This window comes from Poecile atricapillus, chromosome W (genome assembly GCF_030490865.1).
Source record: "Poecile atricapillus isolate bPoeAtr1 chromosome W, bPoeAtr1.hap1, whole genome shotgun sequence".
NCBI classification, from domain to species: domain Eukaryota; kingdom Metazoa; phylum Chordata; class Aves; order Passeriformes; family Paridae; genus Poecile; species Poecile atricapillus.
This window is the reverse complement of record NC_081288.1, coordinates 61,489,488-61,612,454: the sequence shown is the minus strand read 5'-3', so window position 1 is coordinate 61,612,454 and position 122,967 is coordinate 61,489,488. Positions and strand designations below refer to the sequence as shown.

The 122,967-nt window shown below is 38.8% G+C and overlaps 1 protein-coding gene across 5 annotated transcripts; it reads left to right on the top strand.

The window, feature by feature from the left end:
* Nucleotides 1-20,479: 20,479 nt before the first annotated feature.
* Nucleotides 20,480-103,061, top strand: LOC131592174 (copine-8). Of its 5 annotated transcripts, none has more exons than XM_058863499.1 (20): nucleotides 20,480-21,276; nucleotides 35,188-35,228; nucleotides 41,060-41,106; nucleotides 44,755-44,858; nucleotides 47,747-47,786; nucleotides 48,557-48,633; nucleotides 53,989-54,052; nucleotides 56,424-56,527; nucleotides 58,310-58,414; nucleotides 61,476-61,517; nucleotides 67,192-67,267; nucleotides 69,904-69,957; nucleotides 73,064-73,125; nucleotides 76,929-76,975; nucleotides 77,629-77,810; nucleotides 79,710-79,837; nucleotides 82,768-82,870; nucleotides 94,656-94,713; nucleotides 97,415-97,488; nucleotides 100,938-103,061. In XM_058863499.1, exons 1-20 carry the CDS (start codon nucleotides 21,137-21,139, stop codon nucleotides 101,124-101,126), a joined length of 1,737 nt encoding a protein of 578 aa, XP_058719482.1. In that variant the 5' UTR covers nucleotides 20,480-21,136; the 3' UTR covers nucleotides 101,127-103,061. The 5 variants fall into 5 exon arrangements, 3 of the variants coding, with proteins under 3 accessions (XP_058719482.1, XP_058719483.1, XP_058719484.1); XM_058863500.1 differs by lacking the exon at nucleotides 100,938-103,061 and adding an exon at nucleotides 98,547-99,145; XM_058863501.1 differs by lacking the exons at nucleotides 20,480-21,276; nucleotides 35,188-35,228; nucleotides 41,060-41,106; nucleotides 44,755-44,858; nucleotides 53,989-54,052 and having other exon boundaries at nucleotides 47,765-47,786; nucleotides 100,938-101,703.
* Nucleotides 103,062-122,967: the final 19,906 nt, after the last annotated feature.

Sequence of the window (122,967 nt, the reverse complement as noted above, 5' to 3'; positions counted from 1 at the left end):
GGGGCAGGAAAATGCCCTTTGCTGGGAGCAGTACAGTCAGCTGGAGAAGCCCTGAGAGTGCAGAGGCAGAGAGAGATGGATTCATGGATAGCAGGAGCTGAGCCTTGGAGCTATTCTGAGCAGTTCCAGGCCTGAGACAGATGGTGAGGCTTTTCCTGGTGACCCAGAAGGGATTGTGTAGACACTCTCTAAAGGTTGTTGCAGAGTTTCGCTACAGAGAAAGACCCAAATGGAAAAAAATCCAGAAGTAATGAGAGTTGTGTGTCCTTTCTGTTCACTGAACTTTGCTTGGGTGGTTGTTGCTGTTGTAGCTTGTGCTCCAATATAATGGAGCTTCAGGGATGTACCAAAAACATTTCGGGGTGCTATTTGTAATGAAGTTTCCTGCTAAGTTTTCTGCTCTATCCACTCCTTGGTTCAGGCAATTTCACAAGTACTTGATAGCAGTCCCACCTCCTGTTTTGGTGAGATCGAAGTCCAGTGCTTGTGGATACAATAAAATCTTTCCATTCTCTAGCTGATAGCTCAGGACTACGCTGCTTCCTCCCGCCTTTTCCCTCCTCTCCCCCACAGAAACACACGTATGGAGGGAAGATAATGTGGGTGTGTAGAAATTTAATGTGCTGCTGATCTCAAACTCCTGCAGACACAGGGATTATTTGGAGAACAAAGGACCGCCCTCTTAGCTGGAAAAGTGCTGTGAAATACAATCTATTTCTCACATATCAAACAAGATTGCAAAGCAACACAGAGCTTGGTGTTTTGGCATACTGCTGAAACTCACACCTGGAAGGTTACTCACATCAGGCAAGCTGCTCAAAATTTTACCCTTTCTATTCTTTGGCCCTACTTTTACTTCATGCTGCCCCCACAGGTATCGCTCTTCGTTGATCTTTCATGGCCAGGAGTGATTAGACTACGTGGTGTCTGCCAAGTGAGATGTTTACTTAACAGGACTTCTGTGGTCCTTGAATAACCATTACTAAAACTGTTTTGAGAAATACTCTCAGTTGCTAGTTGCCTTCTCCAGATCCTCTCTTTATCAACAGATGATGGTGGATGATAAAGTTCTCAGTTCTGTCATGGTCTCCCATTCTAAGTCTGTCTGAACCTTTTCCTTTAAATATTTTTCTCAATATTTTCTCCAAGCAGTAATAATTTTAGAGCATTTCCCCTCTATATCAAGAGTCGAGATCATAGATTTGTAATAGTTCTTTGGTAGACCATGGTGCCACAATTGCTTTTTAATTATCCATAAAAGGTCTCTAAACTCCTAGTATTAAAAAAAAAAAAAAAGAAAAAAAAAGAAATTAGGCTCAGATAAAATATAGAAATTTTGATATGAATTCAGAGGAAGCAAAAAGAAAAGAAATACTTTTCTCTGCTTTTTGAAAGGGTATTGATAATTTTTTTCACCACCTGATTATGCTTTCTGGAGAATAAATCTGAGAAAGCTGAGATAAAAAGCATGGTAATTATGGGATCTATATATATGCATATGTACATACATATGTATATATATATATATATATAAAACTTTACACAATAATTTTGAAGATACAAGCAATGTTCCTCTCTTTTTCTTTCCACGGGCAAAGTCTGATGGGAAAGCTGTTCTGAGCCACTGCCAAGTTGGAAAAGACAAAAGAACAGTTCTATAACACTGATGTGTTTTTAGATCAAGCAGCTGGAAGTACTGTACTTAATGGCAGAAAAGAAACAATTCTTTTAGTAACACATAAAAGAAAATAATATAGTGCACAAACTCTGCAGCATTTAATTATTTCTTAATTTGTTTCATGTGATCATAGAGGTTTAGAGGATAGAAAAGGAGGTGTTTGAGAAACTCAAAATGTCTGGAATTTAGTGGCAGCTGGAAAGCTATGGAAGTTAAAACAGCTTTTCCAGTGAGATGCCAAGAGTCTGTTTGCCTATCTGACACAGACACTTCCTGCCTTTCAGCACCTAAGGGAAGTTTCAAAGCATGAAACAACAATTTAAAGATGACTGTTATGTCTTCAAGAGTTCTTTGTATGTCGATGAACTTTCTTCTGTGTACATTTACGTGTTGTATTTCTTTTCCTCCCTTCCCTCCCTTCCCTCCCTTCCCTCCCTTCCCTCCCTTCCCTCCCTTCCCTCCCTTCCCTCCTTCCCTCCTTCCCTCCTTCCCTCCTTCCCTCCTTCCCTCCTTCCCTCCTTCCCTCCCTCCCTCCCTCCCTCCCTCCCTCCCTCCCTCCCTCCCTCCCTCCCTCCCTCCCTCCCTCCCTCCCTCCCTCCCTCCCTCCCTCCCTCCCTCCCTTCCTTCCTTCCTTCCTTCCTTCCTTCCTTCCTTCCTTCCTTCCTTCCTTCCTTCCTTCCTTCCTTCCTTCCTTCCTTCCTTCCTTCCTTCCTTCCTTCCTTCCTTCCTTCCTTCCTTCCTTCCTTCCTTCCTTCCTTCCTTCCTTCCTTCCTTCCTTCCTTCCTTCCTTCCTTCCTTCCTTCCTTCCTTCCTTCCTTCCTTCCTTCCTTCCTTCCTTCCTTCCTTCCTTCCTTCCCTCCCTCCCTCCCTCCCTCCCTCTCTCCCTTCCTTCCTTCCTTCCTCTTTTTTAAAAAAAGTAGCTATTTATATATTCATAAAATAGACTTGCACATTAAATGTTCATGGCAAGCTAGCAATAAATATAGAATAACAGGATGTTTTATTAAAGATTTTATAGGAGATTACAAAATCAATGTTGTATAAAATACTTGTATGCATTCTTGTTTTTAATTTGTCTGAAAACTCCATATTGCATAGTAGTGCATAGAATTCCTACTGACTTTTCTGCAAGTAGTGTATAGGACAAAGGTGCCCCTGTGATAGCATTTTAGTACAGACAAGGAACAAGCTTTTGAAGTGAACCCCCTGACTGTCTCCACTTACTGCACTTGGGTCTAGGGGCATGTGAAGTGAATCTTTTTCACATGAGCTAAACTAGAATAGGCTCTCTAAGACAGCCATCAAGGAGCATTCATGCTGTATGGAAGTAAATCCCCCCTAAAGGGCATGGGGTTGCTGTTGGTGCTTCAGCACCTGGCCTTTCCCAGTAGTTTGGTCCTGTTGCACTGTATTACTTGCTAAGTTAGACTTGTCAAATTTAGCCCAGCAGCTTGGCTAAATAGTCTGAAAATTGTTTGAAGCATTCCTTAAAGATTAATAGAACTTGTGCAAGGAGAGAAAGAAATCGGGAAAAAAAATAGAGAAATTTGGGCTTTTTATTTTTGTTTGAGCTAATTCTTACACATCAGGGAGGATACATGCTGTATCTTTCCCCCCTGCAAAACCTCATTCCTAACAGAAATCTGAAAAACTTTCAGTCTAACATCTGGAGGGACAATGTGAATCCAGCACTCCTGGCAGAATGTTGAAATACTTCTAGTGCTCCTCTTTCTGCATTATCAGTTTAGCCTGCTACTGCTAATTTTTATGGGACATCTATTATACTTTTAATAATATTTTCATGTTACATCTATAATACTGTTGTGATATTTCGTTTTGAGGTGCAGAGGTCAGATCAGCAATTACTAAAATGTTGCTTTATGAAGAAAAGCAGTATGCTTTTAAATGTGACTTCGGTTTTTGTTTAATGATACTCACTGACGTGAAAAATATTCTCTACTGTAAGCATTATGGTTACTTCAGATATTCTTTAATATCTGCAATACTCAGTTTCCAGGCAGAGTGGTTTCTCTCTCACTTTTGTCTACTTTGCTGTTATTCTTTTTACTGCTCCAGATCACACCCTTTAATTGTTACTCTTGTGAAGCAGGACAATTGTTGATTATTTGGCTTTGTGTTTTTAATAGAGCCATTATTAAGCTTAATAAGCGTATCTTCTGCTGAACCTTAAAAAGCAATAATTATCTTATTATAAGTAGATCTCACAATCCAGCCCTAAACTGCAAATGTTTTCCTCATGGTTTCTTCTTTTCCACCTCTAGAAATCAGGAGATGCTAATTTAGAGAGAGTATGAAATTTATATTCCCTGTAGTTGCTATTGTATCTGACGCAATTACAATGAGTTTTATGTGTTAGTTCCTATGCAACCGATGCTTGCTTATGTTTAACAAGTCAAACCTATTACAGTTCCTTTTCTTAATGCTATTTGTTTTATACCATTTGTGACTATAAATTGCTACAGTATTATTGCTATGTGCTCTGCTTTCTTTGGTCTTACTGAACACAGGAAATAAAAGAGATGGAGTGAGATTCTTTCTGTTTAAATGTAGTATCTGCAGCCCAGACTTGGACATCAGCAGGGGTGCCCTTTGCCACCGGTGCAAACACCGGCACCCCCGAGTGCATCACCCACACTGAAGTAGACTCCTGCTTCTGGCTGGGTCTGCCCCAGCCTGGATTTCACTGCTGGCATTTGCAAGCTCTCACTGATCACAGCAGGAGCCTAGACACCTATCCCCACAAGCACACCTACTCTGTAGACTTTAATACCAGATGAGAAGATTTCCATCCAAGGAGTTTCAGTTGATTCTAAATTGCAGTTATTCAGGTCATCAGGCAGCATACTGAAACTGAATAGCAAATCTCACGGTGAATTTTTTTCCCCTAGATGAATTGCCAGGAAAGCATAGGAGGGAGGGCTCCTCCTTGAGATGGTCCTTTGGTTCCCAGGAACTGGTGCCCAGAAGTCCCCAGGCAAGCCAGTTTGTACAGAAGGTGAGAGGCCCACATTTTCCATATACTGTCCTTCAGCACGAAATGCATTGTGCTGCAGAAAAATAACATTAACTAAAACACTGCAAAGCCAATCACAAGGATAAAGTAGTTTATGTTATTCACACTATAACCTAAAAAGCTTTTGTCAACAGACAGGAAGAGACAGAATAATTGTGCATGAGTGTGGACTTATGAGACATGAAAATGGGCTATCGTTTTCCTACTTGCTTGTTCAGAATAGCACAGCTGGTTGCAGAGCAGTAGTTTTAGAGCTTTTCCTCCTTCTCATTCAAAACATGTTTTTTTTTCAGCCTGGATGGTTGGGGGAGCCTACCGCATAATCCCTTAGACAAGTTTTAGAGCCATCTCTCATTTTTTAGATCTCTTTTGAAATGCAGTTTTTAAATAAAATTGATCTGAAGAAGCGAAGAGCAAGGCTAATACTTTAAGCATTAAATTTGGGAAATATTTGCATTCTGTATATATGACAGCAATGACCATCTAACTGGTGGCTCAGCTAAGTGATCTATAGTAGCACTCCAGGGTACCATTAAAGGTTAGCTTGTGAGATAACCGGTTCCTTAATCTTGCTCTGACAACCAGCCAAAAATAGTCAAGTGATCAGTCTTACTGATATTGTCTAACAGTTTGCTCTTTTCCTGTTGCTTCTCTACCTGCAGCAAATGCTACAGACAGGAAAAGCTGGATGTTCAAATTGTGTAGCTGAAGCTGTAGAAAAAGGAAAGAAAACAATTTCTTTCAGAGAGAGAGTCCACCAAAAAACAAAAATAAAACCTTAAAATCCCACCACAATCTGAAGCATTATTTTTACAAGCATGTTTTTGCTGTTTGTTGTTACATGCAAGTACAGAATTGACTTCTAGGCTTTATTTCTGTTCAGGTAAGCTGTTCAGGGACCAGAGGGCCTCCCTTGGGAATTGCAGGCTGTGGTGTAGGGCACACCGACTCTGGGCACCTGTGGAACAGTGGGAGCTACTGACTCCAACATTCAACATGTCAGGCTTCAACATGTTTACATTTCATAGGTATTTTGTAATATTGACAACATCTCTGTTAAAATCAGCTAAGGTATAGGGATGGGAAAAGCCTGGACAATCCTACAAATCTACAGTAAATTGCTGAAGTATTAGGACTTGACAAAAATAATCTCAAGGAGTGACTGAATTTATCTTTAAGAGATAGTATTTGGGGACTCTTTTTTCTGTGGCAATGACTTTACCACATTCCTGTACATCACTGAACCTTCCCTAAGAGCTGAAACACCCCAAGCGAAATAATGCAGCAATACACGGGGGCAGCCTGCAGCTGGGAGTGCCGAGCAGCCGCTGTGCCTGTGAGGCACGGCTGCAGGCAGCAAGCCAGCTGAGGGGACAACTGGCAGAGGGCACAGCTGGCAGGAGCAGCTGCGAGCCAGCCCCCCGGCCAGGGGGTGCTGAGCAGCCGAGAGCAGCTGCAAACCTCAGTTAAGAGCTCACGGGCCTTTCTGGCTTCTCCAAAGCAACCCACAGCTGGGACAGGGTAAACTGATGCAGAACCAGCCAAGCTCTGTCCTGTGGGACAGCAACTTGATTCCTGACTGGTAGATTATATGATGAAAAGGGGAATGATTAAAAGAGGAGCAGACTGTAGCCAGTATGTTCTGAGAAAGGGTAGTTTTCCTTGCTGTAAATTGTCTTGCAGCCAATGCCTCAAAAGTTTTTAATATTTTAAGTCATGCGTACAAAATATTGTTTTTCAATGGGGAAAATTTTCCTGGTTTAGGTGCATTGATTTAATTCTCCTGAGACACTCAGACTCCTGTTCTGTATTTCCTAAGGCCTCTTGAAAACAGTATCGGCTGCTTATGGCCAGTCTGTGCTTGGGGACAGGGCTACAATTCATCTCCTGTTCTACAGCACTATAAACTGTTTAAAGCTGCTATCCATCTTGTCTCCAATTTTGTGCTTAACATGCTGCTCTCTAAAACAGGGCTTCATATATTAAGTGAATGATCGATATCTTTGCATCTTATAGGCATGTGTTTGCATTGAACTACACTGCACCATTATTCCAGAGAACTCAGTTTACCATGAAATTCCAATCACTTGATCGACCTATTTCTTTTCCTTATAATGGTCTCAATTATGTTTTATCTGTGAAATTTCCCAGCAAATGATAAATACATTGAATAGAACTGATCCTGAAACATGCCATTATAGACGCACTCTAGAATTACTTTCTGATTCATATTCTTTCTGGCATGTGCAGCTTTCATTTTCTATAGTGCTAATTTTCAATCAGAACATCATTTGATGAGAAATTATATCAAATCCTTCAGTAAAATCTAGATGTATTACATCACATTGTCTCCATTCACAGATTTTATCAATAGAAGTAATTATCTGGCATTATTTGTTTTCTGTGCACTCTCTGTTACCACCCTCTGGAGTTATCTTTAAAATCCACATGTTGAACCTTAGCCTAATTTAATCTCTTTGAGGCAGGAACAGTTTGAGTGTTAAGACAGTGCAGGGCACAAAGGGAATTCAGAGAACTATTAATAATAACTGTGTGCCAACTATTTTTCAGCTCTCTGCTGTGATTTGTTTCACATTTATTGCATTACTTTGGTCAGAACAGATTTGAAGTACTGAGTCCAGAACACCAAAGTCCTTACAAGTTACATCTTGAAATCTCCAAATGATCAGATTATCCCTTTAAGAAGAATTTTAAAGCCTATGTGTCTTGGGTTGCAGTGCAAGATGTAACCAAAAATTATGTATTCTACTGCTATCTGTTGAAACCAGTGGGGCAGTGTTCTTTACCTCTTCCATGACCCATCCTCCCTCCAGGGGCACATCTTCTGTTAATGGGCCGTTGAGTGTCACTGCCTGACTGATAAAATTACATCACGCCATTGTGAGATGCTCCACCCAGGGGGAGGAGCCAAGCATCTAAATATGTATATCTATATATCTTTGGAGACTCAGAACACCACAGTCAGCTTTTCTCCACTGGATTCCCAGAGGAATACAGGACCCATCTACACCACCAGACCTTCAGAGGAAAACTACACCCTTCTACAGGATCATTGCTTAAACAGAACCACATCTGTCACTGCAGGAGGGCTGTAGCCTCCATTTAATCAGACTGCTACCAACATCCTGACCAGCAGGGTGTCAGGTTGTAGTCTAAATCTGTCAGTGTTTGGGGTTTTTTGTACTACTGCATTTTTATTTTAATTTTCCTAGTAAAGAACTGTTATTCTTATTCCTATATCGTTGCCTGAGAGCCTCTTGATTTCAAGATTATAATTCGAACAGGGGATGTGGGGTGGTTTACATTTTTCCGTCTCAAGGGAGGTTTCCGCCTTCCTTAGCAGACACCTGTCTTTTCAAACCAAGACATTATGTTAGAAGCTCACACTTCTTAAATAGAACATATATTCTTACCAATACCTGGAAAAGAGATATAATTAGCCTTCTTCTACAGGTAGTAGTAGCAAGTAGTTATTATGTGTATGATGATGTATTTGTGACCCTCACAGAATGGAGCAGTGAGAGAAACATCGTCACGGTGTGATAGCAGAGACAAATAGGAGTACAGGATTCCAAGTGTGAGAGCAGAGGGTGAAAAGAGAGTGCTTGGAATGTTCTCCTACTGGGGACCCTGGTGCTGTAAAGAGGTCACCAGCGGTTGGTAAGGAAGTGCAGTTTGGGAGCTGGACAAAACCAAAAGGGCTGAAAGAGCAAAGCTCACCATATACAGTAAATATGAATGTAAAATGGAGTTGCAGGACAATGAGACAGGAGCATGCAGGACCAGGCTTGAAAAACTGCCACAAGTGAGGGTTCTCATAGTAGAGATGAAGAAACCATCAACATCATACACTTCCTTCCAGCAAAGAAGGAACTCCATCATGAACATCACACTTGCTCTGGCAAAGGCATGAGGTACTGATTGCTTGCTGCAGCCCTCTTTTTCTCAAGCAGTACTGATGCTATCAAACACAGGACCAAACATGAAAGCTCATGGGAGAGTCCAAGAGTAGAGCTAGATACTAGGAAGGTTTTGTACAACAGTTTTGACTCCATTATTAATGTTATTCTGAATTGATCAGATAATTTGTACTATAGCAGGAAGTATTATTGTGAGTAGGCTAACCTTACTGTCTGTTGAATTGTAATTAGTATCGAGATTTTCATTAGACTAATAATAAATTCTTGGCTTCCATATAAGGTGTTTTCTTTCCTGCCCATGATATGATTTTGAATGCAACATTGGCCTCAGAATTCACTTTTATGTAATAACACTAGTATGGAGCAGTGGCAACATAAAAAATCATTACAATGTAGTTTAATCTCATTAATTTTTAACTTTATTTTATTCTAAGAAAGTAGTTTTTAAAATATAGAATTTTTTTCTGTAGTCATAGTTCCATATATTTCGAAAAATAACTTCTGCAATTCTAAAGTCTGCAGCAATAATATTGCTTATACAATTGAAGCTGTCCCTTTTCATTGTAAGACCTTTTGTACATATCTGATCTATTCCTCAATATGACAAACAGATCATGAAAGCATATCTTTCTCCGTGACTGTAAATAAAGTATATGCATTGCGCTGACAACAAAAATTGAAGAGGACATGAGCACTTAAAATTTGGACAATTCTGCATATCTAAAATAAGACATTTATGTTTCAAAGGCCTTTCCTCTGCAAAGAGGAAGTGGCATTTAGAAATGTTTTAAACATCAAAAAATGAGAGTTAAATAAAGCTGTATATAATATATTTGTTTGTATATCAACTATTTTTCATTTGCATTGCAGATGCAACTTTTCAGAAAGCATACTGGGGGAAAAAGCCTTTGACGGAGAAGTGATATGTGTTAGTATTTGCATTTCTTACCCTATTTGTCTTCCTTTACTACAAAAGAAGATTCAATTTAATTAATTAGATTTAGATTGTAAATGTCTGTAAGAAGTTTATTTTGGAAAGCAACTATAAAAGGAACAGCATATTTTAAGAGAGCTTTACAAAGATAAATTAAAAGAGTAGTATTAGAAATTGTTTCAGACAATATCAGGAATGAGGTAAATATAAAGTGCAAAGATTCACTGTGTAGTCAAATATATATTTAAGTTCTGGAGAGTAATGCAAAATAGACTCTTGTGCTGTATCTTCTTTTTAGGAACATCAAGGGCTGTCGGGAGGACATGAGTCAATGGTGCAGAAGGTGGTTATGACTTGGCCTCTGCAACCTGAGACTCTTTTTACTGCATCAAGTTCACAGACTATTTGGGAAGCTGTGCCAAGAATGATATTAATACCTACACTACATTGTGCCTATGATTTGGACTTTAGAAAGGAACAAAATTTAATGGTTTATGAAAAAAAACAAATTGAGTCAATTTTTGTAAACTGATGTTCATTGCTTTACCACATCACATTGTGCTGTGAAAAGCTATCATCAGACACCAAAAAACCCCTGATCAAGTTTGAGAGAATATGCATTAAAGACTTTTATGACATTGATTTTCTGTGTTGAGAAAGGCACCCATGTCAGGCCAACAGGAACACTGTGAGTTTGTTTCAGTGCAGACCAATGCACAGGCCTGCACTTGGTGTGGGTGCACCCAGACATGGGGAAAGGAGGGGTTCTGCAGCAAAGCCCTGGGCAGACAACAAACTGAACGTGAATGAGCAGACAGATCACCCCAGCTGCCATGAAGGCTACCAACACCTGGGGCTGTGGTAGCAGAGCCAGCAGGGACTTCATCCCCCAGGTCACAGCTTTGAATTGCATTGGGACCCCTGCTATAAAAACATTCAACTGCAGAGACACGTAAGTGCAAGATCATTAGAATGATTAGGGGTCTGATGATTAGATCATAATGAGCAAGAAGAGCAGAGGGAACTCTCTTTGTGTAGCCTGGAGATGAGAAGGATGAGGAGTGTAATTGCTGTTCTCTATTACCTGAGTGCAGCTCTCTGATGATACCTGGGAATGTTGTCTTGGAGGTGCACAACAGAAAGGACAAAAAGCAGCAGTCACAGGCTGCAGCAAAGGAAAACCTAACTAGATATAGGGAAAATTTTTGCAAGTGTTTAAATGTTGGAAAGGGGCACCTGGTGAAGCTGCAAAATGCCAGCCTTAGGGAGTTTTAAACCTCAGCTGAACAAGACCCTGAGCAACTTTTCCTTCCTTTGACAATAGCCATGCTCCGAGCTTTGCCAATGGCCATGCTCAGAGCAGGTCTAGGTGAAATATGGAGGGCACTTTCAACTTCAACAATCCCACCATTCTTTGCTAAAAACCCACAGGTTTCCATGCTTTGGATAATGTGAAATAGTGCTTTCCCTGCTAAGTTAGCTCCCATGCTGAGATGGCCTCATGTTGTATTGAGGTTCATGTTTGATTTATAGTTTGACTAACATCTACAGCAATAAGTAAAATGAAAGCTATTGAGTTTAAAAAACTGAATAAAAACTAATGTTTAGATAATAATGAAGAATTACTAATTTTCATAATTAAGTTTTTCTACCTGGAAGGACTGTTAAGTCTAGAGATGTTAGAATCATAGAACACTAGGTAAAACGTGTTTTTAATTTGAAAAGGAATGATAAAGTAGGTTTTTGAAGCATGACACCTAAACTTTCCTTGCCATACCAAGTTTCTGCAGTGAGTGGCTTCTCAGCCAATGCTAACCCAAGGCAAAGGTTAGACTTGCAGAAGGTAAACTCAAGATTACCGATGAAGCTGCAAAAAGAAGGTGAGTTCTCACTATAGCTGAGAGTGACCCTTTCTGACATACAGTGCATGATACAGCTCTTGGGATCTATGTGGCACTTAGGAGAATTCTTGTGCTGGGAGTTTGCTTCTACCAGATAGCAGAGGATTTTATTCTGTATTGAATTAAGACTGGTTCTTGGATTTAGGTATGCTGCAAGACTAAAACTCCACTGAGTGTTAAGATTAGTATTATGTATAGCAAAAATGTAGTGTAGTATTATGTAGAATTAGCAATTATATGTAGGGAGTTTATGCCTGTGTTAGGAGCCCAAGTTTGTTCTTTATATAGATTAAAGCTGAAGAATGCATAGTATTTTACAAAAAGGCTTTTAAAAAGTAGAAACTTTCAACAGTAGAAAATGTTTTAGTGCCTTTCCCTTTCAAAAGTTTATAATGCTTCTTGGTAGACACACAAACTGGACTCAAAATATATCTTGCAATCAAACTTCTAAAATTCCCATATATCCCCACATAGCTGTGCTAATTATAGCTCTACGGAAAAGATACACCAAAATTGTAAATAATTAAGGACCTGAAGTTAATATTTTAAGTGTAATATTAATTTGTACTGAATTATCTGTTAAATTCAAGAGGGTTAATTAGTTATTGATCAGTTCAGTTCTTTTGAGTTCCTATAAGGATGAATTTGGCCTTGGTTGTTTAAAATACAGGATGCTTAAGAATAATTCTAATCCTTCTCTTAATCATGCAAAGTAAGGTTAATTTACCATTTTAAAAGCTACTGAACTAGCTAATTTAATTTTGTGTGTATGTTTATAGTTAAATTTTAAATCAAACATAAAAATATGAAACAGGGAATCACTATTCAAATAAAATGTATTTTTCTTATTTCAAGGAGTTTTTGTGTTTGTCTCTGAAGCATATTCAGCATTGCAGTCCATGTGACAGTTTTAATACTGGCCATTTACTTTTTCTTTAAATTTGTTTTATAATTTGGTCATTTGTTTCCTTTTTACATATTTTTTCCCACCAGGAAAAAAAAATTGAAGTGTTTATGAAATTACTTTCTCAGCTGGGACAAATGCTGGCTGTGCTGGCAGCAAGCCAGCATCTTTTTTGCAGAATAACTTGAAGACAACTGTGCTATGGTTACCTAAATAGTGGAATAATTTTCATAGAATTCTTGCTACTGTGCCTCTGGAAAGTATGCTGCTGGTATCTGGCAATTGCCCCAAATGAATTAGTTCTTTATTTTTGAAGATGAATGTTTATTTCACAGTTGAATAAATAATGTGTATGAAGTCATTTTAGGAAAACAAATACTGTTTTTATCAGGATGCAAAATCCTTCTAAAACGAAGAGGAAATGAAAGGTTCTCTCTTACCATAGATACAGAATTAGAAGTCTTGACACTCATCAGCACAGCTCTGTCCATGGAGTCAATACAGTTAAGTTTTCCATATTCTGCTAAGTAACAGAATCTAATTTACCTCCCATTTGAGAAATATTGTGCAATCTTTAGTGGTATCTTAAAGCTGAAAATAAGTAATGGATCAGGTCTCATTTGAATAAGTAGTGGCTATGAGTAAGTACATTGAGAGAGCAGAAATGGCAATATTGTACTTCTCACACAGATAAAGCAATGGTGCAATGAACCCTCCAAGCTCAGCAAATGTTAAGTGTGAGCTTTACACCTTACTTAAGAAGCAGACAGCTGCTGCCCAACAACACAGTTATGAATTCAAACATATGGTTAAATGCATTCCTGAATTAGTGCCACAGTTGTTCTGGAAGACAGTCAAACTCATTACATTATTTGAGCTGGAAATTTTCAGCCTCATTAAAACCTTAATTGCTTGAAGGTTGCCATGAAATGAGAAATATTTGATGGACAGTGTTCCCAAAAGACAATCCACATGCCGTTAACTGTTTGTTTAAGGTATTTAAATTGAATGGAAAATAATATAAAATTAAGATTTATGAATGAGGGAACACATGAGGATGAAAAAAGAAGAAATATTCTTACAAAATTCACTTTCCTGTCTGCAGTTCCTTTCTGTTTTCATTAAACTCTCTGAAGTTCTTACTTCTCTAGATATTTTAGTGACTTGCTAAATGTCAGTACTATAAGTCACACTGCCTTTTTGATAGTTCATTAATAACGCAAAATTAACCTATATCATAAATTAGTGTTTGGTAACTAGGATGGCAACTGTCATTATAAAATGCAATCAAAATAAACGCTGTGAAGTTGGAAAATTTAATTCATAGTTATAAATGAGTCATGAGTGATTAAAATCAGCTTCTCTGAGAGTTTGTATAGTCACTTTGGAGCTTGCTTCTGGTAAATTGGAAGAAAAAGAAGATGATGTCCTGCAGTAATTGAATTTCTTCAAAATATGTTGTGTACAAGGACCTTCCTTTTGCTGCAGAGGTCTCCCAGCTCTCTGTGCAGGAAATAGCCAAGCCTACTAAAGGGGCAGAGCAACCCAGTTCACTGCACAGTTCCTTCCTGAGAGAAACCTGGTGTCTGCACCCTGGAAGAAAACTGTGGGCTGTAGAACCCAACCATACAGAGTAACTCAGAAAACTGTGTTTTATCTAAAATGATAATGTTTCTTTGAGTAGCTGAAGAAAAGCCCCTACTGCTAGAGGCCTTCCCTGGAGGTGAAAGCCAAGGCGATTTAATGGATTAAAGTCTGCTTTGTCAGACTGAGCATATGACCTTGAAGCTCCTGTCAAGGACTAATGATTGATCATTTTGGGAGTGGAGGTGTTTAATGATATTCCTGTTATTTCAGTTATTGCTGCTTGAGTCCTTGTAGGTAGAGGCATAAAATCAATTGTGGAAGCCAAATCAACATCACAGATAGTACTGGTAAGATCTGTTACCCACTCAGAAAGTCTTTCAGCTGGGAAACAGAATGTTTTATATCCTCACACAATTTCACAAATCTTTCCATACACAATTCCTTCTCTTTCCAGAACCCAAACCATAGGAAGCCATTGTGTGGGAGAGGCTTATGCTTTCTGGTTCTGTGTCTAGCAGTGAGTTATCAACTCACTTAAGTGTCTTAAGGAGCCATGAAGATTCTCCTCTCTGAAAACAGAACCATGTTCATTTTTGCCCAAAGGGCATTTGTTGGTTTCTTCCAAAAAAAAGTATAATCTTGGGAAACAAAATAATCAAGAAGTCAATAAAGTAAATCACGTGCAGCCTTCAAAATTAATTCGGGACAGAGCTTCACTGTAAGCCTGACTGCATGAAAAATAGTACATGGGGGGGACCTGGCAACATGCTGGGATTTCACTGATCTTTGATGGAATACAGAAACACCCACTATTCTTTTCCAAAATGAGGAAGCCATAGAAATGGTACAGGCACATATGGTGACAAGTTTTTTGAAATTCCACTATCTTGGCTTACACTGAGAAATTTGTGAAAGAAACTGTTAAAAGCAATCGACAGAAAAGTTTGGGGTTGCTTCTTACTGGCTAATTAGAATATGTAGTGTTACCCTGACTCCACAGGGATCCTCCTGGGAAGATGAAATGATAAATGAACCTGATATATCATCCAGAGTATTTATTTATGTGAGTTCAAGTGTGTGACTACTGACAAGCAGTGGATACAACACTTACGTAAAGTCATCCTCCTCACTGTGTACACATTTGTCTGAATATCTGCAGGTAGGTAATAGATAAGCAATTGGTGCTCCCTCATGCAATCTGTGTTGGAGTCTACTTGCAAAGAATAAATCTGTGTCTATTTTGGAAGAGTTACTGATTTCTTCCATGCCTAAAATGGTGTGACCCAATACCTCCTTGATGTTATCAGGAAGTACACAAAGTCATGTGGAGGAGGATGGAGCAGTTTGGGCATTGCTGCTGTTGGGTTCAGAAATGCTTGCAATGATTTTTTTCCTAAAATTACTGAGTTTGGCTTTAGTTGCCATGAAGAAAATAACTGCGTAACATACCTTTAAATTGTAAAGGCTATGTGCTAATTTCTTCTGCATTAACCAAATTCACAAAGCAATGTTACATGTGAAGACTTGTCCTCCCAAGATGTATTGCTAATGGTGGCATTGATTTTATGAATATTCTGGAAGCATGCTGAGGGAAAAGATATGGGTCATGATTAGGCAGAGAAAGAAACTGTGAAATATAGTATTCCTAAAAGATTTGTAACTAACAAATATTTTCTGCAAATCAGCTGATATTTCTTAGAAATATGGAAGGTGTAGAAGTGATTGGGCATGGAAGGGAAGGAAAAAATAATTCCAGTCATCAAGAGTAGTCCAGAACATGGGAAGTAACTCAACAGCAAGAAGTAGATTCTCTACCTCTTCTGAGACTAAAATACTTTCCTGAATTGTTCAGCTGATCTTGTGACAAACATCTTGAGGTTTCATTTTGGGGCTGTCTAATCTTATATTCAGTGAAAAGAACATTGTTATTTAGAATTTTTGAGATAAATTGTATGCAGACAATCTTCTTGTTACCATCCTTTCTGCCATACAAAGCACTTAGTTTAGCAGAACCTGGAATTATCTGCTGCCATGACCCAGTCAAAAATTGTCTTTATAGAAAAATTATTTGAAATGCACCCTTACATTTTTCTGACAGCCTGTCCACAAATGAAATCTGGATGGCCAATGCTCAGTTGAAGGTGTATGAATAATACTTTTTCACCCAAAAACATCTAATCAGTTTTTGTCCTTTAAAATGAAACCTGAAATTCTGAACTTTAATTTGACTTTGTTAAAAATACTCCCAAGTCCCATTTTTAGAACTTGAGTTCCACACTACTTGTTTCACTCTGAGAGCCAGAAAAAGTGCTCAGCAGATTTAAAATTCCTCAGTTCATAGAGGTAGAGACCTTACTATGCAGTACTAGGTGTAAGATGTGAAACAGATTCCATTACACCTCCTGGATAACTGAGAATGTTTCAGGAGTCTTTGCCATTTTGAAGAGCTCTTGAACTAACTGAAAACTGCAGCAGGAAGTGACGCTACTTAACTGATTCTATGGAAGAACACTTTCCTTAGGATTTGGCAGGAAGGAACCTTATGGTTGTGCTGTTGATCTCTCTCTTCTGGCCTGGATCAAACTGGAGGAAAATTTGAAATAATACAGGAAAATTATCTAAAGTGCTAAAGGTACTTTGATACATAACATAGTTCTAGTGTAAATAAATATAATATAGTGAGATGAGTATTTGTTGGACAGCTGTCCTTTGTGTGTTTGAAGAGGGGAGGTGGTATTTATACTTTACGATTTTATTCTGCATGGAAACAGTAGAGAGGTATACAAACAAATGCATTACTAATTTCATCATGGTACCCTTCAGAAAGGGTGAAATTATTAACTGTCTCTGCACTGATGACTCACTAACCTTCCTCACACTTATGCCATGGTGACAAGATTTTCTGGGTCCCCACAATGGAGGTGCTCTTATGCAGACAGAGAGGATAGGTTTCAAAGGCTTTTAAACACAGAAGATACTTTTTACAGAAGAACGTACTCTCCTTGACACCTGTGAGACTGTAGACATTAGCCCTTAAAAAACTAGTATATAAGGTGAAAACCTTAAAGAAGTAGAGAGTTTTTCTTTATGTCTAACCTCTGTCTGACACCTCCTTTAGACTTTACTTTCACAAAAAATAGAGCTCCATTAGTATTTGTGTGTTTTGAAAGCAGATCACAAAATCACGGAGTTATAAGAGATAATTCATGCTAGAAGAATAAAGGGACTGGATGTATCCATTAGCATTTTCTCTTACAGACTGTTTTTAAAGCCTGTGGTCTGTATTCAGCCACGGTTCTTGCCAATGGTTCCAGCAGTGATGGTGGCACTAGATGGTTCCACTTGTCTGAGCAAAAGCTAAATTCCTTGTCTTTGTTCAATGGAGTGAAACTATCAGCACTAGCAAAGAAGGAGGAAATTAACTATACTAAACAAAGGCAGGAAAGAAAGAGATAACAATTCTCAAACTGTAGTGTACATTAGGATATTGGAATTGTTTCAGTGCTATGTTCAGTTATCAGAAAGGACCAGGTTATGGCTAAGTTCACTCCATTCTTCAGGTTCTTGAAAGAAACAGTTTGGTGGCAGCCAAGATAAAAATATGACATTTGATTAATGTTACTTGAGCAAACTATTGAACAGATACTTGAAGAAGAACAAGGGAATATGGTATGTTCATCACAAATACAGACTGAGTAGGCATGTCATTGTCATGAAAATGCATTGTAGTCACATTGTTCTGTTCTGATAATGCTGAAACCCACTTCTAAGCTCACTTCTATAATCATCCACCTATTCTATCACATAACCAGAATAGATGCCGTTTCCAGTTCCTTAACTTCCTGCAGATTAATCTGTGTTGGTTTTGTGTGTGGTTTATTTTTTTTAGTAGTGCACAGATTTAATCATGAAACTTCTTTTTTGAGATGTTTAATAATGATCTACAAGGCAGAAAGCTGAGGGGGTGGAAGGGAGTAATCAATGTTTGCATCCTGTGGCATTCGGCTTCAATTATACTGCTGAAACCTGGAAGCTGTGATGTTTTAAAGCAATCATCCAGTGTTACGCATTACAGCTATTCTGGAATCTCTAGTTTGCTCATAGTTTATGCTGTAATTACTGCAAATATATCCCTCATTCCTTAAATTAGGTTGCAGATATTAAAACAATTTATGTAGGTATCTGATAATTAGCAACAGCTAGTAATAATATAGTAACAATCACAAAAGAAAGCAAGGAAAATATGTCCTGCTTTCCATTGCAAAATTTTCAGAGTCACCGATGTCATTCAAATGTCAGCTTACCATATACCAGATACAGCTCTTATGCTTTTTTCTGCTTCTTTTTGCACTGTAATCTGATAGGTATTTTGTACATAAATTTCAGATACTAAAGCTACCTCTGTCCTAATACTTGGGCATTGTTCCAGTCCCCACACCTTAGTGCCATTTAAGAATGAGAAAACACAAGCTGCCTGTCTGGAATGATAATAATGTATATTTAGTCCCATTGTTGTATATCTTTCAACTACCCCTTGGTTTACTTTTTAGTTTCTCTTTCCCATATAAATCACTCTCAGTGCATGAGAACTGTGTACTTATTCTCAGCTGAAACATTAAAAGACAAAATAGTTGTGCCTTTATAAACATGATGAGAGAAGATGGATATCTCCCCAGCAACACTTGAAGACTTGAATTTCCTTAACTCCTCCATTATTTTCATAGAGTGCTCTATTTAAGGAGTCAGCAATCGCCAACAACTTCCATTTTTCTAAGTAGAATAAAATATTAAGATCAGGTAATATAAAAAAGGATCAAAACAAACCCCCACGTAACTAAAAGTAAAGTGGATTAATAGAGAATAATGTAAGAACATGTCATACTTACATGATATACTTTTTAGTTACTCACACCTATAGTACTGTAACAGTTATATCATTTATAGAGATGTACTATCCTTACTATAATAACTCTTCATACGTATCTGGTTATTCATGCCATGCCCTGTGGGATACACTGATCATGTTTAGATCCCTATAATGGATTATAAGAGAGGGAGGAACTATATTATAAAGATGAAAAACAGGTTTTTTTTTCTCAAAAACTGTTCTTTAGTTTTTAGTAATCTAGTAGCTTATTTGTACTTGGCATTAGCCTCTCAAGACAGCACTGGTCCTTCACCCATCTCTTCACACTACTGTAGAGACAAAGATAGTAGTGAATTAAATTTCTTGTTTTTCTGTTTGGGTTTTGTGGTTTGGCTTTTTAAAGCAATTTCAGCTGTAGGCATACTGGTTTGGCTGCCTACAGACACACCTAGAATATTGGTGAAGGTATGTGGTTTCTTGAGAAACTTGGCACTGAGAACTTTAGACAGATTGGTTTAAGAGGAGATATCTGATGAGAAATTGCTCTGTGCTTAACAAATTGCTCTGGACAAGAGAATGAAAATAAAGAAATGAGACTTCAGGTGATAACCTCCTGAAAACAGAGCCAGAAGATTAGAACTGGGTCATGGTCAGAAGTTTCTGAACAAAATATCACTGATATCTTCCTTCAGTTTCTGCCAATGGAGTTGTGTTTCAGATGTCTGCTGTGCACAGGAAATATATGTCCTGTACATAAGAACGCATTATTGTCTTCTGCATTCCCACTGCTGTTCCTTCTGTTTGCTATGAGCTAATCAGGTGTCGACATTCAGGTTCTCTTAACATTATTTTGATGTATTACCTGAGATCAAGCATTGAACTTGAATTACAGCAGCAAGAATCTAGAAATTAAATTCAAAATTAATGTATTTTGATGTGGCTTTGGAGTTTTTTTTTGGTTTTTTTTGTTTTTTTTTTACAAATAAGCAGATTAAACTTTATTGCCATATGTAAAACTATTAACAGACAGAGGAGTAGAGAAATTCAGTACATGATTTCTGGTTGATATCTTCGACCTGTCCTACATACTGTGTGACTACAGACATGGCATTCAATTCACCTGCGTTTAACTTCCCACCTTGTGACACGGGAATGGTAGCACTTCCACCCCTCTTCAAACTGCTATGATGAGAAATAAATAGTGGGGACTACTTAGATGACATAATAACGGATACAAATTAAACACAATACATATAAGATGATGGAGCTGTTGTATTGTCAATTACTATGAACAGGAAAAAAATGGGGAAAAAAAATGAATGAGTCCGCGCACGTGTGAGGGAATGACACCCCCGTTCTTCAGTGTGTCGGTGCACACAGTGAGCAAGGTAACTTCACCTCTCTTCTCTCGACTCCTTTGCACTTGGAATGCCTGTTGCCTTTCCGAGTGCAGCTGCCACCGAGCTCTTCCCCTTTCCCGCCCCGAGGAGCGCCCGCCCGGCCCTCAGGGCCGCTCCGCCGCGCCCCCTGGCGGCACCGTCCCTGCCCCGCGGCCCGCCCGTGCCCGCCGCTACCCGCGCTGCTCGCGCCTTCGCCGCCCGGGGCTCTTGCGGCGGCGGCCTCGGGAGGATTACCCCGCGCCGGGCCTGGAAGTTCGGCCCTCACGCGCTGTCTGCAGCCGCCGCTCGCTCGGGGCGCGGGGACCCGCACACGCACTAACGCGGAAGGAGGGGATTCCCCGCACAGCCTGCGGAACGGGATGGAACGGAGCGGGAGTGCCCGTGACAGAGCCAAGGGGAAGGCACCGGGGAGGTTCCTCATTCGCTAACGCGTCGGGAGGAGATTCCCCGGACAGCCTGCGGGACAAGACGGAGCGGGAGTTTCCGTGCAGGGACCAGGGCAGAAGAGAGCGGGAAGGCGCGGGAGCGAAATCGCTCGGGACCGCACCCTAGGCACGCCTCCAGCGGGGCACTTCCCCGCCCCGCACGCTCTGGGGTCGCGACGGCTCCGGTGCCGCATTTCCCCTGAGGGCTCCGGTGCGTCCCGGCCGTCGGGCTCCCCGCGCCCGGGGCGGGCACGCGCGGCTCCCGCTCGCGGTGACGTCACGGCCCGCTCCCGCTCCGCCGCTCCAGTCGGCGGGCGCATCCCGCGGGTGCGGAGGGGAGCGGGGTTCCGCGATCACCGCGCTCCACACCACGGGCGGCAGCGGCGTCGCACTGTGGAGGCCAATAGGCGCCGCCTCCTCCCTCCCTCCCTCTCTCCGTCGTTCCCGCCCGCGCCGCTCTGTCCCATGTTCGGGCTGGAGAAGTCGGCGGGGCGGCAGGAGCCGGGCAGAAGCGGTGGGCTTCCGAAGATGGCGTCCGTGGGGGATTTTAACGTACTCAGCTCCAGCATCCCGGCCACCAAGGTGGAGCTCTCGGTGTCCTGCAGGTACGGTGGAGGCTCCTGACCGCGCCACCCGGTCTCCCCGCGGCGTCGGAGGGGGCGGACGGGCAGGGGTCCCCTCGCCCCGGGCTTGTCGGCGGAGCGGGGAGAAGAAGGGCAGCACGGGACGCCCTCCGCATGCCCGGAGCTGTGCGAGGCGCTCCCGCTCCTGCCCTCGGGAAGCGCCGAGCCCGGGGAGCTGCCAGTGCATTCTCGGGCAGAGCCGGGCGCAGCCCGGGGCCGGCTGCCAGCCCGCTGCAGCCCGCTGGCCGCGCACCGGGCGTGTCCGCCGCAGGGTGCTGCCGGCGGACCCCGGGGGCGAAGCGCCGGCTCCCGCGGCGGCTGCGGGTTCTGCCGAGACGGGCAGCGGCCGCTGCCGCCCCGCATCCTGCCCGCGCCGCTGCCGGGGAGTGGGAGTCGCTTCGGTGAGCGCGCAGGGCGCGTTATCCGGCAGGTATTTAACTTCTGGAGCTGTCCCGAGTGCCGTGGTAGGGACGGAGACCTTCCGTCCGGAGTTACCCTGTCGTGCGTTCTTCAAGGCTCTCTTGCAAAACTTAGCAGTACGGGTGTGTTGCGTCGCCTCGTCATGTTGTATCGTAACGCTGCTGCCGAGAAACTGAGGGAATGCCAACCCGTAACACCAAATGTAGTGTCTGTGGTTTTGTTTTTTGACGCTTGTTTATCGGTATTTCAAAAATCTTGTTTTCTTCCGTGGAGCGGAGATTTTCTCATTAGATGTCTAAAAAATACTTTTATTTGTGTGGTTTTTTATTCGTGTCCTCGTTCACATTCTGCGACTTCCTTAAGTATTTCCTAGTAGTTGCAAAGCGGTGACGCCTTTCAGCAGCAGAGTTGGCAGCTTCTAGCGGAAAATTTGAACTGTCAGTGTGTTTCCTGATGGGAAAAGAGACAAGAGTTTCTTCTACGATCCATTGCTTCATTTTATAATGTAGCTCCCCGGAGCTGTTCCTGTTAACCAGTACTACTACCAGGACAGAACGGCAGTGCTCTAAACTTAAATTGTCAGACCACTCCCTCTCTTTCCTTAGTAAATAAAGTATGATTTGATGTTTTATTAAGTGTGGATTTCAAAAGAAGGCTGAAGCAGTGAGAAATAGAGTAAGATTAAATTTGTAATACTGAAACAGTCACCAGGCTGACATATAAACACCCCGTTGTACTTGCCGGCTGTCTCTGCAAAGTTCACAAGCACCAACTGTTGTTCAAGGAAGGATGTGCTGTAATGTGTAAAAGCAATCCAGGACCTTTAGTATTACTTTTAAGTTCTTCAAATAGCCTGTCGCAGTTACAGATGTCAGAGCATATATGCTGAATTTGACCCAACTCACTTAATGGGAGTTCCTTTAATTCCAGGTATAATTTGTATATACCTGCCACGTTTCACAGTGGTTTAAAAATCCATCAGATAGTTATAAAGAAATGCAGGTATAGAACATAGGCAATCGATTCTGACCTTACTTGTAGCTCATTTCAGTATATAGTTTACAGCGGCACTTTCTCTGTAGATGTCATTAAAATCCATGTCAGTTTTGTTAAAACTCTTTCATTTGTCTTGATGTCAAGTGCAGAAAGATGGGAATTTCCATGGAGATTCCTTTCTTCTGTATGTGCTGAATGACAATTTTTGATTACAAAATTATACTTCAAAGCAGAGTATAAAATGAGTGACACTAGGGCAGAGATTAATGGTTAACACGTTTGTGATTCATCTGTAAACACATTCATTGGCTAAAGCTTGTGAAATGCGGTGTTAAATGAAATTGTGAAAGACTGCAAGAGCAAACTGCAAAATTCAGAGAATGCTGAAAATTTTGTAATAATTAGCAGTTGTGTATTCATTAATACCTGGAGAGAAATGCTTTTAACAACAGTTTGGATCGTGGTGGTTTTTTTCCTTGATACCTGAAGAGTTGTAGGACCAATGTGGTCACTAATTTACATCAACAATTGTTAGTTGATAGCTGATTTTTATTCCTATATTGTTTTCTTGTTTTTTTCTTTTTGTTTGGCTTTGGGGTTCTTTATTGTTGTGGTGATGTTTTGTGGCATTTTTGGGGAGGGTTGTTTGGTTTTTTGTGGGTTTTTGCTTGTTTTCCATATAGGACATGAGGGAAGTTCTTCCCATTTGTACAGGTGGTGAAACTTGATGAGTGAAGCAGTGCAAATGGTGCCATAAAGTAAACTTGTGATTCTTCTTTCCTTTGTTCTGTCTCTCTGTCTCATATTCAGTAACGATACAGTTTCTATTCCTTTAGCTTGCAATTCCATGTGGTTTCTCTGTCAGTATTTCCCAGTTTGCCTGCATGCTCATACTGCCAGTGTTGCCAAAGTATCCAGATGCACCACTATGCAGATGGCATTACATAGTTGATATTCTTCAAGCCACCCTGGTTTAACCTCAGGGTCACATCAGGTAGCCTTTAGGAGAAATGCATTTCATGGGATGAGAAATTCTGTAAAAATTGTAAAATCAAGAAATATTTTGGTTGTCAGGCAATGCTCTTTCTGGGATTTCTTTATGACTAAAAGCTTTTTATATCATTCCCATGGCTTTTGAATGCCAGCATTAGCTGTAATTTAAAAAATGCTAGAAAAGTAAGAAATTAATTTAATTCTAGTTATTACTACTCAGAGCCTATGAAATAAAAACTTCACAATTAATTTCTGACTCTGTAAGATGTAGTTTATCAGGAAGCAGAAGTCTTTGACTCAAGAGCCAGCTCTAATACAGCAGGAGAACTTATGTGTATATCCCAGAGGATCCTCTGGTGCTGGTAATTGTCCATGATTGTCTGGATCAATTGTTCTAGTAGCCATCTCCCTCTGCACCCTGTCTCTCCCTTCATCACATGGTCTGATGTTGCTTTCACCTGCCATGCAATCTTTATTTGTTGCTGCCTGGCATAAATTTGCACAGCTGTCATGTGGTAAAGGACCAAGACCTTGTCTCTGCAGTCTGTGAGAAAGAGTGGAAATAGGCTGGGCTCTATCCTTTTATTCACTACTGTTTTCCAGCCCAAAGGTTCCTCTTCTTCTGCAGGGGTGTTTGCACTGCATGCTGGCTATAGCTCTGTGCCTAAATACAACTCTTCTCTTACCAGTTGTGTGTGTAAGCTTGTGGTCATATGTGAGCTTCAGGTAAGCTTCAGGCCGTGTCCCTGTCATCCTGTTTTCCCTCTATTGATGTTCTCCACTGATTCCAATCTAGTTAAGTCTTGGAAAAACTCCATATTCTGTTCCTGTCTTCCCTCTGTTAGTGCTGTTACTGTGTGTTGACTGAAGTAGTTTATCTCATGCTGAGAACGGCAAGACTGTGGTGAATACATATCTTGAAGTTGGTGCTCTGTGTAGGCATACAAAGTTCAGTGTAGTTTAAGGGGTTCAAGTTTTTAATTTTTTTGTCTGTATAATTATGATTTCTGTTTATCATGGTTACTGTGTGGACAGGCCTAGGTTTTTTTCCTGTAGTACCTGATAATTCTGTAGCAGTTCTGCAGTCTTATGTTAATAAAAAAGTCAAGAGTTTCGTTATATCTCACTTTAATGTTTATTTATGGACTTGTCAATCAGAATTATCTTTTTGAGAGTGTTTTTTTAGTATCTGTAGGAAAGTGGAGCCATAGTTTTATAATTTTATGACTTCTGGTAGAGTATCCAAGATGACATGGTTGTTGGAAAGATGGTAGAATTGTTGTAAAATAGTGACACCATGCAGGGTCACTTTGCTGATTCATAACGTTTGTTGTGATAATACTGCTTTGAAAGGCTTTATGTTCAATCAGGCAGTGTCTTTATTGGTCTGGGTGTATGTAGGATAAACTCTATACTGCCTCTGTTCCCACAACAGGCGTTGTGTGCGTAAAGGCACCATAAGCGCCTTGTCACAGTTAATTCAACAGAAATAGTTGTTTGCTCATGCCTGTTTTGGATCAGTCCCATGCCACTTCACAACTTGTACAGAAATCTAACATTAATGAATGAGCTGAATGGAATTAAGCAACCCCTGTTCTCAGTAATTGAAATAATTCCATTTCAAGTTTCTTGCACGCTGGAACAAAGCATACCACTTCAGAATTTTTTGTTTTCTTTGTCAGTCTTTCCTTTTCTTCTCTAAAGAAAAGTTTCCTTTTCTTTAAAAGTCTTAACCAGCCACTTCTGAGTGTATGCAATACCTAAAAGTATGTTTAATTATATCTTTGATTGTCCTAGGCATTGATTTCTGGCAAGATCATGTCTCTCCAGTCATCATATTTACCTTCTGGGTTTTTTTTTAAATACTAACAATTTTTTAGACATGTATGTCACAGAAAGATACAATGATAAAAGAGATATTCATAATGAATTATTCGAGCTTGTAACTCTGCATAGTACAAAATACAGAATATAAAATTAATTTTGATTGTAAATCTGGTTTCCATTTTCCTGCTTTCTTTGTGTATGTGTTTCTAGGTTGGATTAAAAGTCCATGGAGATATGTGTAACTGGCAACAGAAGGTTAATCTTACGTGTTTTTTTCTGAAACTGCCTAGACAACCATTTGGTTTCAGATGAGGAAAAATATAAGTGATTTACAGTGTTCATAGTTATGGAGATGCCTTCCTGATAGAGTGCAGGGTTTAGTTTTCACCTGTGTGTCTCTATTGTTTGAAATTTAAACAAGCAGCCATGTGACTGATAGAATTTAAAGCAGATCGTCTGCACGGGAAGTTCTGTCTTGGGATAGCTAGTGATGCGAAAGATGGGTGCTAATGTCTTTACCAGCAATTCCATGGGTGAGTGTCTTAAAGAGAAATGGGTGTTGATGTCTTTGAAATGGGTCTTAGTGCCTCTGCCAACCTCAAGCTACAGACCCCAGACAGTTTGACTCCTGAACTTAAGGGTAATAGACAAATGGGTCAGCACAAAGTCTGTTGCAGAACTCACATAGCCCGAATTTCTGGGCTCTGGAGGAAAATTCCTTGTTCAAGGGGGGAACGTGATAGTCGGTTTGGGAAGGCTGTACCTTCCTAGTACCGCAGCCAGTGGAGAGAGGAAGAGGACAACACGCAGCCAAGATTTTAGGATGAAAGGGGGCTGCACCTTCTGAAACCTTGAGAGAGAAACCCCACAGGCATAGGGCCAGGTGGACTCGTCTCCCTTTATTTGAATAGAGCAGTAGGACTCCTCTGTCTCCTTTGTGGACAGTGGCTTTTCATAGAATGATTTTTCACACACTGGGGACAGGCTGTTTTAACCCACCCCTGAGATGCGGTAACTGAAAGTTCTTACTAGATCCCTTGGGCTGAATTAAGATGAAACAAGACTGAATGACCAGTGTGTGCACCTGAGAGGTTTATTTCAGAACAGTTTGGTTACATTGGAAAAGATGTATGTATCTGCTTTGGTTATTATTTGTAGGAATATAATTACGCAAAAGTATAAAAATATCACTTAGGAAAATATACAAGGAAAAGAAAGAAAGGGTAAGAATACAAAAGGAGACGAAAGATATCACTGCCTGTACATCCAGCACTGGGATTTAATTGTTGCAATTTTGATGTCTCTTTATCAAAGCTGTGGTCACAGTCTTTATCTGTTGGGGGTGGAGAAGTCCCCCCAAAAAAGATTTGAAGGGTTAATATATGTTCAGGCGGGAAAGCTCAGGTGCCTCCCCTGGGAGTGCAGTTTTACTCTATGGAATACTGTGGATCATGTCCTGTCTGGGGGTGCTTCAGGGGTCTTCGAAGATTTGTGGACTTTTCTAAGACATGACCACTGTTTCTCATGACTGCACAGGTTGAGCCAGTTGTGACTTAGCAGAAAGAATGAATACCTTCAGGCTTACCTGTGAATGTCCCAATACCTCCCCCAGGGGGTGGTTTTATACCTGAGTCTCATCAGGAGAGGACATTGATGATAAAAATCATTACCCCACTGTCCTAGGGTGACTTTATGATGCTTGTATCCCCAATCATCTGTTCTGTTTATGCTGGATATTAAGTTCTGCACCTTTAAGAGTGGTTCCGAGAGTGAAGGCGGAAAAGAAGCCCTCAGTTTGTTTTCAGAAACGGCACTGGGTCCCCCTAATTCCGGCTCCTGGACTGTGTTGTCTGCAGCATAGACAGCATGCTCTCCATTGTTTTTAGTTAGTTTTTTAGCCAGCTGAGGCAGAGAAGTTCCCCAGACTGTGGCTTTTCTTTTTCTTGGATCTGACTGGCCCTGCTCTGGGCCAAAAACCCAGACAAATCCCAGGAGCTCACACCTCGAGCCCACCAGGGCCTAGGATACGGCATTTTCCAGGCAGGAGGGACCGATGAGAGACTGAGCGAGCCCAGCTGCGCCTCATGAAAAGGACTTTCTGAATTTGCCATCTTTTCAGAACAGCAAGAGGTTTTATTGCTTAATATTATTCATTTTTTATGCTTGTGAATACTTTGCTTGTAAAATAAACAGGTTTTTTGGTTTTTATCCTCCAAGGAAATCTTTTCCCCAGCTGGGGGAGGGGCCGCTTGAATCTGCTTTCTCGAGGGACCCATTTGGAAGTTTCCTCTGAAATTTGCCCTAAACCAAACCCCACGTTGCAGGATCTGCTTCTTATTGGCCTTTTCCCTTATCTGTCTCAACAAAGGAGATTGTTGATAAGCAAAACTTGGTTTGTAGTGGTCATCCTCTGGTGGGTGGGCGTGCACCTCCTCTGCTCTGGGCTGTTCTTAGGAAGATCAGTGGTTTCACCACACACCCAAAAATTCTTCTCCTCCCCTCTGTTCAGGGGGTGCAAATTCAGCCTCAGCAAAGTAACTGTTGCTTTTACAAATCTGAGTTTTGAGTCATTAACCTTTAACATTTCAGTTCTCATGCAGGCTTCAGGTTTCACATAACCTCGCAAGTCTTACGACTTCTCAGGTTATGTCTGAACATGCCTTTGCCTACATGGAGCCTTGTTTGGTTTTACTTAGCTGCAAACCCAAACCCGGTATCTTTTTTCTAGTTACTGGGTGGCTACTGCTTTGTTAGTTTCCCTTTGGCTTGTCCTTGTATAACTGTGTGGTATAACCATATTTCTTTCAACAGATAGCAGTAGCAAGTAGTTACTATGTGTAGTATGATGTATTTGTGACCCTCACAGAATGGTGTAGTGCAGAGGAGCATTGTCATGGTGATAGCAGAGACTTTGCATGTGGGGGCACAGGATGGGAGTGTGGCAGCAGAGGGCGGAAAGAGGGTACTCAGGATGTCCCCTTTACTGGGGACCCCAGTGCTGTAAAAAGATCACCAGTGGTTGGTAAAGAAGTGCAGTTTGGGAGCTGGGCAAAACCAAAAGTTATGAAAGAGCAGGTCTCAAGCAGGTGTAAGGTGTAATACAGGCTGTGTACGGTGTACAGTAAATGTGGGCGTAGAATGGAGTTGCAGATGTATGAAGTCAGAGCATGTTAACACAGGGTGGGGGTCCTTGGAGTGCGGAGGAAAAAGTCAACATCATACTCCTTCTGAGACCACCTCTTCCATCCCTGCCACCACTGTAAACTTCATGTTCTCCTGAGACAGGAGGTGGGACACTGGTGAGTGGCTCACTTTGACACCCTCCCTCAGCTGATGCCCACCATCCTAGGCCTCAGAATGGTGGCATACAGAATTTTATTCCGAATTGTACAGAATGCCAAGGAAGCCTGGCAGCAGAAAAAGATCTAGGAAATGTGCAATGACTGTGGTTTTTTATGAAGACTTTCTGTGGTATTATTTTCCTCATTTTTTTCTCTGCCATCTGAGCAGTGGCTTACTCACCAACAGTCCTGCACTGACAGAGAAAGGATGAATATTACACTGATGGTATATATTTCCTTTTAAAATTACTTTTTTGAGGTGTACCTTTTAAAGAGTTGTTTCAGAAAAACTGCAAAACCGATTTGTAGGTTTTATATGTTGTTATACATTAATGAAACACTGTATTAATTGTATTATACATTCCTAAAGAAATCAGATCTCAAGGAGGGCAGCATATCCATAGGTTTGGATGGTCTGGGTGAAAGTAACTGGAAGGGAGTGGTGAGTTGACACTAGATTGAAAAGCGCTTTTGACCACCAGCAGTCCTTAGTGCCATTTCCTGGGATACATTACCAGAAGCTCAGAGCCAGAGGCTGTTTACCTTCCCAGCCTTAACAACATAAATTTGGATGGTTTATGCTGTTGGTTTCAAATAGAAATTAGGTTGGTACTGAAGCAGAGTTCCACCATTTTGTGATACTACTAATTGGTCTTTTTTTTTAAAATTTAAACTGGAATAGTCTAAGATTGTGTTCAGGTCTGTTTCATCTGCACAAGTGTATTTTTATAACCCAGTACTTCCTGTCTGATTCAACAGAATTCCTGTAAAACTGCTGCTAGAGTAAATAAAGTTGGCCATTCCTTTGGGGTTTTTTAACCCTCAGGAGTAATCTGCAGTTTTAATAGAGGTTTCATCCTAAAATTGCTTGCATACATCTAGCCAGAGATGGCTTTCTGTGGGTTGTTTTAAAACTCATGGAAGCACTGCTGATCTTACCCTTCTCATTGCTTCTCCCTTTCTTTTTTCCCTAATGGCTTCTGAACCAATATATTCTTAGCTTGACTGTGAAAGTTACCATGAAACTGAAAATTATTTGTTTCCTGTGAATTACTTCTCCAAAGGTTGTGAAGAGGTATTGTGAATGTTTTCTTAGGCTTGCACATCAGAGACGTTTGCTTTCTTTCCAGTTCTTCTAGTGCCCCGTAGAGTGGGGATGGTTTGAACAGAAAGGAACAGGTCCTAATTGCCTGTTAGTCAGTAGAGTCACTGTTGTCTTACCTGTGAGCCTATTCTAAGAGAACCAGTTATTTTGACAAGAAGGTAAAATTCTGAGAGATTGTCTGATCTGCTGCTAGGTTCAGGGAATTTTGAATCTAGAGATATGGAGGCTAATAGCTGGCTTTGTTGTGCTCTGACAGAATAGAGAAGGAGAGAGTAAATAGCTGTGAAAAGGTGAGTACTTAAACTGCCACTGCAGTTTGTGAAATTACTCTGCAGGTAGGTCAAGTGGGCTCTTCACTCGAGTGGACTCTTTGGATCATACGTCATCTTAGGACTGAGCCTTGCAAGTTCAGTGATAACATGAAGGCTGAGGGGCACTGCCTACTAGATTAATACAGTTATGTTACAATTAGCAGTACCGTGGGTACTATTCTGCACATTAAAAAGTGATTAGCATACTCCTTTCTTTATCAGGATCTTCCATGGAAAAGTGATGTGGGCTCATCATTAAGTGAGGGAAGCAAAAATGCATTTCTTTAATGAACTAGGGACAACTCCTTTTCCCATGGATTGATAAAAGTGTGAAAGAAGTAGTGTATGCTTGTAATATATAGTACAAATATGATATATTGAAAATGTGTATTTTCTAAAAATTATTTTGCATGACTAACCAACTTCTGTGTTTGCAAACTGCTGAGTGGTTTATTTCGAAACCAAGAAATATTTGCATGCATTTAAATGCAATCTAAAGAGGAAGAGAAACATAAAGCCGTAGCACCCAGAGAGATTTTGACAAATTAATCTGAAGTGAACTATATACTTATCATTAGAAATTTCAGAGCTGTTGAAAGCAATGTGTAAGTTAAGTTTTTTCCAGTCAATACAGATTTTTAATTTTTTTTTTAAATTTTGAAACTAGAGAAACAGATCTTAAACTGCTCAGTTCTGTAGTTACTGTGGTCTGTTCTTCAAGTCTGCAATTCTGTAATTTCTGACGGGGGAATTGGATTTACTTCTGCTTAGCAGTTTGTTGTAACAAAGGTTAAAAAAGAAACTTACAGAGAAGGAAGTTCAGATGCTGATGAATAAAATAAAGTAAAATTTGAAGGAAAGTATATGCTACTTTTTAGCGTGTATCTGATGACATAAGTACAGCGCATGCAGTGGGTGAGAGCTCGTAGGAAGCAGCACAGGCTGTGATGGTTTTTGGTTAGCTACCACTGCTAACTAGATCAGTGAATCTTGAAGCATCTGATTTATACACGTGACTTGTTTTAGATTAAACAGTACAAAACACTTGGCATTAGGAAGCATTTCTTTACTGAGGGTGGTCAAATGCTGGAACAGGCTTCCTAGAGAGCTGCCCCAAGCCTGGCGGTGTTTAGGAGGCATTTGGACAGTGCCCTTAATAACATGTTTTAACCTTTGATGAGCTGTGAAGTGGTTGTGCTGCTGGACTTGATGATCATTTTTGGCTCCTTCCAACTGAAACATTCTATTCTAAAAAACTCCATGAGCACTGGACTGTTATTTCCATAAGTTTTTATGGAGTTTATGAAACTATGTGAACGAAGTGATTCTGTGAGGCATAGTGAAATACATTTTAACTTTATCCATTTACTGATAACTTTCTTTCCCACCTTGGGGAAATTGCTCTCATTATACAGAAGAAAAATTATCCCAGCATTTCCAGCATTATTGCCATGGCTCCTATTATTTTTTTTTTCCCTTAGAAGAAATCTATGCTATTGTAACTGTTTTGGAAGGTCCACACCGAAATGGGCAGGTGCAGAATGAATTCCATCAAGGTGTGTGCTGGTAGAATAATGCTTTCTGTACAGATGTTCCTAAACTTGCTTGCTATAGGTGTTTGATATGCATGTTTCTCAAGAAAAAAGTTTTGGTTTTTTTTCCCTCTCTCATAATTGATAGAAACTTCTTTTCTTTTTGCATCCTTTATCTGGAAGACTTAATGGGCATAGACAAAAAATATACTCACCAGGCTCAGTTAAAATAAAAGTCTATTTGTCTCAATACTTTGATTAGGAGAAAGAAAAAGAAGTTTCAAATATTTCTGGTTTCTGAGTTTGTGAGCTTTCCTGAGACAAAATTGTTTACTACCAAAGGCAATGCTTTTCTCAGGAAAAAAAAAAAAATAGAAATACACTCTGTATTGTTCAGCGTGATTGAAAATTAAGAGTACAAAGACTACCTAAAGTTCTAGACATACATTGAGTCTGCTTTCTATTTTGCATTGCCATTCCTTGTGGCTGTAGTTTGGCCTATGCGTAGGTACTGTGTAGTTTTCTTATATTTAAAGGAGCACTTTGATTGTTATCCCCCTGAAATGAAAACACAAATGAAATTGAGCAGCCTATTGAGGTGTTAGGTGATTAAGTGGACAAATCAGACTCTTTCTTTTTTTTTTTTTTTTTTTTTTTTTTTCCTGTTGGCACTTTTTCTTTAAAGTTCGTTTTGAAATTGGCTGCATTGCTTGAACAGCTTATGAAGTTCTTATGTTGGTGTTTTGGTTTGCTCTTTATGATTTGGACAATCAGACATGCTGCAAACTTTGCTGAAGACATTGTTTATTTGCAGGAAAGCGTGTGAAGGGTTGACTTGAGGGTGTTGTAAGTTGTTGTAGTAGTTCAAAACCACGAGTTCATTGCACAAACAGACTGAATTACAATGTTAAGCTTGTGTGTCTCTCCCCTTGCAATCCTTTCAGGGATACTGCTTCTGTAGAAATGTTCTTAACTTATTAAACATTCTTTATCTTTAGATTCTTTAAGAACCTGTAGATTGTCATCTACAGATTCTTATGTGCTTTTTATGCTGTTCCCAGACAAAGCTTTACAGTATCAGGCCACTCTTCATGTTAGTATGTATATGGAAAAATAGAGGGGAACAAAACACAAGAGTAGGAAATATCTAAAGAATTCAAAGTACCTTATCTCTGTATGAGCATGACTAAAATTCCTTAATCCTAATATACAGTGACAAGCACTAACATACCAATTATAACGTCACTGTATAGTCACCATGCAGAGCATTTAAAATTGTTTGGAATTCTAATGGTGAGTATGGGAGGCATGTTCCAAAATCTGATGTACTATTTCTTACATATAAGTCTGATTTTGCAGTTTTATTGTAATTAATTTTGGGATAATCCAATTCTAGTTACCAGGAATTAATGGTATATCTAGGTATATATAATTAAGAAGGAATAGGAGGCAGTTTTCATTTTGGCAATTCCAATATTGCAGAACTTGTTGTACTGTCTTTTAAAGCAGTTTGTAGTAGTTGTTGTCAACTACCGACTTGGGTTCACTGATTTTCCTGGGTTTCTTAATACTTCCAGTTTATATTTGCATGATTTTCATTAAGGTAGGATACCGTTTCACTGAGTATAATTGTATGCATAAAAATCACACTTCTGAATGGACTAGAGAAGTTCAGAAGAATTAGTGTGTACAGAATTCAGGTGTATTCACAAGTAGTAATATTAAAGCCAGTGCCTACTTTGACTAGATTGAATAAAACAGATCTGTCCAATGTTCTTTTCAAGCTATTTTTTTTTTTGTTCATATTGCTTGTTCTGGAGTGTGAACTTGGCAATACTTAAATTTGGAATACATATCTTTTCATTGCTGAAGTCTTAATTGAATCTCTCAGAGCACCTGTATTGAACAAAATAGTAATCCACTTTTAAACACTGCTCAGTAGCACAAAAATAATGTGATTTAGATCTGAATGACAGTAGTTAATGGTGACCCTTGAAGAGGCTCTACTAGTTATTAAAATAAACAGCTACAAGGGATGTAGACTGGTTATTTAATCCTTCCTTTTGCTCTGGGGTAGGGTCAAAGACCTTACTAGAAATTGTAGCTATCTGACATGTTCTTGAAGACAATGGAGATTTCACATAATGTCTCCCACCTTTAGCAGTGAAAGATAGTAAAACAGTGGACTAAAGTTCAACTTCTGTGCCTGTGGTGCAGAAGATTCAATTTATGGTTGAACCTGTTCCTACTTAGTCTGTCTGCATGGAGGTCAGTTTCAATTTGTAGCAGTATTTCCCTCATAGATACAGTCTATATACTTCAGATTATTTCCATTTTCACTGAACTCCGCTAGCTCCATGTGTGTTTTAGATTGCAAGAAATTGGAGTGTCCAAAACATTATTGCTTGAATTGAGTGTTTATCAGTATTATGAAGACCAGACAATTAGTCTAGCGTGGACAAAATTTTTGTTTGTATATTCCATTATGCCTTTTTCCCGAAGGTACAAGACTCCTGACTTGCATTCAGTTTGTGGTCGACTGTGATGTCTAGGACTATTTTTGACATAATTACTGTATATCCAGCTTCATGTAGTTATGCTGCATTTTTTCTGTTAATACCTTCCAAAGTTTAATAGCTCTTTCTTGTCCCTTTTCAATGGCATTCTGTTTTCAAAACATTTTTCTAGTCTGTCAAGACAATTTTAAAAATTTGTTTTTTTTTTTTGTTTTTTTTTTTGTTTTTTTTGAATGACGGAATGTTGGTAACTATTCTGAAAATGGTTTCTGGTCAGTCCTGATTCTTTAGAATTGTTAATTTAAGTCCATTCATCTGTGCATGATTCTCAGCTGGCTGGAGTGTGGTTGTGGTATTGGGACTGCATTCCAAAACAAAATTAATATTTATTCCTATGTGTGTCCTATGTATGGATAAGTTCTCTTTACCTTACTTGTCCATGACAGATTCTTAGAGATACTTCCTGATGGCTCTGAAGTCTCATAGCCATTCTTTTAAGTAAACTCTAAGGTTTTTGGGTTGAACCGGCAAGTTAATCTTTGGTAGGCCTTTGTGATTTAAAGGTGTTTCTCTTCCTGGTGCCTGTTACATGTATATATAATGTACATGTGGTTGTTCTTTGATTCATGGTTTTGAAGTGTATGAGCACAGTTTACTCAAATCCAAAATGGATAATAAAATGAAACGTAAACTGACTCCAGTGTTAGTGCTGACTAAGTCTTGTGTATTGGGAGGGGAGAAGACTAAGCTGACTCTTGATTAAAAATGTTGAAAACATATGTGCATTGGTATCTGATTTGCATATTTCACAATTTTTTTTATACCTAAGATTATTTTCTCTTTTTTTTATAGAAATCTTTTGGACAGAGATACATTTTCTAAATCTGATCCAAGTGAGTATATAGTATTTTTTTGTTTCTTCTTATTACCTATTCTAAATGTGAAAACACTGGAATAAAATTAGGTGGGTGATTTTCTTCAGTGTCAGTTAGGTTTACATTGTCTTTGTGACAATTACTCAGAATAATTAAGTTGCACTTAAATAAGTTACACTTATAATTAATGTTATGTGAACTGGAATTTTAAAGACTGTTTTTAATACTGCCTTCCTGAGCTAGATAGTCCCTTATGTAGTATTTAACCTAAAGGTTCCTGAAATTAATAAATTCTGTAAGGTTGGGTTGTTGTTTCTTTTTTAATAGCTGTTGTTTTAGATCTTTTTCAAAGCTATTAAGCAAAATACTAAATGAACTAGAAGCATTTGTTGCTGCTAGTACACACTGTCCACTAAACTTAGAGTCAAATGCTGAAAAATAAAATTAAGTTAATTAATCTGATCAAAAGTGGTATGATGGTTTTAGAATTAATCTTTTCAGAATTATAAGCTAGTGACACTCACTTTCCTTGTAAGCTGTATTATGACCGGATCCTCCAAAACTCACATGTCTATAAATTTATGATAGGACTCTTGCTTTAAAAACCATTACTATCTTCCTGTGTTGGATGCTTTATGAAAACTTTCATCAAGGAATGAGATTACAAAAAATTTCCTTTCTTTTCTGATAATATTACTCAGAGGAGTTTTGTACTGTTCATAGGTCGGTCCTTAGGTTGTGGTGTCCTCTTCTGTACAGCTCTCCATTTGCTTTTATCCATAAGTTCATTTTATTTCTTTAAGCCTGGGCTTTTCTTCCTTAGGATACCATATATTGTGCCTACTGGCATTGGAAATAACCCAAGACACATATACTTGTATCAAGTCTCTAGACATGCAACCATGCCCTGATATTTGAATACTGAGTCGTGTAGGGTTATGAAACATTTGAGTAGTTTTGTTAGAGTGTATATTTCCATTCTGCATCAAAAATTTCTTGAGAGAGATTCCACATACACTTTTGAAAGGAAAAGCTTCTACTTCCTGGAGGAAAGCTACAAGAAGTTAGGAGTACCTTTGGTGTTTCTAACCTGTAAAGCTTCTTTTTAAAAAAAAAAACGAAAAACAACCTTAGGAGACATAAGCAATACCATGCCTCTGGTGTAGGGAGATCACACAGAAACAAAACCGAGTGTTTTGCATATTAAAAAAAAAAATTTAGTTGGCTAAATATGATAGTAAAATTTAGTTGGGGGTTGGATGGGATGATTTTCAAAGATCCCTAACAGTTTTGTGATTCATTTAAAAAAAGCCCTCAATTAAACTGTTTTGAGGAATGCTCTGTGACCCATTGCCTGTAATGAGTTCAGAGATCTCTGATATTGACAAAAGTGATACGGTGTCTGTAGTTCTTAGGCTCAAATATTATTAATGACAAGTGCTTCAAGTTTTTTATCAGATAGGGCACTGTATTAGATATAAATTGGAGGATTTGAGTGGCAGGGGACTGCAGTGTGAGCTGTGTGGGAGAAGGCCATGAACCACCTTGTGACAGTCACAGCTGGTTCCTGTCAACTCTGAAAGCCATGTGAGTGTACTGGCCAGTTTTAGTACTCTGCAGGTTTTTTAATAGCCAGTTTAGTTTGTTTCCTTGTACTGTCCTTTAGGTGGGGACAGAGCTATGGCCATACTGTAAAAGAGGTGAGTAGTATAAAAGGTTCTTGTTCTGTATTTGCAAGTACAGCAGGACAACTTTCCTCAATGTCTGTTCACTTGGACAAAGGCCATTCTCTAGGCTGGTCTGTATACAGTAAGTTTAATCTGTAGATAAGAAGGTGCCAAAATCAGCATCCAGCCACTGTCACAAGATCCACTTTTACAGCCACTGAATTTGCAGCCGTTAGATTTCATACAAGATAGAACCATGTAGAGTCATTCTATATGCTGAGGTGTCATTGCTTTTGACTAGGCCAGTTCTAATGTGCTTTTCATACTCCAGTGCATTTATCTAAGGATCATAGTGGTAGTGAAAATCCAATTTTATATTCTTGGTCTTTTTCTCAGAGGGACACACATGAATGTAGCTGACTTCCGTGTCAATATAAATAGCCTTCTCCTGAAATTAAAAAGGAATTTGTGATTTTCCTGGTTCTTTTAGGAGATAAGCTTGGCCTTTTTTTGATACTGTAATTGCTACTCAGTATTCCAATTCTGACCACTTCCCTGAAATCTAGAATACTCATGCCAAGAGGAATCTATCACTTTGCCTCCCCAGAGGCAAGTGACAGAAGTAACAGTAGAGATAGTAGATACAGATGGGATAGGCTTGGATAGCCATTATTCATGAAGTATTTTAAACAATACTGAAGCCTCTTACTGACAGTGCTTTCAGCTTAGTGGAGTCAAAGCAAGCCATATATACTGATTTACTGCAGTGTTGGGAGCATTCTGCTCTCCCAGTTTGGAGACGATTTCTTCTAGGAATATTTTTTTTTTTAAAACCTATGGGTTTTATTGTTTTTTTTTCTTGTAGAAAGCTGAGCTAAAGTAGTGCTTCCCTGATGAGGCAGGGATAAGACCTGCCGAGGAAATACAGATTAATGATTTTGGCATGTTTCCTCTGTCTAATGACAGGCAGAATTCTTTTCTTCCCAGGCTCTGACAACTCAGGCTGAGTCCTGCAGAGCTGTGCTGGCAGCAGCACAGTCAGATGAAATGTCCTCCTGTGGAGCCCCGTGGCTCCTGAGTATTGATGATCAAAAGAGTCCAGGATGAATGACTGAAGACATAAGGCTCTTCCCTGGGGAATCTCCCCATGGAGAATAATAACAATAAGAAGAATCTCTTGGTGGTTGGGACAAAAGGATGTTAGGGCACCTCTGCCTGGAAGGTATAAAAGCTGGTTAGTGAAGAGTATTGGGGAGCCCTGCTAGAACTGGTACCATGAAAAGATGTAGGTAGCATGGGGAAAACGTCAGTGTCATTGAGGATAAGTCTTCCTTGGAATGGAATAGATGTGTTGTGTTTGGGAAAACTAAGATGGGCAATGTTTGTGTAACAGTAATTGCCAGACTAAAGGATAAGCATATATGCATAGAAAGGAAAAGGACCAGAGCAGATAAGGGAGGCCCAGTCTATCTGGGAAAACAGGAAGGTGCAGGCTGTAATAATCAATAATATTTTGGCAACTGTATCTACAACAGAGTAATAAGTATTGACATTTCCACCTTCATCTTCATTGCAAGATTTAATTAAATTTACCTTGAATGTGACGTGGTAGCAGTGTCCAGAGTTAAAAATTACTAAGTATTAGTATTCCTGACTACAAATGTAGCTGTATCTTCTCTTGGAACAACTCATACAGCAAAGCCTTCCAGAAGGGTTTCTCAGTTACTCTTAATCAGTGTGCTGCTGTGAACTTTCTCATTGCTCCCTCAAGTTTTGAGATTGAGAGACAAACTATTTTTTCAGCTGTCTTAGGATGCGGTTGCATAATACAATGACTTTTGAAATATTATTTATTCCCCTTTATTCCTTCTTCTCCCTCATGACAATGCTGTTAACTGTTTTCTTCCAAAAAAAATGACTTGCCTTGTAGAGCCTTAAGTCTTTGGTTTGAGCATTCCAAGTGCTTTAGATCAACTTTACCATGTGTATCTGCATTTTTCCAGTTGGATACGAATTTGTTGAATGAAGTTTTGAGTGATTATTGTAATTAATGTATCTGGATCTTTACAAAACCCTTTCCAAGAGCCATTCGAGATAGTGAACCTTAACATTGATGGAGACCAGTATCGTGGTTGGTTTCCTAAAATTTGTGGAGTGCATTTTAGAGGAAAGATTGAAGAATTTTAAATTTTTTTCTCAATTTACAAAGTATTTATCAGAAAATATGCCTTTTCTATAGCTTTCATTTGGGCTGACTTTGTTTTTGGAATGTCAGTGTGAGATGCACACGTGTATGTATCCCTGTCAGACTTGCACATTTTACTTACAATAAAATGTTGTATGAGGTGATTGCTTATTAGTCTATATTTTTATTATATTTAAAATATTGGCCACATCTGCAGCCTAGAGGGGGAGACCTTAGTCTCTGATTTTTCTCTGTGGTATCCAGTGACAGGAGATGAGGGAGTGGCCTAAAGCTGTGTTGGGGGAGGTTTATGTTGGATATTAGAAAAATGTTCTTCCCCCAGAGGGTGGTTGGGCACTGGAAGAGGCTCCCCAGGGCAGTGGTCACAGCACCAGCATGACAAGAATTCAACAAGTGTTTGGACAATGCTCTTGGGCAAATGGGGTGACTATTGAGGTGTCCTGTGCAGGCCAGCAGTTGGACTTGGATCCTGATGGATCCCTTCGAGCTCAGCATATTCTGTGATTCTACAGCTGTGGATGGATAGTCAGAAGTTCAGTAACCTACAGAACTTTTTTTAGCTAATTTCATAGCTTCTATTTCATTCTGTTTTCTCACATTTTCCCATTTCACTTCATTCTTCACGTAATACACTCCAGCAGCTTACTCCAGAGTGTGTTGTAAAAATAGGCTTTTTGGTTTGGATTCACTCTGCTGTCTCTTGAGAATTATTTTTAATTTTTTTTTTTGGTAAGCTTTTTTTCATCTACAAAACATCTTACTTAAAAAATAAAAGTGTTATCTTTTAGCTCCTGTGTGAGCTAAAATATTGAAATTGCTTTTTCCTGTTTCTCCTCTCATTTGCTACTGCCTAAGGGGATTTTTTTTTTTTCTTTTTTTTGGTGTGTGGAGCAAATGCATTTTAAGTAAGAAGAAAATGTAGTTAGAAGGTTGACTTCATTTCTGCTTTTGTCTGTTGATGATTCTGACTCCACTGAGAACAAAATCAAACCTCTACCTTTGTTGTTCAAGGCTGCAACCTAAAACAGTATTATTTTTACCTTCTTTTGAAAAATAATGATTGGTACAGGAAAAGAATATGTTGACAAAAAAAATGTTGAAATATCTGTATTTCTGTTATTTAGAAAGGATTTGAAGAGGAGTTTCAGGTAAAAATTGCTTTATCATAGTTACCTGCAACTAGTTCAAGACTGTGGAAAATAAGGTTTATAGTGCTCCTTCAGTGCAAATGGTCTGTACTTAAAATAGTGTTTAAAAGACCTGATTTTAATCACTGCACCCCGTTACCAGTCCTTGTGATGAAAGCTGCAGTGTAATACGTAGTGAGTGCTATACTGGAAACAGAGATCTGAATGACACCTGTGGGATAGTTCTGCTGGGTCTCTCAAAATCAGGTTAGGGCAACAAATTTAATTGATTCCATTTTTTCAGGCTTTAGTTTAAAAAACTAAAGTATGCGTATGTGAGATGCCTAAATATATATAAATAATTTGAAGTAAAATTGAGGAAGAAAACTTGAGTAATATTTTTTTTTTTCTGGTTCTGTTTCCCCTGTTTCTTTTCAGTAGGGTCCTCATTTGTTTTTTTACTTTTATTTTCTTCTCTCTTGAAGGAAATATATTTTAGGGTAATTGTGCATTAGATTATCTAGAATAGTCTGACTACCCACATTTAAAGAACACCTGCTTTTATTCAATTTTTCCTTTAAAGATTATCAAGTGCTTTGCTGGAGGTCAGGTGTAAGTGCTGCCTCCCATTTTAGAAGCACTACATTTATTAGCTGATTTCTGCAATAAGTACACCACATGGTGACCAGTCTGCTTAGGCTTACTGACAGCTGAGGGAAAACATTACCATTTGATTGTCCTAGTTAGTAATTTCCACAGCACAAGAGACTACAAAATTAGTTCACTTAATTTAAGGATATGATAAAGTTTGAAAATAACAAAACTTTTTTTTTTTTTTTTCCCCCACAGTCTGTGTTTTGTACACACAAGCAATTGGAAACAAGGAATGGAGAGAGGTAAGATGCATATTCATAGATGTATAAACCTTTTGGGTGTATTTAAGGCTGGTCATTTGTCCTAGCAGAAGAGGGCATGTCATAGCCTATTGAATGCCATGCTAGGCGAATGGGGGTCCTATGTACCAGGAAACACTTAAAATACAGTTACATTGATCTCAATTTCCATATGTGTATCACACATTTCCATCAAAAAAGAAAACAAAATAGAGAAAATACATGAGTTTTCCATTTTACAGTCTCCCTCAGATAAATTAAACCAGACTTAGCTGTCAATTTGGTTGAGGTTTGTGGCTCGAGAGAGAGGGAGACATTCAAACAGGACTGAGCTGTGGTGAGGGTCAGTGTCAGCAAAACTAGCCTGTAGCTGTGTTAAAGATGTACCTTTGCTGTGTAGTGTTTCAGACAATTTAGATGCTGCTGAATAGAGTGTTCACTATTGTAGGTAACAAGGGAGGGAGGATATCTTCTCTGTGAGTGTAAACACTCTAGAGAGATGTCTTAAGAAACTAAATCAAGTACCTCAGAACCTGGAACTCTGTTCCAGTACTTAGTCATCTAATTTTTCTTCTCTAATGTTAATCTTTGAAAGAATTGATAGTGTTGGGGGGAGGATGGACATCTTTCTACTGATAAAATACAGTTTACCTGCCTTCAGAGAGGATTGGTGGAACTTGTTCACTGCAGGTGTTTTTCACTATAGGTGCATCACTGTGTGGCCTTGGGCTTTAAGAATAGAGCCAAGAGTGGAATGTACTATCTTAGTATTTTTCCCTGTAAAAGAGAGGAGGTTTGATACTGTTGTTTTCAGAACTGATATTTTATATGATTTTATATGATTCATATGATGCTGTGTAAAATTTCCAGTAGGAGGTGACCAGGAACACAGAAAACAGACCTCTTCTCTTATATTTGGTGTCCTTGCCTGTTGGCCAGAGAATTGTATTTTCTGGTTTGCTGAAACATGGTGAATGTGAGTTTCAGTCTTGTCAAGAAGAGACAATTGAATTTGTCTCATGCTTGGGGAAAAGCCCATATAACTTTGCAATACATAAAGCAGTGTACCTATTTAATTTGTATTTTTTAGCTAAATTGCTGCTCTGTGTTGTTCTTAAGTGGATACTAGACATCCTCTCAGTATACTTACTGGATCACATTCCTCTGATGATTCGTGTAAAGGAATGTCAATTTAAGGACTCATAATGGGAATTCCCTAATCATAGATAAATTAGGAGTTGTAGTGGACATAAACAAAGTTCTAAATGTCTGTATAGCGAACTGAAAACAGCAGATTCTTAATTCATACAGGTGCCTAGGTAGCTTGGTACAGTTTGGTTGTCAAACTTAGATCATCACTCAAGCATTTGGGTCCTCTTCTGGTTCAGGGTTAAGATGATTTTGTCAAAATTTTGGCTTTTATTATTGTCTAAGATTCATATGCAACTTTGTGCAATTTTCATACTTCTCTTGTGTAGCTGTTAAAACAAATACTTACAATTTTTAATATTATAATTGTCCTGATGGTAGAAATAAAAAATATCTTACCTAGAAGTACATAGAATTAAAGAGGAAGTTTAGGAATTACAGGCATTTAAACAGACTTTTGACATTGTAGTTGCTAGAAAATCTGAGGTTTTTGTTTTAAATCGTTATTATCTCCATCTTTTCTATCAGGAGGTTCAGGTATAAATACTTCCAACTCAGTTTTATGTTTACAGTTAGTGGAAAAAAGTAACATCCTGAGGGCAGTTCACCAGACCTAATTTAGATGTCTGCATTAGATCAAATGAATCATTCTATATAAATGCCTCCAAGAGATGAGCAAAAGCCTAAACTTCTGACTATGTCATCCATTCCTAGTATCTGTTATAATAGTCAAAATTTAGAGGTTGGCATTGTGGAGGGGCTTAATCAGCACTGTGTTTTATGTGTTCTGACGTATTATATTTATACCATTAGTAAAACAAAAAAATTAAGGTGGTAGGTAGAAGATTAGTCCATTTAAATAGTTACATTGATTCTGTTACTCTCCCGAATAGTGTTTCTGAAGGCTTTGGCTTCTTGACCATGTTGAAATTTTAGCTTTATTCAATTGTTATTGGGGAAAGTAGACCATGTGGAGAACTAATTAATCAGTAGCTATGTTGTTAGTCATAAATGACTGGATTATAGAAGTAATCTCTTCTGTTTACAAAGGCAATAGGTAATTGGGAAAACAGATTTCAAAAGGTGCTTAATTTAGCTGAAAAGTGTAGACTAGTGATTTTTAGAGAACAGCATTTTAATGCCACAAGTAAGGTAAATTCTATTAGTAATTCATCAGTTAATTAATTAGTTATAGTAGTTTAATCACAGAAACATTTAAATTGGAAAAGGCTTTTGAGATCATTGAGTTCAAGCACATGGGAAGGAATCATTTGTGTCACCATGTAAAATAAGTAAACGGACAAAAAAAACTGAAGCCTCAACTAAAACCCAAAACAGTAATTTAAAATGATTTAAAGAAAAGTTAGTAGTGCCACTGAATTCAGTCTCTCAAGTTTTGTAACAATCTAAGTATAATTGGTGAGAGATGAATGGGTATTCAGTTAGGCTTTTTCTGGTCTCATTGTGATTTGATCATCAGCACGTTGCATATTTATCTTTGGTTACTGATACGTCTGTAATGCATTGTAAATCAAGTCAGACTTCCCAAGGGTAACATGGTTGTAGTGTAAAATTAAATATTGCTTATTGAAAAAAATACAGAATTGAAGAGATGAAAAGTACTTAAAAATTTATGATGTTTTGTTATTTAAAATAATTAAAACTGAAACTTAGCTGTCATTTTATAATTTCTTTTTCTTTTGAAGTAACTTTTCCTTTGGATTCATACATAATTCTATTTCTAATGGAGCTATAAAATTTAAACCCATGATATATGAAATATGACAATCATGGATTAATTTAAGAGAATGAACCTGTGTGTCATCCAGCCTTCTATTCATCTGCTGCCAGTAGTTCATCCTCCTGATCCATGAAAAGCCATCTCCAAAGTCAGGCCAGGTTGCTCTAGGCCTTCCCCAGCTAAGGTTTGAATTTTTTTAAAATTAAAATATAAGCTTGGCAGGGACTGAGGCACCTCCTATAAACATCAAGAAGGAAAAGGCATTTTGCCAAAGCTCAGAGAGAAGTGTGATGAAGAGAGCTGAACTGAGGTGAAATAGGAGATGGACAGTGCAAAAATGATACATTTACAATGGAAATAATGTGTTCCCTAATATTTAAAGCTCTCTGAAATAAATAATATATGCAAGCTTTTGCTTGCTCTTGTGTTTGGATGGGGTTTTTTTTGGTGTGTTTTTTATTTCAGGAAACTGGATTTTTGTTACTGATTCAAATTTTTGTGGATTTTAATTGGCTTTGGGAGCTGATGTTGATGCAGTTTAGTTCAAGGTATTTCACTATATTGAAATATGAGGTCTTCTGCCACTCTGTCTTCATCCACAGGTAACTGATCTATTAATGTGAATGCACTAATTTTCTTTCATGGCATCTGTTCAAGAGAGGTTTTTACAGGCTTTCCTATATCTCACATATACCTGATATTGGCAGTTTAATTGTTCTTCCTTATGGCATGTAGCTTAAACTTGCTCTTTTCTTTTACAGTTTGGAAGAACAGAAGTAATTGATAATACTTTAAATCCAGATTTTGTAAGAAAATTTATAATGGACTACTTCTTTGAAGAAAGAGAGAATCTGCGATTTGATTTGTAAGTTAACAACTTTGACTTCAATATTTCAGCCTCTGTCAGCATGTAAAGTTTTGTCCAGCATAAAATTAACTTGGAGATGGTATCTATTGACATAGGATGAATTAATGTAATAGATATGACTAATTTAGCATTGCATCCTCAGAAATAAATGTGTAACATGATAATGACCAAGTTTTAAGAAACTGGCAGATGTTAACTAGTCAAAGTCCAATTATGCTTACAATTATTAATTTCAGAAAATAGAAAGAAAAAGATGTCAAAATGTTAAAATATTCTTGCAGCATAGTCAGCAAAACAGGTACAGATATACTGTCCAGAAATAAAATACTGTACAAGTAGCACAGACCCAAAATTTTCTTTACTATACATCTAAATATACTGAATTTTAGATTTTAAAACAACAGCAGTTGATCTAGAAGTAGATGGCTTTTGACATTATTCCAGATGTGCTCATTTCATTCCGCTGGTGTTTTGACTTTGACTTTATTCTTTGGAAAATAGAATTGAGAGTCCAGTCACCAGGTCATGTCACCACTGCACGTTGTCTCTTACATTTCAGTCCTTTCTGATTATTTCAGTCTTTGTGGTAATCAAGGTTGTCTTATTTTCCTTAATTTTCATCCTTTTTTATTAGGAGTTCTTTCTTTGCCCCAGGAAAGAATATGAATAACCCTCATAGATAATTAAGTTTTTGCTGCAGTTTTGAATCCCACTATGTATTGTGGCCACCAATTTTCTTTGTATGTCCTTTTTTAGTTGAAGAATCCTTTCCCTGTTTCTTTTCACTTCCTTTGTAAGATGTCCTAGACCACCTATTTCAAGGAATGAAAGGAAATACTTAAAGCTAGGAAGATTACAGGGTGCTTTGATGTGGCAAGGTACAAATTCTTAGACTTCAACAATGGAAGTCTGATGCAGACTTTATTTGTAGTTTTAAGAGTTGGGTTTAATGTCATTCAATCTGTGGAGTATAACTATAGTGGGTTATTTAAAATAGGTTTTAAGTCAAAACTAAGCAATTTGTGAAATAAGGGATTCTTCTCCAAATATAAAGCATTGCTGAAATAGCCACACAGTGGGGGCTGTGTGGAAATTGTATCTATTTGCCTTCTGCTTCTCATAGGATGCATGTCTGTTATGGGGAGGGGGCAGTGCAATAGAAATGAAAAGTGATAGAAATGAACTGAGAAAGCCAAGGTCAGTCTGCAGAAAGAAAGGGGAGTCTGTAAAGACCTTCTGGGTAAATGCTTTCTGGAGAGGATTTGGACCTGGAAGGGAAAACAGTCTCCTGTTTAATTCTTTATGTATTCAGAAAAATGGATTCCTGTCTGTTAATGAAAAGCTGTAAATATCACACATTCACTGTAGTTATCAGAAAGACCTGACGGCTTTCTGCTGCTGTCCTGGGTTACCTGGGCACGAGTCTCTTCTGAACTCAAAGCTGAATAGCTGTTGCTTTCTTTGCCTGCAAGTGATCATATTGTGGCCATATTATGTGAATTTGTTGTAGAGCCCTCTAATAATGATAGATGAAAAATTAAATATCTTAGAACTCTGAGTTAAAAATGTGGATCTCATATAGCCACTAATGGATTAAATCCCAATTCTGAAACTTTAGAAAGTTTCCTGTATTCAGTTCCTTGGTGAAATTGTGTACTACTGTTGTTAGTTTTCGAAGAAATTTCTTGATTTAAAGTTGACATGATTAATATATTTTTCAGGGGGGAAAAAAAAGGTGGCAAGAGTAGCTCTGATATTTGTTGCTTCAATATATGTGCATGATCCTCCCCCTAAAATGTACAGCCACCAATGTCACAGGCCCCTTTCTGCTCACAGCTGGTACTTAGTAAGTGATTTTGCCAGTGAAGTCATTCTTTGTTTTACTTTTCTAGCTATCCCTCAGGTCAAATTATAAGTTGCGTCTTCCTGTGCAATTTCACCAAAGAGTTTGCCTTTAACTGGAGGATGGAACTTGTGTTAGTGGTATTTCTAGGAATTTCTTTTCTTAATAAATATGTTTCTAAAGCTTTGACTGTGCTGCACCACATCCAGCTATGTTATGGTATTCCTGTCATCCTGACTTGTGGTCTGGTCCATGATGCATCCCAGCAACCAGTTGTGGCAGCACAACCAAAGGGATAGCATTCCATGCAATGGGAACAGAAACATGCAGGGGAGCCTGAGATGGGCAGTAACATAACAGATAAAAATCTTTTCAGTTTCGTTACTGGTATTGAACCTGAACGGATTATTTGATAAAAAATATTACTTGGATTATCTGATAAAGATGGAAGACTATTCTAGAGATTAGTAATCTTGTATGAATTTCTTACATTATTTTTTTCAATCTCTCTTAAATTTTGAGAGTTTTTTTTTTTAACTCTTGATTATGGAAGGGAAACTATGATATTTTCTAGCTGGAGGAAGGTGAAGATTATGATAAACTCAGAAGAACAAGTCGAACTCTTGCTAAAAGCAGTTTAGTTTATTGTCAGTTACTTCTATTTGCTTATTCAAATGACTGAAAATTGCATAAGAAAATAATTTACAAGTTAGTTTGTTTTCTAGGGTTCCTTTTTAATTTTTGGTCTGCTTTTTGTCATCTTTCATTGTTCAAACAGGAATATCAGAAGAATTTCTCTTTAAAGCTTGCACTTTGTTCAAAATTATTTAATTTCAAATAACTAGTGAACCATAGTCCTATAATACGTGATGATTCAGTTTGTCTTCCTTACTGGAGAACTCCCATTCACAAATCTGTGTAAATTTAATACATGGCGATAGGCAAAAGAATTGTTTGATTTTTGTTTCTTTACATAATTGTCATCAGAAATGTCTGAGACACTGGCAACTCTAATATAAGTTTTCTATTTTTTTTTCCTAAGCTATGATGTTGACTCAAAAAGTCCTAACCTGTCAAAGCATGTAAGTTCTTCCTCACTATTATAATTTTTTGTGCTAAAATGCTTGAAGTTCTTCAGTATGTTTATTTTCTTTTTACTTTAATTACTTTATTTACTTTTTACTGTTACAGAGACAAATACAGTGATTGTGTTATGTGAAAACACATAATCCTGATAAGTATAATTTTAATGGGACATTTCTCTTGCAAAGGACATATTTGAGCATGCATGTATGCCTTTTCAGATATGTAATATGCTGCAATTTGCTGATACTTTTCTGGGTCCTAAAATTGAAGTTTTGATTATGTCTCAATGTTAGAAGAAACATTTTATACTCATGTTGTCTTGAAGTGGGAGGGATGAAGTAGTAACTTTAAAATTTAGAGAAGAAGGGTAGAATTCAGAGGTTTCTCAGTGATGTTTTTGAAAGATAAATACAGGAAGGCTGTGATAAGAGAACCTTTGAGAACCTGGAGCAAACTAAGAGAGTAGTAGAAGGAATGCTGTGTGTGTGCTTCACAGTGAAAAGATGAGACTTTTAGCCATTTATCTCCAATTACATGCTCCCTGTAGTGACTGTGTAGTGCCTTAGAATTACATCTGTAAATGTAACCTACTGTTATGTCAAATAGGTGGTAGTGTGTCTGTTTATGATTCATTATTGCATAGTTATTTCTAAGATGTGGTGTTCAGCAGAACCTGTTCTTCAATAGGGAACAGCTCAGATAAATGGGAAACCAAATTTCATTGTGTGAAATATGAATTCTGAGTTCTTATGTTGTTGCTTTTCAGGATTTTTTGGGACAGATGTTTTGTACACTGGGAGAAATAGTGGGATCACAGGGGAGCAGACTGGAAAAATCAATTGTGTAAGTATTCTGGGATGCTGGATGAATGCATACTGCTGCATGAGGCAGGAGTTGTGGAGCTTTTTTGCTGTAAGGTATCGCGATCTACAGAATTGACAGATACGGCTTTTAAGAGAGGGTAGATAGTTACATGCAATAGAAGTCTTTCTTTATATAAGCTATGATAATTTAGGTTTCATTTTGGACAATTAGCAAAGGAATTGACTAATCCAAAGATTTTGTCAACCTTGTTATATTTTCCATTAGAAATAGCTTGTGTAGTAATCTAAAAAATGTTTATTGTTTGAAAATTAGCACATCATAAAAATTGTGTTACCTTTTGTTCAAGCATTTGAGTTCCTGCAAAAAAAATCCTTGACAAAGAAACAGTGAAGAATCAGATGACCATATTATCAGATTCCTAATACAGTCACTCAAAATCATTAGTATCAGGAAATGTTGTGGTTTTAGACAACAGTATTTTGTGATTCTCCCCTTAATCTCATTCTAGATATTAAACTTTTAAAAACATGTCTAGGAAATAACCTTGAGGACCAGTACAGTAAGTGTCATAATAGAAAAGTTGTGTTAGGTTATGTGATTAAAAAGGTTGTGTGCAAACAAACGAGAATTGTCCCAATGGTAGGTGGGGGAGCCTGAATACCTTGCCCTGGCTCCTTTCAGACCCATCCCAGGAGAGTCATCAGCTTATGGAAACCCAAAGAATCACAGAGGTACAAGGCACAGGCAGGGGCATTCCAGTAACACAATTGAGGAAACAATCCCTGCCCAGCTCCAGGGCTGTCCCAGAGAACCAGAGTCCCAGTACTGTGGGATGGCAACACGCAGTCACTGCTTGTTCTGGACATGTTTTAGTTCCTGATGGCTGCACAGTTTGAGCACAGAAATCCTGTCTTGTCAGTTGGGACAGGAGGTTGGCCCTGTTTTACTTCTACTAAAACAACAGCTCACTGACTTTTCACTGTCCAGGCCTAGCTTATGCTAGCAGTGTATTGCACTGTCACAACTCCAGCCCAACTGGGTTGGCTGATTGCCAGTTGATTATACTGGAAGCCTGTGGTTGACAACCTCTACTTGGTCAGAGAAAGGGTTGACTTTGAAGACACATTTAGTAAGATCTTACCTGATTTTTGATGGTCTTCAGATTTGTTTCTGTCCTCAATTAGTAAATTATTCGGCTCACTGAATGTACACTTTTTTTCCCTGAGAAAATTCCTTTTGAACATGTAGATTAAAAGGCATCCATTCAGCAGTTAAAATTTGGTACAGGTTAAATGAAGTCTGAAATGAGTAACAGATGAAGTTTAAAGTTTGAAATTCTCTATGAGAAATGGAAAAAAAATCTCTGAAGATTCTGTGGAAAAAAGGTCCTCGTAGTTGTGTTGGCCTGTGTAATATATTTTCTCTTGGGTAAACAAGCATTTCTCAGGTCTGGGTTCTGATATTCTCTTGTGTGGTAGTTACTAAGTGGACCCAACATGTGGGTACGCACAGGTTAATGAGGAAGTGTTTGACTTTGTATCAGTCATTCATAGTGTCCCTGTTTTATTTCATCACTGGTACTTTTGACAGTCCTGTGATTTGACAACTGTACTGGAGTGATTGTCCATTCTGGACTCTCTGAAGTCTGGATATCTTGGTGTCTAGGAGACATTTCTGTTATTCATTAAACCATTGCATTGCATTTCAGGTTTGTTTGCTTATAGAAATGTGTTTAATGTCTTTAAATATTCAAACAATGAGAATTAAATAGACAGTATTGCATGTCTTCTTAAGGCTATTTACTGCTTTGAATTTACTGTTCTCTTTATGACGTCAGGTCTGTGTTCTCATAGCATGAATGCTCTTTATGATCTATGAGTTATGAGAGCTTTATATTTTCGCCATATTTCTGAAGTTCATTAACATTTTCCCTCTTCAGTTCTCTGCCAATGTATGTACAAATTAGAGAATGCTTGGTGCCATTTTAGTCCCAATCAGCTACCCTACAGAAGCAGCACTTTTTATACTTAAGCAGTTTGAGAAGCTTGAATTCCATTCTCTGATTGACATTCAAGTAAGCTCTGATGTTCTTTCAAAATTAAAATTAGAAAGACTTGAAGCTTATTCTTCAGCTCTGTCTATTTTAAGCATTTACAAAAGTCTTACACAATTCAGGACTCCATGGCTGCTGTGAGCTGTCCAGCTTCAAGTCTGATTGTGTATCATGAGGGAAAGTTCCCTTAGGAAGTCTACAATGAAGGGGTAGTCTTGTCCTTCCTGAAAGTCAAAGGTCTCAAGCCTAGAGGGTCACCATTGCTGTGGTCAAGCAGAAAGGCTGAAACACACCTTGCAGTTCTTCGTGCCAAGTACAGAAGTTCACAATTCACATTTTTCTTTGCCTACGTGGCATGCATGCCATGCAATTTCACTGGTATTACAAGCACCAGTGGATTACAGCTCTGAGGCATGAACCTGATAGTATTTCTTCTTGGCAGTTGTGAGATTATCCCCTGAACCTCCCTCTCTGTTTCTGATGCCATTAAAGACTTGGAATTTTATGCAGTCTGTTACAGGAGAGTCTTGCTCCCAGTACTGTAGTGTGGTACCTGTTGCACTTCTGACAGTGAGCATTTTTTGTTCAAGGACATACTTTAGTGTTGTACTTTATTTTACAGACTGGTCTGGTACATATGTGGACATCTCCTTTGGATAATTTCTATTGGAAAATAATTGTAGTAATTCAAAGAAAATGAAATGGATAATGTGACATTTTAATAGTAATGTTTGTTCTCTTTACCTGTTGGGTTACTAGATTAATTGTCTTCTAAAAACAGGCTGCCTATGTAAGATTTACTCTGACTGGCCTCCCATGTTCCAGCTGTATTGCCATGAAAGGATAATGTGCAGATTCATCTACTTCCAGAAACTGTGTGGTTTCATTTTTCTCTCACAAAAATGTCACCTGCTCAGACATTATCCAGAATTAGATCTTTGCATGTTCTGTCTTCCTAGAGAGAAGATGCTAGCCACATTTATAAGTGAGCAGTGGCTTTTTTCAGGATCTGCTAAGTGCATTCCTGTAGGAATTCCCTTTGATTAGGAGATAGGGCTATTGCAAAGCATAATGAGTGTTCTGTGCTAGTTATTCACATCTGAATGTTGCCTGCTGATGAGGCTGTACTTGAGCCAACTGGCCTATTATGTGAAGTTCTTCCTTCTGTCATCTTGCTGTGAACATAACTGATAGAAAAACACCTGAACTGACTTCCTATACATATTTGTCTTGTCCTTTTATCTGTGGATGTGACTATCAGAGGGCTAGGCTCTGCAAATTCTGGGATAAGACTGTAAAATTTTGAATGACCTGAAAAATGTTCCATCCACTGCCTCATTGCAATTCCAGCTTGCAAAAGTGGAGGCTCTTTTTCACCTCTCAGGTTTGAATTTCCACATAAATTGTCATCTTTTACACAGACTCCTTTCAGTCCTTGTTAAAGCACAAGTACTCTTCAGAGTGTCCTTTTAAACTTCTCTTGGTGCAGCAGATGTGGTGTCTCAATTGTGGAATAATTTGTTCTAAGGAGACAATAATTACTTCTCAGGACTGTATCTTATCTAGACATGCAGGTATTGTTGAAAACCTTTCATTTGATAATGGTTGTCTCTTCTGTTCCTCTAACAGTGAAATTACCTGCTCTTTCAAATACTGTGCAAAAAGAGGTGATCATTGTAGAGAAACTTAGAGGTTCTGGACTCTCAAGTCCAGTAGTACCCACTGAAATGTAGATTTTCACATTTTGTTTCCCTTTATTCAATTTGCACCCTGTTCACACTTAGACTGGCACATGTTCTATATCTGCGTTTCAGATAACTAGCCCTGAATGGTGGAGTTGACTGCAGTTATGCTATACAGATTACAGATAATATCTATCTGTCTATCTATCTATCTATCTATCTATCTATCTATCTATCTATCTATCTATCTATCTATCTATCTATCACTAATTAGTACCCCGAAAATCCTGATCTGTAACTCTTTCCAGAGAAACCCTCAGAAACTAGTTGCCTGAACATAAATTTTCTGTTGTAATTTCAGTGCGATAGAGCCAGTTCCAGGGTTGCTCACTACCAGCTATCCCTTAGAGCTATGGAAGATGGGCAATGGCACTGCATTCTGGATTTAAACAGGTGGAACTCTTACATGCTTGTCTTCAACATAGTATTAGTCAATATTTCTCTGGCAATTGGATAGACTGGTCTGTAATGATGAATCACTAAGTAATGATTTTTTTTTGTACTTCATTTTGAAATTTCAACCAGTTTGAAATTATTTTATTATTTTCTTACAAGGCATAATTACTAGTTAAAGTTTGTTCCATTTGCCTGATCTGTGACCACTGAAGTTTTTGTCAGGGTGCTTACTTTACATTTAAGGATTTTTTTCTTAATGAATGATTTGTAAGAGAATTTATAAGAGAACAAACTCTTTGGTGTCTGCAAATGGTCCAGTACTATTTTCATGCATGTAGATTTAAGCATACAAAGTTTGTACTTAATAGTATCAAAAGCTGCACAAGTCTCTTGGTAGAGTTTTTAGTTCCTGAATAATGAGAACTTTTTGTTCTGTAAAGAAATTTTGTGCTAATCTTGATGAAGTATTTCACCTCTTTTTATCAACCATCATGTTAATATTGTCCTCCTTTTATAAGGCCCATGGCCTTCTGTGTTGAGTGTTTTCCCCTCCAAAAGGCTGCTGGCACTGAATGCTATCAGATTATGTGTGAGTTTTCTGTTTCTCTGCTGTTTTTTATGCTGAGGAGCTGTTTTGGGCTTTCTGGTGTGCAGCATATGTTTTAAATTGCTGCCTGGGTGAATAGTAATTTATTTTGCAACTCCTGTATCAGATATGATGGTGAAATAATTATGTGTCTTCTTCAGTAGACATTTCAGAATAAATGCTGTAAAATAATGCTGGTGTTTACTTTTAATTATATTTTAGATATTTTGTTTAAGTAAAGCTTGAAACAGGATGTTTTTCACAAATCAGTCCTGGAGTCATCTCTAAAGGAAACATCAATGGGAGGCTGGACAGTAGAATTCTGTTACTGTTTCAACCTATTTAAACTTTTAATGCTGTTTTCTTTAATATTAAAACTGATGTGTTTCTTTCTAGTTATAATAAATATGCAACTCATTACCAATTTACTTAAGGTAAATCAACTTTTTTACACAGGTCAAGTGGCAGAAAAGGGAAACTGAATTACATTCTATCATCTTTGTGACTTGAAAACTTACCATGTGCTCTCTGTGTCATTTGTAACTTTCATACATGATATTAAGGAATTAAGGTGATGTGGTTGTGTTTTCTTGCAGAGGAATTCCTGGGAAGAAGTGTGGAACGGTCATAGTAACAGCAGAGGAACTAGGGTGTTGCAGAGTAAGTGTGCTCATTGCTTTTCATAAATAAAAAGAAAATTATTCCAAAACTCATTATTTTGGAATCACTGAGTTGCTGAGGTTGGAAAAAACCTTGGATGATAGTCCAATACTCCTGGCCTTCTTAGGGCAGGTTACTGAGGGCTCTTTGCAGTTGGGTTTTGAGTCCAAGCAATCTACACACTCACTCTGTTACAGAGTTACTTTTCAGCACACTTAGAGTAAAAATTTTCCTTATATTTAAGTGGAATTTCTCATATTTCAGGTATGTACATATTGCCACCTTTTCTTCCACTGGATGCCACCAACCGTAGGCTATTTATGTGTCATGTACTTAGACAAATTGATAAACCTTCTGTTCCCCAGGCTAAAAAATTTCAGCTTTCTCTGCCTCTCCTCAGATGATAGATGGTCCAATCCCTTAATCATTTTAGCATTGCTTTTTGTGGAATTGCTTCAGCATGTTTGTGTCTTCCTTGGGGAGCCTAGAACAGTGCTCCAGGAATGAGCAGTACTTCAGGAGCGGCCTTCAGCAGAGCTGAGTCACTTATTTCAACTTTCTGCTAGCACTCTTCCTAATGTAGCCCAGCAGGCTGTTGGCTTTTCCTGCCAAGGGCACATTCATCAACTTGGTGTTCACCAAGCCCCTTCAGTCCTCTTCTGCCAAGCTGCTTTCCAGCTGTTTGGCCTGCAGCCTGTGCTGATGCATAGGGTTATTCCTTTCCAAGTGCAGTACCTGTCCTTTCACTCTGTTGAACCCCATGAGTTTCATATATTGGCTAGTTTTTCCAGCCTATATGAGGTATCTCTGAAAGGCAGCACAACCTTCTATTGTATAAACTGCTAGTTCTAGTTTTGTATTGTTTGCAAATTTGCAGAGGGTCTACTCTGTCCGTCATCCAGCTCATTGATGAAGATGTTCAACATTCTTGGCCCATTTTTGATGCTTTAGATACGCTGCTATGACTGCTCCCAGGTGGATTTTGTGGCACTCAATATGACCCTTTGAAGCCCAGCAATTCAGCCATTTTTCAGTGTCCCTCACTGTCCAGTTGTCTAGTCTATAATTCATTAGTTTGTGAACAAGGATTTATGGGAGACGGTGTCTAAGGCCATGCTAAGATTAAGAATAAATGACATTAACTAGGCTCCTCTCATCCACTCAGCTGCTCATTCTGTGAGGAAAGGCTTCCAGTGGATCAGGCATCAATTTCCCCTTTGTAAATCCCTGCTGATGTCTTAGCCACCTTCTTCTTTTTCATGTCTTTGCATATGTTTTCCAGGATTATTTGCTCTATCATCTAAGGGTTTGGGATAAAACTGGCTTGGATCCTCTTGCCCTCTCTCAAAGATGGGAGAGTTTTCCCTGAATATCATAACTTTATAGAGATAGCTGAAAGTGGCTCCACAGTGATATTAGCCAACTCCATCAGCACTCTCGGGTGCATCCTAGCAAGTCCCATGGACTTCTGTATGTCTGTTCTGTTTTAAATGCTACCTTTCCTGGTCCTCCTCTACCAAGTGCAAGTTATCCTTGTTCCAGACTTCCTCAGGTCTGGGTCTCAGGTTTCCAAGAGTCTTGAAGGCAAATCTTACCAGTAAGACCAAGACATAGAAAGCTATGAGAAACATGGACCTTCCAATGTCCTTTGTCAACTGCTCCCCTGTCCCACTCAGTGGTGAGCCAACATTTTCATCCTCCTCTCGTTGCTATTGCATTTCCAGATCCGTGTATGGAACAGTCTTCCAGCAGGCCCTGCCTCAGTTAGCTGGTGAGTCTGCAGGTTTATCTTTGCGTTTATAATCCTTTTCTCATTCTTGACTTTGCCCAAAGTGTGACCTCTGTGACTTTCAGTTTGCCTGATCACAGCAAAGAAACTTTTCTCCTTATTTGTTGTCAGATTGGATGAACCATTCAGGCTCATTTTCTTGAAAGTTCCAGATTCTTAAGAGCCAGCAGCCATTTTCTGGACAGGCACTAGGAGCAAACAACACTAGGTCTAAGTCACTGAAGGAATGACACTGCGTCATGTCTGACTTGAGTTTCTAAAATTAACTCTAATATAATTTCCTTGTCAGTGCATCTACTTCTTTCAGAATGCAGTTTTGGATGTAAAGAAATCCTTGAAAAATCCTGAGCCATTTTAGCATAGAAAATTGTTCTTTTTCTGGTGTCCCTACAAAGAAATTCTTGGTTCCAGCCATTCAAACTGCACTATGAAGACATTGCAGAAATGTGAATATGTAGAGGGCATTCAGAAGACAGACACTCCCATTTATTTTGTTTTCTATTAGCATAGTTCAATGAATTTTTTTTTTTTAGTGTCATAGACTGCTTGCTGTATGTAATTTTTCTTTATTACTGATTTCAGGATTCAGTTCTAATGCAATTTTGTGCAAACAAGCTAGACAAGAAAGACTTCTTTGGGAAATCTGATCCTTTCCTTGTATTTCATCGAAGCAATGAAGATGGCAGGTGGGTACCTGTTGAGTATTTTTGCTGCTAATCATTAGTCAATTATTTACAGATAATAGAGTTTTTATTTTTTTTTTTACTTTTTTCAGATTAAGCTGTGTTTCTTTTATAATGTTTGTTGGGTTTCAGTTTGTCATGTTGTGCAGTACAGAAATAAAGCTTGAAACAAATTGATCAAATACTGCACTTTAGGGTTCTAAGAGGTTCAGGTCTCATAAATGTAGAGCACTATGACAATTAGTTGTAATAAAATAGCTAAACAGTGTTACTTTTTATAAGATATAGTATCCAATTAAATTGAATTATCAAAGGAAATTGTAGCTGCAAAATAGGTTCTTGCTTAGAAATTGTGTTAGATAAAAACATTGTATACTGCAAATTTAAATTAGGAAATATCTTTTGTCTTTTTGACAGAGTTCTAGGAAATTGAATTTAAAAATCCCCCAAATAGGTTTTATATTTTTTACGAATGGCTGTTTGCTACATTCATGCTTTGATTTGTTAAAGTAGACTAATCTCTTCTGTTCCACTGCTAAGCCTTGACATGCCCTGGTCAACACAACACTCTGCCTTTGTGGGGCTCTACTGGCAGGTTAAAATTTCTTGGAAACTGAAAGTCCTCACATTTAACATACATCAAACCTAAGGCTACATGTATAATACTACTTTTTTCTGTAGCTTAACTGGAACAGTTGACATAAATCTGTGTATGGGTGTGTGTCTGTTACCTGCTCTTTTTCTCTTGGAGGAAGATTACAGGGACAGCTTCCTGAGTAAACACTGCCTGTGTAAAACTGCAAGCCTAGAGGAGTTACAGCTCCTTTGTGAGTGGCATTAAGGTCACTGGTGGACTTTCTGTGGGTATTACTGGGAGTGCTGGTACATGCAGCCTCTCTTGCCCTCTTCCTTCTAAGGGCTGAGTGTTGAGCAACTGATGCTTTATGGGTCTCCTGAATCCAACAGGATGTTGGGGCAGTACTTCTGCACCTGTAGCAAAAGGATGCTTCCTTTTTTAATTTTTTTGGTTTTGGGCATGTCTTCTGAATCACAGCCAGGATAAAAGTGTAGGCATTTGGGGCACAAGGAGGACATTCCCTCCAAGGATAGCTTTAGTTGCAACTGGGTGAGGAATTTCAGGAATAATTTCACCAATGACCTTGTCTCTTGTTTTCTTTTGAATGATTCAGTCCCCAGGATGGGGGTTCAAAAGAGGTATTTTAATTTTGCATCATTTAGAGAAAGCAGAATGTGCTAATACATCTCATGAGTGATGGTGATAATGGAATCTCACAGAGGCATATATGTTTTACCTAAGACAGCCCTGGTTAAAAAATCATGGACAGAGTGGGGAGTAAGAATCTGAAAGCCACCATTCCCTTGGATCAGTTTCTTAATCTCTAAGCAAGAGTCAGATCCTCACAAGATCATTTTCTTTCTGGATCTGTGACTAATTCCTGTATGTACAAGGTTTGTTTAAACAAGTGGGATGGAAACTACTCTTCCCTGAAATACCCACTGAATGGTTATAGTGGCTGTTTAAGTTTTGGGTAAAAACATTTTAGATTTAGAGTTGTTTAGCACTGTAGTCTATAATATCTCTCCAGTGTGTCTCTTCAGTCTTTCCTTCCTTCTGATTTCACCATATTTCTTTTTTTCTTACCTTATATTTTATATGGACATTGTAAGTATGAATGATTACATCTCTTTTAATTCCATCTTTGATGACACAAAAGAAAAGAAAATAAATACAAAATGCATCTTTATTTTTTGTTTTAATTACAGTTTTACAATCTGCCACAAAACAGAAGTTGTAAAAAATACATTAAATCCAGTGTGGCAGGCATTCAAGATTTCTGTCAGAGCACTGTGTAATGGAGACTATGACCGGTAAGCTGTAGCTAAAGCTTTTTTAGCATATACAATTTTTTACTCCCTTACTTGTGTGTTCTTTTGTATGTAACTGTTTCTATGCAGTCCAGGCCCTGGTGTTATCTAATCAACATTTTGAAAGGATAATAGCTACTCAAAACAGTTCATCTCATTAGAGAATTTAGAAAAATAAAGCAAATATGCTAAATCTGTAGGAGATGCTAGTGGTGTTTTCTGGAAAAAATTCTTTGCTCTCTATGGTGTGAATTAAAAAGAAAAGACTAATTTAAAGCATGGTCTCTGTGACAAGCGTACACAAGTATTTTTTAATGTTTCAATGAAAAACAATGATCATGTGTTTTCCTTGGGTGGCAATGTAATGTCAGAGGATGCTGATAAAGGAAAGCCTTTAAAATACATAAATCAGTAGATGAGAAACACAGAAGGTAGTCATCTTCAGATTTGAAGTTTTCAGTGGTTCCATGCAAAAGGATCTATCTTTAGGTGGTAATACTATCGTGCTTTTAATCAACATTTTACCACTAATAACAAACAAATTAGTTCAGTGGAAATAGGTATTTTTGGACTTCTTAAAAATGGCCATGTTGGTTGCTCTTTCACTTAGATGCAATAAAAATGAATCAATTTTGTAATGAGCATATTCAGACAGAATTTTTTACTTGTAATTGGGTTAATGTGCATAATGCATAAGCAAAATAGTATTCATTAAGCTAGTCTCTGGACTCTACACTGTTTATCATATTTTTAAAAAATCATTTTTATAATAATTAGAAAAGATGTGCGGGTATATTGAAATAACTCCAGCATTCCAAATTAAGGGAACTTAAAAGTGCAACAGCACTCCTCAAATTATTATTGTGTATCTGCTGTTGACCTGCTTTCAGCATAATGTGTTCAGTGAATAAAGGCTCCATGAAACTTCATAGTCCCTGCATACAACAATCATGTTTCAAATTAAGAAGTAGTCATTAGTGGTCAGGTTTATTTAAATTAACCAGCTGATAGCCCAGAAAAAACTTCAGAGGTTTGAGGTTTTTTTAATTAGAAAACCCTTCTTTCTAAAGGTTAGGATTAACTTGCTAACATCCTCATGATAATGCATAAAAACACAGTCCCCAAAGGTCTCTTTAAGACAGTGATAGTTTCACAGTTAAAATTTTGGTGCTCTGAGTTCTGTGATAGATGTGAAAGGTGGGAATAATGTCATTAGTAGAAACATATCACAGTAAATGTTTATTCTGGTGTTGTGGAGACTAAATCTTCAGCTAATGCATGCTTCTGAATGAATTCTGTCCACCTTTTCATTTAAAACATGGATAGCCATGTCTAACCTTGATTATTTTAAATGAAAGGTGTTTTTTTTTTTTTAATATTAAAATAGGAAACCTATCATCTAAACTGTGTCCTTTAAGGTAAAGGTTAAGTTTCAGTACGTGAAGATTGGAAAGGTCTTTTAATATCTTGCATGTCATGCAAAATAGATAAAAGTCAAGATCTGTAATTAATCCTTTAATATGAAATAAATTTCAGTAGAGAGGAGCTTTATTCAAGGATGAATTGCTCTTACTGCAGTTACCTGTCTGAAGATCCTTCTCAGGAATTTATCTTGATATTCTTAATAATTTATTTTAATAATCCAAGTTTTCTCACTGAGATGATTTTGCTATTTGAACACAGATTTGTAAGACAATTCAAAACTTAAATCCTACTAAACCTTATGTAAATCTTAGTCGTGTGTTCTGTCTGTTATAACAGGTTTTCAAACGTCAGTAAAATAATGATTATCTAGGGGAAAAAATGTGATAATGCATTTTTTTTGCTGAATTCATCTGAAGGTGAAATTAGTTTCTTTTGAAGGTTGAAATACTTGGTGGGATAAAAGAGGTTTAGAGTTCTTTTTCATTTTGTTTGGCAGAACAACTTCCATTTTAATCAGTTTTCATTGTAAGGTTACTTAAATCCAACCTGAATTTTGCAAGAGCTATAAAATATAACAAATGGTGTGGTTAGGAGTCTTCAAATTTGAGTTGAAAAGAGGTACATCCAGACAAAGCAACTCCTTTACCTATTTTGGAATATCATAAAAAATGTGAGAAACATCCAGGTGTGCATTACTTGATATTATATTGTATATAATATCAGCTGTTGCTCAGCTTTATCCCAGAAGAGTCCCTTCTTAGTAAAGAAAATTAATCAATATATATTTGACAGTATGTGATTGGAAGAATGAGGATCAGCTTGCAGGGAAGCAAATTATAATGCAGTTGCTTAGATTCTTGTCCCCTCTATTAGTAAGACAGCCTTGATGACTTCACATGAAACTGTTCTGAAGAATAAAAGTAGGTTAACTTGTTGCTTAAAATACAGGAGGTCTGGATGTGTTATTTTTCTGTCCTGTGTTCAGTTCATTTTAGGCCAAATAGGATTCCTGTTAGCGACAGCTGAATTTGCTTACATATATATACTTTCTGAAGTAAAAGGAGATGAATAAGCTTACATACTATCTCTAACCTCTTATATCTTTCCTGTTTCATCAAGGATGTTGATGATAATATGCTCTGTAGTATTTGCATTTTAAGAAATCCACTCTTGAAGTATATGGAATATGATTGATCTTTACTCTGGAAATGTCTGCTTTTTCCTTTTTATCTGCTTCCCAGTCATCCCTGAAGCAGGGTTAGAGCTGCCCTCAAGGGTTCACTTTACTCATAAGGAAACAGTTCTTAAAAACTTTGATAATACTTCAAGGTTTAAAGAATCATTTATTCAAAAAACCACAGAAAATTCAGAGCATCAGCAAGTAAAAATATATTGGTTAAACTTCCAATGTGTTTAATTGTTTCCTTAGTTTCCACTGGATTTAGCTATTGATTTATGAAGATGTGTTGTGTTATCTGACAGGCTATTCGCTGCCCCATGAGAAATGACTGAAAAATTCTGCTTTTAGGATTTAGCACAACTGATTCACCCCTATGCTATTAATCTTAAAAGCAATCCGGGTACATACTTCACATTTTAATGGGGTTGTGTTGTTGTTTTGTTTTTTTTTTCATTTTAGGACAATTAAAGTAGAAGTGTATGACTGGGATAGAGATGGGAGGTAAGACAATATTTCTGTTTAACTTAAGGGTTATCCCGTATCCTGCATGTTTATACACTTTTCAAAATGTATGAATGTTTTTAGTGTTAAAACATATAATAGAGAAATATTAGAAATATTATTAGCATAATATTAGAGAAAGTTAGTTATTTGTCAGTATTTACAGGTACACGTACTAGAGAAAAATTCTGCTGTGATACAGCTCTGTGTTTTGCAGTTGTGGTGAATACTGATGAATTAGGCTATTTCAAACCTGCTGTGTGTATATTCATCCCTGAAACATGATAAAATGCATGTCCCTGCAATGGCTGCTCATAGTGACCTAAATATTGCAGTGTAGAAGCCACCTATTAATTACCTTGATTTCAGATTGGGTCTTAATGTTCATTTCTGTGTCTGTCTTCATCAAAACATTATTGTGAACTCTGGAGCTGGAAGACCTGAGTTCTGTATCACTCCCCTTGAAAGAGGACAGTGGAATATGCATGGGATTTCTGTTGCTAAATTCAGGAGGGATATCTGTTTTTCTTAAGAGCTGTAAACCCCAGTGTACTGGCTGTACATTTTTCTTTGAAGAAATGAGCCTTTCAAATTGCCTTTATTTTGACAAGGTAGAATTACGTTTCAACACAGGGACTAGTATGTCTTGTTCTTTTAAAAATGTTTGAGCTTATATCTTAATACTTTGATTAGAAACTGTATTCATAAGTCTTGGTACTAGAACTAAAATGTAATACACTAATATGTTTATTTCCATTTATCTTTAAGCTGGTTTGTCTTAATTATTTCCTATTAATCTTAATTTAGATTTTAAAATATATGAAAATTCTCTTGCATTTTGATTTTTAAAAGCATATTATTTATTCCACAGTAATGTCTTTAATACTACCAATGCAATTTGCTTCTAGTGTTATAGATAATGATATTGTGCTTCTGTGGCAACATGTCTTGTAATCATAATAGGCAAATTTATCTTGTGCTACTGTTCATTTCCTTGCTGACAAGATCCAAAAGCCTATTTAGCTTTCTCGGATTGTAATTTTGTCTTTTTGGTTTTCCATCATGAAGCCTGTTGATTATTGAGCATTCTTATCTCACGTTTACCCTCTATGAATACCTGCCAGTGTAAATTCATCCTTCATTATCAGATATTCCCTGGAGAGACAAATTACATATTCTAGCAATTAAAATAAGTGTATTTAAATTTTAAAAGCCATAGTAGCAAAAAAACATTGCATCCCAGTTAGAATTTCTATTAACATTCTTTTCTCAATGAGATTTGGCAAATCCTTAAAAATTTTATGTATTTATGTATAAACCACATTTTTTGAAAATAAGCTAGCGGTTAAAAGTTAAATCGTATTGCCAAGTTAATAAAAAATAAGGATTATCTTTTATCAAGGTATCAAACCCCTCATGCTATCACTTTATCCAATATATGTAAGAGTAGAAAGAAAAGGAAGAAATCTGACAAATAATGCTAAGTAACTGCAAGTCTGAGTGAAATCTTGAACATGCTGTAGATTTTAGGCAATTAGCCTCTCCAGTCTCAAATAGTTTCAAATACTATCTGTGTTTGCTGACATCATAATCTAAATACCTATAAAATTAATATCTAAAAAACAAAAAGTGAAGGACCATTTACATGTTTTCCTTTTTATTCTAATGGTATGATTTTTTTTTCTTTTTGATTTCTATCTGAGTATAGATCATACTGAGCACTGACATCTTATATGCAAAATTCCTCTGAAAGATGAGACAGCGCTCATCTCATGTGACTGTAGACAATGCAAAAATCAGAAAAGTAGATTGAACTAATCATTTAAGCTACTTCAGTGGCTTACAGGGGAGAATGGTCTGATTGAATCCATCCTACCTGGAATAAAGTGCCAGTTGGTGGTGCCTATAAACTTACATAGTGATGACAGCAAAACCTAAGTGCCTAATTTAACTCTGACATTGCCAAGTATATCTGAAATGAATCCCATTCAAGAGTTTAATGATTTTTTGTACAACTCCACTGTTCCTCAGTTTATATTAATTTCCATTTGTGATGGACAGTTTTTATAAGCTGTTGTTACACCAACTAGGCACCTCACCACACTGAATCTGTTTGATCCCGAGATGTGCAGACAGGGCAGGACCAATCTTTGAAAGATTGCCTGCTCTCTAGATATCAAAGCAAGTTATTCTGAATATTACAGGCTGTTCTGCAATCAGGAAGACAAAATTATGGTGCATACACTTGATTTCTGAATCATGACTTGACTTGATTTTGACTTCCTGAGTCTTGACTATGAAGTTTTTTTTTCCTTTTCCCCATTCTGTGTTACCTGTGCTTTGAAAATTATCACCATGGTGCTTTGTGTTCAGCTTCTTCCTTCATGTTCCTACATTAGGTTGTTAGAGTAATTGTAATGTAATATCATGATCATATTATCATCATCAAATAGCTCTTATTTATTTTCAAGTATCACATAAAACTTCTTGACAAAAAGTAATACATGCACTTGGTAACATTAACACGATTATGTATTAAACATCTCTTTGTGTCAGACCAGTTTTTGCACAAAAATTGTCAACATGGGAACAACTTGTTCTGATACCTTTTATTGCTTCTAAGAGCTGTGACAAACCCCAAAATATTTGATGCTATAAGAAGTCACAAAACTTGGTTTTGTTACCTGGGACAAGCCCAGTTGTTTGACAGAGTCACATTTTTAGGTTTTTTTTATTGTATGTCCTTATATATGAAGCACTTGCAGACAGGTCTAACAGAAAGAAAAAAATAAGACATTGCACAACTTCACATTAACAATACTATGATTTTTTAGTTCTCTCTGAAAGCTTTTTAATTTAATTTTAGAAAAAATATCACTTAGCATATGTGTTGCAAAAATCATTTCACAGCCTTGATGTTTACGATCTGTTACACAAAAAATGGGGGGAGGTGTTGAGTTATAAAGCTGTAAATATTGTCATGCTAACCTGGGGCCACAGAAGCATTCATCTGAGAATACTGCAGGAGCGATTTTAAATTTCAGATTCTAAACTCTTCCACCTTATTTTTTGTCCTTCATCTTGCTTCTCCAGATAGTAGATTTTTAAATTCTTGCATTTTCTCTTTACCTGTTGACATGCTTCTGATTATGACTGACCTTTCCTCTGTTATTTTTTTTCCCTTTAGATAATAAAAAAAATTCAAAGTTAATACAATTTCAGAAGTGATTTTCAGCACTTAAAAATACAGGGCTAAAAACTGAAAACTTAGGGAGATGGGCTTTAAATGATAGTTCTGTGTGCTAAGACTCTCTGGTTCAGTGTTCTGATACGCTGCTCATGAATGAGTCTGTAAGTCTAGGAAAATTTGGTGTTAGGCAGGCAAAGAGAATAAGTACTTTGGATTCTCAGTCCAGAGACTAATGAGGAGATCCATCTGCTAAAGTGTGATGATTAATATTAGAATATTTTATTATTATCTATTATAATAGATAAATTATTATTTATATAATTTAAATAATATGTAAATTATTAATACTTTATTTTAATGACTCACACATCTGGAAAAGGCATATTTTATCCAGCAGGCACTCAGCCTTCAGAGGCAGCCTAGTGCTGGCATGTGCATCCACCTGAATACCGGGTGTAAAGGTCCAGTTTGGTGCTCCTTTAAGTGCAAAGGACTCTGAGACTGGTTGTGTATGCCCATGCCTTTTTAACATTATTCATCAGAATAACCATATCTTTCTAGCTCAGGTCTTGTCAGTGTTTGTATATAGCCGTAGGGAAAGGAGGCTTTCCAGTGTCTCTTAGAATTAAAGGAGCAATTACTTTTAAGCAGTACAGATTTTTTTTTGCTCCCCAGAGACAATCCTCTCTGGAAGGGGTCATGTTTCCTGTTTGCTGCAGCATGTTTGTATGTAGTCATTGAGCTATTGTTTGAATTTCTGCCATCAGAATATACAACTTCATTTGAAAATAAAAGGTTTGAATTGTTACAAAAGGGAAAAGTTCCATTTTAAGCAATATATCTTTTTCTCCAGTGCCATGGTTGTCCAAGGTTAAATACACCTTGTGGATGGCTTCCTCTGTTCCCTGCTTAAATAGGCCCTGCAGTCTGGAGAAAGTTTAAGCAGAGATATAACTTCAAAGTATATTTCTTAAGCAAAGTCTTTGATTTGGAATCAATTTGATGATCTCCCAGCTGAAAGGGAAGTGTTTCATTTGAGGTGGTCCCTTCTGAATCTGGGTAATGAGGAATATCTTTAACATACAGTATTTCTCAAGTTTTCTTACAGTATATTTTGCTTATTTTGTATCAGCATGATGACTGAACCTTTTAGTTATTTGATTTACATACTTTGTGAATTCATGCTGATGTCAGAAAATGAGGTTTATGTTTGAGCTTCTTTTTTGTTTACTTTCATTATGAATAAAGCAAGAAAGGAATTTCATGTTACTACATATTGTTTCATTTTTCATCTTGCAACATTCAGATTTACTTAAATTTGCTTTTAATATTTACAGCTTAACAAGAGGTGTACTGAATTTCTTAAAAGCAAGTTTTGCAAGTCACAAAGTCATAAAACTGAATTTCTATTGTAGTTTACCATTGGAAGGAATGTAAAACAGTTAGCTTCATAGCTCACCCGATGTGGAGGCAGAGCATAGAGGAAATACAATGCCTTCTTAGGGCACAGCTGGAAAAATCTGGAGCAGCAGTAGGGAAGGTTCAGTTGGGCAGAGCAGAGAGTGGGAGCAGAACTTGTGGCTGCTGGGAATTGTGTAGCTGATAGTTGGGACACTGACTCCTGCAGTCCTTCCATTCTGGTACCTGCCTGAGATACAAACCAGCAGCTCTGGCTGTGGTTTCTGTTCCCCAGTTCCCTGACCCTAGCACCTTCCTCAGCAGTGCTTCCCCACTACAGCTCCCTGCTGTGCTCATGGGCTCCTTGTCAATGTGCCAGCCCTGTTACGCATTGACAAAGCAGTTTTTAAAACATGAATGACAACACAGGAGTGCCAAATGTGTTCTTGGAGCAGGAATAGAATATAGAAAGGAGAAGCTTGATAACCACTGCTTTCCAGTAATACCATAAGCTGAGTAGCCTCTGTGGATTGTTTTTCTCTTCCCAGATGGGAAGACAGAGGAGCTGAAATAAGCTTTGTGTCTTCCCCTTAAGGGTTCAATGTTATTTTACACAGATTGGGAGGCCTGGTCTTTTCTGGTTTAAGTTGCTCCTTTCATGCTTTCAGAAACTCCCTTTCTCTTACATAGTCTTATACACAGTTCAGAGATTGTAGTGCCAGTGGTCATCCACTGAGGAAATGGTGAGAATCTTTGGTAGCCCACTCTGTTTTTTCAGATTCTGTAAACTTATATTGGGGTAAATCACTGATTTACAACACAGTCCTCATTGTTGGTAACTTAAGCAAAAGCCATCAAAAATATTTAAGTTAAAACTTTACAACTCAAAATTTGCATTACTAATAGGATGAACACAAAATGGAGAGAGTAATAAAGATTTTTAAGCAAATTATATCTGTTGCCATTACTTGCTTTTTGGGGCGTCAGTTCATATTGGTTGTGTGTCTCTTTTGCATTAATTGATAAAATACATGTTTAAATTCCTAAATGTTATGCATTTGATTTAAAATATTATTTTTCAAACAGCCATGATTTCATTGGAGAATTCACAACAAGTTACAGAGAGTTGTCGAGAGGGCAATCTCAGTTCAATGTTTATGAGGTAAGTATTATGAGTATTTACTCACTCTCAGGAAATAAATGAGAAAACAACAGTGAAAAATACTGAAAACAATGGAAAGCTGTTATTGCCACTAATGAGAAGACAAGCCTGTGTGGCTATAATCCTCTTTTTTTCCTTCTGTATGGTGTGCTGATCTTTGCTATTCCTTAAGGTATCCTTTAATTGGTCTCAGACTACTGCCATTAAACTTCAGTGTTTTCATACTCCTAATATAGATGGTAACAAATATCATGGTTTAGGTAAGCAACAAAGAAGGCAGGGAAGGAGGGTACTCCAGTTATGTGCTGTACTTTTATTTTGAAGATGTGCAAAGGTGGTGTTGTGCAGAACAGGACAAAGATAACTGAAAGCCATGTTTTTTTTCTTACTTAGATCCAAGATCAGCCCCAGAGTTACAGTAAGTTGCAGTAGTTTCCTGTGAATAGTGTCATAACACAGATTACTGTGTGCAGTGAAAATTTCTCCTGTTGTATCACTGACACGAATCCTACCCTACCAGGAATATTCTGTCATAACATCTTAAGCAATTTTTCAGTTTCTTAAATTAGTGCCAGTATCATACTCCCAGCCACAGCATACATTTCTTGAGCAGCTTATGTTTGTCTCCCCACACTGCAATCCTCCATACTTGGGTACTGCTTCAACTTGATTAGTCTGTACAGTATCAGAACAAAAGATACTGGGCAAATTCTTTTTAAAAACTGTTTTGCTTTCACAAATTTACCTAAGGCAGGTAGAGAAGTTTGAGTGAGTGCGCCATATTTAAAGATTAGGAACCTTGCTAGAACCATCTCTTTGCAACTGAGCTTTTTTTAACAGGTTCATTATAATTCATGTAGCTTTCTAGGTTCCTGCAGGGATGTAAAACTTTCAAAGGCTGAAGTGTTGTTTAATTTCTAAAAAACCACATGTAAATACTATAGTAATTATAGTACTATGAATTTTAGGAGAGAAACAATCTGTCATTTAATTCATCTTTGCTCCCAATTAGCTGCCTTGTTTCCCATGATATTTCACTCCAAGCTCTAGTGCAGTTCCTTGCAATTCCTAAGAAGCCAATTGTCAAGTTACCTGGAGCAGAAAGTTCAAATGAATCTTCTCTTCGGCATTTAATGACTGCTAGCAAGCAATATGCTGCTAATTCAGGCCTGACCACTGAATTCTGGAGAGCAGTGAATGAACTGCCACAGGGCAGACAGGCAGCCTGTTACCTTCATCTTCCTCTCTGGGCAAATGTCAGCAGCAGTCACTTTCTGGCTAAGATTTTGCTTCAACAAGAATTACTGCATTCTTTAATTTCCACCATTACACCGGTTTAATCTATTGCTCATCAGACACTGTTAAATGGAGGGGCAGGAGTTACTTGGGATTTTTTAAGTGTTAATGGACTTACATGCGTGTAAAGAAGTAAAAGCTTTGCAGAATATTTACTGTATAACATCAGTGTGGAATACTGGGGGGAAAGACTGAGTCACTTGTTTAGCCTGTTTGGGAAAACCTCAAATGATAGTTATCTCTTCCTGCCTTACATTTCACAGGTGTTCTGTGTTGTGCAAGGAATAGAATCTTTAAATGTAATTCCATTTTGGTTGGGGCGGAAATCTTTGGAAGACGTGTATTACTAGTTAGCCCATTTTCAGGCATAATTCTTCAAATATTTTATACTAGATAATTGACTAAGATTTCAATTGGGAATGTTTTCATTCCTTATCATTTGCAGAACATCTATGAATAGTTTACAGTATAACTTGGCAGTAAGCCATAAGGCATTGAATTTCCTAGATAAATAGGAGAGAGTTGAATGACCTAATTAACAAAATAATGTTTTGCTTCCAATTCCATGTACATTTCTGGAAAAGCAGGAGTACATTTTCATGTGTATGTAACAGAATTAATGAGACTTGCCTTTTGTAGGTAATCAAAAGGGAAAAAATTGTATTGGTGGCTACAGTGAGAAATTTTACATGCGTGGGTTCCAGACATTCAAGAAAACTGTTTAATGCTTTGTAGTCCAGCTCTGTGAAGATTCTTGGGTATGGGGAGTGCACTGAGCCCTCCCCCTCCACTCCTGTATGCCAGTCAGGTGGTGATCTTCAACATTTTCATGAAATTACCTATTTCATGACATTTGATCTTCCTGTCAGCCAGATTCTGTCACCAAGTACAGAACTTGGGAGTAGAAAAACTCTCATGTTTCTCAGGTGCTATGAAGAGCAGATGGAAGCTGATTAACTGGATTGTGAAGAGATGCATTGTGAGATGACAAAATAGTGACACCGTACACTGAAACACTGCGATCAGGAATGCAGAAAAATGCAGAATCTTGTGAAAATTCAGAGTGTTTCCCTGAGCTCTCAGGTTTAATGAACATTCTCACCTCTGTTGTCCCCATCCCTTATTTGTCAAATACCAGTACCAGCACTGGCTCACCTGGCAAGTACCATAAAGATAAATTCACTGGTTTTCAACATGCACCCAGCATCAAGATGCATCAGTAAACAGGATGCTGAATGCACTTAGAATGCACTGAAAATAGAGTACTTTCTGTATTGAAGATACCGTGCACTTACCTTTATATTGGATCATGCTGCTTTAACATTTGTATCTGTTTCTAGGTAATAAATCCAAAGAAAAAAGGAAAAAAGAAAAAGTATGTTAATTCTGGAACAGTAAGTAAATATATTTTATGTTACTGGATGCTTCTTTCTTCAAACAGAGTGTAGTTGACTCGTGATTTAACAGGATTAGAGTAGAGCTTTCTGTCAAGGCCACAATAAACTATTTACTTTTACACAGCACTTATTTTCAGATATTTTTTTAATTTGAAGAGTTTGATATAAAATCTGTCCAAGTGTGCTCTCAATTCACCAGTGGTTTTCAAAATAAGCTCTACCAAAATTTCTGTCAAATAATTGAAACTATTGGTCTGAACACTTACTAATTTTTATCTGAAATAGACCTGCACTTTTACAAATAAATTTTCTTTTTAAATTTATCTGTTGAGCTAGCATCATTAAATGCTAGTATGCTTATCACGGCTAAATCAAAAAGAGTCAACAATTTTTTTTACCAACAGGTTTTCTGTAGATTTATTTTTGAAAGATCTGTTAGTATTGTTTGGGATGAGAATTTCTCTTTTTTTGTTTGCATTCCATATTCTGTTCTCATGTGTATGAACCATTTGATAGCAATTCAAGTATTTCCTTTCAGCAGTTGCTCAGCTTTGATGGCCTGGCATCTGTGATGTTCAGAACATCATTTACAAAAAAGTGAAGATAAATATAGAGGATTGGTATATTGGAAAACCTAATCAGTTATAACAGATGTTTTTTGTAAACATGTCCACCATGTGGGTTTTTTCCACATGAACAGTTCCACTGAAGTCAGAAGGGCTACTTTCATGCTGAAAAGTAGCCTTGAAGGAATATTTTGACATTTTCTCATTCTTTTCTAAGTCTGTTTATCAGCGAGAAAATAAACACATATTTTTCTTCCTTTGCTTTAAATTATGAAAAATTGGCAGAAGTATCTTGCCTATTAAAATTTGCCATGCAATATCTAATTCATTAGGTAATTTATTCTTTGCTAACATATTCCTTTTACTAAAATCTATCATGTTAAAATCAAGTTCTATTGCATTAAATTAGTGAGTGAGAAACTTAGGTAAAGTGTCTGTTTTCAACCAGTGCTAAAAGTATACTCAAAATGTTAGGTATGAAATCTGGCTTAGGATATTTAATGGCAAAAAATGTATTTTCACATTAAATTTTCATGTGGATTTTGGTTAAAAATACTTTCATTTTAATACACCTTCACAAGTATCTGTCTGCATTTGAAAAAAACATATTTTACTCATGTTTGAGCAGGCAAAATCAACTGTCTTGCTGTTCTTTACTTCCAATTGCATTAAAATTTCCAATAAACAGTTGATATAAATTTTCTTTTTCCTTCTTTACCTTTTCTTTTTCCTTCTCTTCTGTTACTTTTGTAAATTCTTTTTGATATCAAGTCATCTCTGTCCCTATTTGCCCTTACTTCTATTAGTCCTTCAGGCTTCCCTTCTGCTTCTCCACATGGTCACTTTATGTGTTTGCCTGCAGTTGTGTTTTTCTTGTCCTCATCATTTACCCAAGGTATTCTTTTTCCCGCAAATTTTTAAATTTTCAAGCCAGGCATCAGGACCATAATTTTCATTAATAGGAGGTAGAATTCTGGAGAACTGAGAGTGGACAAAAATCATTGACTGCTGTCTCACTACTGCATTTAAGGTCTATGTACATACAGTGCACATCTCAATTTATTATTACTTAAGGGGTCATTTTAAATTCAGATAGTCAAATTACATACCAGACAGAAGTGTTTCAGAATACATGGTTAGTTTTAAACAAAGCCTAGGAGTGAAATAAAAAATTCACTGCATAAAGCTTGAAGCATTGGTAGTCATTGCCTAAATGTAAGTAAATAATTCAGCCACTTCAGGAGTTGTTTCCATCCATTTTTGAACTTTTAAAATCAGATGCAGTGAAAATATTTCCTTAAAATAATTACGGACAAGATAACTAGCTGTAAGAAAAGATCAACCATTAATATTACTGTGTCCAGTGGGAAAATTAATAACATGTTGGTCTGTTTTGCAAGGCTATGCTCCTGATAGCCTGATAGAACACTGTTACGGTCTTCTGTTCTCAGCTGGAAGAGTAATTTGGTGATTTTAATCTTAGCTAATCACTCAGTCACACAGAACTGTGACAAAGGAAGTTGGATAGAAGACAGAATTACTGCCTGTAATCTCATTCTAAGTTTACAACATAGGATTATTTTCAGTTTTTATATTTTGCTGTAATAGGACACAAAATATTGTTACAGACTTCCATTCCTTTTTTATTCCTTGTATCTTTATTCGTGGATTTGCTCTGAGTAGTTACTTAAGCAGTTTTCACTGACTGCCCGCTGCACTTACATAATGAGAGAATTTGTGTAGATAAAATTAAATTAATTTTAATTCTTTGCTTCATAAATATTGCACAATATTTGAAGAACTTAAATGCTGGATCTTTACTGCTTGAGTTTATTCCTCTGTGACTTGATTGCTGAAAATGCCAGTAACACCTTTAGATTACTCTGTGTTTTGGATCTTTGTCATTTCTGAATGATAAAATCTGGGAATGCTGGAATTTCTTACCTTTGCATTTTTATATATATAGATATATATGTGTGTGTATATATATATACACACACACACATACATACATACGTACATATATATATATATATACATACTACTTTAAAATTTTTTATATGTTTCCTATACCTGTGTACTTTACTAGATTTTTGCATTCTAGGCTTGTATTAGAACTCAATACCGCCTTTAGTGTGAGATGAGTAATTACATAAATAATTGTGTTCTTTAAATAGTGTTAAAGTGCTCACAGAATAGATGCATTATCATATGTCCTGTAATATTCAATTATAGGTGTAGTACACAGAACTCAGAAAATATGTATGCGGTAACCTGCTTTGGAATACAATCCTCTGTCCCTTACCTTCTCCTTAAACAGAAAAAAAGAAGGCAGTTACAGACTTCTCCATCTGTCTCTTCCCTTTCAAGAGCTGCCTACTGAAATTATTTAATATCTTTTTTAATCTTCTTTTTTCCCTTAATACCGTAGGAAATTACATCCTAAGGACAGACTCGAAAAACATTGTGCTTATGTCTCTACTTGTTCAACTGGGAAACACACAATTCATGTCTGACTCTCTTTTATTTGCTTTCAGGTAACATTGCTTTCCTTCCTAATTGAAACAGAAGTTTCATTCCTTGACTATATTAAAGGCGGGTATGTGATTAGCAACAAACCTTTCTTGTTTTCACGATTTGTTTATGGCTCTCTGTAGCATATGTAAGGAGCTGTATTATTTCCTCATTTTAGGGGCTGTACTTTCCTACATAAAGCATGCAGATAGTAACAAAGTTAAGTAATGGAACTTTGCTTATACTGTTGAACTTGCTATACAAAGCAAGTATTGGAATTGGAGTTGATATTAAAGCACTGAGAAAGAGTGACCTCTGATCAGCCAGAGGAAATTTGATTAAACAAAAGGGAATTGTTCATATATTATTAAATTATTAAAATGCTATTTCTTCTGATTATACTGAGCTTTGGTGTATTTAATATTGGCATTTATTTAGAGCTTTTCCCCTTCAAAGGCATTTTTCCAATACTAATTACAATTCTTAACACATTTGATTTCTCATTTATTGTAATTTTTTCTAAAGAGAAGACAAAAGTGTCAAATGTCTTACCCTAGAATATGCTTGGAAATGGGACTAAATCTGAAAAATTCTTGGCTCTTAACATCCCTGTCAGAACTTTTCCAAAAGTAAATGAAAATTTGTTGTGCATTCCTAGGCACTTATTTTTTGGGCATAAAGTCTGAGTATACATTGTACATGTTTTTTAGAGCATTGATTACCTGTGAAGAGGCAGGTTCAGTTTTTGGGGGATTTTTTTCAAGTCTTCAGCCAGAGTTCAGTGGAAATGAAAAAGAAGTCTGTGCTGTGTTTTGACAGTAGCTATGCAGGGCTTTGCCTTTGGTCCCAACAGTGGCAGTCCTACATTCCTGTTGTGGACTTTGACAGAAGTTAAAAATTACCATCCATCCGTTTACCAGAAATTTCTATTGATTGAAGTCTGTGTATACACAAATGCATGAAGAAATAGTCTTGCCTCTAGTGCAGCTGTTTCCTATGGAGTGTGTTGTACAAGTATTCCATGACTGTCCTATTCCCCATTCATTCAAAATTCATCTATACAGAAAGAGTAGGTATAAGGAACTGAGGAATTGAGATTTATGTCTACATTTGAGAAGAAAATTATGTAGGGGCATCTTTTCAGGATGGTCAATCACATTCCTTGCTGAGATGTTACAATACAAGTTAATAAACCGAATTATCTACATTCTTCAGAAAAAATGAATAAATTCTGAGTACAATAATACTGTATTTTTCATATTGATTTTTTGTATTTATCTTATTAACTGCAAGTCAATGAAGACTTGGGATATTAATAAATTCCACTTAAACTTTTTTCTGCTCTTTTTACAAAAAAGGTAATATAATTCAGTAGAATGCTCTATGTTTAAAAGTATGAGCATTAGTACTTATTTAATCATTTTATATCGAATCTTTTTTAGTGATGCATGCTAGTGAAAACTGTAGAAGTACTTGTATAAAATCTTACCTGTCTTTCTGCAGCATATGTAGTTATGTAAACATGACAAGGAGGCTCAGATTCAGAGTTTTCTAGGCTTCTTCCTTCCTTTGTTTGTCTCATTTAATATTGCTACATATCAGTTAAAGTCCAGTTGACAAATATTTGAAGGAAGGGGAAAGAGAAGATTCTGTCATTAATCAGTCTGTTTTCCCATCATGTCCTCCAAAATTTGGTTTAAGTTCCCTGTTTTTCTTCCATTTCGATAGGCAGGAGGTAGAAAGCAATGATTCTGCAACACCCACAATTGCATATTTGCTCTTCCATAAACGGGTGCTTACAAAATATTTCATGTTCAAAACTTTCATTGTAATTCATTTGAGGTGTTTAGAATTAATGCAGATGTCATGGAAATCTTGACAGCTTTAACAAATTTTGATTACAGTATTAATTTCATTTATGTTTTGAGTCTGCATCTGTTTAATTGGGATATTCCATTACCAGTATCATCTATATGACTGTTGTTTTCATAAAGAACTTTAGAGAATGTAATAGAGGTTTGTCCATAAAGTCAGACTTCCATTTTACTCCATAAGACTGGAATTTAGAGCAGTATGGCAGAAAAGAGGAGAATGTCTCTTTTGCATCTGAATATTACATCAAATAGTACCATCTTAATAGCTGGCTTTTCCTTATATCTTGATAGTTAATCATATTTTTGCCACACTGACCTTCCCACATTTAAAGTAAGTACATTGTGCTAAAAATAGTGTGTATTTCAAAATCACATTTCTCCTGCCACTTCATACAGCCCCAGCTAGTAACATACTGCTATCAGAACACCTCCAAATATATGAATAAATTCAGCAATGTAAGGGATACAGTCTTGGAAAGAAATGCAATTGGACTTACAGGAATGACTGTCAAACCTAGTTTAGCGTCTACTCTTTTTTTTGTCTGGAAGAAAGACCAGAAGCCACAAAGCTCCAAGATTTTATAGAAAACACATTTCTGTGCAGAAGTTTCTAGGCTGTTTGGCTTATTGGAAAAGGTAGGGAGATAGTTATTTGTAAATCAGTAAAATTCAGGAGCTGAATCCTTTTGCAACTGAAATATCTTGTCATCTCTTCTGTCCCAGATTAGTGGAAGATAGGAAGAAATGTTTTCCTGCATCGTGTTAAAAGCCTTACCTTCATCCAGCTCTTTAGAAATGAACACCCATACACTTTTTGGATTCGAAAGGATTTAGACAAATATTTTTAACTGAACTGTATTGAATCATTGATGGTCAAAAGGGAAATTCAGATCTGCTTTCATGAAAGCTGTTTTAATCTGGGTAGTACGCTATCCACTGTAATGGGAGGCATATTTGCTGTTCACAGGAGGCTGCCATAGCTAGGTATTTTGGAAACTTTGCCTTGTGTTTCTTGTATCCTTGGAGACTATCAAGGAGTAATAAAACTATGTAAGAGGAAGATATTGAAGAGACTTTATCTGAAAAATCTTTGTCATGCTGTAGCAGCATTTGGCTCAACAAGCCTGTGCAAAGGGGAAATTGTAAGTGACATTGGGGTTTTAGATACCATGGAGAGGATGCAGCCTCTTGGTAGAATTAGTTACTCTGACAGCTCTGGTGTAGAGTTCTGTGCAGTAAGTGGTCCTCAAACCTTCAACTGCTCCCCCCTGCTGACAGACCAGCTGGTTGTCATTCTGAAGCCACAGGGGGAAGTCCATGATTCCTTCCAGTGTACTGTTTATAAAACTAAAATCAAGCCTAGTCAAAAACTACATTTGGGCTTAATTTGTTTCTTTATGTATGTCAGTACTGATGGAATTCATATTAAAAGATGACAGGTTTCACTTTGCTCTCTCTATGGCTGTGAGGTGAAGATTACTGTTCCTTTTAAGATACTTTCTTCATTTCTTGTGCTATATATAGGAGTATAGGGCAAATAAAATCACCTGTCCACTTTCAAGTAGATCAGGTATTTCTATATCAACTAAATTAAAGTAGTAGTGATCTACTGAATCCGTAAGGCACATTGCTGTGTTTGGGTATTCCACCTCAGCTGAGAGAGGACATCTTGCATGATCAGGATTAAAATATGTCCAAGGAAAAATCAGTATTACTGTTAAAAGGAATTAATAATATTTATGGAGTTAAGTTCTTATTAATTATTTATTTAGGGTTTTTTTTAAAAACAGTGAGAAAAAGAATGATGGAGTCAAGTAACTGTTTTCAGCATGTTAATAAGTTAGTGTTGTGTAGCCCTTGGCTTGAACCTGATATAAGTGTATTTTCAGTGTTTATTTCCTCTATTAGAAAGTCAGTGTCCTACAGTTTGTCCGCAAATGATGTTACCACTCTTGTTTATTTTTCTGCATAGCAGTACAACTAATAATAAAATCTGTGTTTGCTTTTTCTGCAGAACCCAAATCAATTTCACAGTTGCTATTGATTTCACAGCCTCCAATGGTAAGAATAAAAATAAACATCTTGTGTGTGTTTGTGCTGTGTTCAGTTTTAAGTGTGCATATGTGTGTGTTTGTAACAGTATTCAGCTGGCACCACCTGGACTCAGGATTCCATTTTGCTGAGCAACAGAAGAGAGGTCAATTCCTATGCAGGAATGCAGGACAAACAGAACAGATAAAAGTTGGAAAAGCTACAGATAAAATTTAATAACCAGAAGCAGTTTTCAAAAATCTGTAGTATGTGTAGTAATATGTGTAGGTTTATGATGATGATGATGACGTTTTTTTATAGCTGCTGGGAGAAAACTTAGAAGAACCTATTAAGAAGGGCCAAATAGTTCCAGGTAGAGTGAGGCTGAAGTAGAGTGAAGCAGAGATAAGTTGTGATCCTCTCCAAAGCTTTCAAAATGTCATAGTATCTTCGTAAATTTTGTCTTTAAAAGTGTGTAAATTGCACAAATCTACAAGTTTCTTGCTGCCCTTTTAATGCTGAAATGCAGCTACTTCTGCTAATACGTATTTAGAGCTACTAAAAAACTACTACTTTTAAAATTTATTCAGAACACTGCATTTTTACCTGAAGCAACTTCTGATTTTTTAAGAGAAAAAATTTGTGATTCCGTTTTAAAGTTAATCTGATCCTTGCTTCAACAGGTAACCCTTCACAGCCAACTTCACTGCACTACATGAATCCCTATCAGCTGAATGCTTATGGCATGGCACTAAGAGCTGTTGGTGAAATAATTCAGGACTATGATAGTGATAAAATGTTCCCAGCTCTAGGTTTTGGGGCTAGACTGCCTCCAGATGGAAGAGTATCACATGAATTTGCACTGGTAAGTAAATAAATACATATATTTTAAATTTCTCTACTACAACAGAATTTTGGGAGTTAAGGTTCTAATCTTAAGTAGTTACTGGACAAGTAACGAACAGAGAATGTGCTAAGTCTTCTATGCTGACTATAAATAGTTGTTTCAAAACTTTTCATCATGGTGAAATTACTTCACTTGAAGTTATGGAGAGAAATCTGGAGTCAAGAAGTCCCTGTAGGCCAAAAACTGTAATAAAGAAAAGTAATAATCTTTAACCTCAGCTGTAGCAGCTTGAGAAACAGATGCTTTAAAGACTTCAGACTAAAGCTAATCTCTCTAAAGAAGCAAACAAGTCATATTCCAAGATAATATTCATTATTATTCTTATTCTGTCTCATTTTCTGGGATCTCTATCTTTACAGACTGCTAGTTCAGAGACACAGAGATATCTAAGTGGACTAAAAGATGATTTGATAAGAACAAATCTGAGATTGGTCCATGGATCAGTTAAATTGCAAACCTAAAATCTACCAGGATTTGCCAGAAACGTTGATCTGGTATAACTGATGCTTGTGATTAGTATTGATATTTTATCTACTTGCTTATTTTGAGGTTTTTGTTCTTCTCAGAGTAGGATAAAGTTGTCAGAATTACAGCAAATGTCAGTATATCAGGGGAGTTCTAATCAGATACCATCAAAGACATGGCAGAAGATTGGTGACTGTAGATGTGTATTTCTTCTGTCAGCCTATGCTACAAAAGACTGCCACGTACCTTACCTCAGGGAAAGATTTTCCACATAGATAATAATTTAAAACAGGTGCAATTGCAAATACTCATTTAAATTGCAGACTTTGTATAGCAAATTCAAATATATTGATACATCTTTCAGTTTTAAGGATCTCTCTATAATTAATTCAGTTAATTTATGAGCCATTGTGATACTTTTATAGAAGAAAAAGCACCACATATATATATGTGTGTGTGTATGTATTTCCTTCCTCCATATATAAGCATATATAGATGTCTCCCACATAATGCTAAGCAGTGTTTTCAGCTCTCTCTTTTAATGTTTTAGACAAATTCTGTCAAAAACCCCCTTTGGTTTTCTAGAGGCTCAGACAAGTATACTTTACATCAGAATGAGGTACTAGCACACTAGGCCAGTGTGGAGTTGGCATATGAAGGAGGGTAGGATGATTTGAAAGGTTTTGAAATCTTACATAGATCATTTGCCTGGCCTGACATTGGTTTGGAATTCAGCTTTTATGTTTGCATTACCATCTGTAAATAGGTATCCTCATTAAAGAGTCATTACAGAGATTCATAGTAAAATGCCTACCCTAAGAGTTTATAGTACCAGGCTTTTCATGGGCTCTCAAAGAGAAAATTCCTTTCTTAATTTTTTTATACCAGGTCAAAAATAAGTTTTTCAAATCAGAAATACCAGACCAAAACAATGAAGAGTTTGTTGTTTACCTTGCACTCTCATAAGCGTATGAACCTCAGGGTCTGACTACCATTTCTTTTTTTTCCCACATTTTTAAAAGAAGAAATCATTGAGCCTGAGCTGTGCTCCTAAACATGCTTCCAGTTGTACATCTGACCTGTAATTCGTACCTTAAATTCACACAGGGGAATGCCTGTTACCGTTGCATGTATGAAGGACTATTTAATTACACCAAAGGTGGTGTTTAAGTTGATTCAGGCTGCTAAGGCTGGTAGAACTTCCTTACCTCAGCAGTTAACACTCACAAGCAGATGTAGGATATACGGGCGTTTGTAGTAAAATCTCTCCATAGATCATAGAATGCTTAGGTCTTGACCTTTTAAAAATGTACACTGGGTACTGTTCATTAACCTACATAACTTTTACTTCATAATTACGTATAGTGATTAATCATCTCTTGTTTTCATTAGAATGGAAACCCTCAAAATCCATACTGCCATGGAATTGATGGTGTAATGGAGGCATACTACAGGAGTTTGAAATCTGTACAGCTTTATGGACCAACAAACTTTGCTCCTGTTATTAATCATGTAGCCAGGTAAGCGTCACAACAGGTGCTGTGCAGAAACTTCTTTGTGTCAGAACAACTACTGCATATAAAAGGCTGACAGTTACAGAGAAAGGTATTTATTGACGGTTGTTCTGTTTGTTCAGTCCCATGATTACCTTGTGACTTGTAGGTTTGAAGACCATGTGCTGGTATTGTGCAGAATTTAATTGCTGATTAAAAAGAAATACAAGTGATCCAGTTGACCAGCCTGAGTCAAAATTATAAGGATCAGAAATCATAAGGAAAGAAAATTTTTGTCATGTCATGTTCTTTTTTTTGTCCTTTAGAGCACAGAATTATTGCTTCATAGAAAATACATGCATCTATCAAAAATTCTTATAAGCTTAGTTTTTTTAGGTATATGTAGTTTCTCTAATCTTTAAATGTCCCAAACGTCAAAAAAATCTTCCAGGTCTCCCTGTGCCAACAATTCCCAGCTAGTAGGTACTTTTAAGGCAGTGATACAGCTGTCATCATTGGGGAGCCATGGTGCTGTTATGCAGCACCTCATCTAACACCTCAAAGTAAAAAACTTCCTGTGTTTATAAAAAAGTTTTAGAAGGATAATGTCGCCTTATTTTGGCAGACAAGATGTTGATTTATAATCTTGAGCTCAAGACCTTGGCAGTATAATACTTCCATGAATTTATATAGAAAAGTGATATGGCTTAGGTGAATTGCTGAACAGATTTATTTTATTTATAGACACAAAGAACTACTGGTTACAAAATAAAGAAGTAGGAGTGTATAAATCATTGTACTGGTAATGTTTATTTATGAGCTTGCAAAACAGCTAATTTTAATAGCAAGAGATGTTTATATACTATCTGGTCTGCTGTTGTTAGTTCTACAGACCAGCAGAAAATAATTTGCAAATTATTTGGTGCTAAGAATTTTCTGTGACCCCTAGCATGGCTAGAAAGCTGATTTCAGCTATTTATCATTTGGGTTAGTTGTTCTGTCTTCAGTTCATACCATTAAAATTGTGTACACGTATATTACACTGCTTGTCATCTGAGAGTAGCTGTCTCCTTTAATCTTTTCCTTTGACATGATCTCTTCAGTAGCAGTTTTCTGTATATGTGGCACTCAGTGTCTGCATTAGCCACATTATCTGGAAATCTAACCCAACAATCTTTCTGGCTCTTTCTGTTTCTTCAGAACTGGTCATAGCACCTGAGATGCCTGACTCAGAACTTGGCAATTTATCTCAAGCCTTCTGTTCATTGCAAAAATTGAAATATTTGATCCAGTGTTATCAAAGCACTGGCATAAAATTAGTTCTTTTTCTCACCAGTTGTTTTTCAGGAATATTTGCCAGCTTTTGCAGAATAACAGAATAACTGTCCACCAGTATTAATAGTCCTTCCACTGAACTTTTGTCTAAATATCAAGTTGTTGCAAACTTTGGGAGTTCCTTCTGGTAGCAAATCATATTACATTGTAGTGGGAAAGCTACGTATGTCTTCCCAAGGATTTTTATCACATGATCATCCCTAGAGAAATCTACGTATCAGTCCAGTTCTCAGTAACACCATTTTCCTTCAAGGTTCAATTTCTTGATAATTCTTGTGACTCTCAGACATGGTACTGCCCTACAGTTACTCTTTGAACCTACCTTCAGCCTCAAAGAAATTTCTTCTTTCCACATCCCTTGTACTTAAAAGAATGCCTCCAATGAAATCTCTGTAAACAATGTCAGATATTAATATCCTGTTGTGATCTCGGTATTCTTTGGAAACTCTTTAGGCAGATAATGATTTTTTTTATCCTTTCCCCAGTTAGAGAGTTATCTAAACTACAGCAGATTCAACTTCCTCTCCTGATATAACATCTTTCTTGCAAAAGGCTTTGGAGCATTTTAGTCTGTGAAAAAATTGAAATAACCAAATTTCTGTTCTGTTTCTTTAGTGTAGGTCTGTAGGCAGTGTTAAGTGCTCAGATAGGCTAATAATGTTTATTGTACTCTCTCCTCATACCCTGTCAGTGCACTCATCGTTGAAGTTTATAATCATTGTGGAAAAGTGAGATAAAAGAAGTCTCTGCATGGCAGTGAAAATGTGCTCTATGGTCGGTCTTGCCAATCTCTGTAAAACTCACTGCACTAGGTTCTACTTTTTGACTTCACAGCACCAAGAGCCTTCATAAAAGTTAGTGGCTGTGAAGCAGCAAACAAATTCCCACAAAAAAAAAAGTTATTCTGTTCAGGCCATGAATTTAGTGAGGCTGTTTGGACTCGCTCTCTTTCAGGATTGCAAACCTTCAAAAGCTGCTCATTTTCAAAGAGTAGTTGCTTCTTGGGTCCTTTGACTGAGGTGGGAATGTCACTGGGTGTATTTTATCTTGCATTCCTATACATCACATGGAGAAGCTTGAGTCTTGAAGGAAAAGACGTGTGCGGGTGGTGCAAAGAAATTAATATCTAAGCCAGGGTTGCAGGTGCATGTTCAGCCATTTTATAAATGTGCACATAAATGTGAACTATAAATCTGCAATCCTGGTCAACAGTAAGTAACCTAGATTTGTAAGAGAAAGAAAGAAAAAAAGGAGAAAAATATGCAACATGTTGATTCCTGTTAAGTTTTATTTGTTCTATAAACCAAACCATTGTATACCCTTCATATGTTCCCCATAGGTAATACCTATTAAACACCTTAGGCTTTCTAACATCTCGTGATTCAATAAAGCACATTCTGTCCATGCTCTTTTTGGTAGTGATGCAGCTTCCCATTTTCATTGATGCAATACATGCGGATTATCAATAGTGTATTAGTTATGTTTTTTCATTGCTCTCATTTAAAAGTAGAATGTCTGGTTTAGTTATGAATATCTTTACTTTTGAAATTCACTGTGTTATGTTTGTTAGTCCTTGGTAGTTAAATTTTATACTATTATAATGTTGGTTTTTCTTCCCTTAGGTATGCTGCTTCAGTAAAAGACGGCTCCCAGTATTTTGTTCTTCTCATTGTTACAGATGGAGTTATATCTGATATGGCTCAGACAAAAGAATCCATAGTGAATGTAAGTTTTACTGAAAGTGTTAAAATTATCTTTCTAGAAATTCATATTTTAGTCAAGAAAGTGAATTGATTAATACTTCAGGCACTGGCGTTGTTCCGTAAGTACCCATTTTTACCGAAGGGGAGAAGTTTTTTATGCATAAAGATGAAAGTAAGTAAAAGTTGAACTTAAGCTAATTAGGTAGTGTTGTGTGGTAAATTATACTCTTGTCTCTAACACTGTAGGTTTGTATGACTTTCCTCATCTACTTTTTGCTTCTTCCTTCCTCAAGCACACCCCGTCATGCAGTTTTGCATAGTGAACTCTTTTCTATCTCATACTTGCAGACAGCTTTGATCCCCACACTTCTTAAAAACCATCCCCAAATTTCTGACCCTGAATGGAAAGTATACCAATTACCTGATTTCCCTCAAAACAGTCCCCTAAAACTCTTTAAGTTCCTTACTTCTTACGTTCTGCTTTACTTTCAGTGTTTTTCTCTTCAAAACTGCCATGTGTATAGGTAATGTTTGATATTATGAGCAGGTGCTATTGTGCTTTTGCGCATGGAAAATTTCAGATGGAAGTACACACAGAAACACTTCTAGATGTGGCTGGAAAAGTTCTCTACCAATAGTTTTTAACATATCACAATGGATCTAGTTAACAGCAAAGTGATGAGTCGAAAAGCCTACATTAAAGTAATTTAGCATCATGTCCAAGTGAATAGTGTAGAATTAGGTGGCATAGTTTGGAAGACCCGCTTTCAGTACCACCTGTAGAGATTTTATACTGTTGCAATTTGTGGGGTGCCCATGAAAATCCTGCCCCACTGTTCTGACTTAGCACCCACACAGAATTTGTATAGTAATAATCTTGGAAAATCGTTCTCTAGCCCAGCCTAGAAGTTTGAAACAATTTCTTTTAGATGAGCTACTTTTAGGTCACAGAAAAGCTCAGTGGAGAAAAAAAGAGCAGCTCTGGATTGTGATACCCTTCCATGTAAAGTCTGTGCATAAGAGACCAGCAAGTGCAGTTGGCTGGTATCTTGTTAGATTAATTCATTTGCCACTAAGACATACAGAAAAACCTTGTTTTCAGTCATTGTTCATTTCAAGGAATAATGACTGTTGGTCTACAACTATCTGGAGACACAGCAGATGTGTTGTTAGCTTGAAATAAGTGGAAGTTTGGGAATATTTGCTTCTTGGTTTTTTATGAAGACGCCTTCATTTTTCTGCATATTTCTTGTAGTGTGAGCACAGCATACCATGACAGAACTAATTAAATGCTATTCAATAGCAGTTTTTTCAGTCTTAATAATATCCATAATACTAAAAAGGGCAATGATGTCCAATGCAACTTGATGTGTATAAAAATCAGAGTACATTTCAATTTTTAGCATTAATTGTGCTTTTAGGCATCTTTCTCATTACAGCACATATGTCAGGCACATTCTGTTTTACCAAACTGTTTAAAGGTTATGCTGTCATTCAGGAAATGCCAACACTTAAGTTTATATGCAAAAGTTTAACTCTGTCTTTATGCTGTCCTTGCCGCTTACTCTTTCATATTTCATTGTATCACATAATTCTGTGTCTCTGTGAGTAGGAATCTCTTTAAAGGATACTTTCTTTACAATCAAGAAATAACATTCTAGAAAGCAACTGAAAAGCAGAAAGTTCTGATCTAAGAGATAAGTGTAGATCTATGATTTTTTTGACCAGTTTATACTCCTGTTTATTGTTTAAAATGACTGTAGACATCAGAATATCTCAATAAACAACAGAATTATCTCAGTAAGTTGTCAACCCTGACATTTGCTGAATGTTCTTTGGTTTTAGTTGATACCTTCTTCATCAGAGGCAGATTCACAGTATTTCTATAAACTGATGCTACTATCAGGGCAGGAGAGTCCAGTATTTAAGATAGCATCTTTGTAATTTTAAAGATTTTACAGAGTTTATTCAGAGAAAGATAGATATCATCTTTGAATGAAAAAGATAAAGTAAAATTAAAAATCTTACCACAGGCCAATTCTATATCTTGCTTGTCTGTGGCACGGGATGATTGACTAGAGTAAAATTTCATTAATGACTTAGATGTAATATACATATTGTTCAAATAGTTTATTTATTTTCTTTTAAAAATTGGCATAAGATCAATGTACAAAATAGTGTCCTATAGTTGCAAGCAGCTGTGTAATATCAAGAAACAGCAAAGCACATTTAAATTAATGTCAGACTGTTATTAGGTATGATGCCGAATTTTGCCCCAACAGGCGATAAATAACTGTCTAAGAGACGCAGTTTAAGTCAGATAGACAGGAGGTATTTTATTAGCAACGTGCACGTTGGGGAAATCTCTAAAGGGAGTTTTCCAAAGTCTTACAGCAAAAGCGTGCTTTTTATACAGTTTTAGGTTTGGGATTACATCATGTCTATGCATATTCATATGGGGCGTGCCGTAGGCGGAGCGTGGGCGGAAACTTCTGTTTTGAGGATCTTTTCGGGGGTCGTTCCGGTCGGCCTTCATCGTGGGCGAGGGTCTTCGAGGAGTCTTCCTCCTTAAACTTTTGAACTTCTCTCCAAATTTGGTCCATTCCCGGTGTAGTTGGCTGAGTTCCTAAGCTTTGGCCAGGCTCCTAGGGTCAACTTGACATATTGGCATTAGGCATGCTTTAGCTTTGGCTCGAAGTATGCTTTGTCCGGTGGTTTCTATCCTTATCTTCCTCTCTTGTCATTGTGTTCCTAGTCCTAGCCAATTTATTGCTCCGGGTGTTTCCTAAATGCTATACTTTCTTCAAATGCTTCACATTCTATGTTTTAACCCATTATTTCTCGAAGGCTATCTATTTTATGGCTTCATTCCCCCCTTTCTTATGACTTACGAATTCTTTCGTCAAGGTCTGATCCTAAGAGCGCTGATGCGCTCGTACTATAGCCCAAACCATTTGGGTCTTTTTCATTATGATCTTTAGCTTCCACTACATAAAAATATTGGTGAAAGTTAAGACCAACAGGGCTACAACTACTAATATCATTGGGTGCACCAGGTAATTGAAAACCTGTGTAGCTGTTGGGGAAAATCTTGTGAAGATATCTCACCAATGATGTTGGCCTACTTGTTCTACTTCGGTGAGGACATTCTTTATTCTTTCTGAATCATGTTCTATTTGCCATACCATCCGTTTAGTCGTTTGATTCACTCTTTGCACTAATTTCTTTACTTTAGGGTGTGCGAGCATTGCTTTGAGAATTTTGACATCCATCCTTATTTGCAACTCTGGTATTTCTCGATACAGGTTAAAATCTGTGTTAAGTAGCTGTTGAGTAGTTATTGGGACAGTATAATGAAAATTGCAACTTACTATTTTGGTAAAGTTGCACACACAAAAGTTAGTATTGTTAGTTTCCTCTTGGCAATTATCTATAGTGACATTGTCACAGGCTGTCCGTACGCAAGCACACCCATTCCCTATATAGTAAACTTGTGACTGTGTTCTATTATGCAAAAGCACTTCAAAGGTGCACACTCTATTTTCAGCATCTAAGCATAAATCTTCTGCTTTTACTACAGCGTTTTCGCAAACATAGCTTAGCTGTCCTCTAGGAATACATGCTTCTGTGCTAACCCATTGCTACTTATTTTTGATATAATCATAACTGGCTCAAACATTGTGATCTATTGGCTTGACAATGACATCTTGTTGTATTGTCTCTAAGGTGAGGATAGGAAAAATAGCTCTTTTCTCTGCCGCACTGATGGTGAGGACATAAGCTTCGATATGTTCCTGTTGAGGTTCATAAGTGAAATTTACTAACTGCCACCAGGCTTGATGGTCCTTCTCGAATTGTGTAGTATGATTGTCTTTTAATATTGTTTCTCTTAGTTTTTGAGGTAATATACCTGACGTTCTTTTTCTCATTATTCCTGCCGCTACTGATTGTACCCACTGTTGTGTCTGAGAGCATTGGACAGCGAGTGCAATGTCTTTACTAAGTTCTCCTGTGTAATCAGCGAGCTTTACAAAATCTTCTGCAGTATGGTTTGTTACCATGGTTAGTAATTTTACTACTAGCGATTGTGTTTCTGCTAATGTAAGCATAGATGAACTCAGCGGCACTTTGAGTTTTCTTAAGTTGGTTGTGACAGTGCTCAATTTGTTCACTAATACTTCTTGATCTACTGCATTCAGTATTCCAAATCTAGTACTAACCCATCCACTTATATCTCTTTGCGCCCGCCTGTGATAGGACCTAGTTGCTAACTATGCATTCCATCTCTTAAGGCTTTGCTGTACAAATGGTCGGCAATCTTTCTGCAGATGCGTAACATCGGCATGTATATTTATCTGCACTTTTTTCAGGGAATAAGTGGGATCCAATAATAATTTTAGTTCATTAGATTTCTTTATCACTTGAGGCCCTACAAAGGTTAAATTGTGCACTACTTTGCATTCCGCTGGTGGAGTGATTTCTTGGGGCAAGTCTAGATTTGGATATAAGGAGATCACGTCTTCCGATAGTGCCACCTTATATTTAACAGCATGCCCACCAGGGACCCCCTCTAGGCTAAGACTTTGTTCCGGTATCTTCAACTGTCTTTCGCATATGAACGACATCGATTGATCTAATCTAAATGCTATCTCACACCGTGCCTTTTCTTCCTCGGGACCACCAGATGCCACGATCTTTTCCGCAGGAAAAAGAAGAGGGTGAGGGTTAAGGGTTATGTTTTGAGGACGCAGCTCCCTAAGCGAATCTTTTCTATAAATTACTGTGTTTTGGGGCTGTGATCCGGTTGGATCTTCCCGGAAATTACTCCACCGACATGAAATTGGGCCCTTTTGCTGCCTCTAAATAGTGGGCTTGCCTATTTTCACCGGACTAAAGGTAATTAGGTTATGTTCGGATGCTGATTTTCTCAAGGATCGAATTGTTAATACTAGCTGCCTTGTTTTTCCTTCCACTGAGTCAAGCTCTCGACACTCAATTTGGATTTGGTCTCCCTTGTACGCTACCATGGAAGGTTGATGCCATAATTTACTTGCGTATGGCTGATTGTTACGTAGGGCATATACCTCGAAATAGGGTCCCTTCGCTCTCCATTCCGGGTGAATACACTGGTGTGCGTGAGACCATGGGTCTATTGGGGCAGAGTCTTGGGGAAGAACTATACTTATCGAGAGTCCAACGATCAGGGTTGAAAGGGCCTGTGGTGAAGTCAAGATCATGATGTCCGTTCCTCTTGTTTACTCTCTGGAGCTTTCTTGACCCGCGAGTAATGAATTCACGTAGGTCGCCCCTTGATCCGGACCGCGGTGAAGGTAGTCAGCAGCACTTGGAAAGGTCCCTCCCACTTCTCTTGTAGGGGTTTTCCTAAAAGATTCTTAACATACACTTAATCACCGGGATTAAACGGATGCAATTTACAATCAGGTTGTTTAGGTTGGTGCTCTATCACCACGGTAGCATTCTTATCTAATTGTTTCTTTACTGTAATTACATAATCATAAATGTACTGGTTACCGATTTGGCCTATGGCATCTCCGTTTACAACTTGCATAGCATAAGGTCTACCATACAGGATTTCGAATGGGCTTAGCTTTTCTTTTGACCTTGGTTTGACTCTCAGCCTCAGCAGAGCAATAGGCAAGGCTTGATACCATTGCAAATTAGTCTCTTGGCATATTTTGGCAATTTGCTGCTTAATAAGATGATTCATTTTTTCTACTTGTCCACTGGCCTGTGGATGATAAGGTGTATGTAATTGCCATTTGATTTGTAATGCTTTGCTTATTGCTCTCACTACTTTCGCACAGAAGTGTGTACCCCTATCCGAGGAAATACTCTTCGGTACCCCAAACCGCGGAATGATTTCATTCAACAGTATTTTGGTCACTTCTCTTTCCTGTTTGTCTTGCAAGGGAATGCTTCAGGCCACCCAGAAAATGTATCAGTTAATACTAACAAATATCGAAACTCCCCTTTTCTTGGGAGCTCAGAAAAATCAATTTGCCATACTTCACTTGGGAATTTACCTCGACTTATGGCTCCTTGGTGTATTTTGGTTTCTGTATTCGGGTTATTTTTCAGGCACCGTTCACACTGGGATGTTACGTGCTTTATAGTAGTAAATAATTTCGGTCCTGCTATCCTGGTTTGCAAATATTGGTAAAGCGGATCTAAACCCCAATGGGCCTTCTCATGTTCTGCTTTTACAAACTGCCACATCACATTTCCTGGTACTACTAACTGTCCTGTTTCCAATTGACCCCAACCATTTTCTAATATCTTGCCCTTATTTCTTTGAATTCATCTATGGTCTGATTCTTGGTAATCTGGCTTGATACTGATATCTAGGTCTCCTGGTATTAGGGCCGTTATTTCCACTTCCCTAGACCTTGTGGCAGCCAATTTGGCCTCTGTATCTGCCTTTTTATTTCCTATTTCTGGAATAGTATTGCCTTTCAGATGTCCCTTACAATGCATTATGGCCACTTGAGCTGGGAGTTGGACCGCCTCTAGCAATCGCAGAACCTCTTCTGCATGTTTAACTGTTTTTCCTTGTGTAGTCAACAGTCCTCTTTCTTTCCAGATGGCCCCATGAGCATGTACAATAGAAAAGGCATATTTAGAGTCTGTCCATATATTGATTTGCATGTTCTTTGCCAATTCCAGAGCTCGAGTCAGAGCTATCAGTTCTGCCTTCTGGGCTGAAGTTCCTGTGGGCAAGGGGTTCGACTCAATTACCTTTTCTGTAGTAGTGACTGCATAACCAGCCATTCTTACTCTTTGCTTCACGAAGCTGCTGCCATCCGAGAACCAGTTGTCCGCATCTTCGAACGGCTCTTCTTTGAGGTCCGGGCGACTGGAATAGACAGCTTCAATTGTTTCCAGGCAGTTGTGTTCGATGGGTTCTGCCGGGGCTCTTCTTTCTAGAAATGAAGCTGGGTTTACAATGTTAGTTACCTGAATGGTTACATCATCTGATTCAGCCAGAACGGCCTGGTATTTTAGGAATCTGGAAGGCGACAACCAATGGTTGCCTTTCTGTTCCAGCACAGCCGACACGGTGTGGGATACTAGTACAGTTACCTTTTGGCTCAGCGTGAGCTTCCTGGCCTCTTCTATGTTAATTATCACTGCGGCCACTGCCCTCAGACAGCTTGGCCATCTTTTACTTACTTCATCTAATCGCTTAGAGAAGTAGGCCACAGCTCTCTTGTGTGGTCTCAGCTGCTGTGCTAGGACTCCTAAGGCTATCCCTTGTCGTTCGTGGGAGAACAGCCAGAATGGTTTTGATACATCTGGGAGACCTAAGGCTGGTGCTCTCATTAGTTTCATTTTCAGCTTCTTGAAGGCTTCTTCTGCCTCGGGAGTCTAAACTAGGATGTTCTTAGTCCCCTTCAACAAATCATACAGTGGTTTAGCAAGTATCTCGTACGAGTAGATCCATAGCTGACACCAACTTGTCATCCCTAAAAAGGCACGCAGATCTCTCACCGTCTCTGGTTTGGGCATCTGGCAGATGGCCTCTTTCCTAGCTGCTCCCAGGGATCGCTGTCCTTTGGAGACTTCGTATCCCAGGTACACCACTTGTTTCTGTACCAGCTGTGCTTTCTGTCGAGAGACTCGATATCCACTTAAACCCAGGAAATTCAGCAAGGAAATAGTCTATTTAATGCATTCTTCCTCTGTCGCTGTTGCTATTAGGAGGTCGTCTACGTACTGCAGAAGGGTGCCATCTCCCAGCGGCCTTTCCCACTGTTCTAGTTCCTTGGCTAACTGATTCCCAAAAACCGTAGGGGAATTGCACCACCCTTGGGGCAACACTGTCCAGGTGAGTTGGGTCTTTCTTCCACTGTCTACAGATTCTCACTCGAAGGCAAAAATCCTTTGACTCTCGAGAGCTAAGGGGAGGCAAAAGAACGCGTCTTTTAAATCTAATACGGTGAACCAGGTCAAATTCTCCTTCAGTCTGGTCAAAAGCGTGTATGGGTTAGCAACTACCGGATGCAATGCCTTAGTTATTTCATTTACTGCTCTCAAATCCTGGACTAACTTATAGGTTCCATTAGGTTTCTTGACTGGCAGGATTGGTGTATTAAAATCTGATTCGCATTCTACCAATAACCCCAATTCCATAAACCTTCTGATCGTGGGCTCAATCCCTTTCCTATTTTCTATCCTCAGAGGGTATTGTTTTTTTTTCTCACCGGTTTTGTCCCAGCTTTAAGTTCAACGACAATCGGTGCTGCTTGTTTTGATTTTCCAGGTATATCAGTAGCCCACACCAATGGGTACGCCTTGCTCAGGATTTGCTCGAAATTGTGGCTTTCAGGTTTAGGCTCTACACAACTGATCGTTAGGCTTAAAGCTGTAATCAGTTGTTCTTTATTTACTTGAAACTCTAATTGATCTTTGTTAAACTTTATTACAGCCCCCAAGTTCTTCAATAAGTCTCTCCCTAGTAGGGGTTTTGGTGAATTTGGTAAATACAAGAACTGATGAATTCTCATTTGCTTCTCAATTTTGTATTTAATGGGTTTCAAAAAGTAAGCTTTTTCTGGTTGGCCTGTTGCTCTCACAACTTGTACAAATTCATCACTTTTAGGTACAAATTCTTGATTTAAAACCGAAAAGGTTGCTCCCGTATCAATCAAAAAGTCTAATTCTTTTTTACCCTCCCCTAGCTCTATACTGCACTAGCCGTTGATAGTGTTCCGCGTTGCCCGGGTCCCACTCTGGTTTACTGCTGGGAAAATTATCTTCTAGTCTCCCCGATAATAGTTGGGCATGTCGCCTCCCCGTTTCCAATACGAGTTCTCTTTCCGTATCTGTCAACTCTGACAACATCACTTCTATATCTTCCCAATCAATATCTAAGTTCTTTGCCATTAGTTCAAACCTCTTTGCTACTCCCTCTGGATTCCTCCTGAAGTTCCTTGCTTCATCCCTCCAATCGTTCAAATCACTCGTCGAGAATGGCACTTTTACTCTAGTCTTTTCTTCTACTATTGGCATAACTTGTCGGAGAGGAGCTATCGTGTGATTCCCTTTCTCTCCTTGCTTTGCTTCTCTCCGTGCCACAGATCTGGTGTAATACGAGTGACTGGTCCCCTCCCCGGGATTTTCTTCTTGTGCCTCAATGCCTTCCCTATTCTTTCTCTTCTCTTTCTTCTTTCCCCCTTCCTGCTCTTCATTTTCTTCTCCTATCTCTATCACACAATCCATCTGATTCTCATCCTGCGTCTGTCGCCTCTTTTGTATCTGCCAGCTCTTATCCTGTCCCGGGCTGCGGTTCCTCTCATCCTCTGCTCCCCCTCCACTTCTCTTATCCTCTATCTGAATTACTATGTTCAGTTTCTGTGAGTTACTCTCTGCCTCCCTTTCGCATGTCTCATTATCATTCTTCTCGCTGTATCTCAATTTAGGGACGTCGCCTCCCGGTGAATTGCTTTTATCCCCAGTCTTTGGTGTACTGGTTTCTATTCTACAGACGCCTCCGTTTCTGGAGGTGTTGTTATCTCCATATGGACTGAGCTCGGGTATGCTACGTGTCTCCCTTCGGCTCTCTGCTTCTGACCCACTGCCTTCCTCCCCCTCAACTTCCAGTCTGGGTGGGCTGTCAGCATTCATGTAGCTCCCTGACCCCTGTGGACTATCTAGTCCCTGAGGGCTGTTTTTCCTCCCGTAAATCCCTGATTTTAATGGGCTGCCCTCCTTCTAACCCCGGACTCCCTCCCAGGTCCTTCTAATGCTTTAGGATGCACCCTAAAGGGGTTTTCATATTTACGTCCTTACTCTGTTGACCTCCCATGACTATCCCCTGTATCTGCGTTTTCTGTTAACCGAAACAGTCCCTCTCTCGCAACCACGATATGCTGATATATTTTAACACTTCATGCACACAATCTCAATCGCTTCGTCCGTTTCCGACCTGGCTTCTCGCGAAGAACAGGAAATGCGGAGCAGGACTCCCTCTCGCTTCGCAGCTACGCTGCGTCTCACTCACCCTCACATACAACACACTTATAAAATAAAATTATTTTACTAGGTTTGGTCACAAAAAAATCGCTCACAAACTGTGAGGTACCGGCTTCCCAAAATCAAGGCATGTAGACAGCACAAGAGTGACAAGATGTCTCTTATAAAACTTTGCAACAAACACACAAAACGAACACACAAAACACATACAAACACCAATGGTACCAAAACCTATGACACAAAACACATACAAACACCAATGGTACCAAAACTTATGACACAAAACACATACAAACACCAATGGTACCAAAACCTATGACACAAAACACATACAAACACCAATGGTACCAAAATCTATGACACAAAACACATACAAACACCAATGGTACCAAAACCTATGATGTTCGAGATATCGAACACAAATGGTACCAATTAGGGACAAACACCAATGGTACCAAAACCTATGATGTCCGAGATATCGAACACAAATGGTACCAATTAGGGACAAACACCAATGGTACCAAAACCTATGATGTCCGAGATATCGAACACAAATGGTACCAATTAGGGATTTTTACCAGGGCGTCCCCTGGTTTACCCTTCGGTGGTCACGTCTGACCCCCGTGTCTCAATAAAGCGCTTTACACCAAAACCAATAAACAATTAAAAATACCTCTTAATTGGAGCAGGAGATGCAGGGAATCCTTCCTCTGCCGAGGAGCGCTGGTCCGAGAGGGGAGTCTCTTCTTGACAAAAATCCGTCAGGGGCCCCAGAGGATCCCGGCCCCGGACCGGCTCCTCGGAGGGAACCCCTCAAAGTCTGGGTCTCCTGTTTTGTCCCATCTGGGTCGCCAGAACTGATGCCGAATTTTGCCCCAACAGGCGATAAATAACTGTCTAAGAGACGCAGTTTAAGTCAGATAGACAGGAGGTATTTTATTAGCAACGTGCACGTTGGGGAAATCTCTAAAGGGAGTTTTCCAAAGTCTTACAGCAAAAGCGTGCTTTTTATACAGTTTTAGGTTTGGGATTACATCATGTCTATGCATATTCATATGGGGCGTGCCGTAGGCGGAGCGTGGGCGGAAACTTCTGTTTTGAGGATCTTTTCGGGGGTCGTTCCGGTCGGCCTTCATCGTGGGCGAGGGTCTTCGAGGAGTCTTCCTCCTTAAACTTTTGAACTTCTCTCCAAATTTGGTCCATTCCCGGTGTAGTTGGCTGAGTTCCTAAGCTTTGGCCAGGCTCCTAGGGTCAACTTGACATATTGGCATTAGGCATGCTTTAGCTTTGGCTCGAAGTATGCTTTGTCCGGTGGTTTCTATCCTTATCTTCCTCTCTTGTCATTGTGTTCCTAGTCCTAGCCAATTTATTGCTCCGGGTGTTTCCTAAATGCTATACTTTCTTCAAATGCTTCACATTCTATGTTTTAACCCATTATTTCTCGAAGGCTATCTATTTTATGGCTTCAGGTACATATTTGCAATTACTGTCAGTTTATAAAAGTTTCTGAGAGAAATTTGTCCTCTTAGTTGTCAGTATTAAATGCTAACATAGTTTGTTGTCTTTAATTAGCATCCTATATGATTCAAAGTCTTGGTGATGAAAAAATAAAATAGTCATGTACCTTTCTATCTTCATCCAAGATGTTTCGTACCACTTGAGCAGACAGTTTACATCACTCAGATTTTTAGAGGGGAAAAAAATTGTTCTTTAAAACATCATTTCTGCATGTTTTTTGTTCACTTTGTTCTCAGATCTCATTTTGTTGGTTAGAGGTTATGTAATGTATTAAACCTCTTTTTCTTCTTTTGAAGGCTTCAAAGCTTCCAATGTCCATAATTATAGTGGGAGTAGGACCAGCAGAGTTTGATGGTAAGTGTTCTAGTGTTTTTTCTAATTTTTTTTTTATATTTGCTTACATTTTAGTAATATGTAGCTTTTCAAACAAATATTGGTCTTTAAAAGAACATTATATGAAGGAGGGAGTGAGTGCTGTTGGCATTTCCAGCTGGATTGATTGATTGATAACTCAGTGTGATTACAAGCTACCATGTGGAGCTGTGTAGCCCCTTAGGCTCTCTGTTCAAGTCAGAACCATATGGGGGCTCAGCATTTACAGTAAAGTAAGTATACTCAAGAAATGTTCAATTTCTTCAACACAAATATTAAGATGCCTCGTGAAGTGTCAGTTGAGTGGAAATATTGATCTTACTGCAATAATAAAATCTTGAGAAAAAAAAATACATTTGAGGTGATCTGGATTAAACAGGGTTTCACTTGGTAACAGGAGTGACCCCTGCTGTGAAGCAACATTGACAGGATGTTACAGCAGGAGAGAAATTACCAGGTTATTTACGTATTCTTTCTGTGATATTCCAGAACACCATTCACTGTTGCGGTAACTAAGCTGCTTTCATTATTTGTATTAATTGTTTAAGTATGTATCGCTGCACTATGAAGTGTAGACATTGTGTGTATCTGTTCTTCAAAGTCCTAAATTCTTTCTTTTTTAATTCTAGTACATCTGGTTAGACAGTATGCCTTCTGTTGTGCATGAAATATACTTAATACTACTACCACAGATGTTTAGTGTTGACTGATGACTGTACGTGTTAATTTTTGTACAAATACTCTAAACGTAGGAAAAAATAGGAGAAGATAAGACAAAATATTTTATTTAAATTTTATTTTGTTTTATTTACAAGCATTATTCTTATGCTGTTTGGCAAGTGGTATATTAGTCATAATTTTAAGTATCTTATTCTGTGAAGAAATTGTCCAGGTGAACACTTACATTTCAGATGATTGTATGCCACAATCAGTGAGAAAAGACAGTTTATATTCATAAATGCATATGATGGAAATTAGTAAACTTCATTTTTACTCCTGAGGATTCCAACATGGTCCTGTGTAACTTACCATTCTCTCACCCCTCCATTACATTTTCCCTTTCTCCCTGTTTGTCTAGTCCTTGGATTTGCTACCTTTCTCATTTAGTACATGTTCTTGGGGTGTCATCTCTCCCCCTTCCTTAAGTTAGGATTCTGTTTGTACTGCAGGATACACTTCCCATCTTTGGAGCCACAATTGTGGCGTATACTGCCTCAGTGAGATTCACCCATTAGGTGTATGCCAAGTCTGTAGTCCCTCAGTGCCCAAGAGGACAGAGATTACTTCCATCTGCAGAAATCCCTTCTGGAATAAACAACAGGCTCCATGACTGCTGTGGATGCTGAAGAAGTGTGTCTGCAGGAGGGTGATGGTTAGGCACTGGCTATGTCCCTGCAGCTTCAGTTCTGCCAGAGGGAGACCAAGCTGCTCCTCTTCAGATCCCCCTGTTCCCTAGATCTCCCAGCCCCTGGGGGATACCAGAGGGGTTCTTAAAAGTCTGAAGCTTGGGTCAATAACACATTTGGCAGAGCTTTACTTAAAGTGAGGATGACTGTAACAGGTCACAACGGGACTATTTTTGCCCAGTATTCTGTATCTGACGTGGCCATGGGTAGTTTCCTAGAGAGTGTTAAGAACAGACTAAGCAAATATGATACTTCCCTGAATACTGTTTTTAGATTTGAGTTTCGTGGGTGGGATGTGCTTTATGTCGATTTTGGAATTTTTTTAGTGACACTCCTCCAAATACTTGTTCAGTCTCCTGGTTTGAACACATGCATGTTTTTGCAGCAGCAGCATCAGGCAACATGCTCTGCAGACCCACTGATTTGTTTCTTTGAACAAATAAGCTCTGTTCAGCTTGGCTCCTGAGAGTGTCATTTATACTTTCTAGTTCTTGCTTCAGAAGAACTAGGTTTTGAAGTGCTGGTTTCAGTGAATTCAGCCCAGTTTGTAAACCCCTGAGAAGGTGAGGTGCAGGGCTTTGGTTTTCATAGTGTACGCTGAAAGAAAGTTTGTAGAATTGCAGATTCAATGTCTGAGCAGTAATCTGAGATCCCAAATCCATCCATTTCAATACTGACAAGAGAGCAGGTACATCTTTCTACCTAGAATAGCTTCCAGGTATCTGGACAACAGAGCTTTCTTGTATCCTGCTCAGAAGATACAAGAAGAATTGCCCAATAAATTTAATAATTTTTTTAAGGACTCCTCATTCCTTAGCATTAGAAGATACTGCTTTTTCACTGTGAATGTGAGTTATTACCTTTGTGCTGTATCCTCTGATACCTTTTGTAACAATAGCTGCTGAAGATGAATTCTTCTCCACCTCAGAAAGTGTGTATGTGTGTGTGTGTGTGTATATATATATATATATAGCCTTACAAAACCAGATATACTTGCTGTTTTGAGAGATGAAAAGGTAGAAACTTTCTCATAGCCTGTTCTTTCCTGGAGGTGACAAGAGATAAAAGTATGTATTGTCACTATGAAAAAGTGCAAAACAGCTACCAAACATGATGTATTTTCTATTGCAAATTATCTTAACAGAGTTACCTAAAGAAGAATTGTTGGTTTTATTGCTTGGAAGTGTAAGCTGTCTGAACAAAATCTTTCTCAGTAAGATGATTTTATTGTGTACCTGAACTCATAGATTTGTTTGGTTTTTTGTTTGTTTTTTAAGCTATGGAAGAACTGGATGGGGATGTAGTGAGGATTTCTTCAAGAGGAAGGTTTGCAGAAAGAGACATTGTGCAGGTGGGAGAGAAAATATATTCTCTTAGATAGATTTTACTGTTCCTCTTTGTTTTAAATTCTTATTTCTGTCTGTATTCCTGGCTTTCATTTTACCTTAGCATTGACATACATTATCTTGAGATGTTTATAACAACCTCAGAAACACTGTGATAGCTCTAAGCCTTTTTATAACACACACAGTAGTGGATCTGCATCTGTTAGGAAATGACCCCTAACTGGCAGGACACTTATAAAGTATTTGTGTTATACAGCCATGGAGAAGCGTTAGCTATTGAAAATTTAGAGAAATATAATGTTTCTAGAAAAAATGGTATCTGCCTAAAGATAAATTGTATATGGAAGCCATATTTTCCTGGTAGTGGCTGAATACATTTATAAAATAGAGTATTTAAGTTGGAAGGGACCTACAACAGACATCTAGTGCCTGGGCACTTTAATAGAGGGCTGACTAAAAGTTAGACCATGTTAATAAGGATATTGTCCAAATGCCTCTTAAACACTGACAGGCATCCTTAGATTCAAACCTCACCTGAGATCTGCCATTTCTTCTTCTTCCTTTATTCCTCCTATTTGTCAAACTTCATAGTGTTCACTTAGTTTCCTCTTACTTATTTTCACTTATTTCTCTTCCAGACAGGTTGGATTTTCATATTGTTTAGTGGAATATATATAGAGGGAGAGTAACTGAGCCATATCAATAGCTCATACTGCATGATAATTAAGGTCAGATAGCAGTTGATGAACTTTGGGATATGTTTCTTTGTTTCCATTTATATATGCAAGAACTCAAACTTTTCAAATGTTTAATGCTACAAATACTGATATGTGAATGTTTAAGGATTGATTGATAACTGCTGGTAGATGTAATATTTCAATCCAAGGACATGTTCAAAACATGCACTTGACACTTGATTTTATACTTTTGTCTTATTAGAATGCAAAAAGAAAGAAAGCTACATAAATACATGGAAATGAAAATGATGAGATCTTTTTTTTTCAGTCTTCTTGCATACTACATTAAAATTCCCTCTCTGTTTTTTTTTCTAAATGGGGATCAGAAATGAGCATAAGATGACAGAAAATCCCCTCATACCCTTTATGGATATACATTAAAGAAAGTAATGGATTCCTGAATTCTAATAGTTGAGAAAGAGACTTTTTTCATTTTTGCAACATACGGAGATAACAACTGATGGGAAAGTGAGATACCAAAACTCTTAGAAGAGTAAAACATGATGGCTTCTTTGCTCATTGTTGTCAGATAGTTTTAAAAGTAGGGATGATGTAAAACATGTGCACAGGAGACAAGAAATTGTTTCTCATTTTGTCAAAGCCTTTGTAGTGTTCCTTGGTGTTGCTATTGGGCTGGAGAGGGGCTGTTTGTAATTTGTTGTTCCGTAAATGTCAGTGCTTTCAACAGAGCAGTGTGAGGGGTGGGCCCCAAGCTAGTGTTTCTGAAAAACCCTGTGTGCCATGTCAGACTTTTTAAAGCTAATTCACATATCTCTGGCATGCATTACACTTACGTTTAAATACATTTAAATATAAACAACATAATTTCTCTGGTAACAGCAGCCCAAAAAGCTTCAAAGAGCATAAATGGATAGAGTTCTAACATGTTATAAACAAGATTTGTGACAATGCTTTGCATCAGAGATTACTAACCTATGCTGAAAAATATTTTTTTTAAAAAATGCAATGAATACGCTTTTGTATTTCTTTGGAATTCATTGCATATCAGAATTGTAATAAAACATGTATTTATTATTAATATATTTTAATCAGAATGTTGTCCCATGCCATGTTGAATTACCTGAAGACAGTGTTTTGTGCTCTTTTTCTGTCTAAATGCTAACAAATATTTACTTGATAGACTAACTAAATAAAAAGGATTCTGAAAACCCTCTGAGTTTGGTTTGATCTTTATTTTGTGTATAGCAGGCTAAAACTGATTTGCCTTTATAAAACTAACTACTCAAATATTAAAAGTTTATATTTTTTTGTGTATTAGCTTAGTTAAAATTAACTAGTGAAATTACCTATTAATTCTAACATTAGTGTGAAATATTTTTATTAAATTAGTGCAGGATAAGTTTGTCTGTTAATAGGGAGTCACTTTATGTGTTACATTTACTACTGACTGCAACTCACATAAAGGCTCATGTTTTTCACAATTTCCTCCTCACTAGTATGTATACATATTGTATACTCTATATTACATGTGTAGAAATTCTTCCTCAGTTTTGTTTAATTTCTGCTCCTTCCATATCCTTTTGCTGTTTAAGACATTTTAGGAGAATATTTACTTGTAGTGATGCTCCTGCTGTTTCTCCTGAGGATTTTGCATATTAGCCTTTTTAATTAAAGTCTTAAATTACAGAAAAAGCACTTGACATTCCATCAGTTTCCCTTTGGTTTCTCTTATACCTTTCATTCTATTCCTCTTCCATCTCCATGTTAGCTGTCTTTGTACATCCCTAGGTTTGCTTACCTGTCCATAGTTCCTGCAGCTCCTCTGACATCTCTGCAGTGTGAGGAGAGGCAAAAAAGAGCTAAATCAGGACATCTATATTGTATAATTGCATTTCAACAATTACACTGTTGAAATAGCCCCAGTCTGCTACACAGCAGTGGTCTGAGATTTCATGTCTGCAGACTGATGGGTAAGGTGATCTCTTAGGATGGGACACACGTTCTTTAACTCGGACTGGACGTACTTTTTACACAACTAAAAAAAATCAAGGAGCCTGGATTGCTTCTTTTTGTATGCTAGTAGCACAAGATTCTCATTAGGTATTACAAAATTCAAGCCAGGGCTGGGCAGGTTACTGGTTCTGGTGTTGAACATCTTGACATCATATAGCAAGTTCTTTTTTGATCCAATTCTTTTTGCTTAGCTTCTTTATGCATTTGGTAGTATCATATTTAAAGTGTTCAGGTGGTTCATAGTTCTGCTAGGTACAATGCCAAATGGCCAAAAATTTAAGTCATCCTTTCTGTTTTATTCACTTCAGAGGTCAAAAAAATCTATTCACCAAGTGCCAGAGTGGAGACAGTCTGGTGGGTGGCCCCAGGAGCAGGGGATGTCAGCTAAGAATAGTTGTCTGAGACAAAAATTACGTTCTTGCATGGAAAAAATTGAGAGATAACCCAAATACATCAGTGAAGCATGTCATCAGCAATCCAAACTAGACTCATGTGAAGGGGTTCACCCAAGTGAAAGCGTTACACCATTTCTATTAGAAGACAGACCTATAAAAATTGAAATACAATGTGTATTTATAAAATATGTAGCATAAAATGCAATGTATGTATATATACATTAAAACTGTGTAAGGTAACATATTCATGTACTCTAACTCCCTAGGTTAAGCATTGTTATTTTTATGTTTTAAGATGCATTCTGTGTCTGCATAATGGCCTGAGTGAACATCTCTTTTGTTTTGTAGTTTGTGCCATTCCGAGATTACATTGACAGAAGTGGAAACCATGTGTTAAGCATGGCAAGACTTGCTAAAGATGTATTAGCTGAAATCCCAGAGCAGTTTCTGTCCTACATGAGAGTCAGAGGAATAAAGCCATCACCTGCACCACCACCCTACACACCCCCGATTCACGTGTTGCAGACTCAGATATGACTGCTCTGAACTGTTTGGCATTTATCACAAATCTCTGGATGCAGCAGTAGCTTCTGATGACTTCTTGGAGCTAGAAAAGTTCTCGTCACATACCAAAATTCTCCTATAGTTGCATAAGCAACTGGAAAGCTTTTAAATGCTAGGAGCAAAATGTTGATGTTCTGAGACTTTTTTTTTTAATCCAGACACCCTATTTTTTTGATGTACTTCTTGGAGGAGGAAAGCACAAGTCAGGTTTTCAACTCAGAAGGTTGGGTCCTCTCTGAACGTTGTGTGTATATAAATGTATAGGAATGCTATTACTCTGTATCAATGTTTACATGTTACTATTTTTAAATTTCAGTACTTTTATAACTATTCTTAAGAATAAAAGTTTGGAATATTAACTCACATGTCTTCTAGCTTGCAATAGTTTGTCACAAGATAACAAGAGAAGCAATATCTCTTTGAATGTTTGTCCAGACAAATACAAATGAAAACTAAGATAAGGACAAATATTTGTGTGTTTTAAAGTAACTGAAGTGCTTCAAGTAATCCATTCATCTCATGTATTGAAGATTTAAACTCCTAAGTGCAAATAACATAATTGCGTATTACTTATAACTAACTCCAGACTCTGAGGGGGAGGTATGTGTATTTTTTAAGAGATTCTCCAATTTCTAAGTTTATCTAAGTTTACAGTTTTTTAAACTAGCTACTGAAACAAATCAGAATAGTTATTTGCTATAATTAATTAAAGAAAATTACCTCAATTCAGAACTATCATAGTGTTATAGTTGACTCACTGAGTTCGTCAATCATATCATGCATTCCTTAAAGCACTGGAAATTTTGCTTTAGAAATGTCTTTTGAAGTGAAGATTACAGCAGATGTTTTATAATGGACCATTTTTAACTTTAAAAATTTAAAATCCTAATTTTCCTTTTGTCTAGATTGCCCATTCAAAGGGATGCTGACTCTTAATATTTGGGCTTAATATTGTCATTTAATCACATTTCCATTCAGGGTGCATGAATAATAAAGTTAATTAACTGGTTTAAAAATTGCACAACTATGTTGCTGTGTGCAAAATTTTGTGTACGGAACTACCCAAAAATTTATTATATGCCTGTTCGTATATAATTATAAAATGGTTTTGCATGTAAATTTTGTACAAAATACACAGTTTTGTGAGTTTGTGTCAGATACATTTTATTTAGAACTAATGGCCTTAAATTTCACAAAACTCCTGAAACGATTGTGAATTGCCTTCAAATACTGTTTAAACAGAACATTTTAATTTTTTGTGTCACAGTTGTAATTGTCTTGTATATGTAACCTTTTTCTTTGCATATAACCTGTTTACTAATTCTGTTTCTTACTACTGTATGTTGTAATGTACAGTATAAAACTAAGGTGCATTTTTTAAGCATGAGAAGTTTTTTGCCAGAAATTATATCTTCAATATTAATGTTATATAACTATGTAAATGCAGAATCTTCCATTTTTAAATATATTTAACTTCCTTTAACTGTTTCATGTGAGAAATTACGTTTTCCAAATAATTATTCTGTTAACAAAAACAAAAAAAAATCTTTTTTTGGTAAAAAAAAAATGTCTTGTTTTATTTTTATTTTGAAACAGTTTTTACATAAATATGGACTTTAATTTTCTCACCAAAATATGTATTTCTTAGTGGATAGGTGTTGCATGAGTGAAGTTTGATACTTGGCGACTACAAATTTTGATGAAAGTGCATCATAAAGAGTAAGTTTAAATCTATTATATGGTGGTGGTGTTCTCCTTTAATCTTCTACATTATTTTTTGCACGGACAGTGTTGGCACTTTGGAAAAAAACTGAAGGTATACTATGTATCTGTTGTTCCATTTCATTAGACAAATCTTTGTGTTGTTTTTGTATTGGTTCCCAGTGTATTCAACATATCACTAGAAGGCCAGAAAACAAACTTACTCAGTTGAGAGTAATTTATTAGCTCTCATTTATCCAGTACCTTTTATTAGTTCAAAGATTAGTCTCAAAACTAATCTAGCAGTTCATTTAACAAATGAAAGAACTTTTAAAGAAGGCTATTACTTCATCAAAGTTTTGTCTATCCAGCCTAAGTACCAGCCCATTCTATTCCGCAGTGTTGGGGTTTTTTTCCTTCTCTTTCGCATTGGGTGCTAAATACAACATATTTAATGGACAGAAATAGTTGTGATGGGTGGACCTAGAATTCTAGTGGAAAAGGGCTCTTTCCAGACCTGTGAGATTCCCTGTCTATGTGCCTGACATCTTGAATCTGTGACATGTGAGAATCATTACATAGACTCACATATTTGTGAGTCTCACAGTTTTGGGATGAGAGTTAATGCTCAGATCTTGAATTTCTCCAGAAGATCACCTACAGCCATTTTTACCCCTGGCTTTATTCTCAAGAATAATGGAACACAAAATTCTTATTCCTTCTCAAGAAATGGTAGCTGCTTACTTACTAAGCTTACTAATTTGACACACCTGAAGAGTAGCAGAGAGTCTTTATGTTTATGAAAGGTAAAATGTGACATATTATGTGACAAATTAGTTGTCCTGAGAGAAACTGTTGGCCTTTACAAAAGCTCTCTTCCATTGGTATCCATCTTGGAGTAGATTATTTTCTTCATAATACATGCAGAAGATTTTCTGGTAGGGAAAACTGCACAAATGTTCCTAGAAATGAGTGGGGGACACTGGCTCATGGAGTCTAATTCAAGAGTGGCCCCTAGGTTTGATTCAGACTAGTGAAGAATTGTTAATCTGGAAGAAGAAACTGGTTTGATCTTGGTCACAAAATAGAATTTTGTAATTTTAGGCAAAGATGGAAAGATATACAGTAAAATTTACATGGACTTCAAATCAGCTTAGTGATCTACAGGAAGAGTTTGTTGTATGGTGCCACAGTGAGGTATCTGCAGGAGATTTGGGAGGGCAGTGTTCTCTGAAAAGTTGCATTTTGGAAAGCTGGAAATTCTTACCTAAGTAGGAGCAGATGAAATTCACTCCAGCTTATTTAATAAAGTGGCTGAAACAAACAATGATAAATTGTTTATCATCTTTAAGAACTAATAAAAGGACACATAATGAGAAATTACACCAATGCAAGGGAAACCTGGGAGCATAGTAAGAGGCCATTATAATTGTGCCAGAAGTTCTTTAAAAAGAAAAATCAACAAGAATAGAAAGAATATAAATGTAAAAGCAAGATATGTGTAAAAAAGAACTGAAAAACTCAAAAAATTTTGACAGCTAAAGCCTAATGAAACATCTCCTAGAAAGGGAAGGAAAGTTAAATCAATTATTTAACAAAAGGATGAGCATTCAGTCCATTAGGAATAACCTAAATACTCAATGTGGTTTTTTTTCCTTCAAGCTTCACAGAACAGGGATAATCATTGAATTAAATAGTCATTTAAAAAGAAATAAATCTAGATGAAGGCTTACCGCTACCAATAAAAATTTGCTACTACTACACCATTTTGAAACAATTTTCTTTAAAAGCAATATAATGAGCTTCAGGATAAAAAAGAGAAACAGCTGCTTTAACAAGACATTTTAAAAGCAAAGCAGAAGATACTGGCCTTTTTTGAAGTGTTGTGAAGTACTATAAGGCTGGTTAGATTGTTCAGAAAAATGCTATCAGTCTTCTGTCGTCAAACTCAAAAAACGACAATTGCTGTTCCACAGGGACCTGTCTTGCTTTTGGTATTATTCAGTCATTTCCATTGATGAAACAATATCTATATAATTTTGTTTAATATTAAAGTATTGGATTATATCAACTGGAGATAGTTTTATCATTTCCAAAAATGGAATTAAAAGTTGAAATTGTTTTTATGAATTAGAAAAATTACCTGAAAGAGGAGCAAATTCTATCAGGGCAAAAAGGTAAGAGTACGGGAGTAACGAAAGCTTACTGCACAGTTACAGCACTTGTTGGCTGTGCAACAATTCTTTAGGCCAGTGTCTGAGGTAGGAGTGGATCACAAAACAGATATTGAGGGAAGGTGTCATAACTGAAAGTGCTGCATAATGGCCACCTGAGGTAATCCATCCACTTGTGCTCGGAAAAATAAGCCCTTGGCTCATGTACTAGGTCCAGTACATGGTATGATGTGGCTCAACTGGAAAGACTCCGAGGAGCACTGAGGACTGTCAGAACAATTTGGGCAAATGATCAGGGAGGATTTCTGTGGGGCTGCCCTCCCTACCAGAGGTCATTTCTAAACCTGAGTGAACTACCAGAGCAAGGATCATGGGTGAGACCAGGACCAGCCCTACTGAATGAATGCGTGGGGAAGCAGGTGGATGTCATCACAGCAAAATATCTTCAGAAGGACAGACAGTGTCCATTCCCACTGTTAGGTTGCTGTTTCATACTGCTCATTTTTTACATGTGAAATGTCCTCTACTTTTAAACTGGATTATAGCACTTGTACACATTTTCTGCAGCACTCCATGGTGGATTTTTGCTGCTTTGCCTCTGAGATGGTAGGGAATGATTTCAGGTGTTCCTTCCAGCCGGCCTTGTGAATTGCCATGAGTGTGCAAGTGACTGTAGAGCACTGGTATTTTCAAGTTGGCCATCTAAAGAAGGGGTGTAGAGTACTTCTGTTTGGAGCATATGCCTACAGCCAAACACTTGACAATAATAAATGTCATCATTGGAATTTTTATTTGATTTTATTTTGCAAACCATCAAAGGCATTGAAGTGACTGAGTGTTGTTACAGATGTCCCATCCTGCAGAAGGTGTACACCTGTCCACTAACCATGCAGTGTGGATCCTGGGGCAGTGCATGCCACAGGTGCTGGGAGAACTTCCCAAGCCACAGCGGGCTGTGCCTGTGCACTGAGCAATTCCAGCACTTCTGCTCTGCTTTGTTTCCCAGGGAGCAAAAATTCTGCCCAGCCTTGAGAGGAACAAGATTGCCATGATGACTGAGGGTCCTGCATGTCCCTGTGCCACAGGCTGCTCTGTGGTTTGCTTGCTTCAGGCCGATCATGAAATCAAAGCAATTGACTGGATGTGCAGTGATTAGCACTGAATGCTGTGTTTTAAATTGAGTGGGCCATCAGGACACAATCACCAGCCAGAGGGAATTCAAGGATAAGAAAATTGTCTCTCGTCCATGAACAAAGGGCTACTGCAGACTGCAGAGAAGATTAAATATTTCCACTGGTACAGGCAGAAAGGCCCTGAAAGTACAAGAGTGGCCAGGCAGCCTTGGTGGATGGCTTTCAGTGAGCAGGAGGGAATGGAAAATATCAATAGGTAGTCAAACCTAGAAGAGGGTTGTCGTGGTTTTGAACTAGTAATTAACAAAAAGGGGGAAAACAGAATTATTTATTTCTTGCTGTGAGATATGGATTAAAATAAGAGCAAACTAGGCATAAAACTTAAAAGGAATAAAGAAGAGTTTATTGACAAACTACAAGAATAAGAACACCAGAATAAACTTTTAGAAAAAACCTTTTCATTTCTTACTGCTCACTATTCTTTTGTTCACATGACAACAGAGACAAAAACTGTATAATTTTGATGATTTAAACAGTTCTAATTCTTTCTATAGTCTTTTCCTCAGTTTCTGTAGAGAAACAGAAGTTCCTTTCTGTTAATTTATGGAGTTTCTCACGAGAAAGCTATTTTGTTATAGTTTTCTGTCTCCTTGATATCAGCTGCTCGGAGCTGCTGCTATCAAAGCTCACTCCTCCCATTCCACATCACTCTGAAATGTGTTATGGGTCATAACTTTGGGGATAGCATTTTTAAGGATAAGTTAGTCAAAGGCAAACAGTATTTTTTATCTGTTTCTATGCGCTTCACTAGAAAACAGTTTTCTCATTGCCTCTCAAGGCTCCAAATCTCCCAGCACTTCACTATACCACAATTACTCTGCTTTTTACTCAAATTCACACTTTGAACACTCTATTCCTCCCCATACTTTATTATGAATTAAAAGAGTTCCTTTCAGGACTTCATTGTCCATCTCCATAGTTTTAACAGAAAGATATTTCAGCTTAATTAAAGCATCTTCTTAATTCTCTACCTTTCTTGAAGTTTCTTTTCTTTCTTGCCACTAGTAGTTTATAAAGTCTCTTTTCATGTTGATCACTCTCCTTTTCTCTCTCTGGATGAAAAGATTAATCCGCAAGTCTCATCTGGATAAGAAAGAGTTAAAATCTTGCCCAAGCTTTTGTAGATGGTTCGGTGATCTCTGCTGAACAGGAGCTGGAGCTGTTTGCGATGGAAAGTTCCTCATAGCTGCTTTAGAGCGTGGTCTCCGTCTCTGCTTGCAGCAGGCTCAGAGCTCCTCTCCTCTTCACTCGGCAGTTTTCTAGTGAATGTAGTTACAGTAAAACCTCCAGCTGAACCAGAGATCGGGCCGGGCCCGGCCCAGCCCGACCTGGCCCGGGGCAAGCCTCATCTCCCGGCCGGGAGACGAGAGACGCGGCAGGCCCGGCCCGGCCCCTGCCCGGCTGCATGGCCTGGGCAGGGAACCGGAGGCCAGCCGGAGCTCCACCACCCTTCACAGTCAGGAAAACAAAGAGAACCACAGACTTCTGGTTGTACACTTTAAGGTGGGGTTCACAAGTTGATTTTACTTTTCAATGGCTAAAAATGCTGTCAATTCTCAGCAATGACCAATAATTGGTCAGGAGAAAAGACTCCCAGGAGTCCCCAGCAACTTTAACTTTCTTAAAGGTAAAGGAACCCCATGACAAGGGTCCAGCAGGAGTCTCTCATAGTTGTTTCTGGCAAATGTCATTAACGCAGTAAACAAAGGAGTTAGAGGCTACGTTTTTGAAGTGAATAAAAGTATTAGCTCATCAGGATTGCAGGCTGGGAGGCCAGAATAAATGAAAAAATGGTTTTGATGAATTGGAGGGAAGGTCAGGGGAAAAAAAAGGTGGAAAATACTACATTCAGGAGGCAAATAAATAAGCACAAATGGAATGAAAAGAAAAGATACCTTTATAAGCAGCAGTTTGGGACTTAGTAATCTGTGGATTATAGCTGGACTGCAAACAGAATATAAATCAAATTGTGATACTGCTGCATAAAAAGCGAAGATCACCCTGGAAGATGCTGACAGCAGTTGTGTTCATATGGCAAGAGAGAATAATTTCTCCAGGCTAAGCTGTACTGAAGCCTGAGCTTGGCACTGTGTCTGGTCTGTGGGGCCACACATTAGGGACAACACAGACACTTTTGAAACAAGAGTCCAGGAGAGAAAAACAGCAGATGATTTTTAACCTGTGAGGAAAAAATTAAAGCACTTGGGTGTGTTTTGTGTGCAGATTACCAACAGGAGTGTGGTAACTGTCTGTGCCAGGGGTCCTGTTCTCAAAGTCTGGCAGTGATGAGTGATGTTGCTGTCTTTGACAGCAAGAGTGGCTTACATGGGCAGATGGATAAACCTCCCAAACTGTCTGGAGGCCCCTTCTAGTGCATCTCAGGGAAATTACATCATCTTTGTCTTAGAAATCTGTTTAGAACACTCTGAAGAGTTGCTAGGGATTCCCTGATTGTGCAGTCTTCTTCTGAACAGGGAAATAATACATTAAATAGTTAATATCCTCCTGAAGCCCCCTTTGTCAGTCCTGCAAAGGTAGGCGGCCTAATTAAGAAAGAAAAAAGGATAATGCAGAAGGAGAGAACTGGAGTGGGTGGGTGATTAGGAAGGCACCAGGAGGGCTGAAGAAAGCCCTCTTGTCTGAAATACACGTATGCTTCCAGTCACCTGTTTCCAAAGTAATGAACTCAAGGGGCTCGTGAAGACAGAGACGCTTGGGAGACTTGAATCCAGTGGGCAGGTGAGATGTCCAGCCCCTGTGTGTGACCAAAGGCTGTGAGGAGAGAAGTGTCTTGTGGTGAAGGTCAGGTGAGGAGCAGGATATGCCAAACAAATTGGTACAAGTGGACAGCAAGATGGGAGACCCCATCTGTACACCTGGGGTTTTGCAGTAAAACTGTCCCGTTTTTAAGTACAGTCAATTCTACTGTCATGACACCTTGGCTTGATGTACTCAGTCAATTGCTGTTACCAACCAAAACCCAGCAAAACCCAGGAATACTCCCTGTAATTCCTTTAAAAGGAACAACACAGAATATGCTGTTGGCTCCTCGAGATTCATAGCACTAGGCTATACTGAAACATGCACTTCCTTCAGGAACAAGGACTTGTATTTGCCTCATATCTCTGATTGACTCACTGATAATAGGCAAGTCTCTGGATAAAAGAGCTGAAGAATCTTTAAGGGATGTTGGAATAAAGCTATCATTAGAGTAACATTATCAGATACCCTTAAATCTGTGCTTTGCATGTTTATCATGTTAAAATTGAGAAATAAATGCCCCCTTGGTGTGGAGGGGAAATCACTTTACGATGCAAGCTGTAATTGCTCTCTCCCACTGACCTTCTGTTGAGCTCATGGTTTGCTCCTCCAGTTGGAGCTGCAGACATTCACTCATTGTGTATGTAACAACATACAGAACAACACTCTTCTTGTAACCATGATAAGTATTTGATAAAATAACCCCTCTGGTTTTAAACATGAGTCATCTTCCTTTTCTCCTATCTAGACCTCCTCAAAACTTGTGTTCTTTCTATAATTCAGACCTATACAAATCTCAGCAAATGCCACTGTGGTAGCCCTACAAAAAGCCTAAAATAAAACAGCTTTTTAGCATTTTACTCAGTGATTCAATCAGTAGAACTGACACTGTGAAGAAATCACATCTTCTAATGAAATTGGCTATTTACCTGTTGCTAAGTGCCCTCCAGCATAGGAAGAGGTTTTACAGCATATAAAACCCTAAACCCACACCTCAGTTGCAGACACAACCACAGTTGCTTTTGAAGTAGCTTTTCTCATCTTGCTAAGCCTCTCAGAAGAATACAGGCAGGAAGAAGGAGATGCCAGTGAGAGTGTGAAAAATCACTGAATCGCAGCATTTCATTATTGGAGACATGCTGTCAGCTGCACTGCAACATTTCCCACTGTCCTGGAAGAATTAGCAAGAAAAGAAATGTGTTTGAGCACACACCGACCGTATTAGTGAGGGGTTTTTTTCTGGCACTGTTAGATATTTCACGGTACAGAAGGACTCTAAATGCTCGTTCATGCATGTACTGTGTCATTATCAATAGATCTGTCTATTACCTGTCATTGCAAGGAAGTACCAGGCTTCCAAAAACTCTTTTTCACAATGGCAAAACCAACTGAAATGTTGCTTTATTTAAAACATGTTAGACTGAAATAGGAAAAAGAGGATGTTTAAAGTATCACTGTACTTTGTGGGTAGGTGATCCCCTCCTCTCCCTCCTTTTCCTCCCTTCTCTCCCATCCTCATACCAGTACCAGTACCCCCCAGCTCTGTGTGGGCATTTCCCCTCACCCCAGGCCAGGTGGAGACCCCCGCAGGCATCTCCTCATCAGTCTGGGACTGACGGAGAGGGACCACACGAAATGAATGTTGAGTTCTTGGTGCCACAAACGTCCCAGAGCGCGGGGCAGGAGTCCCCTTGCCCGTGGTCTCCTTGCAGCTATGGCAGCATTTGCAGAGCCAGACGTTGCCCGGGCAGGTGCAGATCCCGAGGTGCCAAACGAGCTCGGGCACCAGCCAGCACCGAGCCGGGTGTCCCTGAGGCTGGACACAGCTTGGGGGTGTGCACAGTCCCAGCTCTGCTTTGGGAAGGGCAGGACAGAGCCCAGCTCTGAGACCACTCCCGGGAGCATCGCAGCAAATAAGGTACAAGCCAATCATTTAGGATCTTTGCTTACATGAGTTTTCCCATGGAAAATTCCCTGTAAGGCCAGCCTGGAGAAGCAGTGTCACCAGTGAATACAGAGGGCTTTGGGAAAAAAGGGGAAAAACACCTACCAGTACCAGGGAGACTTTTTATCAGTAAAAGGGACCTTTATCTTTTCAGAACAGGAGTCGGTGAGAATGCAGCTTGGTTGAGCTCTGCACTGCATATTAGACAGCTGCTGCTGCAGCTCCTGCCCAGCTGAGCAGCACCAGCCCTGCCTGGATGCAAAGGGAGCCCTACCGAGTGCTCACCGTCCAGCCCAGGGCAGCACGGGCTTTGTTCATTTTGCAGAAATAGCTGCAGGCAGGTCTGTGTTTAAAATACATAAGCAGGTGCATAAGCTCCGCGGATGGTGTCTGGGTGAGGTTTCCCAGCCGAAGGCAGTCCTCTGCCATTCCAGCCAGACTCTCCACGGGCGGATGTGCCTCTGTGCACTGCGGGGTGCTCTGGCTGCACGGGCCACATTTGTGGGTGGCCAAAGGCCCGGCTGAGTTGGTAGGAGCTGAAATATGTGCTTTTCTTTCCAGAAGCTGCTGGCTTTTGCTGTGTGCTGGACTGCTGGGTGCTGTAAGAGGTGCAGCATGCTCGACCCCCAAGGACAGCAGCAGGCAGCTCTTCCTGCAAGCTAGGACTGCAAAGCTGTACTGCTAACATGGCAGGACAGGGCCTGCTGTGCTGCAGCTCATCAGGCCTGGAAGCCAGAGAGCTCTTCCGGTTGCTCTTCCCTTCTCATTCTTATTAAATTATGGACCATCCAAATTGTGATTACTGTAAGGAAACTAAATGATCTTGTCCTCCAGGTGCCTCATTATGGCATCTGTTAGAAATAAGGCAGTGACAGGTGGAGGAAGCTCCAGACATCTCAATCGCTTTCTAAAATTTGCATGAATTTCATTAGGAGTTGGAGTGCAGGGGTTTGGCCATGCACTCCTTTGCATTCCCTGCTGGCTTGTGCCTATGGCCAGGCAGATGTCACAAGAGCTGAGGAGGGAAAAGTCCCTGTGTGATTTGAAAACTCTTCCACCTGTTTAAGTCTCTCTGCAGTGTTTAACCTCAAATCTGAGCTTCAGCAGAGACTCAGAGCAGAAGCACTTTCCTCTCTTCCCTTTCTTCCCACTGCCATGCTTTCCATCCCTCCGCCCCCATGGCTTGTCCAGCACCTTCTGCTGCACACAGGGCTGGAGGGTGAGAACACTGCAGTGACAACCACCCCTGTTTCATCATGACCACCCACCTGAGCCTCACAGGCAGGTGCCTGAGGGAGCAAGCCCCAGTGGGGACTTGTGAGCCCCGGGTGAGGCAGGCAGGGCTGGTAGTGACCTCTTCTAGGACTGCCATCTGCTGCCTTGTGCTGCCTCTGCCCTGGCCCTTAGGGTTGGTTCAAAAGCCTTTCTCCGGGGGTTAAGGGTTTATTTAAAGATTGAATCATTGTCTACGTCCATCATCCAGACAGTCTGTTCTGGGAAGAAGTAATAGCCCTCTTTACCCAGAGCAGCCAGCTGTACCTGAAGTCAGACTCAGCAGGAGTGTGAGTGACACATGGTGGTTCAAAACCACAGAGGGAGGCACTATTTTTGGGAACTTATTTGTTTCCTCCAGTATTTCCATCTGGCAGAGGCAGAAGAGTTGATGTCTGAAGACCTGTGGTCCAGGTGCCAGGAGAGCCCCCTAGCCAGGGAGACAGGGCAGGTCTTGCTCTGGCAGTGGGCACAGGTACCCTGGGATATAAGAGGGCATAAGTGTGACCTCACAGATTTTTGTTTTAAAAGACCCCCTTCTGAGAGGGGTCTCTGACCTTTCAGCCCCCTCCTGAGAGCAAGAAATTTGTGCTGCAGCAGCTGAACAGGAGCTCTTGCCAAGTAGGATATGTGGTGGAGTATTGGATGAGTCAGGCATGGAGCTATTTCTCATTTATACCTGTGTAGCTGCTGAAAAACCTTCAGTTAAACCTAAGCAAAACCTCAGCAAAATGTAGGCAGAATCGCAGCTTTGATGGTTTTTGGAAAGCACTTTTCTTGCAAGGAAATCACCATTTTCCCCGCTGCTGATAGGAGTTGACAGGAAAAGCAATAATAACCCCCTGTCCTGTCGCATCAAAGAGTGGGAGGCAAATTTCCCAAAGATCAAAGATACAAAATGGGTAAAATTCAGTAACATAGATCTTACCTGCTGTCAGAAATCACCAGGCTCACATTTGCCCTCACAAGGAACTGCAAAAAAAACCCAACAAAACTGACACAAAAAGAGGGCATTTTCCAAATGGGTGCTTTCAATTAAGAGAACATATAGTAATGACAACCATGAGAAACTGTCTTGTGGTGAGCCCCCTTCCTTGGGTTCTCTGCTGGAAGTCTGTCTTTATACAGGCTGTCCTTGGATACTGCTCTCTGCAGAGCTGGCAGCCTCGACTGATGGCAAATTATCACTGGAGGATCCAGAAGTGATTGCACAGAGTGCCTTGGTCTGCAACAAGCCTCTCCAAGGAAGCCTCCAGGTTTAAATTCAAGCACTTGGCACTTGAAGTAATGCCATGACAGTGCTCTGTGAAGCTGATGAAAATCTCTTTCAAGTCAAGTGTTGGCTGTGATATGAAAAAAGGTCGTATTGCAGGATTTCATCTATTGCCATGGGCTCTAGTGGAAGAAGAAGGACAGAACAAAGATGCTGGCACCTGTGTGTGCATGAGCATTCATTTTGGGCTTAGAGGAGGACAAGGGCATTTGCAAACACAGTCACTCTGCCAAAGGGACCCAATTACTCCTCTCATGTCTTTCCCAGATCAGAAGGCAGCCCCACAGCTTTGGCTGCTGGAGCAGCACTGGGCTGGTGGCTGGGGGTGTGTGTGGTCAGAGTGGTGGCAGTGGGCACCATGGCAGGGATGTGGGAAATGGGTAGAGGAACAAGCAGAGCACAGGATGGGTGTGCAGCCCTGCCACCACTGTCACCATTGGGCACAACACTGGTGACACCACTGGGCAACACTGGAGATGCCATCCCCAGCAACCCCAGCCTGTGGAAGTGCAAGTGGCCACAAGGAGCTCACTGAAGGAGATCCCATGGAAATATTGGAAATTCTTTGCAGTGGCAAGAAAAGGAACTGAGCACAGTACTGATTCCCAAAAGGAAGAGCAAAGCTGTGAAGAGAATATTAAAGGGATAAAACTGATGATTTGTCACTGACCCAAAACCAGTGCTGTAGATCAGGTCCTTCTCCTGCAGCCTGTTTTTCAGCCAGGTATATGTTCCTCCTGCAAGGGCAGGAGACTCTTGGCTGAGAAGCAGATGGTTTGGGAAGAGCAGAGAGCCATTCTAGGGAATTAAAATTTCATATATTTTATTATATTTTTTCTATCTTTCAGCATAATTGTGCTCTGCTGGAATCAATACTAACCTCAAAAAAAAGAAGAGTTTGTGTATTGATTACGTATGTTATTTTATATATTTAACTTTTATATATTTATCTATAAAAATAAATAGGGATAAGCTGTTCTAATAAGTGCATTTTAAGTTGCCCAGGGTTGGTGGGTCAGAAAGTCAGCAGCTGTTTTTTATCAAATTGCTTATGTCAGTGCCACTACTTTTTTATTACCAGGTCCAAAAGGAAGATTGCATACAAAAAATATTTCCCCTGGTGGCATTGCATGATCCTGCCTAGGAGGTACAAGGCTGCATTCCTCTTATGGAACAAGTCTCATCATTTTCTTAATTAAGAATAAATAGGGGAAAAAAAGACAAAAGAGTCTTCTTTCATCTGATTAAGTAGATAATAAAAACACAGGCTACCCTTAAGCACAATTGCTGATTAAACTCCTGGATGTGGAATAAACAGGCTGAAGAAAATTTTAATACATAAACATAGGACTGATCTACTAAACAGCCAAAAAAACTATCCCTAACTGGGAAGATTCTGCACAAGGGAAAACAGAGACCAAAGGGGAAAACACATAATTTCTGTAAGCAGCAATTTGTGTCAGGGCGGTGAGGCTGGGGGCAGGTGGCTTGGGCTGAGGATGTGTCTCCAGTGCTGCGGTGGGGAGGCACCCCCAGGCACCAGGAGCAAGCCTGGGGGAGCCTTGCACTGCCAGGGCAGCTGGTGTGGGCAGGGGTCTGGGGACTGTGCCAGGCCTGCAGCCCAGCGGTTTGGGCAGCAGGAGAGGGGAAAGGAGAGCTTAGCATTTTCACTGGCCAGCAGTGGGACTGCCAGCAGCATCCTTCTACTCTTCACCCACAGGGATAACTTACTGGGGTGAAGAGTGGTTTTGTAATACTTGGAGAAGCTCAGGTGGCAGCATAAAAATAATTTAGTCAGAAAAATCATTTCAGTCAGAAAAGAGACCTCCTTCACTAATATTTCCCTTGGTGTAGCATTTATTTGTGACAAGTGTGATGTGACTAAACCTTACAAATTAAAGATCTCAGAAGTGTTTATCTGCTTGCAGCACACTGCATTGCCACTTTCTCAGAAGTATTAAATAGGCTTGGATGCACCAGCAAACTCTTTTCCCTATTCCTGATAGTTCTGCTTCATTCCCAAGCTCCAATACTCAACCCTGCCCTGCTTTCAGGTGCTGCTGTTCCATTTTTAAGCATGAGTGTGGCAGATGTCACTGGCACCAGCAGCTGCTGTCCTGATAGAGCTGTCAGCGACTGCAGCACTGAGAGGCTTGTGAGTGAGGGGCTGAATCCTGGGCTGCACCAGTAATGCCATGAATCACATTGGACAGTGGTGAATTTGAAGGCAGTCTTGGCAGCCTCCTGGCCAAGGGGTGCAGAACAAAACCTCCTACAACTGCGGTTATGTAACAACTTAGCTCTCATGTAGCTGAATTCAAGACAGTGTTGCTTGTTTCCAAGCGCTGGGAAAACAGTGCTAGATTTCCTTTCAGTTACTAAACATATGTTTTACTTATTCTTTCAATGAAAGAACTTCAATAGCAAAAGTCTTAGAAGATGTGGGATAACCGATGAGATACAAACCCAAACCACTGATTTTGCATAATTTATTCCAAAGCCTATCTGCAAGGACATTAGCCAGGACAGATCAGCTGGGAAGACTTTATTTTTCATCTGGGTAACAGATAATACCCCCAAAGAAAGTACTGTCTGGTTCTTCTCTGCAGCTCCTAATCAGTGTAATCTATTTAGACTGCTCTGTTTGATTTTTCACCCACAGAGGCTGTGAAGTTTCTGCTCTTAAACTTGGACTTGCAGTTACCTCCCCTGGGTAGAAGTGAGGCCCCTGTACAACACAGACTCCTCTTTGTAGGAGCTCGGAACGGCAAGGAGAGCACTGTAACTCACTGCCTGCTTCCTGCTTCCTTCCCTGTCAGGAGAAAAGGGTGATGGGGCAATCCTCACTGAGAGCAGGTGGATGCTAAGGCAGAGCAGGGCTCTAAATACGTGATTTAAAATGACCACATTCCTTTCATGTCTTGGCTAATCTATGTGTTGAAGTCCCTACTTTGCCCTCGGTGAAGCAGTAGAGGAAGCACTGCTACCATTTACATTTGGGTCTGTGCCTTTGTGGCACATCCCCCCTGGTGTGGGAGGCAGAGCCTTTTCCATTTGGAGGTACAAGGACAAAACTCAGGTGATGCTGTAAGAGCTTTCTGTATGAGAAACCTTTGTCTTTTCCATACCACTTCCTTTCCTAGTAAGAGAGTTAAAAGAAACTGTCCTTTGAGTGTTGTCTTCCTTCACTGTTCATGTTGCCTTCGCTTCTTGTATGTGTCCCTCTTGTGCTTCCTCTTATAGTCATGTCCTATTTTCAGCTCTGAGCTCTTCCATCTCTTTATTCCTCTTTCCTTTATCAGTTCATCCACAGGAAAAAAAATTCTGAGGCAGAATCTCACTTTTTTAGGGCTGTTCAGGCAGGTTAAAAATATTTCAACCAGAGGAAACAATCTGAATGGTTTCAGAGGCTCACAGGATGCACGGGGAAGTGAGCTGGCAATGCAGAGCAGCCCAGGTATTGCTGGCATGACTCAGAGCTCAGCTCTAGACCAGCACTGCCCTGATCACAACCATCCAGACCAGGCACCATTCTCCAGGCCAGCTCAAACCCTGCATGTTTTGCAGAGAGGAGAGTAGGTCTCCTTTGGAACAGTCAGCCTCTCTCTTGGCAACATTCTCAGTCGGGTGTTACCTTGAGAAATCTGATGTAACCTGAGCAGGACAGTGGAGCAGCTGTCATCCGAGGACCCCTTCCATCACAAAGCCCTCTGTGAAAACATGATCTTGAGGAAATGGAGCCTGTGGACGTGAGTGCCAGGAGGGGAGCAGATTGATGTACATTCTCAGAAGTAATCTCCTCATGCATTTAACTCTGTGCTCCTTGCTCAACTCACAGGACCATGCTGCTTTAGAATAAGCAGAGCAAAGATGATAGGAGAGTATTTGCTTCAGCACAACAATGGGGTCCCACTGAGAGTGGCCTCTGGGTTGACTTCCAAGAAATAGCTGGGATATTTCATAGTTTCAGTCTGTCATCCTGGCAGTCATCAATGCTTGTGGAGATGGACATCTCTCTGGGCACCGTGGCTGCCCACAGTTTCTCACAGTGTGGGCTGCATGGCAGCCAGGGCTGCTGAGGTTCCATCTGTGCCACAACACTTTGGATGCCTTGTTCTCCTGCTGAAGGAGGCAGATTTAGGCCTGAGCAGTGGTGTCTGATACAACAGGACCACATACCTTTCATGTACCACAGCAGCAGCATCCCCATTTTCCAGGCTGGGGAAAGGATCTGCTCCCAAACTCTCTTCTGTGCATTTGAGAAATCCACTTGACAGTATCTAAGAGGCAGGGAGAAGCACTGAACAGGGTAATACATGGAGACTGCTCTACGCAGATCAGCCAAGTACAGGAAATCCTAATGGGGTGCATTCTCCAAATTCCCTCTCCTGGAACCTCTTCACAGGGTAGTTGAGCCTGCCAAATATGGCTCTGACACCACCATGATATGCACAAAGCTGGGGCTGGGGATGGTTTGGGATAACAGTGCCATGACTCTCTGGAGCAATCTTCAGTGATGAATGTCCCTTTTGCCGCAGCTGGGAAAGCCAAGTGGTTTCAAGGTGTACCTTTTTAGTTATGTCACACCTGGAGATCATGGACCTCTGGTGACTCCTGGGTTCTTGCAGGCCATACATTAAGCACTGGGTAACTTGAGCACTGGAGTGGGAAAAGCTTTCTGTCTTCAAAGACCACATTCAGATCTCATGCCTGTCTTCTCTACTATACTAAAACTGTGCATTTCATCCAGTGAATGCCAAAGGGAGAAATTCAGTATTACTTTTATGTATGAGAAAACTCACATATATTATCATGAATTATTTGGCCTTTCAGTGGGGATCAAGAGCATGTCAAGACAGCAAGTCTGGGGTTCACAGATATTGAAAAGTATAATTCCTTGTATACTGAGGGCAAGGAGATAAGATACAGCAAATATATCAGAGGCAGTTGTACTTTACTGCCTTGCTCATTTGGTTTCACAGGGAATCCTTAATCCCTAGAGATTAAAGATTATCATGAGCTAGATTATTTTTAACTGTTTTGGGAATGAATTTCAGGTACACAATTCCTCTTTCCTTGTAAATCCTTAATACTTGAAAACAAGCGGCCAAATATTTTTGACAGGGTTGCAGAGGTAATAGTTGCATTAGTTATTTAAAAGGTGACATTGGAAAAATACAGAGAGGAAATGGCTCTAGCAGCAACACTTTGAACATTTCAGCTGTTTTACTTCAGCTTCATGATTTCTATTTTTTTTAAAATGCTATTAAAAATGGCCTTTTGTTCTTTCACTTTTTGTTCCTTCCTTGTCAGGTTTGTTCAGATTACAAGTCAAAACAAAGCTTTTTCTTCTTTTCCATGATGTAGATTTACTGTCAGAGAAAAATTTGCCTTCCTTCTGTTATAAATGCTATAATAGACAACAGGTAGATGGTAACAAACCATGCTGAATTTCCAATGGTGGTGCAAGAGCCACAGTTCCGTCTGCAGAGTCAGGGGTCACCCATGAGTGGATAGCTGAGACACTGCTGTGCTGGGTTGGCAATCACCATATATTTCAGGTTGACAGCTGGTTCTTGGCTCATTTGCTGAGCCTTGTGGGCTGGGCCAGGTTTAATCTCACTGTCAGCTAAGAAGGATTTAGGAATTGTCTTTTCTTCACCAGTGATATTAGACACTGAAAGAATACATTACTGTGCTTGGCTGCCTCAAAGAGCAGTGTCTCTGTGGCAGGAGGAGCTCTTCCCAGCTCCTGGCTGAGAGATGATGATGACTCTACCAACAGCGGCTCCTGGAAGATATTTTCCAAATAGAGCAGGGGGCCTTTTCTTGTCTTCTTTCCATCTTTAAAACTGTCCATCAGGAGTTCCTACAGGAGACATTACTGTTGTAGTAAAAGGACTTAATGATCTGTATTTAACATAGGTCAGAGAAATTCCCATAAGGGTGCCTAAGATAACCTCAACAGGTGAAGGCTGAAGTGTCCTGTATTTTTCAGAAGACAGATTAAAAATCCTTACACAAAGAAGTGCTCTGTCACTCTTTCCAAGTACAGCCATGGCCTCCTGAAGTCCTGACACCCAATATTGGTTTCAGCTCAGGGTCAGAGCTTTCTGAATGCTGATAGTGACTGCAGGTGTTTGCTGTTCTCCTTTCTGCAGATCCTTTGGCTTGAGGAGGAGTCCTTTACTGGAGCACATGAGAAATATCCATCAGCTGGACCTGCTATAAGTTCATGTCACTTCTCCAAACCACCTTTCCTACCAGAGACACTGCCAAGAAATAGAGAAGACTTTTTGGGAGCAGATCCTTTCCCCCATCTGAAAAAGGGCAATACTGCTTCTCTAGCACGTATGGGGGCTGTGGCAGAATGTGGTACCAGATCCCACTGCTCCACCTCCCTGCTTCTCCAACACAAGCACGCCAAGCTCTCCAGGTGATGTCAACAAATACATATCCTCTGAGCAGATGAGGCACAAACCCACTGCAGTTCAGGGCTTTTATCTACCCCTCTGCCCAAGGATTTGGATGACTCCTGGGTGAGCACCAACTGAAGTTTAGTAGCACACAGGGAAGCAGGGCTTGCATATCTTTTAACATCTGGACATGAAGATGGACCTTCAACATCTTCATGTCCAGGAGATTGGATGGCTGCCCCATCCATTTGTGTCTACAACAGCCCTTGCTGTTGCTGAAATCCAACACCAGCTCTAGATTACCCTGGCTGTGAAGTAGTGAATTTACTTGGGATACTCAGAGGTTAAAATGCAAACAGAGCAGTAGGGTGGTTGCAGAAAAGAGCATAAACTCAAAACCAGCCCTACAAGTCTATGAGGGACATACCAAGTATCTGGTCTTCCCTTTAGCATGGCAAACATGACAGTAGTTTCCTGTGGACTTCGCTGTGATAATTGATTTTTCAACTAGACAAAATAATTTCCAAAGTATGCAAACCTGAGCAGGGAGAAAAAAATACCAAAAACAACAACAACAAAAAATAACAGCAACAACAAAAAACCCACCCAAACAAAACAAAGCGAAACAACCAAAACTGAAAACAAACAAGAAGCCAGTAAAGGAGAATTCCCACATAGATTTAAAGACCAGAAAAGAAATTCAAGCAATTCACCTCTCCAGAAGGGGACACCTCATCTTCAATTACACTGAGTATTCCATCATCCCAGCACAGCTATTTTACTGATGAATTACTCTGCTGAAAGTCTTTGTTTTCCTGCTAGCTTAAATTTATCCAGGATCAGCTTCCTGTCATCAGAGTCCCATTTTAATGTCTTTGCACAAATTGATGGTACATATCTTCTAGATTCTTCTACTTTAGGCCTTCCCTCAGATCTCAAAAACTTTAATGCCAAAATATAATTTGTTCTCATTAGCAGCGTCTTGGGACTGCTGTGGGAAGGGACCAGAAAGTTGGATGTATTAGGCTTTAGCTAAGACACAGAAGAGGATGCAACAGTAAGCACAAAGCAATAAGTAGTGGAAGGAAGATAAATCAGGTACTTCTGTGAGCCTTCTCCCCCAAGAATAGAGTGGTACAGTGAAAGAGCATAATGCAAACCCAGTCCAAATTAAAACTGATAACATAAAACAGGCCTTACAGGCTAGAAGATAAATCTTTGCAGCTCACTGTTCCCAAAGTGCTACCAAGAGTTTGCCTGAAGCCTGAGCCCTGCTGTCCCCTGCAGGGTGATGCCTGCTTTTCCCCCTCTCCAAAGCACATGACTGTCCACGCAGGAGGAGGGAATGGTCCTTCAGGGCTGTGGTGGTAGAGCTACCCCTACCCTTGAGCTGCACTATGATCTCAGGAATGCTCACTAGGCCCTGATGAACTGCACCTGCTTTTGCCAATATCTTTGCTGCTGATCCTTGGAGCAACCTAAGACTGTTGTAACAGAGTCCCACTGACTGACAAGCATGGGGGTTTTTTGTGAGGACTCCATTAACCTTAGACCATTTTTTTCGGGCCAGAATTTTTGTTTCTGGATCTTGCCAAGTGTTGCACTAAATGATCTATCCCTGTCCTACCTTTGTGCCACCAGTCAACTGTGAACACAATTTTCATGTTTGTGATTAGCAGTGGACAGCATGGCTTTCCTTTCCCCTCTCAAGCCTGGCTTTAAATTGCCGATTGAATCTGCTTTAATCTCCTTCTGGGATTGCAAAGCCCTGTGAGCTGTCCTTACTGGTGTAATGGACCATGGGGCACAGACCACTTGTTAGTAAAACAACTGTGAAGGTGTTAGCTAAAGACCTTAGATCACACCCCACAAATTTTGCTCTCTCTCTCAGCTTTCAGTCCCATCATGTCAAACTGGTGTCACCAGCAGTCCAGCATCCATGGATAAAAGACCTCAGAGCTGACGGAGAACCACCAAAACTAATGTCCTCCTGAGCAAAGAAGAAAGCCAACAAACAGTGGAAGAAAATCAAATCTAGGAGAATGCTTGTATGATAGGATATCCTGCTGCATTGGGTTACTGCCTATATTTTCAAAGAGAAATTGTTGGCTGGGGTATTTGGAGCATGAACGCTTTTACATGATCATTAATACCAGCCTGAGTATTCATTTGGCTCAAACCTCCAGGGAAAGGGAGCTGCTGGAAAATCTCCGAACATTGGGGCTGGGACAGACTGTGGAGACAATGGGGCCTGCCTTATCTCTTACGTGAGTGGCCTCAGTTTTCAGGGCAGGCAACAGGTTTTCTGAGCCCTGCACACCTCCAAAGATCAATTTCTTTGGCAAGAAATTTGCATGTCTGTAGCACGGTAGAAATCAATGACTGCTAATAACAGCATCCAGGGGCCACTTCTGGACTCTACAGCAGCAGACAGGCTGCAAATTAGCACAACTGTGCTAAAATTATCATTTACAAGGCCTTCAGATATTGACAGGTTTTTCTCTTGTCTCATTTCATCCAAGTCTATTTGCTGTATCATGAGGGCATAGTTCATTTTTGATCAATTGTGTTTGTTCTTTCCCAAAGAAGCTTGTCTTATAGGTCATATAATACTTCTGAAGACAGGAAAAAATACACATAGAGGCAGGAGGTGTTGGAACTGAAGCTAGCTATGAAGGAATCAAAGGATTCATCTGCCTTAATGTTAGAAGTCTGTGGTGCAAATATCTATAGATGAGCCCATGACCCTGAGCTCCCTTTCTTGTGGAGAGTGAGAATGGGCTCTTACAGGGTGTGACTAAGCTGGACTGTTTCCGGCAGCTTCATTAGAATGAAGTGAGTTTTCACAGAGGTTGTGCCTGTTTCTCTCTGGTGACTATAAAGGAAGGCCAGCTCAGATGTGGCCATATGCACACACAGACTATAGCTGCCCTCTGACACCTCTGGGTCTTTCATCCCTGTTAAGACAGACTCTGTCATTCTCTTTCATCTCCAATTCTAGTTTAAAAATAGTGGCTCCTAAACCAACCATCCCAATAATATAAGAGGATTGAACCTTTTCTACAGGTGCATGAAGATGA

Coding starts and splice junctions, on each gene's coding strand:
- LOC131592174 (XM_058863499.1), top strand. CDS start 21,137: ATGTTCGGGCTGGAGAAGTCGGCGGGGCGGCAGGAGCCGGGCAGAAGC. Junction 61,518..67,191: donor GACTGGGATAGAGATGGGAG/GTAAGACAATAT, acceptor TTTTTCAAACAG/CCATGATTTCATTGGAGAAT. Junction 73,126..76,928: donor CTTGACTATATTAAAGGCGG/GTATGTGATTAG, acceptor CTTTTTCTGCAG/AACCCAAATCAATTTCACAG.